Consider the following 144,179-nt stretch of genomic DNA (forward strand, 5'->3'; position numbering starts at 1 on the left):
TCTGATCTTTGCTTCTTAAAACTTTTCTTCAACATGGAGACTAATAAATTCCAATGTCGAAGGGTCAGCTTCTGCCTGGGCCAACTTCTCTCCGACCGCTTTTGGTAAAGTAAAGGTAATCGCTATTTATATATGCGGGACAAGCTCCCCACTTTGTTCAGTGCGTTTTTTTCGCCTATTTTGTGACGCTAAACACGAGGTGAAAAGAAAATTATATATGTGCCTGAATAACGCGTGCCAACACTGTGGTATCGTTGCAAGTCACAACGCATTGCTTCCATTATACGGACACTGGAATAATTCTAAGCGCTGATGATTTTTTTTACCCTACAGCACAATGTATGTACACGAGTCTTTTCCACCTTTGGCACCCATTCATTCACGGCCGCTGCGGCTCAGAGCTGCGCCTGCGATCACGTGCTGAGCGGCGCAACGCCATGGCTCCTAAAGTACCTCGCGGGTTTGAGAACAGATAATGTAATATTGGTGAAGAAACACTGAGTGATTTTATTTTTAAGTAATTTCCGGTAGTAGTTTTCCTATATGTGCTATACTTTAGAAAAAATCGAAATAATATTGGTTATTTATACACTTCATTAAACGCTTCTTCATCTAAATGCAACTATGTAGTTCCTACGTCACAGCATCCATTAGGTGTCACCGAATCACTTTGCACGGTATAGAAATGTATTGCTCTCCTAATGTTACTACATGAATGCATCCTGAAGAGCAAGAGAGCCAAACTTGTTAGAGTTCATCACAAACTGCAAGGTGTTGCTGCACATAACTTAGCTGCTAGAAAGAAATAACCCTTCCCGGAGATCGCTGTTTGAAGCTACTAACTTAGCATTATGTAACCAAGCTTGTTGATTTTGAGACGAACAAGTGCAGATCGCTAAGGTATATTTATGTGTGGCATGCATTGTCGACTTCAGTTAGCATCATATTGTACCGCTTTTGTTATGCCAAGTCATTTTCCTGAACAACAATTTTTTCGCTATTTTCGCACTGCGACTGTTTCAATTTCTCCCTTTGTGCAGAACTGTAGCTCAGCTCCGTGTTGGATAGCTGACAGCATTATTGTATTTTTTTCCTAGCGCAGTAAGTTTAGGGCGAACTCCACGGCTTTTCTGTCTTGCAAGCTTTGCTTCAAGCATAGAAGACATCGGTTCGAGAGAAAGTTTCTTTTTTTTTCGAAATGCGAGGAATATACTCTAATAGAATGCACCACATCATTTTTTTTCAAAAGAATTGAACAAAGGATACCTTTATTTTGTCATCTTATTTTTACCTGAGACAGATCATGTGAGCACTGCGCGAAGTTGCTTCTACAGAACAAAGCACAAGGTGGGGCAAGGAAAAAATGACCGCTGCAGATTATTGCATTGCGCATTGTCCCATATATATATATATATATATATATATATATATATATATATATATATATATATATATATATATATATATATATTGGACAGGGAAAGAGCGACAGAGAGGGAGATTCTTCATGTGGTTGCCGCTGTAGGCCTCATACTTCTTCACACGCTGCTTTTGGAGGCAAGCATGACAGACAAAAAGTTAATTTTTGCAGTTTTATTTTCTACCTATGTCATCACATTGGAATGTAAGTTACCCCTTGTCGGTTTTGGGAAAAAACATGACCTCCGCAAGGTAACGTAGTTCTTCTTTACATATATGTAGTTTGTCTTGATCAAGAGAGCTTCATGCTTTGTTTTGAGACGGGTTAATAATACTGTATGAGTTCTATGATACGGCTCCTGAAACTGGCTTACCGAAAGGTGACTACAAAAGTGTAGTTAGTGGTGTAGCTCATGAACGAATACATTCCCAAATAGATATTTAAGATGACTTATTGTCAATAGACTTATAAAATTAGTATGCACATTTTATCGCTGGCGTTACTACTTCCTCCTACCTGGGGTGGCGCTAATTGCAGCGAATTGCATATCGTCCTTTTCTTTCTTTTCCCTCCTTCCGCAGTGAGCCTAAGGTAAACATTTTAAGTTAACGTCTGGCACAGGTGCCATTCATCGACAAGAAGCAGTAGCAAGATAGTCGGGACACGTTAGCAATTCCCGCCTGTCAGTTTTCAGGAAGACGGGTGTGAATGCGTATGCAAGCTATCCTATGTGACTTATCCACGCTCATCAGCGATCGGCCGAGGATGGCACCTGTGCGCCCTCCTGTCTTCTGCGTTATAATATCCAACGCGGGCGCCTAGAAGAGCCAGGAGTTAGCGAGAAATTCATTTGTGAATTTGTAGAGTTAGCGATATATACTCAGGGAAATATAATTTGGTTCGCTGTTAGCTGGATGAACTCGCCTACGATGGTTCGTTTTTACCTCGAAATCATAGCTCAGGTAGCATTACTTAAGCATTAGATTTACAGTGGTATTACTGACGCGCACATATGTGCCCAAGAGCATCAATACCTAATACCGCGCTATCAGAAAGCTATCATTGGTGATTATCTCTCTGCAGTTTTGGGGATCAATTCCAAACAGCTTCCATAGTTGTCGATTGGTATCCCACGCCAATCATTGTCATATTGCACTTGCTTTATTTGTAAAACAAACGATAATAGCTAAGCGGCTCAAATTCTGCATTGTATTTCCGCAGGAAAATATTTGTTCGTCTTTAATATTTATGCCAAGCTGTTCCGAAAGAAAGCTTCGAAAAATTGCAACATGCATTTATCCGACCTAGATTTTTCCGTTACATGTCCTTTTATCCCAGTGGGATCATTCTGCTGTGCTAATCACCAAACTGAATATACAATAAACATTACTAAACTGCTAACTTATGTAATTAAGGCCTTAAGTTACGAAGAGAAAGTCGTTCATGAGTCCTAAAGCCTCAAATTTAGTCGTTTTCAGCGTGCTATGTCATGCGTTATAATTGTTTTTTTTTTGCTTTACTGACAGCACGCGAAATCAAAAAATAGAGCTGCAACACTAGTGGTTTGTTTCAAGAACCTAACTCTACTGATAGCCCGACAAGGCAACTAGCTGGAAGTGGCAAGTTGTCGGTGTTGGAGTTGCTTTCGTTGATAGTAAGCTACGTGTTCCACAGAATGATCGCAGATTGGGGTGATTATTGTGATCACATCGGCAGACAAATAAAAAAATTACTGGCACTCCCGTTTTTGAGAATAGTTGTAAGCATGAAATGACAACCGACAAAGCAGACTGGATGGCGTTGACACTACAGCACGCCCCACCACACTACAGCACTTGCCATAGTGTGCACTGGCACATATGGACGCTGCCGAGCTTGAAGAATTAAAATGTCTGAAGGAGGCGCTTTTATTTATTTTATTTTATGAAGATAAGAAGTAGCCAAAATTTGGTTACATTTGGGCTACTGAAAATCTGCGCCTTGGCTTTGCTTGGCTACATAATCCACACTGCAGAGGTGGCTCTCATCGAGTAGAAACAAAGCTCGAAGGCTTTGTTTTAGATATCTCAGCGGCAGCGCGGCTGTGCGTGTGTGAAATGCCCCCACTGCGCTCACTACACCGTTGTCTGAGCCGAGATCTGTGATCTTCGATGCGCTAAAATTACACCGCACTACGCCATGCTAACAACTCTGCCAGCAACATCGGTTCATCTTCGTTTTATAAGTTTCGCGTCATTACGATTTTGCACTCTTCGACGCTCGTCGTATTCACACTGCTCTACGGGAGCCTGCTCATGTTCTACCCATAGCAGTCTTGCAATGAACCGAATGAGTTACTAGGCAGGCCTCCCTTTTATATAAGAAGTTTGATGACATCGCTAATTGATTCGTATGCCGCTGTTGCTCCTTTTCAACCGGAACAGCTTATGCAACCGCAAGCTTTACCGGGAAACACACGCGGAAACACCCTGAACTTTTCGCCACGCCGGGCGGAGCCAGCACTAACGGGTAAACGCCGATGAGGAGTGCGGGCTTGGCCTTGTCCTAACGGCGGGTTGGTGGGGTATCATGCCCAAAATCTAGAAGGTGGAGACGGTAGACAGCACCCCCGAAGAAGCAAGGTTCCCCGGCTGGACCACGGCAACGGGCAAGAATAAGAAGGCCAGGCCAGAAACTTCCAAATTGATGCCGAGCCCGGTAAAGCAGGGAGGTGGCAGGGGCTGCCGCCGCACAGCAGCTCCGCAGAACGCGCTGAAGAAGCTGGCCGCAGTCTCAAGGCTCCCGAGACTGCCGAGGGATTATATTCGAGTCATTGTTAGGCCACAGGCTGGACTTACGTGAAAAAGATCAGCACTATTAGGGTGGTGCAAGCGCTGCCTATGGTGTTGGCGATTTCACACGACTAAATTGGCGAAGACATCGTCTGCCCTAATGACGTGCAATGCATCTACGTCGTCTAAACACCGGAAGAAAGAAACGCGCGTGCTTACACGATGGTTCAACAGATCGACTTGCGTGAAGGAGTCTTTTAAATGGCCGCGTACATGGGCGCCTCGGACAATGCATGCAAGGGTGTTGTGAGGGGAGTCGACATTTAGTTCAACGTCGCTCAGCTTCGCGCAATGATTGTACACCAACGGAACTCCACTGCGTTGGAGGTGAGTCGCAGCAAGACCAGCACCATGGTTATCGTCCTGTTCGACGGACTGAGAGTGCCGAACTTTGTCATGTTTTGAGTGGGCATGTTGCCCTGCTCCCTACGCAGAAGGCAAGCTGATGTGTGTTATGGCTGTGGAGAACGGGGCCACAGGGCCGATGTATGTCCGACCCCGAGTGTGAAAACGTGCAGGGGATGCGGAGCCGTGTCCCCCACTGAAGGCCACCAGTGTGAGGCGAAATGCGGGAAATGCGGGGGCCCTCACCTAACGGCTGATCGTAAGTGCGAGGGGGCGCTCCAGCTCGCACGGGCTTTCCCGCTCTAGAACGCGCTGCCGCTCACGCAGTCGCTCCGTGTCCAAGGTGTGCATCGCAGGAAGTCTCACCTGGGCCAATGAAGTGACACACATGATGCCAACGGGCAGGACGCAGCACGCCGCCGCACAGGACAGCGAGCGCGCACACGATCCCAGGATCGCGCAATTGATGAACGAAAACGCCAGTCTCAAGGAGAGAGAGAGAGACAGAGGAAAGGGGAAAGGCAGAAAGTTTAACAAGAGGGGAAGATCCGCTTTGCTATCCTACGCTGGGGAGAGAGGGGAGTGGGAGATAAAGTTAAAACAAAGTAGAGATAAAGAAAGAAGCGTAGACATACAATCGCAGTCGGTCACTGTTGCTGCCTACTGTCACCGCACACTACAGTAGGACTTGCAGCACTCTAAATACCTGTTCAGGCTACAGCCGCTTGTCCAATTCTGTTGCATTTAAAAGCTGCAACAGCGCCCTCATCGCCCTCTGCTGTGATGGCTTTTCATGGCGCCATTTTAGTATAAGTTCCTCTGTTAGAGGTTTTCGATCAAAGCGCGCTATCGCGATGTCAAGCGATCGTCTCTGTAAATTATAGCAAGGTCAGTCACAGAGGTGTTGAAAAGTCTCCTCGTTGCCACAGTCATCACACGAGGCGCCGTAAGCCCATCCAATTCGGAAAGCGAAAGATTTGCTGAAGGCCATCCCTAGCCACATACGACAAACCCGGGTAGCTTCGCGACGGCAGAGTCCAGCTAGAATGCAAAGGTGTAGAGAGGAGTCTAGGTAGTGCAGCCGGTTGTTTTGAAACTTTCCTGTGTTCCACAAGGAGAACGTGATATCACGGATCACAATTCGAAATTTCCTAGTGGCATCTGTCCTTGATAATGGTATCGGCTCCTCTTCGTCGCCTTGAAGAGCCGACCGAGCAGCGTTGTCGGTGTGTTCGTTCCCTATAACGCCGCAGTGACTTGGAAGCCATTGACATGTCATGTGATGCCCTTTCTCAGTAAAGGTATGGATTATTTCTCTAATACCCAATAGCACTTGTTCGTGTGGCCCACGCCGCAGGGCTGATAGCAAAGACTGCCGTGCTGCCTTCGAGTCACTGAATATTGATCATCTTCGAGGTTGTTCTTGGCTGACGAGACAAAGTGCAGCGCGAAGAGCTGCATGTTGCACAGCCATCGGTGTCGTTGGGTGACATGTCTTGAAACTGATGGGGGTGGCTTTCGCTAGGAAAACCACGGCTCCAGAGGAGCACTGGAGAGTTGCCGATCCATCAATATAAATATGTACGTGGTCGGCGTGCCCCTCGTGCAAAAGGACCACAGTTAGTTGTTTAGGATTAGGTGCTGACAGCTCAGATTTTTTCCTGATTCCTGGTACGAAGAGGCGGCCTGCAGGTCGAACCAAACACCATGGAAGAATCGATGGCTTAGTTGCGGGGCGGAAGCCTGATGTAAGGCAGGTGTGATAATCCGAAATCTCAGTACAAGATGATGCCTGCGGACTTTCTGACGGTAGTATTGTCAAATGGTGAGAACAGCCACGGGAAAAGTGCCGAATGTGCACTCTCAACACTTCCACCGCAATGTGGGTTTGTATGAGTTGGTCCCGGGTGAATGAAATAGTCGTTACTGTAAATGTGCATTTTGGCAAACTGTATCTCAAGAATCCCAGAAAAAGAGCCCTGTAGAATTCCAACATTGCATGCAGTGACATTTCCAATGTCTTTCCACCCAGAAACTTGAAAACCTGGGAGATCGCTGTCAGACGCTGTTTCGAGTAGGTCACGTGCGTGCTCCATGAGAGATCTCTATCAATGATTATGCGAAGGATTCTGTGAGTCTTCTCATCAGAAATTATCTGGCCATTTATTTATATTGCATCGGGTGCCATTGGTTGGCGTGTGGACGCCATCAGTGCACATTTGTCTGACGAGATTTCAAGACCTTGATTGCGGAGGTATGTAGCTGTCAGTGTTGCAGCTTTTTGCAGTCTTCAAGGTATCTGTGGGCGTGTCAAACCGGAAGTCCATAAATATATGTCATCTGTGTACACTGACACTTGATCGCTGCTGGCAGATGATCAACGAGGCCAATGAGTGCGAGGTTGAATAGGGCCGGGCTTAATACACCGCATTGAGGAACACCTCGATAGGTGTAGTATAGTTCAGTTTTACCATCGCCAGTACACGCAAAGAACAATCTCATAAAAAGGTAATGAGAAATCCATAGGAAAATTTGACCACCTCATTCTTATGCGCCCTTGACACCCAAGAACAAAGCTGCAGATAATCTTTTGCGTAACTTTTCATGCTGGACATACATAGCCAGATTAACAACACTGTCTACTGATGAGCGATCTCGACGAAAACCAGCCATGCGATTTGGTAACACGACGAAGCTTCTTCTTTGTAGAACGCTTCTATCTGTGTTTTCTGGTTTCTGGCGGAATCTTTGGAATTTCCTGGTGCCTCGGCTTCCGGTCTTGGGGGCCATGTAAGCGGAGCCTTCCAGAAGCCCTCCTGGCCAGAGGTTATCAAGGCCGTCCTTCACGAGGAAGAGAGGAAGTGTGATCAGTGACACCGACGACACTGAGGTGTATACCTTGTCGGATGAATGCTCATCGGATGATAGCTACATCTCCATCCGCAGAAATTGGGCCAGAAGGAGGACTGTCAACGCGAATACATCAACGCAAGCGAGCAAGAGGACTCTGAAGTCAAGGCCTGAACGCTGTCCTCACGCCATCGTGTTCGTACCTGAGGAACCCTCAAGCAACCTCCGATTGCTGAGTAGGCAAGAACTATCTGTTTTCTTGGAAGGAGTCGTGCCGAATAAAATTAAGGACATTCAGCTAAACCCATGCAAAAATGTTCTTGCAATTGATGTTTCCAACGGCAGTGCTCTCGCAAAACTGAAACGAATCTAGGAGTTAGCATGCATCAAAGTGCGTTGCTATATCCCGATGGACGATGCATCTATAGTAGGCATAAATTATGACATTGAGGTCGCCATTCCCAACGCAGACTTGCATATCCTCGTCAAAGCAGCAAGTGACGGTGTTGTCCTCACGCGTTTGAGCCGCCTTGGAACATCGCGCTGCGTCCAGATGATCTTCAAAGGATATCGCCTACCATCTCTCGTCAAAGTCGATCACTTCCGACACCACTTCGGCCCTTCATATAAAAGCCTCTTCAATGCTGTCAGTGCTTTAATCTTGGACATGTCAAAAGGGCATGTCCAAACTCGTTACTGGGTCCCCGGTGGGCTGGACCTCACGCGGAGGACACATGCCGGGCTACTGTGCTAAAGTGCGGCAACTGTAATGGTTGCCATGCTGCCTCATCTAGGGAATTCCCTCACATCAAGAAAGAGGTCGCTGTCTTCATCCAAATGGTTCGGGACAATTCGACACACAGGGAGGCTGCTGAAATGATCTGGGCCGCTATTTTGTAGCGATGCCTTATGCCTTATTCTATGCTATTCTTATCATCCACCACACAAAGCCGCCTGATCCCGTTGATAATGTGGGCAGACCGTCGCTCTGACCACTGGCCAAGCGCGAAAAGTCTGAAAAAGAATAGAATCGGAAAAGGCATCGCTACAAAATACCGGCCCTGGAGTCGATGCCACCGAACCTCCTCAAAAAAGGCAGAGAAACAAAAGGAGAGGGGCCCTTCCATGGCAGCACCCATTCTCCATTCAGGCCAAAAAGGTGCTGAACAGCACCAGAAAGTCAGCTGAAAGGAACCTTTCCCATGAAGAATGGCCTGCGCTTCCGAGTTCCCACAGAACCACAGATTCTCAAGACCACTTCGGGAGCCTACTCCTGCCGCTGATGACACGCCCAAAGCCGCTCCTCAAGTAATTTAAATGCTGCGTTCCCTCATAGATGTCATTCGAGTGGTTCTGTCGAACCTTGAAACCACGTCTTCTCAAAGTACACTGAAAGTACTGGGCGCCTTAAGCCCAGTAGTTAAGTACTGGGCGCCTTAAGCTAGAGTCTCTCGAATAGAGAGGTGGCCAACCATCGCCAATCCTTTCGAGAAAAAGTCAAAGCAGCGTCAGTCATCCAGTGGAACACAAGAGGACAAAAGTCACGCCTTCCAGACTTTCGTCAGTGTATATATGCTAATTTGTTCCTAATCATTGGGATATGTGAGTCTAACGGGGCAAAACCAGTCCGATTATTGGGATACGAAGCTGTGATATCCGCAACAACTGATGCATGCAGCAAAGTAATCGTTTTGATTCGTCAAGAACTGACCTATGTTTGCCAGCCGAACCCACCTCACGATCACAATAAATATGTTTGCCTAACAATTAGGAGGGGCAAACTCACGTTTCCACTTGTAGGCGTTCATATTGTTACGTAGGATGACGCAGACGAAAAGCTATGTACAAATATATTTACAAGGAAAATACGCTGCGCTAGGCCAAGAGGCAACAGCCCGCGCTAGCATCTAATCGTCGTCGTCGTCTTCACACTGCTGGCCTTTCGTGATCGCACATATTGTGCCGTAGCAATATATTGCCTTCAAGTAATATTGATCCCCCCAAAAAAAACAACGCACTGCTTGTCGGTGTGCCCTAGTCCACATGTCATCGGAGCACATGGACAAATGCAAGAGGGCAAAGGCTTGCAAACTTCGCCTGCAACCATGGCCTTTCGCTCCTGAATGACGGCAGCGCAACGTTTATACGAGGCGTGAAATATGGCAGCTGTCTTGACCTAGCTTTCGTCTCCAGCTCTTTCACAAGATGTGTTAAATGGTTTTTGGATATTGAGACACACGGAAGTGATCACATTCTCATGCACCTCGTCATAGAAGGGATGTCCATGTTCTTCCCACGGCACACCATTCGATTATTGATTGGACTAATTTTACTTCCATCATGGAAGATGCTTTTCGAGAGGGCTTGTCCTGTAGATTAGAGGAAACAATGAAGCCTGCAATGCGAGACGCCACGCGCACGGTAACCGCTTCGTCAAAGCACGGGCAATTGGATATAGAGTTGGAGCAACTTCGTACACTCCATCGTCTTGCGGAGCGGCGTTACCGGCGTACAAAATTATTCGAGGACATTAGGACAGTCAGACGACTACAAAAGAAAATTCAACCTTGCATCACTAGATTGGCATGTCCACGTTGGACAATGTTTTGCCAGTGACTCCTCACCCGAAAGCCACTTTTCCACATCTGGAGAACCATACGTGGTCTGCGTTCCCTTGCTGAACAACGCTTCCCATTCAAAGCTCTTGCGCTTATTCAGAGGCTACTGGATGTCGATGTTGCACAAGTCTTGTTTGCAACGATCACTGGCCAAGCAACCGGTCCAGGCTGTCGAGCCCCCAGTCACATCCCTGTTTCACGTGACTGCCGCAAGAATCTTCCTTTCACAATGGAAGAACTGGAAGCGGCTCTTGCTCTATTCAGGCGTTCTTCATCCCCGGGACCAGATGGAATATCGTAGCGTGCCTTGAACAACCTGAGTGATGGCGCGTGGTGAGAACTGTTACGTCTATACAACGTGTCTTGGCAAGACGGCATGGTTCCCGAAGAATTGAAGTCAAGCCGCTTGGTCCCTCTCCTCAAGCAAGGCAAGTCCCCACTTGAACTCACCTCATACCGCCCTATAGTGCTGGCCAGCTGTGTAGGAAAGATAATAGAAGAGATGATCCTTGTCCGCTTGGAGTGGTACCTGGAACACTACCAGTCTCAAGGAGGAAATCCAGAGAATGAAGGTCGACTTTGAGGCCTTCCGAAACACCAGCGCCGTCCAAGCGGCCACGGCAAGGGAAGCGTCCATGGAACAAGGGGCCACAGCAAGGACGGTCGAGCACCGAGCCACCTCCTCCCAGGGTACGGTTGAGGATGTGAGCGAGGCGGAGGCTGCCATGCAGACGTCCTTGGACCCCACGCGAAAATCCTTTGCCGAGCTGGTACAGAATAACCAGACCCTTTTCCTTAAAGTCCAACTGCTTAAAAGCAAGCTTGCCAAGCAATGTGACGTACACTACGGCGACGCCGCCAGGCCAGAGGTGGTGTCCAGTGAACAGCTACAAGACAACCAGCAGTCGAGGGCTGACGAGCAAGATGGTACCCAGCCCCCCTCCTATCGAACATGCCCAACCATGGCCAGACCGGATAGTAAGGTTAACGTGTGACACTGTAACTGCGCTAGCTTTAGGAAGCGCAGGCCTCAACTGATAGAGTACATCAAGGCCCGGGAGCCGCGAGAGAGGCCCCACTTCATTTTGTTACAAGAAATGGGAATGCAACGATTTCGCTCGAGGGGTACCGACTTGGGCAGAGTTCTGACTTGTGTGGTTTAAGTCTGTTGCCAGCTTTGCTAGTCAATGTTGCCAGACTGCCTGCCAAATTTGACGGGGAAAACACCGTCAAATGTAGCGAATGCAACGACGCCGTTTCCGAAGCGCACAGAGTTATCAGGTCACAAGCGCCCAGGCTCCCAGCTCCCGATCGTACCGGAAAGTTGCTGCATAACCCGCGTGCTTTCGAATCGCTTGCTTGTTGTGGGCCCTGTTCTCCGACGGTATGAAGCGCTTTCTTTCGCTGCACACGCAGTCGCTGGTCTGCGCGGGACGAGGCTTTCGCTGGATCTGAAACTCAGACGCGTCGCATAATACTCGGGGCGCTTTATATTGATGCGCGCTCTCGCTACAACGTTAAAAAAGTGCTGCATTGCCTTGCTTTGCACAGGCAGTCTCCTGGGTCTTACGCCGGTCGCAATAAAAACTTTTCTGAAATTGAGACGCGTCGCATAACAGTCGGGGCGCGATATATCTCTGCGCGCTCTCACTACAATGCTAGAAAAGGGTTGCATCGCCTTGCTTTGCAAAGGCACTCTCCTGGGCATTACGCTGCTCGGAATAGAGTATTTAATAACATTACGCAGATGTGATGACCTAAAGGTCTGAAAGCCCTTAAGCTGCAGCCATTGCGTGGTGACAGACAAGAAGCAGAAGCATGCACGTAAAAATAACTTGTAGGTACGTTGCGACAGACAACCGGCGCGCGACGCACTTGCGACGAAAACCGCGCGCGTAGCCAGAAGAAAGCCCCGGGGGTTTCGCATGGCGTTTCCGAAAAATTTTTTCCGCAGATAAAAACACAGCAAACACTTGGTCCCGTTGCAGCGATCGCGCGCAGCGAATTAAAGCGCCCCGAGTGTTATGCGACACGTCTCAGTTTCCGAAAATTCTTTATTGCGACAGGCGCAAGCTCCAGGAGACTGCCTGTGCAAAGCAAGACGATGCAACCCTTTTCTACCACTGCAGCGAGACCGCGCCGCGATATATCGTGCCCCAGGTGTTATGCGACGCACTTCAGTTTCAGAAAAGTCTTATCTTGCGACCGCTGTAAGCTACAGGAGACTGCCTGTGCAAAGCAAGGCGATGCAACCCTTTTCTACCGTTGTAGCGAGAGAGCGCCGCGATGTATCACGCCCCGGGTGCTATGCGACGCGTCTCAGTTTCAGATCCTGCGAAAACTTCGTCGAGCGCGGACCAGCGACAGCGTGCGCAGCGAAAGATAGCGCTTCGTACCGTCGGAGAACAGGGCCCACAACAAGCAAGCGATTCGAAAGCGTGTGGGTTATACAGCAACTTTCCGGTACTGTCGGGAACTGGGAGCCAGCGCGCGTGTGATCTGGTAACTCAGTGCGCTTCGGAAACGGAATCGTTGCATTAGCTATATTTGACGGTGTTTTTCCCCATCAAATTTGGCAGACAGTCTGGCAACATTGACCCGCAAAGCTGGCAACAGACTTAAACCACACCAGTCAGAACTCAGCCCCGAGCTGTCTCCTCGTTGGCGGAGAACGGGCTAGGCATCGCGATATTTATTGCAAGGAAGTGTAAATTCCAGGAGCCCAATGTCCATTTTGGCAACACCAAGCTGGAAGCGTTTCTCGTCGAGAACATAGCTAACACTTGACTCAGGAGCAGCGTCTGCATAATCAATGTGTACTGCTCTCCTAGGGACAACCGGCAGACTTTCCACAGCCTAACGACCAAGGCATCGTCGAAGGCGAGAGAGACGCCAATTGTTATGGCCGGAGATTTCAACGCGCCACACGAAGCCTGTGGCTACGTGAGAAGTATTCCCAAAGGCTGCAGACTCATGCAGGCGTCGACTACAATCTCCCTAGAACTAATCACCGACCCCCATTACCCCACGCGCATGGGAAACTCGGTCTCGAGAGACACCACCTGGCATTCGTCAAGAACGCATCGGGAGTGGAGTGGCACAGTTTACAGATGAAATTTTCTAGGCCTGTCAGCGCGTTCTGACAGAGGGCCTTCGAAATAGTCGACTGAGACGCCTTTTATAACAGAAGGAAGGACGATCACGAAGAACACCAGTCGTTTACGGGCCTCGTAGAGCAGCTTAAGAAGGGCGTAGCGGCGGTAACCAAGACAGTTGAAGTGGACCTGAAGCTCGACCGCATGGACCCTCAATTGGCACACCTGCTCGAAGCCAAGAATTCCCTCAGGGTCAGATGCAAGAGGTAGAATCTGAATCGCAACATCCGGAGGAGGATCGCGGCCGTCAACCGCAAGATCGAATCGCACTGCAAAGAGCTCGGCCAGCAGCAATGGAACGAAGTATGCCCGCTTGTCGACGGCCAGATATGGGCGGGATGCAAGTGAAACCTCCTCAAACAGTTATTGGATGACATGCAGTCCAAGAGGAACAACACTCTCGCCATCGATAGACTGGTCCACAAGGTCAGGAGCGAAGGCGCATCTACAAACGAAGTGCTGGACGAAGTAGCGAGTCGCTACCTCCCCATCGGGCAGTCCACGCCGGTATATTACCGGGCCTATGGCGGCAAGGCGGACCCGGAGTTTGACGCCCCTTTCTCCTGCTCGGAAGTCAGAGCGGCCCTTCCAGGTCTCCACGGAAGGGCGGCGCCTGGGCCGGATAGAATCTCCAACATACACGTTTGAAATTTTGACAACGGCTTCGTCGAACTGCTCACCAATGAAATCGAAGAGGTCTGCGAGGCCGGCATCGTACCGGATGCCCGGAAGGAAGCCACAGTCATCCTAATTTAGTAGCCGGGCAAGACACCAGCCATAGACAGTCAGCGACCCATTTTGCTCACGCCTTGCGTGGGTAAGGTGGCGGAGCGGGTCATCCACAGCAGAATATCGAGGCATGTCGAGGAACGACACCTCCTCTCTCCGAATACGGTCGGCTTCAGACCCTCGCTGTCCGCTCAATAAGTCATGCGAACGCTTTCACGCCTACGTGAGCTATTTCCTCAGGGACCGCAAGGCCACGATCAATTTGGCCCAGATCAATTCGGACGCATACGCGCTGGGAGCATGCCGCACGCGGCTGGGTGCGGTGTTATCCCCAGTGCTATAGACAAGAACGGCACCGAGAGCGGCGCTGCTGCGCCGGCGTTGAGAGCGCCGCATGCGGAGCAAAATTCTATTAGCGGTGGTATCCCTCTCCCATCTCTCGTTCGCGCCGCCTTGATTGCCTCCTGCACTGCGCGTGCTTGGGCACGTTTCGTGCCGCGCGCGGTGTGCGCCTACGTGTGTGCGCGTGGACATTTTCTTCGAAGGGCGGTGTACAGTCTGTTTCACATTTAGGGGAAAACTCGAAGCGCATTGCATCGCGATGCGGCGAGCGCTTTAGTCAGGCGGCGGCAGCAGCTCGCGCAGATGCTCGAGGGGCGGGATCTTGAACGGCGTCGTCTGCTACGGCGGCGCGCGCTGGCCGCATTGTCGGTAAACGTTCTACTGTCAGGTGCAGGGCGCCGATCACATCGTTACTGCGTGAAATGAGCCGGTATTATTTGCTAAGCGTTGCGCGACGCCAACTGATACGCCTCGAATGTAAGTTCATCGCTGCAGGGCAGTCATAGACGACGTACTGATTCCATGCATTCTTGACGGCCCGTTTCTGGAAGGCGACTATATATATATTCTAACGAGATAGGACGCCGATCCACACTGCTCGTGCTGTGCAAGAACTGCTAGAAGAGCGCGCAATCACTCTCTTGGAGCGGCCGCCTCAATCCCCGAGCGCCAACATCATTTAAAATGTCTGGGGCTCGTTGAAAGTATCGCTGGCGCAACATCCCCTCTATCAGTCGCCCGAGGATAGGCTTCGATCCACCATCGTCAGCGACTGAGACGTGCTGCGAATGAACACATCCCTGATCAAGTCATTCTACACTTCACTGCCTTCCAGGATGAGCACTGTCATCGCTGCCGCTGGGGACATGACGAGATACTAACTGAAGTTCGGAGCGTGACGTGTCCCATTCCCCACCGGCGGGCAGGGTCTGTCTGGTGTAGCGAATGATTGTCGAGAAAAATCACTTCCAGCTCATTGTCTGAACCTAAAACGTTCATTTAATCGTGTCCGTTTGTTTCACCGTGTTCGACACCCATTGTTGAGTGCTTTGTTTTCCTTTCGAGTCAAACAAAGAGTGAGCACGTTGCGCGCACATCTTGGTGTGTTTTGTCACTGCTCATTACGGTAGCACACGCAGTGAAGAAATATACGTGCACACGCTCAGTACTCCGGCCTTTCGAAAGAACAAATGAACAATGTTGTCAAAAGAAGTTCGTGGAACTCCATTATCGCCAATGAAGGATCAGAGTTTGGCGACGCACAACGTTTAGTAAAGAATATCAGCTCAGTTCCCGCAGTACCGATGAAATCGCTGCACTGCCCCTGACAGTACCACGCTTCCCGAAAATGCGGCCAGCGCGCGCCGCCGTAGCAGACGACGCAGATCACGACACCGCCCCTCAAGCGTGTGCGCCTGCTCGAGCTGCTGCCGCCGCACGACTCCATTGCTTGCCGCATCGCGATGCAATACGTTCCGAGTTTCCCCCTTAGTGTGAAACAAACTGCACACGCTATATTTGCCTTTAAGAAGATTGGTACGCTTGACGAATTTTTTATGGCTGCAATGCGGCGAAAGGGCAGCGTCTGCTTAACCATGTAAGGGACGCTGAGCAGGTAATTGGAAACGACATCGTATGTGCCGCCGGAAAAATCGTCAGCACATACGATGCGGCACATACATACGGCACCTACGAGCTAAAGTCATTTTTGCAGTTTCTCACATTATGTTTGCTACAAATCCGTGTTGTCTCTGATGGCGACAACGGACTTCTATCGACACTGTGCGGAAATAAACAAGATATATCGCTGCATAGCACAAGTACGACATGCGCACACAACTTTAACTAGTATGTACCCTACAATATGGAATAGAGGCAGCAATGTAGACAGCTTGGCCATTTTTTAACAGTACTCAAGAGACGGAAGTTGAAAGTATTATTAATCATTCCTGCTTCAGCAATGCCGGCGCGACCAAGACATGGGTGTGTATCGTCCAGTAACTCGATCGATCGGTGCAGTGGTGAAGCGGGAATGAACTCCGGTCATGTTCAATGCATCATGCACATATTCAATTTCTCGGCACGCGTGAACTTTGACGACTGCTAGCGCATACAACAGACGTGGTTTCCATTCTTGGGCAGCGCACACACAAACGAAACACGAGAAAGAAGACAGGACAAGCGCTCGTTGAACTTAAAGTTTTTTATGAATAAAAGGATTATGTACCGAGTAATTATTAATTTCACGTGGGTTACATATAGAAACCGTCATACACTCAGGAGTGATCAATGAACGAGCTCGCTTCGTTTGCCAATTGTTTACTTCGCTCGGCGCACCGCAGTAATCCATTTATAAAGCAATGAAGGGGGCTAGTTGGTGAACGTTCATGGTTATATTGCGCTCAGTTTTACAAAGACGAAATTAAGAAAGGACAGGACGTGGACGGACGTAGCGCAAGTCCGTCCACGTCCTGTCCTTTCTTAATTTCGTCTTTGTAAAACTGAGCGCAATATAACCATGAACAGTAATCCATGTCTGTCGTCTGCTTCTTTCGTACCATTTTCTTGTGAATCGGCAGAATTTCACCGGTGGCATCAACCTTTTCATGTTTACATTGCTGTCGTGACAGTTAACAACACAATAATAATTTCCGGTCATCCGAAGAGGCGCCGTCGCAAACATGAGACGTTTCGCGCGCAGCGCGAACGGAACGCGGGCGCGACCGCAAAGGGATGCGGCGATGGAAACCACCGTTGGAGATGAAATCGTGCCGCCAGGGGAGAAACGAGCGCTGGCGTCTAGGATGAAACTTGGCGTGCGGTCGTCTATTGAACATCGCCATGAGAGACCTATCAACCCGACTCGACCGAATCGGGGGCATCAGTCTCAATCACGATCTCTACGCGGACGACACCCACTTGAAAAACACAACAGGAAATTTCGGTCTGTCGTATTTCGGGACATTATTTCCGTCGATCTGTTGTCTGTCGTCCTGTTGTCTGACATTCTGTTGTCTGTAGTGTGAGGTCCTGTATTCGAAAGTTCTGTAATTCTTGATAAATATCTAATGGAAAATTGACAGAGACCTCTTTAAGGCTATGTAAATTTTTTGTACAAAAATATAAAAACATTCCACGCCGGGAATTCGAACCCGAGACGAGCATCTTACCACTGCACCACGCCGAACATATCTCCAATTGTACATATTGGCTATGTCAACAGTAAGAATCTCTGTCTGCGTTGTTTCCATTTGCCTTTTAAGAGCCAAGCTGCGCTTTCACTCCACCGCGTCAACTGTCGCATCTCTAGAAGAGAAAAAGTGTTGTTACCATCGATGGGTACATCGTAGAGGGCTAGAACAACGATTTTGCTGCACGATATCCATATTAAATTTCTGTAGTTGCGAGAGGAATTCCTGTTCTCTTATTCAACTGGGCATCACCGTCTGGTGCGGTGGTGGCTTGGACGCAGTGGTGGAGCGCGCCCTGCAAGATGCCTTGCACGTCATGGTAGAAATCTTCGAGGGCACGGGAATGGTCCTCTCGCCCATCAAGTCGGAACTCTTGTTGTATCGGCGCGACATAAAGGGCCACAAGTTCGACACGACAGTGGACCAAGTACCGATCGAACCCAGAACGAAGACGGGTCAGCGCATCCAGACGATGGATTCTCTCATGGTGCTCGGACTGGTCCGCAATGCAAAGGGCAGCAACGCGCAAACGATGGCGCGCCTGAGCGTGAATACGGAGAACATGCTCAAACTCGTTGCTCGAGTGACGCGCAAGAGGGTGGGCATCAGCGAAACCAACCTCTTAAGGATCTACCACACCTTGCTCATGAGCCTTATCAACTACGTGGCTTGTGCTCCAAACTGGTTGCTGTCGGAGGATAACAAGATCGACGCACTCATCAGGAAGAGCACTAAACAAGCACTCGGCATCCCCGTGATAATCAGCATGGAGAAGCTGACACAACTTGGAGTCCACAACATCCTGAGTGAAGTCGTAGAAGCACTAAAAATGGCACAGATCATTCGCCTGTCTACCACCTAGACCGGCCGCCTAACACTCGAGATGGCGGGTCTGGCAGCTATGGCTGAGGACTCGTGCGCCGTCCCGCTCTGTCAGTATGATAGGGACGCCTTTCATGTCTCCTCCTTCCCGAGGAACGTTCACCCACAACACAACGAGGCCCGGTGTGCAGCCAGAGCCAGAGAACTCAATACTGCCCTGCAGAGCCCAGAGCTCGCGTCCTTTTTCGACGCGGCGCAGTACCCCGGATCAAGATCGCACGCGGCCACGGTGGTTCACCACCAGGGCAAGGTCCTGAATGCAGCGTCTATCCAATACTCGATGGCGTCCGCCGCAAAGCTAGTCCCAGTGGCGCTGGCTCTGTGCGAACCCGGGCGCACGTAGATGTTCATGGACTCCATGTCGGCGGCGATGGCCTTTCTCGCCGGCTCGGTCTCGGCCGAGGATGAGGCGTTGCTGAAGAACCGCAAGCCAGGCACGGACCGTCAAGTAATCACTTGGTTCCCGGCTCACATGGTCCGCAACGTCTCCCCCGGCTCGATCAACGCCAATGAGCTGGCCCGCGACCAGGCGCGAGCTCTCGTCAACCGCACCGGTCCGATGGGCCCGGTTTAGCAAGTGTTCAACCGAACCACGGACCGACTGCCTACTTTCCACGAGATCACTGCTCACTACCAGGTGGGATGCAGGCAGTTTACGGCTCCTCATCTGAAGCTAGGCCCACCCCAGGCCTCGGTGCTGAGAATGCTGCAGACGGGCTCCTTGCCGTCTCGATCTAGGCTGATCCAATACACTCCGGGTGTGGATCCCCGCTGCCCCGACTGCGGCGAGGAACTGCCCACCTTGAACCACATGCTGTGGCAATGTTCTGCGTTGCACCACTCGCCTTTCAACAGGCAAAAAGACTGGGAAGAAGCCGTCAAGGGTGATGACCTTCAAGTCCAGCTTCGGGCTGCCCAAAGGGCCTGTGACAGGGCTGAAGGTCATGGTCTCCCGCCCCTGGCGCGGCTGAGGCCCGCGATTACGACAACATAGTTCCTTAGGACCCAATAAAGTTTCTTGTCTGTCTGTCTGTCTGTCTGTCTGTCTGTCTGTCTGTCTGTCTGTCTGTCTGACTGACCGACTGACCGACTGACCGACTGACCGACTGACCGACGGACCGACGGACCGACGGACCGACGGACCGACCGACCGACCGACCGACCGACCGACCGACCGACCGACCGACCGACCGACCGACCGACCGACCGACTGACTGACTGACTGACTGACTGACTGACGTATGCATGATTCTAAAGAATGTATGCACTGTTCGCTTCACTTCTATGAGTGCTTCTAGCCTCTGCCTTACGCGGTTGTGAGCAAGGGCTTTTTTCGCTTGCTTACGGAGGTATGAGCTATTGATGATAGTTTTCGACATGCTGTTCAGTATGTTGTATGCGTGATTGCAAAGATTATAAGCACTGTTCGCTACAGTGTGCTTGGCGCTTGTGGCCTCTGCCTTACGAGGTTGTGAGCCATTCCATTTTTGCTTGCTTGCGGGGATACGACTGCTTATGGGTGCATGAGCCATTGATGGTGATAGTTTTCTGTCGACGGACGCGAAAGATTCCCGACATCCTAGCCATATACAGCTTCGCTGTAAAATGCCCGCCAATGTACACGCTAATCCGAACGCCAGGCAATATACAGAATTAAACACTAAATAGAACGAACTCTTTAGAACACATGCCGTCACTATGAATATCGCTGCTGATTGCTACTGCGAGAATACACATTGTCCTTGTGGCAGGGCAATGTGTATTGGGTTACTTTTTCACTGCATGGCACCACATATAGGCGCATATAAATAAATGCCAACGATGTCGTACACCTTTCCTGCAAACAAGGTATGCAGGGCGTACCAGCTATGATGCACCAAGGTTTAAATATGTGCAAAAGCTTGGTAGCTGGGCAGAACCAAGTTAATGTTGTTTGCCATTGCTTGGGGATACTGAGATTAGGTTTCGCAATCCGCTAAATTACATTATTATTCTTCATTATTATTTAACTTCGTAATTATTACAGTTATATTAAACGTGACATAGAGAAAATTGTAGATCAACGCGAAAAACTGCTGAAAAAGGTTTCTGTTGCTCAATACGTGCTACATAAAAGTGGTTTACCGAGCTTGAAAGCAGCTCGCGTATACACGCAAAGTCCCTCGAGCGGCCCGTCGAGCGGTATTTTTGCATGTACCCGCGGGCTTCTTTCACACTCAAAAAACGCTTTTATGTAGCCCATATTCAGCACCATAAAGCTTTATGGGAACTTTTTCATGTTCCTCCGCAATTTTGCCATCGAGACTTTTCTGTATTTACAATATTTGAGGAGTTGAATAAATAAGTACCACTATTTGTAAAATTCGATGGAATGCAAAGATAATCTGACTATATCCAAGCGCCGGCAAACAACATTAATTTGGTTCCATCCAGCTACGTGTCTTTTGCATATCTCTAACCCTTAGTGCATAACATTTGGAACACCCAGAAAAATTTACCTAGGCAAACATTGTAAGCGTGCACTCCTCAAAAGAAAGAATAAAAACCTTCATCGCTGACAATTGGCCGATTATTTTTCTTTCAGTTTTTGAACACGCATCTACCCATATGGACTTACAGTACAACCATAGGGAACAACGAATATTGTGATGTGGACATAACGCAGCAGATGTCCAAAAAGGAAATATCCTTCAGTCATTCCAGCTACATCATGTTCCATGGAAAACAGAAAAAGTACTCCTAATTTGTATGAAAGCTTACAACGTGGAACTTACATTATCACTTTATTTACAGGTTCTATACGATAATGGAGGGAGATATTGCAAAAGCTGATACCATGTACATTCATGAAAAAGGTAACACAGACATTGAAAATATCTCCTTTCGATAGCCCGCACTACGTACAGATCTCATATTCACCTTGTACCTAACAATGATTGTGCTTTGAGTTAGCATTCCTTCTCCATAAAAAAAAAATAGCAACTATGGGGTGACTGTGTCGCTATCACAGAATCGGCCATTTTTCTTTCCTTGTGCTGCCCGCTGCCTGCGCGCCGCCGAAAACATTTCGAAAGGGTGCCGGTGCTTTCGCCGGTTGATTTGTGTACCTGAGCCCACGTCGAGCGCGCGTCCATTGTGCATTTTGTCGATCAGGAATCATTATTATTGGCTTTTTCGGGGCAGCATGTCGTTCCTGGAAGCCATTTAGCACTGCCCGACTACTGCGTGAGCAGGCCTGAGTGCGCTGTTGTGCATACAGTGCAGCCGATAAAGGTGCACTGACATCTTGCGAATACGGCTACCTTGGCATTTGTTGCCGCTGATTTGTGCATTTGGAGCTCGCTTTTAGTATTATTTTTACACATCATATACACATTTTCCATATTCAAGATGTCTTCGAGTGCAGTTTCCCGCGTCAGATTTATCAATGCGCCGCACTTTAGATCGACGTCTACAGCCGCATATCTTCCTTAGCGTCAAATATTGTGAAAAAGGTGGACCGCAAATATGAAATAATATCAAAGCGCAGCAAAATGGAGATATCTGGAAATATGTGTCGTGTTGGTCCACTCTTAGACTAGACAATATGCGCGGCCGAACCACTAACGGCAACTGTTATTGAGATACATACATTAAGGGCTGATTCTCACTTTTTTCTAACTCCATCATACTTGCAGTTTGCGCGTGCTATAAAGCATGATTAGAGAAATCGCGGAAGTGCGTATTGATACGCTGTGCTGTTCTCGCCAAAACGCGTGGATGTCATCGCTGACACTGAGTGACGCAGTTGTTTATGCTCTTGCATACCGAATACACCACCTCTTGTTTTCCGTTTGACGCAAAGGTAAACAGTGCAACCCTAGAACTAAGAAGTTTCGGCACAACAACATGTACAGACCCACTCATATACGCAACGAATGCTACCCGCAGCATTATACGGTGAATGTGAAGTAAATTCTAAAGAAAGTTCCGGGAACTCTCTTTGAGGGTGTATCTGTTCGTCCCATATTTTACTCTCTTTTCCAGAGTAGATTGACACCCTTTGAGTGAAGGCAGGATAACTCCCCCTGACAGAGTTTTATTATTCCAGTGCGAGGGAGTGCTCATACTCTTCCCACAAGGGTAATAGTACTCCCCCACACAGGGTTTCTACTCCTCCAAATCGAGTACTTCTACTCCAAACTGAGTGTTTTTACTGCCGCACACACTGTTTGTACAACAAACAGACAAATTGTACTCCAAAAGAACAGAGTGCTAGCACTCTTTCCAATATAGTCAAGTGTTCGAAGAAAACTCGTCTGGCGAGGAAACATAATGGTGCCAAAAAACGTGCACTCGCCAAGAATGAAATAAAAATAAAAATAATTATAATAGTGTGAAATAGTGTGAAAGCACTCACGATGTAGTGAGTGCTTTCAATAGTGTGAAATAGTGTAATGCGATGTAGTGAGTGCTTTCCAATAGTGTGAAAGCACTCACGATGTAGAATCATGGCCACGTTAGAAGGGATTCGCGATACTTACATCTGGGGAATATTTGATTCCTTCATAAGCAGCTCCTGGATTTATGTTTGATGAATTGGATGTAATCTGTAGTCTCCGAATTACACAACTGAAACATTTCTTTCTCTTAAGAGGTCAATATCTTTATTGATCAGCCACAAGACAAACTGAATAATAATTCTAGAAAGATACTGACACTCATAAAATCATGTTACGGTAATGCTCATGAAGTTTACACCACACCTTGTAATAAAACATAAGTATATTCTCTAAATTTTATCACATTGCACTGTAGAAGTATCCTTTACTACAATTGGCTCCTTCTTTTGAAAAATAAAGTGAACAATTGCAAGTTATACATAGAACAAACGTGCGCAAACTCACAAATTATTGAGCGTACCACTGAAGAGAGATATGCGCCATATCTCTGCCCAGAAAACGCATTTCTAGCACAAAGCGCTTACACTTATATGGAAGAGATTACCAGACGAGCTGTTAAGCATAGGGCTGGTAACGTACACAAATTCTGCAAGAAAATTTTCTTTGCCGTATTCTAACACAGCAGCTCATTTGATAGCGTCCTGTACGTCTTGTGGTTGTTCCTGACTGAGCGTACAGTGCAATTGGAACTGCGTGGTATATTTTTATGTGAGGCCGCAGGAGTAGCTTTGGTTATAAATATTTCACATGAAGCCATTCATGTAAGGGCGGAACCCCATTGTTTCTAAACATGTGTCTTGTTATGATTCTGCAGCAATATCCCGCCAGTCTCAAAGTGGTACGGAGGCATATCATATCTCCAATTCAGTTCGTGTCCTCACGAAAGTAGTTTCCTGGTGCTTTAGGGACTGATCAGTTGCACTTTCTTACAAGTAAATGAAATTAAATTTACAAAATTATCTAGTGTGTAGTAACGAGTTAAAACTTCAGGAACATTGCCATTAAAGTCTCGCGGCCATAAATTCATTGTCATATATTATAGCTTTTCATTCCGTATTACGGTATGAACACTATACTTGTGAAGAACAGCTTGCATATTTACACAAGCAATTATTGGGACTAGTTGAATAGGCAATCTAACTAAATTATAGCACGACTTCTGTTGCGAACCAAAAGTCAGATGTGATAAATATGTTGCATCAATGTCCATGTCAGCATAAGCACATGCAGGACAGTGCACGAAAAAGATAAGCGCCGATGCAAATCATAAAATGCGAAAAGCAACATGCTGTTATACATATCCCTTCCATGCCCGTGGGTTTCACATGCGGCTATGCATGTACTGACGCAATGAACCAACTACCTGAAACCAAGGCTTTTTTCCTACTGAAGTGGTTAAGGAACACTAAAGTAAGAAAAATTATCGTGCTTCACAATATATTGTATTCGCCTCAAAACAAGCATATATGTGCCTCGGAAGACTAACGCAGTGCCTCACTGTGCATTCTAACTCGAGTCCAGTAATTTACTATGTGCAAAAATGCTGTATTTTCCATTAAAATAATTATGCCTGCAGAAGCCATCAATCGAAGGGGTTTTTGCCTGATTAACAATATATGTTCGCATCCGTCATTTAATGAACATGTGTTCCACGCAGATGCTCTCAGTTTTTTGCATTGAACACATCCCTGCCTACACTAGCACGCTTGGCTGACAAGTAGATTCAGTCACCTTAATCGGAATCTGAAATACCTACCAGCAGAACAATATGGCGGTTTCACATAAGGAGAAACCACAATTTTACATGTGCTTAATTAATGTTTCGATTGCAAGTGACTCTGTGGATTCTAATTAGGACGTAAAGTGCGCACCATGCGGTATACAGTTAATTGCCTTGCTCCTTGCTCCCACTTCGGGAGACGCGAGCAGTTCTAATCAACTGGTTCTACGAGCATGTGCGTAAACAATAATGACTTCTTAACGCTGGATTACTCGGCCACCAGTGCTTCGCCTTTCTGCAACCTAGGAAGGAATAAGCGATACTTATAATATTAGGTGTAAAAAATAGATAAAAGGAAGGACATGAAAATCTGTCTGCTTTATGTCAGCGCTTGAAATACAGAATGACAGTGGTTTGCATTTGCATCGTGGCATTTATGTGCTGTTAAATTATGTCACCAGCTAACCAAGCATGAGCTGTTGGTTTTTATTGTCAACAGAGGCACCATGTTCATTGCAAGTATGTATTATGTCACTAAGCAAATCTACAATGTTGTAGCACTACTATTTTTTTCACATGGATATATCTGTTGAGATGCAAGACAAAAAGACGCCGATTCTCACAAAACTAATCAGCTTTTTTGTAAAACACATTTCCAACTTTTCAATGACACTTGCTCCCTTGTGTTTGTCTCCAGAAATCATACTTAATCTTGACAATCCAATCATAGTCATTACAAAAATAATATGTCAAGATGACCGCTTAGAGCAGCGCAGAATTTCCATCTTGGTGATACTTACTCTCTTTTGAAAGTTTTGGTGACAGTCAGTCAAATGGCAGACCCAATATACCCACATTCCAATTTTCTCGTCCAAATTGCATGGCAGTGTATATTGTTTGTTTGGAGTGTGCTCCTTTGAACCATGTGGAGTCGCGCTGCGCTGGATCCTTGACATCCTTGTGTCCTCGCAGCTGCCTTCTTGCGGTATATAAAACGGGTGCTTGAAAAAGTATCATGTGCAGAAGTCAACACGAGGACAGGGTGTAAAATGTCAAAACAGTCAAGAAATGAGGTCTCTGCACTAAAAGAAAGTCTTACCTCTTAGTCTTCCTACTGAAATGCATGCGAAACATCTAAATGACTGCAATAGTCAACTGCTAAACTAACTTCAATCTTGAATTTAAAGAAAGAGAAATAACCCACTTCATCCTCGTTCAGCACCAATGCTACACCACTCCTAATAAGAAACAGAATATTCGTGAATGCCAGATGTCATAAGTCTGTCATTATTCTGGTGAGTCAAAAGCCCCACTTGTGACCCAGCCTAAGCACGTGGCCAGTGTGTCTGCCACACCATCCTTGGTTGTGCCACTGCTCAAGCCATAGTTTGAGGATCATATTTGCAAACATAGTGCTCAGTAGGGATGTAAATACGGTCCTCCAGCTTAAATAATATTACTGGGTATGCGTATAAGAATGGGCAACAAGGATTGTTATGGCACGCTCACCCACATTTCAAGACTAACAAGAAACAGTTTACTGCAGCCTGCATCTGAGCAGACTTAGAGGCATGAACTTATTTTCATTTATAAGGCACGAAATTGGGTGGAGTTCATTTTTGACAGACTCGACTATTGCTGCAGTTTGAAATCTATCATTTCACAAGAATGAAGGCATGTAAAAGCTGTGGGTAAAACCTGAATTAGTATTTTGTTAGAAAAAAGCTTTGTTTTTTGTATACCAGACGCGTGGTAACACGGCTTTAGGGCAAAGTTTTATTTTGATCGTTTATGTCTCCACTGAAGATATGAAAGTGATAAAAACATTTTGATCTGTCATGCAATTGCGAAATGCACTGGTTACAACTGTAAACCCTAGAGGAAGGGTGATTTACCTGTTCATATGACATAACTCTGAAGCGCCAAGTCGTATTAGCAAATGCACAGAAATGTACAAAACAGTGAGCGTATGCAAATTGTCACTGCAAGTGTAACTCAACACAGTAGCCGGTATATTCGTTTCTGATGAATAACTCGCCTTCTTAACAATTCACCCAGTTCGTACACATAAGCATCTTTTCACATTCGCACCGTGCTCAAAAACTACAACTATAGACGTAAAACCACCCATATAAGTCACACCTTTCCAATACATGGGCAGAATCTACTCAGTTTTATTCAGCGTAAAATATAAATTTCTCAGGTGTGTTCTCACTAAGTTCAAGATAACGCGCCCAAATGACCTCTCGCAGCATGCAGCTGCATGCCTGCCGCAAAATTTATAACTAGCACTGGTGGTGCACGTAACGCCAGTGGTCTAAGACTACCGGTGGGCGAAAAACAACGTCGAGGGCGGGGCTTATTACAACTAATGCATACAGCCAGCAAAATGATGCCTTCTGTTGCGTGACTTTATTTCTACGGCGTTCCGTGCACAGTGGACTGCCAAACTGAATTAATTCAAACACGCCAAACAGAATAAATTCAAACACACAAAACGCACGCTAAGCACACGCCACATAGGCTCGGAATCATGTGCTGGTAAAACATTTTAGGCGTCCCATCTCCTTAGGTCTTATTCAACATACCATGGTTCTGGAAGCGTTTGCGATTTTGAAAGCTCTTACAGCTAGCAGCAAATGATGAAATCACACACAGTTATCGCGACGACTGGCTTTTTCGATTCACCTCGAGAGATGCAGCACGCTTGCCTAGTCCGTTGTCAATCGCGTCACGTAGCCTAGCGCGGCGACAATTTCCTGACGATAGCCTCTCATACACAGAGAATACACACATGAGTTAGAATTCACTTACCGTGGGCGATTTGTTGTTAATCCCACGAATGAAGAGCGACGGTCCTGTTTTCGCGGCTCCGCAAAATTGCTGACAGCCGATCTCCCTTGGATGACCTTCGTTCCTGTTCGCTGGACGGAATAGCTTTCTCTGGTGCTGAGCTGTTACGCGATGTTGTGCGAGCGCGCAGTGGGGCAGCTCCGAGTGAAAAAGTAGAGCACTGGCTTCGCTTCCCCTTGCACTGCGTCTGCCTGTTCTCTTACATTCTTACACAAATGTACAAGCTTTGGAATGTATATTTGCCACGCAACAATTATCGTGACGTGTCTTGCTTGCCATTTCTTTTTCTTGAAAACACTGCGCTCGCGACATTCCTCTCGAGAATGCCCGGCAATGGTGATAACGCGCTTACCATTCGTGACTTGGGAGTACCGGACTCGTAACGTAAAAGAAACGAATTTCGGACAAGGCAAATGACGATTATTGTTGTGTGGAAAGATACGACCCAATGGGCATAATTTTGCTTAGAAGTGTAGGATCAAAACTGTGTGACCTTTGCTCAGGGTGCGTCAGTGATACATTGTCATATTCCGGTCTAGGAAGAGCTTACGCTACGTTTTCTTTTCAATTCCTGCAAGAGTTGAAAGGGCATTCTACTTTCTCTCAAAATGGCAGAGTGAAAAGAACATTTCACTCCATTCGACATTTTGCCGAGTAAAACAATGCTTTTAAGAGTAAATCGGCTGCCTTAGTCCTGTTGAGCTCTCCATAGTTTTTGAGTAGCTGACTAGGCCGCACTAGGTCATTTTGACCTCTCTGTCTTTGCTGTCAATAGATTCTATCTATGTGTCTCCCTAGTTTTTAGAGTATGCAGATGTCGGCACAACGCTACGGCCGCCGCTTGCCCCTTATTGTGTAGGCACCATGCGAAGTGTAATTAATTTCAAATTGCTGACGCCAGAACTCAACTATAAAAGCAATTTCGTTCGTCTTAACTGCTTACATTTCAGTTCAGGTCCGCCGGTAGCGGGTGCACTAACACGGAGGCGCCAGGCTTAACCTTCGCTGAACAGGACCAACATTGGCTGAATCTTCATGGCATGGCTTGAGAAGGTTGAAGCTTGTGCAGTTCGACTTGCTAGGCATGTTTGACTCATATAGGCAAGCGAACACACTGTCGCTATCACGTTTCACTGGCCGATCGTGCAGCGTTTCGGTCGAACGATGGTCGTCACGCTTATTTTGTTGGTGCCGTCGACAAGCACGCCCGTCGCAGTAAAAACTTACGCTGGTCGGTTGTGTCGTTGTCGGCCTGGTATGGTTTCAGGTACGCACAATAGTCGGTCAACCGTTGGCGTGAGTGTATTGTCGGTCTCGCATCGAACTAGTGTTACCGCGCGCTAAACGAGTACGTAAAATCAGGCACGCACTGCCACCATCAGCAAGAAGAGGACCGACGCTGCAAGAAAACTTCGTCAGCGACGTGATGTTTTAGGTGTCGCCCAAGTGTAACCCACGGATTTTTCGGCAAAGTTGCTAGCCATCAGTTAAAGATTGCAACTACCCGGCTCACGGTGAAATCCGGACAACTCGGACAAAGCCCTGGCGTTTCATTATTGCTACACTTATTTGCTCTGTGCCCTCTTAGTCAAATACTGCATAACGTCCTCCGCATAAGCAGTATGTTCTCGTTTCAGCCTAGAACACCACATATAAGCGCAATTTCAAACGAGATCATACGCGATAAAACGCGACCAACCCGCTGTTAGGAATCTAGGAACCATCTAGGAATCCGAGTGGCCACTGGCGCTTTCAGAGCAAGTCCCATACAACGTTTATATGCAGAATCAAGTGAGTGCTCACTTCATCTGCTCATCAGCCAAACATATTTTCTGAAAGTCCACTCTAATGCTGAACATCCGTGTTTTAATACCGTTAACGATATGACATATGCTACACTCTTTCGTAATCGTCCCTCCGTAAGACAACCTTGCTCGCTTCGTGTGAGGGTGCTTAGTGATCAAATGCATGCCCCACTCCTCGAGCTTTACCTAATGCATCCAGCCAAGCTGCTACCTCCTTAGGAATGGCAGCTGATGCAATGCGATACATCTTTCACTCAAGTTACACAGCATGCTCCAGAGTTTGAAACCCAAATGCATTTCCGGAAACTCCAGTACAAACTCCTGTTGTGTTGCATGTTGTTAGCCCCACATGTTCGTAGCGTCTTCTCTCTTCAGAGAATGCCGCTGTGATAGCTCTTTCGTATAGCACATGCCTCTAGGCCCTTTCGTTTCAAGGGTTCTGGCGAGGCAGCAGTGCTCCAGGTAATTTTACCATCTCATATATTTTCTATTTTGCCTCATTCTTTTACGAAGGATTTTTAATGCTCATAGAACACGTCATTTGTCAACGACATAATCTTAATACAGATAGATTTCACGCACTCTAGAGCGACTATTTTAAAGCCCATTTACAGCCACGACACACCAACTTCATAGAACTCAAAGCTACATTGCAAACTCATCACCGTGGACCTGGCGCTCTTTGGCCATATCTGGCCCTTGCGCCACTACAAACCATACATTCATTCATTCATTCATTGGCGCGAAAAGCCGTGGAGGGATGAGATGGAGCGAGGGGGGTGGCTTAGTGCTCCGGCAGCAAGCTGCGCCTTTTGCGACCGGGCGCAAGAGGAACTGACAATCGCAACTCACTCTCGCGCGCCATGTTTAGAGGAACGTGAGGAGGCAGTGAAAAAGGGAGGGGGAAAACTTCTTCGACTCCACCACCAAGTGTGTTCTTTGCATGGCCGCGCGCAGTTGATCTGCAGACGGCTCATACCTTTGTAGGCGCTCATACCTTTGTTCGCCGCTCTTGCGTTGGAGAAATAGACCGCACGAAGGTCACTTCACTCGCTGGTGCTGGCACGCTTGCTCACACCGGCGTCGTACAGCTATTATAATGCAGAATAAAGTTATTATAATGCAGAATAAACAACTTACGCGTTATTCGTGGCATTGAAAGGTGTGGACAAAGAGTACACATTTAAGAGGCAGCTAGCACATCGAGTGTCAAATGAGCTTCTACGACATTGCTGGAAACACACTGAAAATTATTTTAGGGCTTTCTTAGAGCCGGCCACAAAATTTACCAGCACTGAAACTTGAAAGAGCCCCAGTGTATTGTGATGCGGGGCACATTGCAGGCACAGTGTATTGTGATGCGGGGCACGCTGCATCACAACGTATTGTGATGCAATGTGCCATGATTACAGTTTTGAAGATTATGGAATGCGTATTAGCAACATTACATTGTTTCTTGCACGTCGCGGCATTATGAATTGTCATTCATAAATCCGCCAGCAGAGACATTCTGTCTATGCTTGCAGATTCATAAATGACAAAAGAAGCAAAACACCAATTTTAATGTTTGTGTTTTCTGTCGATATGCCCGCATGCATGATCGAGTAGATAATTTTAGGCAGCTATGCAATGCATGCCATTTCCGCAAGGCTATGTCTTACTACTCCCAATAGAAAGGGCGAACGACATATCATATTACGATGCGTACTTGTGCTCCAGTAAAAGCACAAATGCATATTTGAGCTTTAATGAGAGCAACGTCATGAATATCCGCGCCGCAAAACCAGCTATCGAGACCGGATGGAGATGATGGTCACATGGGAGTACGCTACTCGCACCTATTTGCCTAACTTAAAACATTTCGAGAAATACTTATGGATTCTGCGAAGGTATACTGTAGCGTCATTCACAACTACAAACTCGAGCCCAGGTACTCTTGCAATGCTATGGTATTCTTCGTCTTTTGTGCCCTCTCTGACCGAAAGAAATGAAATGCTTTCCCTTAGTTTCTATATTTAAGGAAATGGTTGCTTAAGTATCCTAGTCAGTGCAACCTTCATGCATTTCCTTATAACTTTGTATTCTTTCATTGTGCTTACTAACGAGACGTCGACGTATAGCAGCAGTCCATTTTGGAAATAACGTTACGTGGACTCATTAATGCCACGTATTGTAATGTATTATAAGCATTGCACACACAGATTTGCAGAACAAGGCGAAAGTTTTGCTGTCGCAACCTACTCAATAGATAAAGCAAGTACCACACCACGAAGTATCTAATTTTTGTTTTGGTACGGAAATCAAGTGTCATTTTAAGTTTCTTAAGCAAAGTAAAATCCTCCTATCATTTTTTTTAATTTCTCTTGCAGGTCGACCAACGGTTGAATATGAGCACATAATGTATTTTTTCGATGAAAGCCACAAATGTGCCGTCATTCGAGTCTTGCCAACGTCCAGCTTTTCCGGTTAGTTTTCAGTGCTTCTTCTACTTTGCAATTACTGTTTGAATTCGTATGGAAATCCTCCATGTGGATTTCTTCAGACTTTATCCAGGCTACTGACGATTGTATGTATTGTGACATCGAATTAGGTAAAACAATTTCGAGTTTCCCATATAAAACCACAAAGCGATTATGAGACGTGCCGTGAGGGGTACACTGTATCAGATTGAACCACCCGGGTTCTTTAACGTACACCGAACGCAAAGTGCGTGGGCAGTAATGCATCCCCACAGAATGGAAATGCGTTCTCCATGGCCGCAATTTCATCCTGCGACCTCACTCGTCAACGCGCAATGCGAAAGCCACCAACCAACCACGGTGGATGCAGATGTCAAACAAGATAGGAACCCTAAATTCCGTTACTTCATTTCAGATTTAGGAACAGTTTCCGATGGCATACGCATACTTATTGGAGCATGACTTTTCTATGACGTGACATTCCGTCATTATTGTAATGTGCAATCATTGATTCACAAGCTAACTCTTGTACAATTACATGGGGCAATGCATAAGCTACTGCACTTTTTCCCCCCACAAGTTTCCCATAACAAATTCCAAAAAACACCAATTCCAAAAAAAATGCTATAAGCCCTTAAGACGTGCAACGTGCACCGTAGTAAAACATATTCTGCATATCTGTTTTTAGCATACCAACAATCGACTCCCCTTTCTTTCATTCGCTCTTCTTCCCTAGACAACATAAACAGCGCAAGATTTTCTCCTAGACAGAATCTGATCTTGCCCAAAGTTCAGAGTAACTGCCTCCACCAAACTAATTATTTCAGTCCCTTTTTATCATGGGACTCACTAACATTTCTTCTAAAGTTGTGACATCACAATTATTTATAACAAAATCTAAAAAAGTTCCTTTTGAATGAACCTAACCGACATAAACGTTTTGTGCGTACTCAATAATATGTGCATTTGCACTCTCATTAGTAACTGATTGAGCTTATACATTGCGTTTATAGTTGAAGAGAAATCGTTAAAAATGCGTTTTCCGAATCTTTTTTATTAGATTCTTTTCATGGTGATTTCTTGTTGCATAGTTTTTAAGCTGTGTTCTCATATATCTTTATATATATTGTCTTTCTAAATTGTTTTTGTAGTTAGTGTTTTTTCTATTCTCATTGCTATAACTAAGTTTAATTTTCTTCTATACCATGCATAGAACATTAAATTCTGCCTCTGGCTTCGGGAATTCCTCCACGTCATTGTATTTTGTATTAACCTTATACATCGTAATAAAATTTCATTCTGATTTATGAAAACAATAATTCGCGAGGCTAGCATATATGTGTCCAGAAGAAAGAAACAGCCTTGAAAAAGTTATAATGCGGCAATTATTAAAGAATATTGCTCAGTAAAATATTCAGTCAGATGTTTTCCAATTATCCTATTGCTTCTTTCGTGTGAGTTGCGGAATATTTACTTTGACCTGTAAGGTTCCTGTTTGGAGCGTATATATTCATCGAGTTGTGTTCGTGCCTCTCACGTGTCGAATCAATATCATTGGTGTGAGCCCTTGCAGATTCTTCATTCAACGTCCGTAACAGTTAGGCATCTAGACCAAAACATGCGTTTAAATTGTCAAAAACACAATTTTGTTGAACGTGAGGCAGGTGCCTTCCTCCGTTCTTGATGTTCCCGTCTGAGGGAAAGATATAGTATTTTATTCAACATATATATTTCAATGTCTACAACATATTTATTTGTTGTTATTTTGTTTGTTGTGGCACTGTTTTAATGTTGGCGACAAAGCGATTCATCTGCAGTTATATTCTGCAAAGTGTTTCTATTACTACTGCTACTACCACGTTTGCTACTTCTGACTACTACTGCTACTACTACTACTACTACTACTACTATTACGACTACTGCTACTACTACTACTACTAATAATACTACCACTAGTAGTACTACTACTACGGCTGCTGCTGCGGCTTCTACTTCTTCTTTATGGCTTTAAACCTAACCCTACTAATCGTACAAATGTGCCAGTCCCCGGCTCTGTTCGCTACGGTATTGGTACTCATAGCGCAGCTAAAAAGTAATTATGGAACATTTCATTTGGTTTTGAATGAATTAAATTCCCCATAAAGTGTAACATCCGCTGTCTGGATTAACATTCCATAGGATCAAAACGCACGTGCCCAAGTGATGACGTACTGTTACTGGCGCTAGACCTGCTGTGGCTCGCACGGGAAAATCCACCGATGAACAACCACGGCTTACGTCCAACACCACGACCAACACCCCAAAAAAATTGACGCTGCCCTAATCGAAAATTGAGCTCATCAAGTTCAACACCAACCTGGCCCACCTCCAAAATTGACTGGGCCCCCCCTCAAAATTTCATTGGCTCACACGCATAATGGACTTTGCACAATTCGAAAATTGAGTTGACCCACGTTCAAAACCCACCTGGCCCAATCCTAAAATTACTTGGCCCATCACCACAATTTGGTTGGCCTGTCGGCAAATTACCCTTGCGGGATTCGAGCACATGATAGAGTGAAACGTAGCGCGTGGAATAGTCATACCGCTTTTGCATTCAATGCACATAAGGAGACATTAGTACCTTTGCAGTTTTTTTCTTTAAATAAAGGTAATAGAGAAAGGCAGCTCTTGCGACATTTTACCGTGCGGGTTGTGGAAAGCATCCTGCTACATTGCGAACAGATGCAACCTGTAAGTAAAGTGACAACTCTCGCATCCCCAAATGGGATGGCGGCTCTCAGATCACCATCAAGGGCTATGAGAAACGATGCTGGAACCATTCATTCACCTAGAGCTGGAGACTGCGACCCCTACAACACGTCATTTGCTGAGGTATAAGAAACAGCACTCACATGTACAATTGGAATACACTTTTGAAAAATTATGGTAGCACTCATCTCACCATCAGTGTCAATGGTAATACCATTAGCATTTACGCGACGTAGCTGCACAGCGCAGTTTTCGCCATGTTGATTTACTACGGGTAATAGTAATTCTGATACTTTTGTTTCTTCGGTTATATGCGACTTCTGTGGTACTGCCCCCCCCCCCTTCACTAGGGCACCTGATTTCCAAAGTCGCCCATGAGCACGGTGGTAGGAAGAAGACTACAAGACGCCGACGCAGTAACTAGAATGCAACGATGACTGAAAACTGACGTTGATGGAAAGACAAAGGCACTCTATAATGGCGATGACTTGACGACATTCAGATGACGATTCTTAAACAATGACAAGGGTATGATGCTGTGTCGCGAAGACAATTACATGAAATCAACACGATGCTGGCAAATATATAAGGACAATGGCGTGAAGCCAGAATCGGGATGATGTTATCTTGAAAACCGGATTACTAATCTAGAATTACGAGCATATCACGATCACGATTGCACGACTACGACGCTATAAATAGGATGCTTATTATCAACTGTTTAGCGACCACACTGTGTAGACGATGGCATGACAGCGGAGGGATAACGTCGATTCAATGATTATTACTTGATTACGACAGTATGAGCAGAAAGAGTGACGTCGGTGGTTTAACTAAGATGCTGTGACGACGATGTCATGACGGCACTATTTTGGCGTTACTGAAATTATGACAAAACAACAGTGTCACGGGGACTGTATGGCGATAATGGTGTGGCGACTACGTCATGACGATAGCCGGATGTCGCAGCTCACGTGACGACTTTGGAACTATCGCAGCCTCATAACAACATCTGTATGGCAACGAATGCATGATGACGAGGCACCCATGACCGCAGTAAGACAATGGTATGAGAACAACGGTAGGACGAAGCGCGCGACAACCGAGGCGTGACGGCAACTACAAAACCTGCATGACGACGATAGCCTGTCGACGACGGCAGGATGGGGGCTGGATGATGAAGCGGGAGCCAGGACGATGACACGACCATGACAGCATAACAATGACGGTATGACAACGAATGTATGATAGCGATGACAATGCAATGAGAACGAAATATTGAGAACTGTAACATAATCACGACTGAATAATTACAGCCTAATTACCGTACCGTGACGAAGAAGGAATCAATTCGATGGAACGATGACTCTGGTATCAAGACGACGGAATGAAGGCGCTGGTATAACGTTAGTAAAGTGATAAAAATATCAAAATCACAGCATAGGGAGGACGGCATGGCATCAATCGTGTGGCGACGACTGTGCGAATAAAATGGTGCAATGACGACAGTGTCCCTGAAGTCTCATGGCGAAGTTACATTGACGACGATGATACGATGATCACGATGACGACATCACGAGAACGGTATCACAAGAATTCATGAAGAAAACTGTTTCACGATGACACAGTGACGTCAATGGCTCGACGATGCCCCAATTCCTCCGCAATAATGAGCCTATAGCTAGTGGTCCAAGCAAATGGACAATTTTCGTCAAGGCGTCGGCGTAGAAGGTATAGGGACGACGGCGGGACGAGAGTAAGAAAACGAGGCTGGAGTGACAGCGATCGAACGACCACAATGGTACTCCGACTACGCGTACCCACGTAATGCCGCCAGCTGGTAGGAAAGTTGGGTCACTCGGTCACCGTAAGGGGATAGATAGATAGATAGATAGATAGATAGATAGATAGATAGATAGATAGATAGATAGATAGATAGATAGATAGATAGATAGATAGATAGATAGATAGATAGATAGATAGATAGATAGATAGATAGATAGACAGACAGACAGACAGACAGACAGACAGACAGACAGACAGACAGACAGACAGACAGACAGACAGGACAGACAGACAGACAGACAGACAGACAGACAGACAGACAGACAGACAGGCAGGCAGGCAGGCAGGCAGACAGACAGACAGACAGACAGACAGACAGACAGACAGACAGACAGACAGACAGACAGACAGACAGACAGACGGACGGACGGACGGACGGACGGACGGACGGACGGACGGACGGACGGACGGACGGACGGACGGACAGACAGACAGACAGACAGACAGACAGACAGACAGACAGACAGATAGACAGACAGACACAGACAGACAGACAGACAGACACAGACAGACAGACAGACAGACAGCCAGACAGATAGATAGATAGATAGATAGATAGATAGATAGATAGATAGATAGATAGATAGATAGATAGATAGATAGATAGATAGATAGATAGATAGATAGATAGATAGATAGATAGATAGATAGATAGATAGATAGATAGATAGATAGATAGATTTTTTTAGTGGTGCGACTATTGCATCCACAGGCGGTGAAGAAGAAGAGGGTTCACGTGCATGTAGCGGGAGAAAAGAATATGCTGGCGCGATCGACCTGAGTGGCGACGGTATCGGCCGCTCCTTAGATCTCGCGGCACCATGGCTGGCCGGCTGAAATAAACAGTGGCTACAACGGGTACCTCTTCACACTGCCTACCACAAATTGGCGGCACCAGATGACCGAGGCCAGTTATGCAAACGCCAACGCACCGACTCTACCAAGGTGAGATTGACGTGGCCTCACAGGGTACGGCAAACGTACCGCGATTGTAGGGTGTCCGGGAATTCAACATCGACATGCCGGATGTATGGTTCATCGGCTTGACAATCATCTCTATAAACAAAGTTTCAGGCTCCGGCTACTGTCCAGGCCCCGACTACGTTCCAGACCACGGCTGCTGCCCCCCCCCCTCCCCAGTGCGGAATTCTACGACGACCTGAGGGCAGCTGTATTTGGTCACTAGGCAATCTCGAGATCTCAATCACATCTCCAGTCATGGAAGCGTTGCGTCATTCAGTGTCTCGTCGTCGCACATCGCCTGTGTCCACCGGTGCCGATCGTCAGCACGCGCCGACCTCATCATCAAACCACTACACATCACTACTCAGCGTCAAACCACTACTCGATCCCTAAGTCACCTCCCATCTGAATGGCAGCTGCGTAACCTCTCTTTCCAAGGAATTCACTAGGCGAAAGGCAAGCGCTTTCGGCTACTCTACGGCCCACCACTCTCCTTCCTCTGACGTTCCCGCAAAATATCGGATTTCCGTTCACGGTTAACTCATTCATTATCGATCCTTCAATTCATATCGATTCATTATTGATTAACAATCATTCATTTTCGGTTATCGATCGTTATCGATCAGCACAGGCTGTCCCTCCGCCTTCACTGTGAGCGCAAATTTAACTCCCGCAGGCACGACGATGATAAAAGCACAACCTTGGTTTGCTTCCAGCTACAACCGCAACCCTGATACTGTCTCCTTTCGAGATTTCCCGGCACCCAGCATAAGGCAAACGTTCCACGGTTTGCTGCTCGCATCTTCCGCGGATGCATCGCCTACCAAAATTTTGCAGGAGCAGCTCCGCCATCTCGTTTCTCCAGCTCTATATTCACTTGTACATTAGCAACGTGAGTGGCCAACACTTGGGCTATATTCACACAAGTAGCGTGCTGTCAGGCGTTCTTATTTTGTAGCTCCGACTTCTACCAGGCACGGCCATCTGCAGGAACCGGTGGTGGGTCATGCTTTTGCACTACGGCATCACTGTTGTTCTGCATAGCTCACAATAAACGCTGCTGGTGATGTCTCGTACATTGCTCACGGAATGCGCGAACCCAACATTACCAGCGACAGCATCTCATTCCCGTACCACTCTGAAGAAAGCCTTGGCGAATTGCGCACCGAATGAGTAGTAGTAGAGTGGCTTTGGGGTGGTGGCAGAGAGTACAGGAGCGGTCGGTGTGGACGTGGTGATAGCGCAAGCGTATATATGGGTAGGGTAAGGTGCGTGTTTGGAGCCACCTCCAAAGTGGCTGGTGATAATTGTCGAGGGAGGGATGGGGTCTGGGGTAGCGCCGACGCTCGGCTTTGCAGGCTTGCGCCAGTTCACTGAATGAATGCATGCGCTCCCGTGAGAACTCTGGATCGGAGGCCGCCGGTGCCCGGTTGAGAAGACCTCCGGCTAAAGCGTTGGCAGCCTCGTTTCCAGGATTCCCAGAGTTGGCAGGCACCCATATGAGCTCCATGTGGCGGGGTGGGTGTGCAATGGAAGCATACTCTTGTTTTGGCTGTATCAACGTGAGGTAACTCAGTACCGGAATATTCCAACGATATTTCTAAATTTCCGCAGCAGAATACCTAGTTTGCGGAAGGCAGACAACATACGTCGTCATTCTGCACGTTCTAAGGAAAGTTGAGAGTGACAGTTATGCGAAGGTACTTATAAATGTTAATTTAAGTAGTAATGACCTGTTATTGTACCCGTACTTCAGTGGATTTTGTTTGTGCCTTATGCGAAGGCAAACAACTTTATCTGTGCTGGCAGCTATATTTATTCTTCGCTACACTTAAATGCATCATTGCAGCTGAAATCAAGTTATTTTTGGTATTCAGAAAAGTGATTCCAATAAATACTATATATTCATCTCCGAAGAATCACAATCCTTTTCTGAGCAATACAACAGTAACAATATTGTTACGTAGGAAGACGCAGACGAAAAGCTATATACAAGTATATTTACAAGGAAATACGCAGAAATTGGCCAAGAGGCAACAGCCCGCGCTAGCCTCTAATCGTCGTCACCGTCTTCACACTGCTCGCCCCTTCGTGATCGCAAACCCTGTTCCGTAAAAATACCTCCGGCGGCAAAAGCGCCATCCCGGAGCGTCTAAAGGCCAGACTCGAAAGCACTCTAGTAGGCCTTGAGCTTACTGACGTGCATGGCATCACTAGATGCCAGAGTGGAGGACGAGGTATAAATCACAGGAGCAATTTCGTATGTCACAGGCGTCACCTGGGGCAGCACGTGGTAGGGCCCTCGGTATCGCGAAAGGAGTTTCTCTGAAAGTCCGACGTGACGAGAGGGCGACCACAGGAGCACGAGCGCACAAGGCAAAAACTGTACGTCACAATGGCGGGCGTTGTACTGACACTGCTGAGTTGTTTTCGAGGCCGTCACTCGAGTACGGGCAAGCTGGCGTGCATGGTCGGCGAGGACGATGGCGTCGCGCGCATGCTCGCTTGTTGAGATCGCAGCAAGAACTGCCGTGACTAGGGGCAAGGTCGGTTCGCTATCGTACAGTAGATAAAGTGGAGAAAATCCGGCGGTGTCGTCCCGGGAAGAATTATACGGAAATGTGACGTAAGGAAGAGCAATGTCCCAGTCGCGGTGGTCCTTGCTAACGTACTTGGACAGCACATCGGTAAGAGTAGGTTTAACCACTCTGTCAGGCCATTGGTTTTGAGGTGGTATGAGGTAGTGAGCTTGTGTTGAATGGAGCAGGAGCGCACAATGTCGGCGACAACTTTCGAGAGGAAGTTACGACCACGGTCAGTAAGCAGCTGTCGCGAGGCGCCATGAAGCAAGATATCACGCAAGAGAAAGTCCGCGACGTCAGTGGCGCCATTGGTAGGGAGAGCCTCCGTAATAGCGTATTTAGTGACGTAATCAGTTGCGACGGCTACCCATTTGTTCCCAGAAGATGACGTGGGAAAGAGGCCGAGGAAGTCTAATCCAACACAAAAGAACGGTTCCACAGGAACGGTGATCGGCTGGAGATGACCGGCAGGTAGCACCTGAGGTGTTTTCCGAATCTGACAGGGATCACAGGCAGCCACATAGCTTCGGACGGAGCGAGCGAGAACAGGCCAAAGAAGCGGCGGTGGACGCGGCCGTTAGTGCGGTTTACCCCAAAATGTCCTGCAGTGGGTGCATCATGCATCTCAAAGAGCACAGTCTGTCGTAGATGTTTTGACACGACAAGAAGATCAGTGACGTCAGGGAGGAAGTTCCTTCGGTATAGAATGCCGCGCTGGAGGACATATCGGCGAACGGATGCGTCGGTAGGTGTAGAGCGCAGACGCTCGATGAGTACTCGCAGCGATATTTCTCGGCACTTCTCATCGGCGATGTTAGCGAAGGCAGACACAGAGAAAATGCCGTTGGCGGTACTATTGTCGGCGTCGTCAGGCTGGTCGACCGGGTAGCGAGACAGGCAGTCAGACAGGCAATCACCAGATTTGTATATAGCAGAATAAGAATGTTGTTGGAGGCGTAAGGCCCAGCGACCAAGTCTTCCTGTAGGATCTTTCAGGGAGCATAACCAGCAAAGCGCGCGATGGTCTTTGAAAACGGAAAAGGGTCGGCGATATAAGTATGGGCGGAATTTCGCAACCGCCCAAACTACGGCTAGACACTCACACTCTATGATGGAATAGTTGCGCTCCACAGGTTAGAGGAGCCTGCTGGCGTAAGCGGTAACACGGTTGTGGCCGCGCTGGCGTTGTGCCAGTACTGCGCCAATTCCATGGCCACTGGCATGAGTACGGATTTCGGTAGGTGCAGAAGGATGAAAATGAGCCAGAACAGAAGGCTTTGTGAGACGATTTATTAGATGCGGGAATGCAAAGGCATCCTTTTACCCCTCTGGAAAGGGGCGTCTTTATTCAAAAACTCGGTTAGTGGTCGTGCTATGCGCGCATCCTTTGCACACTTCGGAACAGGGAAGTGGGTAACAGAATGGATCTTGCCTGTGTCCGGTTGCACTCCGTTCTTGTCAACGAGATGTCCAAGGACGGTAATCTGGTGACGGTCGAACTGGCACTTCGATGTGTTGAGTTACAGACCGGCTCGATGAAAAACGTCCAGGACTGCTCAGAGGCGGCGTAGCGAATGTTGGAGAGAATAACATAACGTCGTCCAAGTAGCACAGGCACTTGGACCATTTGAAACCATGAAGAAGGCACTGCATCATGCGTTCAAAAGTGGCAGGAGGGTTACATACACCAAACGGTATCACTTTGAATTGATAAAGACCGTCGGGTATTACGAAAGCAGTCTTCTAGCGGTCATCGTTTACGGCAATCTGCCAATAGCCGGAGCGAAGGTCAATAGAGGAGAAATACCGAGCACCGTGGATGCAGAAAAGGGCGTCATCAATACGAGGTAGGGGATACACATCCCTTTTGGTAACCCTGTTAAGGTGACCATAATCCACGCAAAAGCGCCATGAGCCATTCTTCTTTTTAACAGTACAACAGGTGATGCCCATTGACTACGTGATGGTTCAATGATGTTCTTGGCAGGCATTCTGCGAACTTCGGCATGAATAACTTGACGCTCAGCTGATGGCACTCAATATGGGCGGCGATGATTAGGAGGGGCATCACCGGTATGAATGCCATTGTTTAACAGGTGTAGTTTGGGCCAAAGGACGGCGTTAAAGTAAAAAAAAACATCGCAGTCGGAAAACAGAACGCGGTAGATCTCACGAGCGTGATCGCACGGCATTGCGGGCGCTATCATCTTCTGGACCGGCTGAATTGTCGTCTGCTGAAATAGATGCTACTGAGTTGTCCTCGAGTGAGCAAAGCTGGGCCAGGGACATCCCGCCTTGCAGCAGGCAGACGCAATTCACCGTAGCAGATAAAACTGTATGAGGCATTAAGATCCCTGTGTGTAAGGGGGACATCTTGCATAGGAGCCACGATGTAGTGACCGCGGAAAATGATGGGGATTACACTAAGTCACCGTAAGTCCATGCGGAAGGTGGCAAACGAGCAAAGTCTACGGAACTGAGGTGACTGGGGTGTGCTTCACGGGATCCAGAACAGGCAGGTCAAGGCGGTGTGTACTGGCGGAACAATCAGTGAGAGCAGAATCTCCGGAGAAGTCTAAGACGAGGATGATATCATGGGATAGTGGGCGATGACTGTTACCAGCACGATAGTGGATCAATCGGCGAAGGAGACGCGGGCGGCACACATACAAGTTACGGGGGCGGTTCCGCCATCGGCAAGACGGACAACAGGCGTCATGGCGGGCACGAATATTTTCCTCAGCTGGTTACGAATGTCACCGCTCATTATCGACAAATGCGTCCCAGTGTCTATAAGAGCAGACACAAAAACACCGTCGACTTGCACGTCAAGAAGGTTCGTATGAGTGGGTAACGTCAGTAGAGAATTTGGCGGCGTATGGAGCAATGCAGCGTCGCCTCGAGGTGCTGCATCGTCTAGTTTTCCAGCTGGGAACGGCGTCCGAAGGGAGTGGGCGAAGAAGAGCGACGGGCCTGGGCAGAGCGAGATTGTCATCGTTCGGGCGAAGGCGAACGAGATTAGGGGTGGTTCGGCGCAGGAGAATCAGTGCCGGCATTATTGGAGTGTGCGACATAGGGACGAGAAGTGCCACTTGGGGCGCGAGAGTAAGCAGTATAAGTAGACCGGGTCGGGGAACTCCAGCGACTGTGGCAGTGACGAGAAATGTGACCGATTCGGTGGCAGTATAGACAAATGGGCTTGTCATCCGCAGTGCGCCATTCAGATTGGTTGCGGAAACGTGGTGGGTAAGAAGATGCGGGAAGGGACGGAATCGAAGAAGCCGGGTGGATATCAGGGTGATGGGCCGAGAAGATGGTGTCCAGATCCATGTCTTTGAACTCCTGGCGGACAATTGCCGGTATCAGGCAAACCGTGACGTCAGGTGCGTTGGTGGGGCTGGAGACGAAGGCCGCCTTATAGGCGGCCTCGATCTCACGCTGGACGATCCTGGTAACATCGCCAGTGTTGTTGGGAGGAGGAGTGTCGGCACAGGAAGATGTCACTGGGGTGTTGGGCAGTCGGGCAAACTGCTGGTTGATACGTCGGCTTTTAGCGAGTTCCATGCGGCGGTACTCTTTTATAACTGCATTCACCGTTGTCACGTTGCTGAAAACGAGCAAGTTTAAGGCGTCATCGGCAATGCCATTGAGAATGTGGAAAACCTTGTCCGACTCAGTCATGTGTGCGTCAACTTTGCGGCACAGAGCCAAGACGTCCTGAATGTACGTGACATGGGGCTCTGTTGACGTCTGCACACGGCCGGAAAGCGCCTTCTGCGCGGCAGGTTGGTGACCGTAGGGGTTGCCGAACAACTCTCGGGGCTTTTGCTTAAGTGAATCCCGACTTGTGAGCTCATCTTCGTGCGTCCGAAACCAAACTCGAGGTGTGCCAACGAGGTAAACGACTACGTTGGCGAGTATGATAGTATGGTGCCACAGGTTATTGCGGCTGACGTGTTCGTACAGGCTGATCCGGTCCTCGACGTCTTCCCCGTCTTTGCCCGAGAATATGCCAGGATCACGGTGAGCGGGGAGAGTGATGCAGGTCGTCGAAGTGGCAGCAGCTGTCGGAGGCGGCAGAGTCGAGTTGTCGCCGGGAGCCATGAAGGAAAGCTCGACATACCCGGCACGGCGAAGCTCCGTGACGAAGTACAGGGAACGTCCACCCCCACCAGATATGTTACGTAGGAAGACGCAGCCGAAAAACTATATACAAGTATATTTACAAGGAAATAGGCCACGTTTGCTCAAGAGGCAACAGCCTGCTCTAGCCTCTAATCGTCGTTATCGTCTTCACACTGATCGCCTGTTCGTGGTGGCAAATACTGTTCCTTAGCAATATCATTGCTTTATTGAAGACAGGGCAATAGTTTCAGGACACTGGCCTGGGAAACACCTGATGCAACCCATAGATAGCCCGAGCTGTTCCCGTCGACTCAAACATACTGCAATGCGGTGAGGAAAGGAGGTTGAAGAAGAGGAGGCCAACGAGGGTCCCTGCGACGAGCAGCAGCACTTCAAGGCTGTCTTCCCGATCGATTATCTCTGAAAGCGTTCATCTTTAAATGAACACACAGTCATGCGTTACAGTTTTCGTGGAGGTTGCGGAGTACGAAGACCACCCCCCCCCCCCCTCCAACGCAGTTATCCAACTGCCGGGTCATTGCCAAAGCCATCGCCTTTCTAGACTGCCTACACTAAGGCTTTTGGTGGAAATGTCACGCGATGAAAAAGCAACCTAGACTGTACCAGCTAGAACAGTTTCTTCGGTGTCAATTTCTGCGGCGGCGGGTTCCTAGCAACGCTAGTACGTGATAGAGCATCCATTTTTTGCAGTCAAGTGCGGCGAGAAGGTGGACGACTGGCTCGCCCCCTGCAAACGGGTGAGAAACTACTGCTTACGTATATAGGAAACATACTGACGCTCCGCAGAATGGTCAAACCTGGCACGTTAGAGAAAGACAAAGTCGGCCATTTCTTTAGGTGAATCTCCGAGGTTGTTTATAACTTCCTCATCGGCAATGAGAGCCTCAGCTCAGTCACCCACGTAATACATCGTTCCCGCAGTTTTCAGACCCTAAAGACGCGGCGCATCATATCAAACTTTGGCCTGCTCACAAACGTTACGACTGCTGCCAGAATGGACGACAGCCAAGCACTGCATCTGGCATCGACTGTTAGTCAGATTGTGCGGGAGGAGCTGAGTAAACACGCAGAAATAAGAAACGGCATGTGCTTCTATGATGCCCAGCAGCTTTGCCTTCCCACACTGACTCATTTGTTCATTGCTGCAACAGGTGTGGAACAGTACCGGGCGAGGCTACGATGAAGTACGCAACCGAATATGCGACCGAACTACCACCACGTGTCTGGCTAACACCATGCTACCGGATATACTCCACCATTCTCCCGGAACCGAATGAGCGATCTTATCGTCCCGACCATACTAACATCTCCTTTCGAGGGTACGACGTTGTTCTGAAGCATCCTTCGTGTTACAGCTGTGGTGTCACTGGGTATATTTCTCGTCTGTGTCGTCTGAACCTCCAAACACCAATGTGGTACGAACCATCATCAATACCATCTTGGCCCGAGAGTCGAAACCGCGGCCTTCCATGGTCTCAAAGATCATTTGGGACAACCTTCCCGAGCACTGTTTCACGACGCAATCACAACAGTGATTCTCTTTTTTCTGACCGCAGCTAGCCTCCGCTAGCTTCACGCCAGCATCGCTCTAATTCATCGCGGCCACATCGCTCTCATCACCACCGGAAAACCAGCCAGCGTGACCAGTGGAATCTAGGTCGCCGAACACGATACCACACAGATGCGTCTGCGAGTTGCGATGCTTCGAAGCAAAGCTGCGCTGTTAATTGATGATGTATGTGCCATGGCTTTGGTGGGCGCTGGAGCTATGAAATCTGTTATGAGCCTTTCTTTCTACAACCGCCTTTTCGTAAAATGATGTTTTCTTTACATGGTCATAGAAGATTTCGGGGTGTAAGGGACGAGATGCTTCGTCCACTTGGTGCTTCTATTGCTAAATGGAAGCGAAAGCAAGAGCTTGCCTTTACTTTGAGTTGTTCATATGTTCGGCTACACTTTGCAATCTGCAAGCCGCCTGATTTGCTCAAATCGTAGAGTGGCAGTACGGTACCAGAACGAATGTTTCTTCAACTGCGAGGCTTTTCTTTCTGGGAACCCGCACGGCTTTCTGTTGTAGCACTTGTTACGATTGTGTGGTTGCCTCATTTTACGTTTAATCATGACACTCATGGTGATGCACTTAACAGATATTTGCTTTATACGACAGCTTAGTACTGCTACGTCATTATTTGTTGTTTCTTTTTTTCTAGGCCGTAGTAGCATCGACCTGCGAGTCTGGAACTCTTCCATTCACATCGGCCCATCCCAAAAATGTGTAAAGTACTACAAGAGTGTGGAAAGTCACGGGCATATCATTTACAAACACCATTGCCAGAAAATAATTGCGAACCTGAATCCAACTTCGCAGATGCAGCAGCAGCTGCACGGAAAGGTACCTGTGGTTCCTAAAGGAAAACAATCTTTGGGATAGCTTTCACTTTAAAATGAGTGATAATTTTGGTGCTCCAAAATGAAAAGCACATATTGGAATTCTTAAGAACGTAGAAAATTTGCGTGGAAATAAAATACACTTGAGGCATGGGTATCGTCGCTTCATGTGCACAGGATGGGATGAAGAGAAGGAGGACGAGTTGCTACTTCATTAGATTAAGAAAATAATCGCACGGGAATGGCCTTCCTCTTTGTGCTTTGGAGAAACGTTCAGTCAGTGGTCATATCAATAGCGGTGATAGCGTCAGTGGTTTAGACAGCAGTGATATCAGAAAATTATTTCTGCGTGAAGCTTTCAGTGAAGATAAACTTGTAAAGCAACAAATATTGCTCGCTTACTATACCCTAGTAAACTTACCTTACTATAGTAATGATTGCGTTATAGAAAAAAATGGCAGCTGGATGTCAGATAAACGGGGTGCGGCTTGTACGATTCGGCCCTGTGGGCAACTATCAATGACGCCATGGCCATAAACAATTTTATCGCAATGAAAATAACATGCGCTTGACTGTCTAAATTAGTACCCTCATGTATATGTGAGCCTCAAGAAGTATAGCCAAGTTTGCGAAAAAGCTTTTATATTATTGTTCGCAAAGCCAAAAGGAACCCCTGACTGCGTATACTCATAGCCAAAGCACGTGGCGAATTGTTAAGATTTCTTCTGAGAAAAAGTATTTGAGAATTCAACATCCATTTTAAGAAAAGGCACAAAGAAGGGAAATCACAGTAAAAAAGGGATTCAGCAGAAATATTATCATTCAGACAAATATTCATAAACGCAAACTCTTCGGCCAATTGATACATAATGAACATCAAGAAGGGGGGTACGAGCGAAACACAAAAGACGCGTACACAAAGAAAATGCGTTAGACACGGGCGGACGAATGTGGCTAACAAAAATATTACACCACCTTTACAAAAACGTGTTCGGATAGTTCAAAGAGTGTAGGATGTGTTGACATATTTTGCTCACTACTTCTTTCTTTCTACAGATTTCTTTATTTTTTGTCTCAACAGGGTTGTGTCGCACCAACAGGTCATACACATGAATAGGCGAAAACTTTCCAAGCAGTTTAAGCGCAACGCTAAACTCTGCTGTCATGGCGATGATTTCCTCATCGGCTGAAACAGCCAATATATTGTAGGCCATATCGTTTGCGAGTATGAACATAACTTTGTAACTTTTTATGTATTACGGCAGCAAGAAAACATACAGAATTTATTTTAAATACGCCAGTAGGAATATTGCAATGCGCCAAAAAAATGTCTCTCGCAGCAAACAGTGAACGAGGGACGCATGCCAAGAGGCTAGGATGCGGAACGCAGTGACGTCAAACTCAGCATCAAGCTACGCGTGTGTATTCATATATGTAATTGCGTCTGTACACCATACAGAAATGTCACAATTTCCTGTTGCAGTGAGCGTCACTGCAATCCTTGGACTGGATTACTGCGTGCATCAATTGCAGGAGAAGCGGAAATGGTAATTTCATTATTAAGAACAATCCACTGATACTTTTAAGGAAAAGCTTTACGGCACATATTGTCAATAATGAGTTGCAATAGGTGAGCTTTCAAGGTATCTCGAACTATGATTATTTCTAAGGTCCCCATGGGTTCTGGGTTTACTTCCGGTAAACATTCATTGTTTCTTTACCTATATTTTTAGAAGCCACCGCTTCGTGCTCTGAATCTCAAAAATAACTGGAAAGCCCATGTAATTCACCGCGCACTGTCGACATGAACTTCACAAAAATGACGTCATACTGAACATTACTTCGAAGTGAATGCTGCATGCAAAATTACCAACTTTAATTCATGGGAGTTACGTTGCAGGAACGACGTACAAATATCTGTATACAATACTTACGAGACAGACAACGATGCATAAACGATAGGGCTGTCGAGACCAATTTCCCCTTTACACGTCAAATCGTCTTCATCTTACTGGTGCCACTCCTTGTTGCGCCGTAACATAACCCCCGCCAGTAAAGGCGCCGTCTATGACTATAACTAACTTTGAGTGACGTGAACTTGCAGCAAAGTAGTGCTTCAGCTGGGACACATGCAGAAGATCCGTAGGGATACGCGAGTCAACGGAGCGATCTGCACCATATCCTACACCATATGCAATTACCATATCCATACCATACCATATGCTACACCATATGCTGACGCAATATGGTGTAGGACCTTGTGGAGCGCGGCAACAGCTTTTCAGACAAGCAGAAACGGTGACATGGAGTCCCTTGAAGGACAACTGATCCAGGAGGAAATAGGACGTCCCGATCTAGGCTGTCGTACCGGATCATCTGGGTGGCGTGAGACTACTGAGCCAGGAGCCGGCAATCTGCCGTGCCGTACAAGTGTGGGCGAAGACGTCTTCAGCGTATTCAGTGGAGTATTCGACGAGGAAGGAAGCAGAGGGTCAAATGACAAGCGAGGGTGGTGGCGGAACAGGAGGGAAAAGGGCGAAAAGGCAGCGGTATCATGGCGCGACGAATTATAGGCGAACGTCACAGGGAGTAACAATACGTGTAGAATGGTATTCAAATTAAAAGGTCCTTTCTCATTATTGTGAATTAGTCGATTATACGTTTTGATAATTCATGCGTTATGCCTAACCCTTTCAGTTATAAATCTCACATCCACAGATGATTGTGTTTTATTTCCGTACAGTGTTGAAAATAACACGCGGCTTAAAACACATTTCGGTTATAAAATAAGACCCGCATGGTGCGTTCGTTGTGGACATTAATTTTCTTCACGTGAAACTTTTTTTATAAACTTTTTTCCATGCCACAACTATATTTTCATTTTGCGAAATTCGCTTACACGAAAAGTAATTGGAACCCGTTAATTGCTTTCGTAGTGACGGGCAAAGGCCGTGAAGACATTGGCACAGTGCATAAAGCGTTGTATAAAGTGCTGCATCTGTAGCTAAATATATTGCGGATCTACAAAACCTCTGCGAGGCATTAATCCTTAAATAGAATTATCGGTACGCCTTATTCTCAGAAGTTGACTGCTCAAACACCAGTGACATAGAACTATAGCATGTTTTATTTATTCAAACCAACTTTTTTTTGGTACCATCCAATCGAACATGACCGAGAAAGAAAGGAGCAAACACTGCGCTGTTCCAGAAAACAACATTTTATATAGCAGCATTGTGAAGAATTTCTTTACGCGGCCCAACAAAATTTTTATCAAGCGAATTGACACGACAGCTTCAAACTTCCAATGACAATGCGTTTTGCCAAATTTCTAAATATGGGTGATGACGCAGAAGTAAGAATATCATTGCTCACATAATAAACACTCGTCTGTCCTAAAGAGATGTTGCACAACTGACCATTATTTGTTCATAGCTTGAAAAAATGTCCTCAAATGATCTGAAATAGGGTTACATGAGCTGCTTCCCTTCCACTCGTCCACACTGTTACATATGGGCGGTAGGATGTTATTAAGATTTACGATAAATACTAATAAAGCCAAGTGCACCAAATAATTCTCTAAACTGACACACTGCTGAGCGGTGCAGTTAGATTAGTCGCGCTTGAATATCAGACGATGCTATGGAATTCTAAATTCTGATAATTGTCTTCTAAGGCATCAGTATTCTCTGGCTGAGCTGTTTCTTCGCTTTTACTTACTTGCTTTTCCTAGCCTATGCATGTCAACTTGTCACATTTCCAGTGCCAAAGGAATGAAACGCTGTGTGGAGATGGGTTGCCAGGAAGCTGATGGCCCCTACAATGCGATTATATCAACTAAGCCAGAACGCTGTCACAAAGGTTTCAGCACAGCTGTTTCTTTTTACAGCGAAGCTGTGTATGGTTAGGGTAGCATAAAATTTTCGTGTTTGCGCACACGAACTGTCATCGCCAGTGGCTCATACATCCACAACAACTCACACCCCTTTAAGCAAGCAAAAAATGCAGTGGCTCATTGTCCCATAAGGCAGAGGCTATAACCACTCAGCAAAGTAAAGCGAAGACAGCATAACTTCTTTCTAATTATGCATACACTACACAAAACAGGTCGAAAACTCTTATCGTTAGTGGCTCATACTCTGGCAAGCACGTAAGTGATGGAACAGCTTACAGCCCTGTAAGGTTCATGGCTACTCACTTCGGTGGGTTAGTTGCGATGACACTAACACTATGATCGTTGTAGGTGACTTCAACCTGAATGTGTCGCTACTGGAAAGGGAGTAGGTAACGCGAATCATGTCGCAACCATATCACTTGCGATGCCAACCCGATCCGGCCCAACCGACCACCCAACGGTATACGTGCATCTATGTGACATTATCAAAGAATGTGTCTGCAGATGCGAGTATGTCGATCAGGCTATATGAGAGGGACTGTAAAACCATTGTGACCATCGTCACTAAATAAGAGTGAGTCATGTCTTTACTACACCTTTCCTTACCCCGATGTTTACAGCTCCGCTGGCCACTCAGCTTCGCAGAGCGGAATGACAGTGAATTTTTCTTTTGTCATTTATTCACTCCATTCCTTGTTTGTTACGGCCTTGACGCGATGCGGCGACGGTGATTTCATCGCGGTCTCTTTATTGCCAGCAATAACCTATTATTACTATGAAAGTATTGTGGCTTTGGGGAAGGCAATAAAGTTCATATTTTCCCGCGCGACCGCGCAGGCTACGGACGTAAGGAGAGCAAACGCTTTCTTCGCCTTCTCCCGTGCTATGAGCCAGACGACCTTTCTTACGGCAGCGCAACCTTCCTTGAAAGCTGTTGCAAACGTAGGTTGCAACCGACATCACATTCGCCATTGCCTACATATGCACGCCCTTTCAGAGAACTGTTGAACAAAGACATGGCTGGGAATGGGAATCAGGAGCAACGGAAAACCTTCCACTATCTAGCTAAGGCCGTCGCAGACACAGCCTAACTGAAATTTCAAACTTCACTTAGAGGGCGTACACAGACAAATAGACCGTAAACCAACGGGACCATCCGTTCTTCTATGTACGTATTGTAAGTGAAGTTTGCAATGGAATACCAACCAGCCCGTACCCAAACCAAACCTCACTGAATTTACCGGACCTGAACATACATTTCGTTGTCCAGACAAACGCCTGCGATTTCGAAATTGATTCAGTGCTTCTTCAGACGGAAGGGAAGGAGCTGCGTCCAGTGGCATTCGCGAAACGCGTGGTGACACTGGCAGAGCGCAACTATTCAGTGACGCAGAAGAAATATTTGGCAGTCATCTAGGTGCTCCGAAAATTCGACATGTATGTAAGGGGGAAAGGGTTCAAGCTTGAGACCGATTATAAAGCCTAGAAGTGGCTGACGCACCACCGCGAGCCTAGCGGGAGGCTGGCGGGTTGGGCCCTGACCTTACAACACTTCGTATTCGAGGTCCACTATCGAAAGGAACCACAAACGTTGCCACCTTAGCAAGATCACGGGCACCAGTAAATGGCTTCCACCAGCCGGTCATGAGGAAGAGGAGGGCCAGCCGATCCGCACTCATCTAGAGGAAACCAGGTATAAAGGAAAGGCTTACCGGTACTGCCCCAATAGCCCGTGCATCTCGCTGGGGTAAGCAAGCACCTCTAGATTGCGTTCAGCAGGGGTGAACTCATCAGGGCTCGAAATCATGACACCCTTGGCCAAAACCTGGTCGCCAGTGTTAGGCAAGAAATGGGCGCGGAGAGAGAAGTCGGATAGCGCTTGGAAACCATCGGTACGATGGTGGGCGCGGATTCTAGCACAGCCGGTATAGCTGCCGGTGAGCTGGAGAACTATTTGCTTTGTTCGGGTGCAGCTTTCCTGAAATACGTGCCAGGCAAAGACACAAACGAGAGATTCAAAGCCGTCATACCGCGCCAGCTTAGACAATTGGCGTTGCAGCATTGCAGCATGGCTAAGGGAGTGCACCAAAGTCAAGGTAAAAAGTGTGTCGGTTTGCTAGCAGGCCTGGCATGCAGCGTGATGTATGTAAATATGTAGAGACTTGCCGCGTCTGCCAAGCAAGAAAGCCGAGAGGCGGGAACCGCCCAGCTTGCTGCAACCAATTTTGAGCACAAATCCAAAGGAACTCATGGTGTGCTATTTCATAACGCACCACGAAAGGGCACAAATTTGGAGTACTGATCAATTGGCACTTTAGTGGAACCGTTGAATTCTACCCGCTACAAGCACTGGCAACGCAGGCGGCCCTGAGAAAACCATGAGATACTTTTTGCCGCTGTGGGTTCCCAGAGCAGCTGATCACCGAGAATGCTTCGTATTTCACGTCGTAAATCTTCAGCGACACCCGCGCAGCGATGAGTGTACCTTAAGTGAAGACAACGCGCTACCATTCTCAGTCGAACGTGACGGAGACCCAGAGGGTGCCTTCTGTAATCGTCACGGCTTGTCTGACCAACCCACTATTCCACCCTTTGCCCCAATTTCTGTTAGGGCCTTGCTTCTGTTCGCCTGTCTGCTTTCGCCTTTGTCTTCATGGTGGAACTATCTGGCATCTAGAAAAATAAATCTTCAGTTGTAAGTCCCAATCTATTTGCTGTTTTTTATTTTAGATTATGTACCAGCTAGCCCAACAACAAGCTCTTACTAAGCATGGTACTTCTTCTTTCTTTTGCGCTTCATTCTACAAGTGGGAATTTACACCTACCGTGACATTTCGTCACAATAAATTTAGCATAAAAAAAGTCCGCCGGAACTTACGGTAAAGGCACGTGATATTATACCAAACCGGGCAGCAGAGACGGTATTATGCTATGCGATAACCTACTTATGTAGAAAATTAATGAAGTGCTCAGTCATCCAGAGTTACTTGCATAGTGCGAACGTCAAATCATACAGCAGCTACAGAAGTTCAGGCAGTATCGACACTGTCGGTAAGTGGCAGAAATGATTGCGCCATAAAGTAGGAGGTATTTTTCTTACGACGTATCAGCTATATTCTTTTAAACGATGTACATGTAAGCAGAGATGTTTCCTAACTATATACCCGCATACATACATACATACATACATACATACATACATAGATACATACATACATACATACATACATACATACATACATACATACATACATACATACATACATACATACATACATACATACATACATACATACATACATACATACATACATACATACATACATACATACATACATACATACATACATACATACATCTATTTCAACAGCTCACAACTTATTACACATATTGTGCCCGCATAAGTGCAAGTCGCCTGTGGGCGGGTCATTGCAATAATGAGTTGCTAACTCGCTGCTAGCAACAGAAGTATGACGTATATACTTCATATCGCAACAGCTTGAAGACAACACTGAACATGAATATTTTACTGTGTTAGTAGCGTGAGGAAAAAACAGTTTGAAAAAATCAAATTTGCCGCTATTTACTTGGGAAAAGGTAGAGAAATACATATATAAAAAAGATCGCAATCTTTTTGTTTGCAAGACAATAGTGCAAATAATGATAGGAACTGTTTAAAAAACATACGTACACAATACCTGTCAAGTATTGTGAGGATCAAGTAACCATGCTTTAATTTGGTGTTTGGCTTCTTTTTGGGAAAGCTGTTGAATTATGAATGAATTTGTTAATGCGCCAATCGAGGATACAAGCGCGAGGCACGTACTGATGCGTTTATAATGCAGTGCACTTGAACCACTTGTCATCAGCCTCCCATAGAACGATGCATCACAAAATGAAGTGACGTCCGCTGGAACTGCGTCCGTAGTAAAACAAAAAAAATATACAGAACATACATAAGAAATTGTGAACTAAAGAATGGCGAGAGAGGTCTAGCTGTAGTAGCTTGATCGGTGAAAAGATATATCCTACGATTACGATAGTTCGTAATGCGAAAGTTGAGCGCTGCTGCGTACGTGTACTGAGGCAAAGAATTTGACACCGAAATGACCGCGACGACTGGGAGTGGCCGTCAGCGCCTTTACAAAGAGAGGGGCAGTATGGGAATACTGGCATGGTGAGCGGCATTGGACCCAGCTGAGGAAGAAGATGACAATGAGTGCAAAAGCAGTGGGAAGAGAATGCTCGCATGGTTGCTCCGAGGGACGCCTACGCTCAACGCAGGAAAGGATGCCTAACAGCTGCGTTCAAAAATTAAATAAGTGTAGCGTGGTGCATTACACAAATACTGAGGAATGACCAGCCTGCGCTACTAGAAAACTATATTGACGTGCCACTGTGCTTGAGAAGTTGGTATGGGCGGGTGAATTAGAACTGGGAGACAATGCGGTAACGCCAATGACACTTAACGGACATTGCTAACCACAGTTTAGACCCATACAGACAATAGCGGTACCATAATGGCAAAGCAGGCCCTGGGTAGCCGGTTGCTTCGCTTGGCTTAGCCATTAAAGAACATTAATCGGCATGGCAGCAACAGTGCTGGATGCAGGGCGAAGTGGCTTTGCCAGCAATGGCATTGAAGAGGGAACAGTGCCCTTCGGAGGCACAGCAATTACCAACTCAAAACCGATATTCACCACAGTCTATGCAATGTGCTGGCTTGGTATACAGGGTGTGCCCACCACCATGCACCAATATTTGAAATCAAGCAAATTTCAGGTAGCTGGACATAACCAATGTAATGTTGTTTGTCATCGCTTATCATACTCAGGCTCTTTTTTCATTCCGCATCATTACATAATTAGCATAAGCAATTATTAATTTTCTCAGACATTATAGTTAGATGAAAAATGTTAATGAAGAAATTAAAGAGCAACATGAAAAACTACCGATAACGCTTTCTGTTCCCCAATACATGCTACATAAACGTGCTTTTCGGAGTCTGAAGGAAGCCTTCGAAACAGGCAAGCGGCCAGTCACACGGCAATTTTGCGTGTATCCCGGGCTAGTTCGAGCTTGGAAAAACATTTTCTCCGCAGCATGCCACTTTTGCCAATGCTTCAGTCATGAGAGCTAGCGCTTTCTGATGACATTATACGGCAACGTGCTCGGCCCTGTCTCGCCTTTACCAGTCCTTTTTTACTTTGACGCACGGCGACATGTACCGATGTCGGGTGCTGTCCACGTTATAAAAGAACATTATAACAAAATACAAGACGTCCCACCATCGCCTGCATACTGTTTTCCTGGTCCTCACCTGGCTGCAGTCGTCCCGAACAAGCTCATATCGCAAATATACATTCCTGTGAACTACATTGCTCGGTATACCTAGCTGGTCACGTTTGCAGCACGAAAAAAAAAAAAGACAGAGAGGCTTTAGAACTCCACATCTGAGGGCTGCTGCAGGAGGCAGCTAACAATATGGGAACCGTGCACATGCAAACAGCTACTCAGCTAAATCTGCAACGTGCCCTCAAAAAAGAAACAAATCGAGTTCACGTGCCTTAGTATACCTACCTAAACTTGCAATTGCAGGATGAAAAAAAAAGAAGCTATCAAGCTTGATATCTAAGGGCTGCTACAGGAGCTAGCTCTCTTCCTGTGCAATATAAGAGTGAGTGGAGAAGAGAAATAGAGAAAAATAGAGAAATAGAGAAATAGAGAAAAAAAATAGCTTCTCTAGCTAGTTTTGCAACGTTCATAAGTGAACTACATTCCTCGGTATACCTAGCGGGTCAGGTTTGCAGCATGAAAAAATAAAAAAATAAAAGCTTTCGAACTCCACATCTGAGCGCTGCACCAGGCGGCACCTCGCTTTATGGGAACCGTGCACAAGAGAACAGCTCCTCAGGTAAATCTGCAACATGCCCTCAAAAAAAGAAAAAAATCGTGTCCACGTGCCTTAGTGAACGTACCTGGAGTCGCAATTGCAGCATGAAAAAAAAAACTATTGAGCTTGATATCAAAGGGCTGCTACAGGAGCTAGCTCTTCCTGTGCACCATGCACAATAGAGAAAAAAAGAGCTCCTCTAGCTAGTTTTGCAACGTCCATAAATGAACTACATTCCTCTGTATACCTAGGTGGCCACGTTTGCAGCACGAAAAAAAAAGAAAGATAGGCTGTCGAACTCCACATCTGAGGGTTTCTGCAGGAGGCAGCTCACTTTATGGGAACCATGCACAAGAAAACAGCTCCTCAGCTAAATGTGCAACATGCCCTCAAAAAAAAAAACGCACACACACAGTTCACATGCCTTAGTATACCTAGCTAGCCGCAGCATGAAAAAAAAGAAAAGCTGACAAACTTTAAATCTAAGGGCTGCTAGAGAAGCTAGCTCCCTTTCTGTGCACCATGTGCAATGGAGGAGAAAAAAAAAGCTCTTCCAGCTAGTTCCTCAATGTCCATAAATAAACTACATGCCTTGGTATACCTTACTAGTGCGAATGATCGCAGCTGGCGAGAAAGAAAAACTGCTGACGAGCTCAATATCCAAGGTCACTGCAAATGCCATGCATAATGAAAGAAAGTTATCGGCTAGCCCTAAAAAAAGGGTAATAAAAGAAAAGCTCTCGATGACGGTAGCCTTATGGGCTCGCTGGAAGGCAATACGAAATTTGTCGTAGTACAGGCACAATGACAGGGACAAGTAATAATAATAATGATAATAATAATAATAATACTCTTATTGCCAATAATCAAATCAGTACATTCATACAGGCCTGCCAAAGCCTTTGAAGGCTTGAGTGGCAGTGCCTGGCAGGCAGCAAAACCGTAAACGGTACATTGATATACCAGTTATAAGCAGCGAACTCAAGTATACAACACCAAAAAAGGTTATTAGAGTTTATACAGTGTCTATGAAAAGAAATTTCATTGAGCATAATGAAACACAGAAGTACAGCAATGTGTGTCAACAAAAATTACCGTGAGAGGATGCATAACCATATACCAGACTGACCGTCATGGTGCAAAGGAATGGCACAACCACATGCACAAAGCACACACAGTAAGGGTAAATAAATGGAACAAGTACGCCTTTACGAACAGACACGCCTTAGCAGTCTCTTTAACTTATATTTCGTTTTTGCACAAAATGTGCTGTGCTGTAATTTATTGAAGTAGGTGGGCACATAATGGGCCCGAGCTCTAGTACCGTACCTTGTGGAACAACGTGGCCTCCAAAAGGGGTCCCTGGGCCTTAAGCATCGGGAAGCTGTGTATGGAACTAGGAATTGACTGCACCAGAAGTCTTTCAAAACAGCCGTTTGCGTTAAAAGATCACTGAAATTCGGCATCGAAAGTACTTTGAAACGGTCTGTGTCAGCATTCAGGTTCAGATCATAAGATATGTTTTTTAAGAGGGAGTGCAGTATCGCATTTATTCTGTTGTGCCAGCGGACAGCACAGTGCCCGTAAATTGTTATTCCATACCGGAGTAGACTGTAGCCTAAAGCATGCGGTATAGTTTTCCTTACTGATAAGGGCATGTAGTATCTTACATTTTACAGTAGACAGGATACGGCGCGGAGCTTTTTACAAACGTAAGCAAGGTGACTGTTCCAAGAAAGGTCGCTATCAAGATATAAACCAAGATATTTTACAACAGGTGAGTACTTTAAAGGTCAACAAGAACAAGCTGAACAATCTGAAGAATGCCAAACAAGAGGATAACAAGACACCTGAACTGGCACACTGCAAGCAACTTCCAACATATTTTATTTTTATGCGAAGCATATTACTAGAGCTCAACCCAGCTCCTCAGGTGCGGCGGTGTCGCCTTCAATACCACGTGACACCGTGACGTCACGACAGAGGAGAACCGGGGCTCCAACTCGCGGCGTCGCTCGCGGCGTCGCGGCGGTGTATAAGCAGCTGCGCTTGCCTCTGCTAGACACTCACGAGGTGAGATGCCTCCTGGAGACAGAGCTGCTCGTTGGAATGCGAAGCGAAGGTTGCGGCGTGCTACAGAGACTGTTTCTAGGTGGCTTTGCTACGGCGCAGCGACTACGCGCACCGCATCTGATGCGGTGAGCGTCGAGCAACGCAGCGTTCGGCGCGACAACGAAATGTGCGCCTGAGCAATCGCCGCACGCCTCAGCCGAAGCCGACGACACCGGCTTTTCTGCGACACGAGCTCCTTAACGCTGTCGCGTTAAAATAAAGGCTAGTATGCTTCGCATCCTGGGCTTAACCTTAGCTAAGCCACAGCCATTTTTTTAGAGATCATGGACACCTGTATATTGCTAGTTATGCACAAAGAAAACAGGCGGCACAAGTGAACACTTCCGAGTCCAAATGAATTATTAGAAGGCGTGTTGTTTAATTCAAACAAAGGTATTCTAGTTCTTTTTTTCTTTTTGATAGCCATGCTGGGAGTTTCCTAATGATGCATGCATCACCGAAAGTTGACATGTTTCTAGCTTGTTCCTAATTTGTTTTTGTTTATTTCTTGCATGGCGAGAAAATGCTTCCTGCAGGCCTTTTCTACAAAATCGTGCCAACTTATCAGCCACTGAAATAAAAGGCTAATGGTATTCCTTCAAGCTCTCTCTTCTAATATATGGCAGAAATCTGCATTCTTGGTGATAACAGTTCTCTCGTCGATGGTGCTTGTATCATGCGGTTGCTGAGAACTTGTCTTGTGTTTTTTAATTCAGCCTCCTGGCGATTCACATCAGCATATCGTTATCTCTAAACATGGCCTAAACATGCACCTTGTCTGAAGCTATTGTGCACAAAGTTGGTGCACGAGTTTTTCAGTAGATTTTTGTCTATTCGCCTCTTTAAAAAGTTTGTTATGCATGTAATGAAATGGCAAGATTTGCTTTTTTGCTTTACGATTGTAGTAGCAGAATCAATTTGGTCCTAGGAACCTAGAGCAAGTAAGCCGCTTTTACCATTTCATTCCATTCATATAAATTGTGTTAAGCGGGAAATACTAATGAAATCATGCCAGCAATTCCCCCACAACTGCTTTCAACAACGCGCACATCTAGGATATGCTGGAGCTATGAACACCTATCAGTCATCAGAGGTCTGTTTAAAAAAAATCTGAAGAAATTCTCAACAATCGCATAATACAAGCAGCATTAACAAGCGGAATGCTGTTGTCATCCTCAATGGGACATGATTTCAACACATTAAATGATATAGCTGGAAGGAGTAATGTTAGCCCCACTCTTTCAGTGCTGTAAGTTAGTAAGCCTCTGTAGGAAGAGAAGGCCTGAAGGAAATGCTTGCTTCACACGCAAAAATAAAGCATACGTAAGCACAAATGCATAATATGCACCTGGTCTTTCAGAAATTACGTTCCTCTCACTTGTGGAAAGAACTATATCGCTCACATCTGTAGATGCATAAATAATTAGCTAGAGGAGCTCATAATCAAAGCTGTGAATGTGGAATCCGATGGTTTCGTTGACCTCCAATTCCAGAGATGCAACTGTAGACCCATGACAAAAGTGAATTAAGGGCAAAAGCAAATGCAAACGACGTGCTTGTTTACGGAAGCAAGAAACATTGCAACTTTTCATGATACATGCATCAGTATATCCCCAGTATCTTTGAAAAAAGAAGTAGAGCATCTCTGCTTGTGTTTAACAACACACCGAACAATCAGTTTGGCCTCAAAAGCTTTAGCTTGTGGTTTCTGTGGTTTTGCTGGCGATTACCTAGCAACGCACGTATGTCCCATAGTACCTTGAGTGGTACACGCTCAAATGTGAAAACTGGAAATAAATCTGTTTTTGATGTTGGCACTGTGTGTGGTCCTATATGCGTCTCCTTTGTCAGCCTTGCCAGCACAACTAAACAGAAAAGTTCACATGGCTTACACTGCGATTCTGGCAGGAAAAAAAAGGCTGACGAACCAGTTTTCTGACCACCACTTCAGTAGCTAACTTGTCTCTTGAGCCCTACGCACAATGGAGGAAAAGCTCCTTAGTTAGCCCTGTAAAGCACTATAAGAAATGATGTGCCTTGGTACACATTGCTCGTGCGACAATTTCAGCAGGGGAAAAAAAAGCTGATGAACTCAAGATCTGAGGGTTGCTACAGGAACCCTTTCATTTGCTCGCCCTCCTGGACAACCTTGTAGTGACTTGTAGCTGTATATCTCAAGATTCCTTAGAAATGACCATTCAGGAGAGTCAGCTTCTTCGCTTATATTAATGAACAACATAAACAAAAATAATAATCAAGCCAAAGTGAGAATGCAGAGCGAAGCTTGTTCTTAAGCTGATTCAGAAGCTTTGGGCTCAGAATTGTACAAATTGATGAACTCAAGAGCTTTGATGCGTGGCTTGGTTTGGGTCAAGCCCAAGAATGCATGTTCAATAAAAGTAAGCAGCCGGTGGGCCTTCTTTGGGTATTTAATATTGAAAACCCAAAATGCTGCGAACATGCAAGCAAACGCTCAAAGCAGGCAAGAAGCTTCAAACATCATGTGGCAGTGCACATATAGGAAGTATGCACTGTTGGCAACCATGACGCAAGGTTTCAGTGGCACATCATTTGTCTGCAGGACCAAACACACGAGTTACTTCGACAAAATGCATAGAATGAAAATTGATAGGGCATGTATAGCTACAACAGCACAACTGTATGCAATTATATATATTGCATAACTTGCTTACTACGGTAAAAAGTGTACTGAGGTTGTCTCCACAGCGAGAAGCTACTAGTTCCATGAGACATAGCACATAGTCTTCTGAAAAATAAAGAGTGGGGGAACGGGATAATGAAGAGATCATGTGAAGACTATTTTAAATCAAAGCACTGATTTTTAATTATTAGAACAAATTGTAGACCACATTTGTCAACTGCTAGTGTTGACATAGAAAGGAGAAGAGCAATGGTGGTGAAAAGCTGAATTATGCAAACAAAAAATATATTACATTCCCAATGAAACGAAGTTTTCTCCTGCCTTATTGTTCTTTCACCTAAGCTAGCATGCAACTTCCCTCAACCCTGCAAGCTAACTTCATAAAGAGAAAACAATAAGCAATTTAAACATTGTAGTATGAACTGGCTCTATCGAGATAATATGCTTAAATCAATGCTTATAAATCTTCAAAGTGCTGTGCCAAGGACAACTTGCAAATATGGAATATTGTAGACTGGCTGAGCCGCGCACTTCGAAACATAGTGCAACAGGCGAAATCTGGTGGCTAGCATGTCTCGTTTTCTGGCATGGCACACAAGCACAAAAAGCCGACACATATTTTTAATGATCCAGAAATTCAAGAACATTATATGAAGGCTTGTTCCAAGGACTTCAATGCCGCATCACGAGATCCCTTAAGAATAAAGACAGCAACAAAGAGGCCACGAGTCCTGAAGTTTCAAATGAAAACTTTCATTGAATTTTTAGTGGCATATCGCTAATATATAGCGAATTTAAAGCTTACTAATGTGTTACTTGGAAGCTAACTAGTTGCACTCCAGAAAAACAGCCCAGCAGCCAAAAGTGGCATGTGAAAGAATGTATTATGTTACAGAAGTGAAAATGAGGCTAACTGGAAAAAATTCGTTTTCGTGCTTTGGCACAAAGCAAGAACACAAAGTTATAGAAGTATGCAATGGCACAACATATTAGGTGTGGTTGTCTTTTGTGTAGGGGTGAGTGAATAGCAATTTTTGAGAACAAATCTAATACGAATCAAATGGTGCCATTAGCCAATCGAATTGGATATTGAATAGTTTTTGAATAATGAGCAGTCGTTATCAAACCAATATAAAATGATGTTCACGTGCTACTATCTGTCATTACAAAGTATGTTATGAACAGTTTATTGAAAGCACAAATGAAGCAGTAAGAACCAACAAGTAGTTTCTTAACATGCACAGGACCCTTCAGAGTATGAATTATTCGATAGGTTCTAGAAAAATATTCTAATTCACGAATAGCGACTATTTGATTCGAAAACAAAATCCCATAGGCCACCGTGTGATTGATTATTCGAAAGTTATAAATTTTTGCACGCCCCTTCTTTCGTGTCCGCTCTCTGCTAAGGCACCACTATGTTGCTAGGTTAAAGGTTACTCAGTACCACAGCAGCCGACTGCCACATACCAAAATTGCTGAAATAAAATTGAGAAAAAAAACAATGTGCCAATACAGTGTCATGCTGCTGATACACATTGCTGTTGTATTTTCCACGAATCTATTGGATATTGATTCGGACAATGAATCATGCACCACAATGAATCATGCATAACCAAGGGGCCTATATTGTAAATTTGTATCAGGTACCAATGGACACTGATGACAAGACCTTATGTGGTTGGGCAATCATTCATTAAAAGTAAGTGCAATTTTGCCAAGCCATTACCGGAAAATTTGAATAACTTCCGTAAAAAGCAAATTTCTAGATATTGCTTAAGAAGAAAAGCCACAGCTTATACTTAAGAAAATGCTACCTGCAGATCTGGATTTCAAAAATCGTGCTAGTAGGGTCTGTATAGACATTGTGTAAACCTAATATTTGCACTGGGTAAACATAATAGTATATGCAAAAGTAAATAAGTGCCCAGATTTTTACCAAAACCTGTTGATAAAGCCGCCATTTCCGCTTCGGTCCCATTCTTCAGAAAGACATTCAACAAGTGGGTTAGTCCTGCTTCCTAGCTATGGAGAATGTCACACTTAAAGAGTATATCGAACTCCATAATCAGCAGGAAGTAAAGAAAATATTAGTCGCTGTACATCTAATAGAACACATCTGAGCATACCGATGACTTAGTTGACAAAAAAGGAAAAAGCACTAATGCTTCTGCCACATCCAACAGTCTGCAGCTGTTCCTGACGTGCTTTGGCTCTTGCCAAAAGCCGCGGCCGGAGCTCTGCGTCATCAGATGATGATGCATTGACATTCAACCAGTCTCTGTGTCTCTCCACTGACTCTGCAGTCTCCCCGTGAACAAGGTGGCTGCAGTCCTGTAACATGCCAAACAATAGATCGATGCCTAAGCATGTGCCATCCTGAAGTTTTCAATTCAAGAAAATTCCACTACTGCAGACGTGGCAACTATGTCCTAGGCTTGATGTTTTTTTCTCTGTTAAATAAACCTTGCCAGCTTCATCTCTAACCTAGCTGTACCATCCTAGTAAGACAAAAACTTACAGTTATAATAAAGCTGCCATTTAAGATCTTGCACAAGATTGCAAGAGCCTACAAAATTGCAGATATGCAAGTATGCTCAATGAAGAAAAAAGGAACAAAACATTTGGTGCCAAGTTACAGCAGTAAGTTGATTTGAATAACACCCGCATCCTGTACTGCACATTATGCATGCTATAGAAAGTTGTTACTATAATTCAGATTGGTGCCTTTTATTATGGCATCTTAAAGTGCAGATTGGAACAGTAAACAAACTATTGTTTTTTTTTGTAAGTAAAATTATACTTCTTTGGATTTGTAATTGTGACAGTTCCAATTTGAACTCACAGACAAGCAAGAGATCCTGCCGCTTGTGCCTTCGTCGGAGACAGACGTCGTGGTCGCAGACTTGTGCAAGAACTTCCTTTTAATTTCCTCCATTCTCTCTGTACACCACTCTGTCTTTTTTCTCATGTTTTTGAACTTGTTTCGAATGCCCAATACCCAAGAACCTGTTAACAAAAAGACAAAAACAAAAACACAGTGGTCAGCAATAGATGAAGGACGAGGCACATCATTATTATTTTGATAGTCACTTAAGAAGTATGTGACGATCAATGTTGATGCAATTCTTCTAAAACCTAGCTAGACTCAGGAGAGTATGGAGCACTTCTCACCGGCGAAGATAGATTCAGAGTTTCTTAATTTTATGACCAATTACAACAAAAGAATACTAGCTCATTAAGCCAACTTGTGGTCTGCCTGCCTGCTTTGAAAATCTTACTTGCAAAGGCTTGGAAAGCAGTCGTTCTACAAAAACCATCCTGGGCCAAGGGGCCACAACCGCTCTTCAAATTATCAAAGCTCTTCATATAACTTTTTATTGGAAACCTAATTCTTCTGAGTGTAGAAAATCCCTGAACGCGTCACATGTCACTAATCATTATAAAAATCTTGCTCGCCACGCCACTGCTTCCACGTATTATGTCCATCAAGTGTGGGTACTTGCTCACAAACTGCTGCGCTGCGACTAGTTACAACTGCCTCGATGGGTACCTGTGGTAGAGAAGGAAAAGTTTGTATGGCCCTAGCAACTACAGCACACCAGTATATCTGGAAATGTTTCTTAGCAGTTTCGAAGATCAGAAATGTTTAGGCAGTGAATAACGGGAACTTCATGCTGGTTTTTCTGAAGTGTTCAAATTACCTTATACAGTAAGATACTAGCTTGCGTTACACATCGAAAAATACACTGCTTATTGAAAGTAAATGTCGTGCAAGCACTCTCATTCAAGAACTCTGCCTGGAAAAAAAGGATTGATGATTGGCGCATTTGCAAGTACATGTGCTTGGCATCAATTAGTAAAACTGATGGTCCCATGAAACATGTCGGCTGTATCCAGAGCCTTCCGCTAAACAAATTACAAGTGTATATAATGCATTACTTAAATGTAGTAAGCACCTGTTGTTTGTTTACCCATATTTAATTTTACGCTAAAGGTGGATGTAAGTGGGAGTGGGCATGGAAGCACAATGAAGATGCGGGACTCACGTTTCTTCTTGTTCCTTGTGCAGTATATCGGCGTGTTCTTGGACTGCGGTGGGATGCACAATACGCCCTTCTTCAGCGCCAGCATCACATCTGCGCATGCGGGCACAAGACTGCAGCGGTGGAGCGCAGCTGACACCCACGGCTATCAACGGATCCACTATTGCCGGCAGTGGCGCTTCGTACTGCTTCCTTGGGCTTCACAGGGCAGCTGCAGTGACATCGTCAGCGGAGCACTTAAAAGGCAGCTTAGTGGCCTTCCCCTTCAGTGGGCATGGAAGCACAATGAAGATGCGGGACTCACGCTTCTTCTTGTTCCTTGTGCAGGTTGGTCATATTTCCCTACTGCCCAGAAAATGTTACAAATCAGATGACCCTTTTGTAATTGTGCTTCCATGCCCAGAAGCCTTGCTTGAACCTTTTTGTGCATTGTTCTTAGCTATGCGTGGTGACGTTGAAGAAAATCCAGGCCCGCCTACGGATGAGATGCTTCGTATGGTGAAAGAAACTAATGAACGATGTATACGCATAGAAGCCAATCAAACTAGCATGGCGCAGGCAATTGCTGAGCTTAAGACAGCGCAGGAGTCGTTTTCTGGTGCAATTGTGGAAATAAAGGAGCGCCTAGATGCAGTCGAAGAGCAAACTGCTGTGTTTGAAAACTGGGAGCAAGAAATGACAGCCATGCGCCGGGAACTTCGGCGTGTGCAAGATGACTACTTCGCGGCCCATTCGCGATTAGACGACGCAGAAGATCGGTCGCGACGTGATAATTTATTATTTTTTTTGGAATAGCCGATGACGCGTCAGAGACATGGAGTCAGTCCGAAGAAAAAATTGTTGGGTTTGCTTCTGACAAACTGGAGATGTGCTTATCAGCAGACCAAATAGCGCGTGTCCACCGAATCGGTCGTTTTACACGGGAAAAAAAATAGACCAATAATTGTCAAGTTCTGTGCCTCCAAAACCAAGGAGGCTGTTCTTTCTAAACGAACCTTGCTCAAAGATGACGAGGTTAGCATAAGTGAAGACTTTTCACCTGCGACGCGACTGGCTCGTAAAAAACTACTGGAATTCGGCAAGGCACTTAACACGAAGTTCAAACTGCGCCATAACAAACTTCTCATTGATAATAAATGTTACATCTATAACTCTGTCGAAGACAAGGTGCATGAACAGAGTTCTATTCCTAATGCACCCAGGGCTGAAAAGCCGTCCTTAAAATCAACTCGGTCGGGTAAGGTGTACTCTGGCACTGGCTAGGACAGGATGAGGGGAGGTGACCCGACAGTTGGTGCGTCTGTGCTATTTACTAATATACGCAGTTTCTACCCCAAAAAAGATAACTTAAATGCGTTAATTAATGACTATAATGCTGATCTTGTCGTACTAACGGAAACCTGGCTTTCTAGCCGCATATCTGATTCGGAGTTATTTCAGTGTAACAAAAAATTTAATGTTTATCGTCGTGATCGCACTGATAGAATGGGTGGAGGCGTTCTCATTGCCATTAATAAAAACATTGAATCTTATCCTATCCATATTAGTAGCAATCTAGAAATAGTGTGGTGTTGCATTACTCTTAATTTTAAAAAACTGATCTTCGGCGCTTGCTACCGTCCCCCTACCTCGGGTGACACTTTTTGTGCAGATTTTCATGATTGTTTAAACCAGATTGTTGTGCGTTTCCCTGGTGTACCACTTTTTATTCTGGCGACTTTAACTTTCCCACGATCAGATGGTCCCAGTTGTGTGCCTTTTCAGAACCAGCATGCGTGGACGCGGTCGCATTTCTTAACACGTACTGACTTTCACCTATCACAGATTGTTCACCTACCGACGCGTGTAACACCCACTACTTCGTCCTTACTCGATCTCGTCCTTACATCTGCTCCTGATATGACGTCACTCGTTACTCATGTGCCTGGATTAAGTGACCATGATGTTCTTCATTTTACATTGTCTATTCCATCTACACGTGCACAAAAACGGCTCAAACAAATACGGGACTACAACTGTGGCAATTACGATGCTATTAACATTGAACTTTCCTCCTTCCTTGACAACTTAATTTCAACCCATAATGAGCAGTCCTTCGAAGAACTTTGGAATTCTTTTAGAACAAAAGTAGTTGATCTAACTAACAAATTTATTCCTTTACGAGCTGTTTACGACAACACTAACGCTCCCTGGTATAACAGATATCTCAAGCGGTTATCGAACAAAAAAAGCAGGCTGTTTCACAGTGCGAAAAAAGCGCCTAACCCAGAGAGATGGGCTGTATACAAAGCCGCTTCTACGGCATATTCAGAGGCACTGAAAACGGCGAAATTTACCTTTTTTCACTCAACGCTTCCGTCCTTACTCAAAACTAACCCTAAACGCTTTTGGAACACAATGAAAAGCAGCAATAACAATGACGTATCTCTCAATAACAATGGTGAACCAGTTCCGAAGCATCTTTGCGCCTCAATCTTTAATGACACCTTCACAAACTTGTGCTGGGACCCAATATTCACTCTTCCTTCTTATCCGAGAGCACATCTTACAGCTATGGATCCCATCATGCTTGACCCAGCCAGCATTCGTGCTATTATTAACAGACTAAAACGATCATCTTCATGTGGTCGGGATGGCATCAACGCTAAATTCTTGCAAAACACTAATGAGTACAGCTCTATCATTTTGAATTACATTTTCACCAAATCGCTTAACGATGGATGCTTGCCCAAGGATTGGAAAATAGCCAAGGTCGTGCCTTTTTACAAGTCTGGTGACGCACACAACCCAAGCAATTATCGTGCGATATCACTAACATCTGTTCCCTGCAAAATATTAGAACATGTCATATTTGCACACTTAGTTAACTTCTTGGAGTCGAATAACTTTTTTCATCCATCCCAGCATGGTTTTCGTAAACATTTTTCTTGTGAAACACAGCTACTAACATTTACTAATGACCTTCACGCGTTCCTTGGTGCCGGCCTCATCACTGATTGCATATACTTGGATTTTGCGAAAGCCTTTGATAGTGTAAACCATGAGCTCCTTATACTAAAACTAACCAGCCTAAACATTGACCCTTTAGTACTGCACTGGATACGCGACTTTCTTTCTAACCGGACTCAATTCGTCACGGTGAATGGAACCGATTCCCTGGAGGCACCTGTTTCCGCCGGAGTGCCACAGGGTTCAGTCTTAGGCCCATTACTATTTTTGATTTATATTAATCATTTACCTACTAGCATAGCTTCTTCTGTCTGTCTTTTTGCTGATGATTGTGTTATCTACCGCAACATTTCTAATTACACTGATACAATAATCCTTCAAAGTGACCTAAATAATATTTCTGCTTGGTGTCAAACGTGGAAAATGAAGCTTAACATTCGTAAATGTAAATCAATGAGAGTAGCGCGTAATAACATGCCTTGCCCAAACTACCGTCTTCACAGCACGGCGTTAGAATCTGTAACTACCTATAAATACCTCGGTGTACATATTACTAATGACCTTTCATGGAAGTACCACATCGAGCACGTACCTTCAAAGGCCAATTGCATGCTTGGGTACCTGAAAAGAAACTTCTCTCTCGCACCTTCATCACTCAAGCGACAATTGTACATCACTTATGTCCGATCTAATCTCGAATATGCATCGTCAATATGGGACCCTGGCTTTGCAACTCTTACCAATAACTTGGAGGCAATGCAGAATCGCTCAGCACGTTTTATCCTAAGTGACTATCATCGAACTTCCAGCGTAACTAACATGAAATCGATACTTAATCTGCCCCCGCTTGCAAATAGACGGAAACTATCTCGACTTGCATTGTTTCATAAGATCTATCATCATAATCATGTTCTTAGGACGCGTCTGATTAAACCGCCTAATTTTGTTTCATCTCGACTTGATCACAGCCATAAAGTCCATGTCCCTCACCAAAACACTGCAACATACTCGCACTCTTTCCTGCCCAAAACCAGCCTCGACTGGAACAATCTTCACGCCTCATTAGTTAACATTACCAACTGTGACCATTTTCGTGAAGCTCTTTCCAGCGAAATTTAACGCATTCCAACTTTTTTTTCTCTATGTTGGTTGGAAACTTCATCTTTTAGTGTCTCAATCGGTTGCAATGGTATGTTCTTGCCGTAATCATTGTATCAATCCAATTGTATCAGCCCAATCATTGTATAAGCCGTGCATGACAGTGTGAATTTTTGTTATTAGAAATTACATTCATTCCCATTTTTTGAAATTTTTGATTGTGTATGTGCAAATAACTGAACTTATGTTGAATGATTGACCCCCTCCCCTCTATAATGCTTGTATGCCTTGAGGGTACAATAAATAAATAAATAAATAAATAAAGGAAAGCAAATATTGCAACTTGGATTATGGTTCCTAGGCAAAGTTTTTATTATACATCAAACAATGTCTATCTCATTCAAGACAACGGTAACAAGGTCATTAAAAATGACTTGTAACATGAAACCCAATGCATAAAATGCAGTCGTGTAGCATTCTTGAAAGAGTCGGTCGACAATAAACCGCCGAGGCGAACTACTGATGGGGGTTCCACTTTCGAGCACCCTTTCATAGGCATCAAAATTTGGGAGTTTAAATTCCAGATAGTCCTGCTTGTTCTGCAAAGGTACGGTAACCACCTCATGCTCGCCAGGAGAGCTGAAAGAAAGTGACCGTTTAATATTTTTTTTCGTCACATATTCAGAGGTTAACAAGGGAACAACAAAACGTCCGACATTGATCGAGGTCTTCATTATTTAGCCACCACCGGTAGGGAAAGCTCCACACATCCTAATACAACAGAAATGTAGAATAGTAAAATGAACGTTCCTACGAATGAAAGCGTCTTCTTTTTTTCTCGTGCTATTAACGATGACGACATTTACAGGTTATTTTGATAATATCCAATTGCTCCTGTCCTGCGACTACCCATTCCAGCTAGCACCTGCGAATTTCTCAATTTATTCACCCCCCTAGTATTTTGCCGTCCTCGACTGCAATTCCCCTGTCTTGACCCCCATTCTGGAACCATAACGGTCCACCGGTTATCTAACCTACACATTACATAACCTGCCCAGCTCCATTTCTTGCTCTTTATGTCGATTAGAATGTCGGCAATGCCGGTTTGCTCTCTGATCCACACCGCTCTTTTATTGTCGCTTAACGTAACGCCAATCATTCTTCCTTACATCGCTCCTTGGGCAGTCTTTAACTTGTTTTCGAGCTTCTGTGTCAGTCTCCAAGTTTCTGCCCCATATGTTCACACAGGTAGAATGCATTGATGGTAAACCTTTCTTTTTTAGTGAAGATGGTAAGCTTCCAGTAGGTATCTGTGTATGTCCGCGGTATGCGCTCCAACCACTTTTTATTTTTCTGTAAATTTCTTTCTCACGATCAGGATCCCCTGTGAGTATTTGTATTAGGTAAACGTATTCCTTCGCAAACTCTAGAGGCTGGCTGGTGATCGCGAACTATTGTTCCCTTACCAGGCTAATGATCATTATCTTTGTTTTCAGTATATTAATCTTCAACCCTACTCTTAGACTCTCTCTGTTAAGGACCTGAGTCATTTGTTGTAACTCGTCCCCAGTGTTGCTGAATAGGACACTGCCATCTGCAAACCGATGGTTGCTAAGATATTCGCCATAGATCCTTACTCCTAAGCTGTCCCAATTTATTAGCTTGAATACTGATTCCAACTGCGCAGTGAATAACAATGGAGAGATTGTGTCGCCTTGTCTGACCCATTTCCTTATAGGTATCTTCCTGCTTCTCATGTGTAGAATTAGCATAACTGTATAATTTTGTAGATATTTTCCAAAATATTCACGTAAGCCTCCTCTACTCCTTCATTATGCAGTGTCCGTATGACTGCTGGTATCTCTACTGAATCAAATGCTTTTTCGTAATCTCTGATAGCCATGTAGAGAGGTTGACTGTACTCTGCAGATTTCTTGATTACCTGGTTGATTACATGGATGTGATCCATTGTACAGCATCCCTTTCTTAATCCAAGCTTTTCCACTGGTTGACTGAACTCAAGCGTTGCCCTTATTCTATAGGAAATTATCTTCGTGAATATTTCATGCAATGCTGGAAATAACCTAATGGGCCTATTATTTTTCGATTTTTTAACGTCTCCTTTTTGTGGATTAGTTTTATGATGGCATTCTTCAAGTTCATTATGACCCTTGAAGTCGCAAAACATTTCGTATAAAGGACCGCAAGCTTTTCAAGCATGATGTCTCCTCCACGTTTGAATAAATAGACCATTATTCTATCTTCACCTGCCAGCTTTCCTCATTTCATGTCTTCCATGGCCCTTCTAGCTTTATCGCAAGTTACAGAAGGAGCCTCTATAACGTGCTCATAGCTACTTTTAAAGGAGATGTCCTAGCTCGCGTGCGTGTTGTTGCTGATGATATTGCCCTGCTTACCTTTTAGTGCATACATATCGGATTGTCCTATGCCAAGTTTTCTTCTCAGTGATTTCATCCTGCGACCATTTATTACTGCTTCCTCAGCCCTTCTTGAGTTATAATTTCAAATATACTTTATTTTCTCCTTGAGAAGTTTTGACGATTCCCCGAATTCTATCTGATCTCTCGAGTGGGACTGTTCCATTCTCTGTCGGTTCTTTATTAGGTCCTTCATGGCTTGCGAGAGCTTACCTACTTGTAGCCTTGGTGCATTGCCTCCCACTTCAAGTGCTGCTTCGGAACGCAGTTAGGGTTTGATTCATTACCTATATGTCATCTGCATCTCGCTGTTCTAAGGCTGCACATTGGTTTGCAAGTACCAGCCAGAACAGGTCCGCTTTTATCCTTAATGCGCCTAGGTTGGCCTGTCTCCTCTTGATCAATTTTACTCTTTGTCACGATAAATTCAGGTGAATCCTAGACCCCACTAACCTATGAAAATTGCACTTTACCCTACCTAACACTTCTACATCCTGCACTATGCTGGGAATTACAAAGTATGAAATCAATTTCATTCCTTGTGTGACCATTAGAGCATTTCCAGGTCCACTTTTTTTGCTAGCTAGTTGCTACGCTAATGGTAATTGCATTATCAGCAACATTAATCGGGAGATTGGTACTACCGTAATGTCTATGTTTCTAGTAAATCTTGCTCTAAATATGAGGGGCTGTTGTCCGAAAGTTAATAAAATGTAACAGACATAACTTCGAATAATGATTACAAAGTCATGGCGACGTCAGGATTGCGTTCGCAAAATGTTGCTGAACTTAGTAACGACTACATATGATTCTATAGGTGGTCATAGTTTTGTCGCCAAATGTTTTCTGGTTATCAAAAAGAAAGACATTGACATAATGAAGCTAAAATTGTTTGAGAGAATTTGGCAACATGCATCGAAAGATCAAGTAGCATATCGTATTTGTGGGCGACTGAGTTAGGGCTGTGCTGCGGCACCTTTGCATATTCACAAGTGTCATTGTACAGCTTAGTGTAGCATTCTGTAAAGGGCGCTCCAATAGAGGTATCATTACTATTTTTAGATCCAATTGCTCGAGTAATTTTTTAGGTCAGCCCTTATGCGTTTCACATAATTTAGACAACACTATTGTCTCTTTTATCAGTTATGTGGTATCAGCCTTTTACATACATATTCTCAAAAAAAAAGTCAGCCTTCATTAATACATTTTTCTCTTCGTTGCGCAATATGAGGCACTAAATGCACCATGAAAAATAACAGTTCACTCAATGGCAGTAACTCTACTACAGTAGATTCGCTGATCGGTGAATTTCTCATTGAAAAAATATTTTCTCATTAGCAGTTGCTTTTTTGGAGAGCATATGACAAACGATTAAAAAGTTAGTCTTCCCAATTTATTGCGTAAATAATAAAAATACATCGTTTTCCCACCAGGGCAATGCGAATCAAGTTGATGAACGTATTGAATGAGTACCATTCAGGTACTCGTCACCACAATGAGTTCTTTTAATGTGATTAGCACCATTACGCTACGGCACTGAAGTCGTATCTATCTGTCCATTTATCTACCTAGCCTCACACCCCGACTCAGTAATCCAAGTTGTCTACTAGTTTGGAACACTAGGTATGTGCTAGTAGTTATGCATTCGTGCTAGTTTAATCGTCTTCATTTTAGCTTAGTTTAGCTTTTAGCTTGGCGCCATAATTCTGGCCTGCTGTGAACGCACATGCATGCCTATCGGTGAACAAAAGTCAATGCGGGCAGATGGTGTGTAAATCCTGCCGTGAGAACCGTCCTGAAAAAATTCAAAATGACAGGGACAATACATCGGACCATAGGCACCGACTACCGGGTGGCTCCGGTGCACCAGGCTCCTCCGGAGTTCTCCGGGGGGGGGGGGGGGGGGGAGGCTGAGCTTCTCGCCCCTGGCGATGCACGAACCCTTACTTACCCTTCCCCCCCACACACACACTCATGTAACGTGTCATTGTCAGTTTCGTCGCCCACATCGTTTCAGGTTCAATTGTTTTTACTTACTTCAACCTTTTTCTTTAAATTTATTGTGGCTAATAGCTTACTGCATCATCGTTGGCTCAGAGGTGCACGGATCCCAATTCACATTTTGCTTTTTTTCTGCAAATCCTAAGAATAAGAGTACAAGCCATTAGAAGTACCAGTGGCAGCTTCGTCATCCAAACTTTAACATTGATTAATATTTCCACGGTAAACATCATGTACATACGCAATATATTTACCTATATCTTCAGGACAAAGTTTAATACACTTTTAAACAGAACCAGGTACTCAATTAAGAATTATTTCTTAAGGTATGGATAGCTTATGTCCAGAGAATGAATATGTTGCTGTTTGTTCACTTCGCCTGAAAATGCCTTGCGTGTTTTCATGACCCTGAAAAGGAGCCGTAGACTTTAGTTACTCCTTTGCTAGAGTGTTTTATCAACGGCGTGTGAAATACACGTGAATGTTATGTGTCTCAGTATCGCTTCTCTTTCCCTCGTCAAACACACTCGTCAAAAACACTCCTAATAATTTACAACATTTACTAAGAATGGAAACATAGTCACGCATGCAGAGGTCATATATATGTGCAGGGTGTCCCAATTACCTAACATGCACCAAGATAAAAACAAGAAACGATGCGTTACTCAAAGAAAACTTAGTCTATATTGGATCCAGTACAGTCGATTATTTTCCAGTAATTTTTTGGTTACGGAGATTTAATTAGGTAATTGTAATTATTTATGTAACTTGAGACGTAGTATCATAATTATGCAAGTGTCAATGAGGCATTTGTAGGAGCAGCCAAGGGATATCTAACTATGGTATTTTCGGCGACGTACTAATTGCGTACTATTTTTTTCCGACTGATAAATGAAGAAGGGTTGAAATCTGGGCCAGTTGGTACATACTTGAACGAAAACCAGTCGTTGTGGTGTGAACCTCTCCTCTTGTCCTTTGTGTTTTTGACTGTTCTTGTTTCGTTGATGAATGAACCCAGCGATATATCGTGACTACTAGGTAACTGCGCTCCCACCCACATCCTAAAGCAGCGCCCTCGAACAGGCTCCTTCCGAATCAGACAGAACGAAGGGAAGGAAATAAATAAAAAAATCGCCGCCGAAGGTGGTTAACCAGCGAAGCTGAAACGTGCGGCCCCGTGTTTATTACTGGGTTAGTGCCTATGGTTCATTAAACGATGGCTTAGTAGGCTGCCGTATCATGGCTACGCAGTTGCTGCTTGCGCTCGGCTGCACGAGCTTTTTTTGTGCCCGGGCTGCGGCATCAGGACGGCGTAGTCGAGCTCGTTCCCGGTTCTGCTCACCGCGTTATTGATGAAAAGCTGCCTGCTCCTCAGGAGTACGTATGACACATGGCCTACCAATTTCGGAGCCGGAGAGAAACTGCTGCTCACCTGCTCGGCTGCGACGGAGAGCAACGACTTCAGTACTGGAGCAGCCAATCGCGTCCCCCTCTTTCGCTTTTTTTTTGTGCATTAACATGGGGTTGCGCTTCAGGAGTTTTCGGCGTACAGACGACAGACAGATGGATGAACGAATCAGGTAGTCATGTACAGTCGCGGACAGAATAATATGGACCAAGGGATCTCTGAAAACGTTCAATTCCCGAGCAGCCTGTAGCAGTAACCAGTAAAACTGTCCTCGACAACGTTGTTAGCATATTCAAGTCGAGGTCGAAAATGCAAATACCAGATTGCGTTGTGAGGTTGCGGAGATATTCAGCTTTTTCTTAGATGTCATGGTCCATAATATTCTGTCCGCGACTGTACATCTTCGCTGTAAAACATCGTGATCGAACTGGTGCCTTATGTGTCGCGCCTCGGTTGCAGAAACACGTTGCATGTGGTGTTAGTTGGAATTACATTCCAAAATTTTCTTTTTTGAGGGAAATTTGCGATATTTCCAACGGCGAAACGAAATGCTTCCGGGCGACATGAGAAATGTTTGATACATTCACGTTTGGCGAGTTATCAGACAATTGCACCGTGAGCAGGTTTCAGTCTAGGACGAGGGAGCTAGTTTAAGAGAGGCTAGCGCTGCTTGTTCTCTCTGTTGAGACACCGCTATTCCACTGCTCGGCCATACTCAACATACATATTTTACAGCGCCATCCTGTGGAGAGAAAAGAATGGACCTATTTCTTTCTCATGAAACTAGACACTGAAAGCAACAAGGAGACATTGTCATAAAGAATAGCATTTTAACCCTAAACTTATGCAAAACTTAAGAAATTTTCCCATTGCCTACCGGCACAGTTTTCCACACAATAGTGAGTGTATGCCGACGCTGATCAGCAATACATCAAGGCTGTAGGCAAGAACAGGTGGCCTCTGTAGCTTTAGAAGCTGTGTACGTGACTTAGAAATGCTTTCAGCAATATCATGGGCGAAAAGCAGATGATTGCATGTTTTGTGTTTTTCACATCAGTAACAACGCTAGATGGTTTATTTAGATGTGGACCTGCCTGTTCAAAAAAACTAGACATCAGAAAGGTAAATGTGTTACGTCAATATTCATAACCTTTGTCATGCATGTTTTGTGATTGTACAGGTGCACAACTGCGCTCATAGCTATGTGGCGAATTTTAAACACATAAGTTAGTAATGTTTGTTTTTCATTAGAGCAGGCCTTAACTATGCCTATGCTTTTAATGCACCTAAATTGTGCTCCATTTTTTAATTGTTGTCCGTGTTTATAGGAAATGTCGTGATATAAAACATTTCACGGCATAATAACATTGAGGGCCCACGTGCCATAACTTTAATTGTAACAAATACCCCTTGCCTCGCAATTATTTTCTAAGATATGGGTGGGATGCTATAGGGAGTGCTCTTAGAGACATGTGTTTGGCCCAGGCGGCACGTTTTAGAGATTTCTTGTGTGCTAGTTGTGGCATACAATGGCAGGCGACTACAGCGCGGAATCGCCGCATTGCGTCCTAATGAGCACAACACCTTAAATACTCTTGCTGCAGTGACACAATTAGGACAGAACGTGAGGGTTGGCGCCGGGTTTCATTTTCAGTGAGTGCCTGCTCTTCAATACCCAGTTCGTTCCCTGCAACTCAAGCTTTCGTGCTAAATCAAAGACTTCAAGGATACCAGAAATTGCCATACACCGCGGCAACACCGGAAACTTACGGATCGTGCGATGAAAAAGTAGTCCAATCTACTGCACTGCATGCATCGAACTCATGTCATGCAAGTTTGATGGTGGTGCGCAGATTGCCTGCATCGCATCAAATAAAATATCCCAATACAAAACTCGCCTTAAGAGGAACACTCATAACACTGCCGAAAGCGGAAGAAAAGGCAATGCTGAAAATGCATACGACACGTACTGAGGGTGATTACGTGCTCAAAATTAATTAACAACAGAAAACATGAGCAACTCGCATTCATGCCACTAATAGCAACTGTCTGAAGATGAAGCTGGGTGAGTTGGTGATTATTAATGGTAAAACACTTGCCTAAAAAAACAAAAGAATGAGGTAGTTTACAAACGAGAAGGAACTTAGCACTACGTGGCAACGACACTTTGCTCTCTGACAAAAGGAAGCTATGGAAGTGCCTAATAATCCAATTACCAACGGGTAGCCAGTTTCCTTCTATTCTCCCATAGCAAGAGAGCAAATCATGCGTAGAAGCAAGTAAGCTACGGAGAATCTCGTACACAGGCACGAGGGCAGCCCAAATGCGATCTTCATTGACGCTGCACTCGAAGATCAATGACTGCCACTCGGTTCAAACTTGCCAACCTCAAGAGAGGCCAGAAGATATTAAAGTACTATGCAGATTGTCACAATTGAGTAAAAAGAATTTTCCGCAGACACATCCATATCAGGGAAAATTGGAGATCAGGGCCCACCCTAACCGACTCTTTGAAGACTTAGAAATCATGGATAACCGAGGCGAGAGCATGCTACCGCGACACGCATCTGGTTAATCCGCACGAACATAAACATGAACATTCATGTCACGGTGGCCTGAACACCCGGATATGTAAAGGCCGAGAACGGCGAAGCAAACGAGGATGCAGACAACGTAGCCACCTTTATCGGCCGTGAGATGGAGCGGTTGGTGGCAGCACCGTCGAGACGTTAGTGTGGATAGGCGGTCAGCGGCACGCATTGAAATGTGCGCAGCGATGCTTCGCTGCTGGCGACTTGGGCCGATTGTATGCTAAGAACATGCGCTAACTGGGGTTAACTGAGCATATATCACCCTCCCATGCCTCTGTTTCGCCCGAAAAGCACAGAATGTTCCTATTTTACGTGAAAGTCAAGCAAACCATCGTTCAATGGGCCCTGAAATTCAGAGACAGTCTGTGTTATGGCATGTTCTTTATGCTTTCTTGAGTGTTCTGCTGATTTCTACATATACTCTTTTGGCACTGCTCTTACGCAGCTCAATTAATGCACCATTACATACTAACCATGCACTGGTTTAAAAAAGAGTGTTATGTTGCACTCTGCATCATCTCGCGTCGTGTTTTTTTTTCTTCGTTTAAATGTGAATCGGGTATTAAATTTATTTAAAAAATGGCACCACCAACAGACGGTGGTGGTGCCAACAGAATCTATTATGTGGCTATAAAGACAGCGTTCACATGTAATAAAATATGCACAGAGTGATTACTGAGCGGTATATAAATCAAATGATAAAGGCTCGAGTTAGTAAGCTTTAAGGGATGCTGCCCACCCCACTTGATACTGACAAAAACAAAGACACACAGACAGTAACAGCTATATTGAAGGGACGCTAGCGCTTCTGTGTCTGACACCAGCTAATACATGTGCTGTTGGCAATGTCCAGTTGCAAAAATAAAAAGCAGAACCACAATACCAGTTTCATTTATTGGCGAATTGGTAGCAAAAACGGCGGCAAAGAGTGATGAAACTTCCTCATCCGTAAAAATTATTATCAATATACTAACGATACTATAAATATTCATCTGCATTGTGTCAAACAGAACATGTGCATGGGATGCCGACAGAGCTTGAAAAAATCAGTGAGCATCGAGTGCCAAAATGTCACAAAAGCATATTGCAAGGACTGAAGATATGCACACTTGTCAAATGCTTTTTGGGGTGCACATTATGCACAATTCAACTCAATATAGGCGACAAAAATCAAATACGTCATGTTCAAAGAGGGAAAAAAAGGAAAGGATTCCAATACAAAACGACCAAAGCCTCACACAATAACTTGGATTAAACATTAATCAACAAAGCTCCTCTTACATTTCATTGGAGTTTCATATACTTATCGTGCAGCATATTCTTGTATTTGTGCATGCCCTGTACAAGACAAATACAGAAACAGTTTCGCAAAGCGTTGACACACCAAGGAACATATCACTTGTAGGAAATAATTCGCAAGCATTATCAGGACTTCCCCTCGATAGTACGACCTTTCTTACAATAAGTGTCGATGGGGTAAAAGCAACAAGTTCATCAAGGAGCACGAGCGCTCTATAGAAACGTTTACCTCCCGCTTTTTCCATCTACCACCGTGGAACCACAGTCTGATGGAGGTACGGCACTACCACACTACCGAACAATACAGACGTGCGCCCATGGCCTACATGAAATAGTCTGAGCCAAAGGTGGATAGATGATACTCAATGCCAAATGCGTTGTGGATAACGCGCATACAGAATACTAATTGCAGTGCACGCTCTAAAAAATAACACTTTGCTAAACTCACAAGTGAAACATGATAGGTTGCAAAGTTGTAAAAATTCCTGCATAATTATCCTAAATCATACACATAAACAGCCCACAATGATGTAGTAGATATGTTTAGGTAGCTGTGCTCTCGGAATAATCTATAAAGAAAGTGTTGAGAAATATAATGAAAAAAGCTCGGTTTTCCGACCCGTCAGCTGAGGTAGTGTGGCAGTGCCATAAATACATACGCGCAAAAAAATATCTGAGAAAGTGAACCCGTTTGACGTGACAACAAATTGTTCACATGATGAAGGTGGAGAACCTAAACTAGACCATTCGAGAAGCATATGCGCTCGTGCGAGACTTTTGTGACGTAGAGCCATGCTCCCTAATGGCCGGTAGAAAATAATATCTTTCTCTTCGCTAGCCTTGTCTCTACAGTAGGTGGATCGTGTTGGTTCTAGGCTGAATTTCTGCCCTAGTTGAACTGGCGGCGCAGAAATTCATAGCTGAAGTTCATTAAGCGGGTCTTGTTAAGGTAGCTGTTTTGCTCGCGGCTTTAACTTCACATCTCCACCTTCAGACTTCCCCAGTGAGTGGGATCTACGTCATCTGAAGGCGAATGATCAGAAGGCTATCTATGCTGAGTGGAGTAAATGCATGTGTGCAAAATGCGCTGCTGTGCACCCTTATGTGACTGTCCTCACGCTGTCGTCATTCTAGTGACATCATGCGTTTGTAATTGCGGCTGCAGCTCATGCGCTATTATCGCGCCATCGCCGACACGCTGCCATTGCCGCTGTTTCTAGCATCTGAGGTGGTCCATTAGAACATGTCAAAGTTTTTTTTTGTCATTTTAAGGTGGTGTTTTCGTTACCCGGCCATTACACATCCTGTTTTCAATCTGTATACTATGTAGAATGCGTTCTGTACCAACTGTTTCAGTTTAATTTTTTTCCTTGTGGATGTTTTCCTTGTTGTGCCGTTCTTGAATATTTCGAGGTTACACATCATCGTCATGCTAATGTGTGCTTTGTCGTACTAATGTGTGCGCTCTGTAAATTATTTTTTTGCGTAGTATTGCTGCACCTAATTAATTACGTTGTGTGAATGTACTTGTTATTTTATCTACGCTATTCTCTGTGCTGGACTGTAAGTGTGTTTTCTCTTTGAGATAATCTCGCATGAAAATGGCACCCTTTCTAAATTATGAAGAAAGTACAGTTGGAGGTAGATCTTAAATTATTGCATGTCTGAAACCCTATTTAATCAGTGACGCGTACTTGAGTGTTAGTCAATTCTCTTTTTTTACCTCGTCTTCAACATGGTACCTCATGACACGAGGTGGCATTACTGTCTTTTAGAAATTACCTATGAAGAAGGCATTCTGTGTCTGGAAATGTATCCTCAATGCACTAGTAATATTTGTTTTTTTGACGAAATTCTTAAGTAGCTCGTTGCAATAGCTCATACCCAAGAAATTTCGCGTCTAGTCCAGTAGGACAATAACTATCATGATCAGGAATGGCTCATACCACATAAACAAACACATATACAAAGTCGGAATATGAATGAAGAAACGAAGGAAAGAATGAACAAAAAATACATGAACAAAAGAAAAAAAGAAATTGGAAACATAGAAAGAATGAACTAAATTATGAAATACGGAAGTAAAGACGAAAAGAAAGAGACGTAGAAAGGACGAAATAACCTTTTGGCACTGGATAGGTTCTCGCATGTATAATTGGGGAGGTCGATGTACAGCGCCACAGATTTACTTCAAAGTGCGGCTCCTTATGCCTTGCAAGAAGTCTTACCCCTCCTATCATGTCACTTAATCCACTATCACATATGCAGTAGGCTTTCGCCTTCACGTTTTCACTAGCATAGCATGCTGCAAATTGCCTTCTTGCTCCTAACTAGTTTACGCGTTTATTGTCTTCTCATTTCGCTGTAGCTTCTTTAATCTCCCTCATGCTCTCTTGGTGAACCAGAAACATTGTTAATGACACTCTCCACTCTGCATTGTACAGCAGTTTTTAGCTTGTCTCATAATCTCAACCATAGAAAGGTACACCTAGGGTGACGAATATGTGGCGTCCCTGAAGCTACAAATTTCGTCACTGTAGAAGTAGGCGCTATCAACACATACACAACTTTATGTAGCCTCACATTTGATGCAAAATTATCAAACGGCTCATTGAGCGAAAAAGCCGGCGTCTGTCGTCTGTAGCAGCGAAACGGCGCCTAAATTACTACTGGCTGGGATGCCATGGCTCAAGCACGCCTTGACAGAGATGAGTGGCCGAAGGGAACACCTGCTGCTTTAGTGGCACGCCAGGTGTTCCGTGAGAAGAGAGATCGTAGCGGTGATGCCATATCGCCCACGCACTTAGAAGCCTATGCTATCCGCGTGTTCCTTGTCCTCGCAAGTTTTCGTCTGCGCTCTAACTGCACCTCGTTAAGGTCAAATCAAAACTAGCCAAGCATCACAACACAGCCGCTTGCCCGCGGGGGGTTGATAACTCGAAGCAGCACTCAGCGGTGTTCAAATGCATATTATTGCTTTTGCATTCGCAAATCAAAAGAAGTGCTTAGGTGTTTTCCAACTTTCCCCTCGTCTACCTGTCAGCTTTGCTGCCTTAAGTACTGCGTTAGCTCAGAGGCTATGCCCTCGTAGTGGTAAGCATGCGATGGTCGGTTAGAATCGGCTGCACCGGCTTCATTCCGATAAGCGGAGCATTGCAAACACGCACGCGTGTCATGAGTTGGGTGCATTTAAGGAACCCCACGTTATTATGCGGGCTGCCTCATCATATTTTCATATCAAAATTTCGAATCTCATATTTAATAATTCTGTTAGCAGATATAAATGGAAAGATACAGGGATGATAAATGTATACAACAGAGCAAGTGATCTCATTGGCCAATTTTAACAATTGGATCTTCGATTCAGCTGAACACGGGTTGAGTAATAAATGTACTTCCATTCTTGCAGTTTCTAAGCACTAAGGATAATATATGGACATACAGTACGTCGGCAATGGAACATGCAAGGTGTAAAGTCGACCATATGAAGAGTATCTCAAACAAAAGCATTTTCTTCACACGATCATCTTATGATGACAAAAAAAGGTAAGGCCTTCATATTTCTTACAAAAATGTTGCACTGCATCTTCTCCTTCTTTATTAGGCATTGGACTGTTATCAAGCTGGAGGGACTGTTTAGAAAACAAGAAAAACAGGTGATGCAGATCTTCAGCCGAGGTACGCAGAAAAGCTAACATATTTTTGTTTATTTTGAATATGGCATGATTAGGAAAGTTAGAGGTTAAATGTTGTCGAGATGTGCCAAATTAATTTTTTTAATGTCGGCAATTCCATGCGAAGCTTGCAGACTATCCATTCAATATACAGAGGTCAGACCTATTGAACGTCTGTCTGTGCGTCTGTCTGTCTGTCTGTCTGTCTGTCTGTCTGTCTGTCTGTCTGTCTGTCTGTCTGTCTGTCTGTCTGTCTGTCTGTCTGTCTGTCTGTCTGTCTGTCTGTCTGTCTGTGTCTGTCCGTCCGTCCGTCCGTCCGTCGGTCCGTCCGTCTGTCTGTCTGTCTGTCTGTCTGTCTGTCTGTCTGTCTGTCTGTCTGTCTGTCTGTCTGTCTGTCTGTCTGTCTGTCTGTCTGTCTGTCTGTCTGTCTGTCTGTCTGTTTGTCTGTCTGTCTGTCTGTCTGTCTGTCTGTCTGTCTGTCTGTCTGTCTGTCTGTCTGTCTGTCTGTCTGTCTGTCTGTCTGTCTGTCTGTCTGTCTGTCTGTCTGTCTGTCTGTCTGTCTGTCTGTCTGTCTGTCTGTCTGTGCAGCCTCCTAAACCCCCCTCCCCATGTAACCCATGTTGTCAGCCAGCTTCAGCAGGTACGTACCCAGGATTCTTTTCGGGGGGGCGGGGGGGGTAGGGGCACCCAACCAAACATAACCTTATTATGTACATATGGGGGTGTACCGTTACTAGTACAAATGTGAATCATTCGTTCATTCGACATACAGACGCATAAACTCGCAAACGACAATTTAAATAAGGTGTATCTTACAGGCACGCCTGCGAGATAGACCACTCATTTACTTTGCAAACAAGGAACCACATCAAATAGACTCGCGCTTCAAAGAAGCGCAGAAAAAACACTGCCAAGGACAAATAAACAAGGGAAAGTGTAAAATGAGAATTTCTAGTAGCGCTCTTTCTTTAATTAGCTCAGGAAGAATTATAGGAACATATATATTTCCGGAACACTCAGTACATTCGGATCCCTCGTTTACTGTTCTTCGAAGTGCCAAAATCAGCTCGTGTTGTTATTTGGGAGGTTGGGTAGCGATGCGGGGTCACCACTCCTGCATAACAGCGTAGAGCGCCGGATGCTGCTGTTCTAGACGTACTGCGCCCACCACGGAAGGTTAGAAAAACACGAGAAGTGACCATCATTCAGAACACACGAAATTGTTCCCCACTTCCGGCGGCGTCCCTACCTCCTTTTTAAATAAAGAGATATTGGTCTATAAGTATTTTCACATTAAGGGGAAAATTTGTTAATTTTCGCTTTTCCATCTTCTTTTGTTGTTGCCTTGGCCCACGCAGTTGTCGCGTGTCATCTTTCTTCGTCCGTTGTTTTATTTGGAGCCTTTGTTGTAATCTCTCCCTTAGAAGATCGCCTAATTTCTCAACTTGTTTCGAGTTCTTGTTTGTTCTTGTTCGAATCTTGTTTCGAGTTGTCAATATTGCAGGACAAATGTTGTACGCTTAAGGAAAAGCCAGAAGAGGCAACGGATCACATTCATATTGCTTATGGGCTTAACGGTGATTGCCGGGTCTGATAATAGACGCTGTTTCGCATTATTCAATTTTCCACCTTATCTAACCCATATCCCGGGTATACGGTTCCGAGAATCTGCAAGCGTCGCCGCGAGCCGTCACTCGACGATGTAATAAAGCAAAACGAAAAGTTAAACGCAACTGGAGTTTTCTCCGGCCGCAACTCCTTCCAAGAGCATACAGACCAGCTGACTACGAACTGAATTCCTTTCTTGGTCCCTGGACCTGTAAACACAAAGAGGGTTGAATTAACGAAGCAACAGCGATGCTCATGAACGTTGAATCGATGGTGAAAACTCATCTCGAGTAAGTCGCGAGAGTACCGAATCTATGCCAAAACTGGCCCTCACAGCCCACGAGATCCCGATAACTACCGCCACCCTAAAGGAGTGAAAAAAATTGACGATTTAGCTCTGTGTAGACGGAATGTGGATGGAACAGTCAAAGTTCTCAAGCAAAAATCACAGTGCATCGCGTCCACCGCGGGTCGTCCCGAAGATAGGACAATATCGGGTGGACCCGCGGTAAGGTGAAGCAGGCGCTGTCAGAAGCTTCTCTCTCGCTACGCAGAGCCTTATGGAGTCCTACGCCAAGCTAACGACGTAAATTACGACATTTTGCCGCTGCACTTTAATGCGTCCTCGAATTAGATGCCTGTCGACGTCGTACACATTTCGCGGCGAAAGCCATACTTCGCTCGAAATCCTTCGCCTGCCACGCGCCGAGATAGTGCTTTGCCACCCGGGGGTCCTGTTAGGGATGGAGGAAAGAAGAGAAAGAAAGAAGAAGATCGGAGACGCTGGCTGCTGCGCGTTGTTAGGGGTCAGCCATATAAACTATTCTGACTCATCCTGTATATATATCGTAGACATAGTTTTTCTAGATTTGCAACATCCCCGTAACAATATATATATACCGGGTGATACTGCTTGGCTTGGCAGCAGTTTATAGAATTCATCCTAATAAAGCATAAAATAATTGCTAATCCAGCTCACGGCGTTTGTATTGCGTAAAACTTTATTACACCAGAAATTTACCAGCCCCCAAATTCATGCGGGCAAAAATAAATAAAATAAGAGAGGAGATTTAAGTCCTGTTTTCGGGTCTCTGCTCATATATTATGATAGAAACATTTTCCTCTAGTTAAGACCACTATTTTATTTTCGATTGCCTTTTTCCTGAAACGATTGCGTTGCGCCACTACGGGGAACTTGACAACGGTCATGTGGTTTGAAGAAAATGTATTGATTTAAATAAGGGCTATTAATATATATATATATATATATATATATATATATATATATATATAGCTATTCTGGTGGTTAGCTTCCCACGCTATGCGTGCCGCCCTCGCACCTGTTTAAGCTTTTCCTAGACGCTGGAGCTATACTACTATGTCCGCGCAACCTTGAGCGATCGGAAAGCGCGTTTTCCCCTCTTGGCCGGGAGAGAAGGGAGGCTTCGTTCCGGCCGCGAAGCTCCCCACATCTCAGTAAGGTGCCTGGTGGTGGTCTCGTGCTGACAATGCCCTCTCAGTTAGGGCATATTTCCCCCCTCATCTTTCCACCCCCTTTTTCCCAAGTAATTGGGAAAAACCAATTCGACTGTCGCAGACAACATGAGTTCCTTCCCACGTAAGTATGAGGCTCAGAGCAGGAGCTATGGCGCTTGAAAGAAACCTGGGGCCTGACGAACCAACCGACTGAGCTATCTTTCCGGGCAACATCCAAGGGTCATGAGTTCAAATCACCTGTCATGTTCCTTTTCTTCCTTTTTTTTCTTTTTAATGTCTTTTCCTTTATTTTATGACTGTACACGAACCCTCCTAAAAAAATTATATACATCCTCAATTAGGTAGGACGACACATGTGCAAGTCATAAATACCAGGTTCTCTAGTCGAGTGTCATCCGTGCGGTATAACCGAGCTCAGATTGATCAACCATGACTGATCAAATAGGGCACCACTGTAGGTTAAATGAGGCGTACAACTCCTGCAGGACCCGCCGTGGTTGCTCAGTGGCTGTGGTGTTAGACTGCTGAGCACGAGGGCGCGGGATCGGATCCCGGCCACGGCGGCCGCACTTCGATGGGGGCGAAATGCGAAAACACCCGTGTACTTAGAATTAGGTGCATGTTAAAGAACCCCAGGTGGTCGAAATTTCCGGAGTCCCCCACTACGGCGTCCCTCATAATCAGAAAGAGGTTTTGTCACGTAAAACCCCATTATTTAATTTTTTAATTTACCTACTGCGGGGACGGTAGAGTATTTGTCTCCCGTGCAAGAGGACCGTGGTTCAATTCCCGGTGCCGCGCAATTCTCCAACGGAAAATACAAAAAAAACCGTTTGTTGAGAAAATTGCACAAACAGGCTTGGAGTGCGGCCTGAACCCGGCGACCAGAACCGGTAACGCACTCCCTCACCAGAGCAGGGTTGGCCACCCTGGTGCAATACTTGGCCACAACCTCCCATATGAATAAAACAATCAAACCCCGGCCCTCAGTCCCCAGCAGCCGCGAAGCAACTGACCACGGCGGCGGTCAGATCTGTGACGCTGCAGAGGGTGCTAAGAATACCTGGCTCCGGACAGGCCGCCATTGGAATCTGAACCTGACAACGTTTAACGTTAGAACGTTATCTAGTGAAGCGAGTCTAGCAGTGTTATTGGAGGAATTAGAGGGTAGTAAATGGGATATAATAGGGCTCAGTGAGGTTAGGAGGACAAAAGAAGCATATACAGTGCTAAAAAGCGGGCACGTACTGTGCTACCGGGGCTTAGCGGAGAGACGAGAACTAGGAGTCGGATCCCTGATTAATAAGGAAATAGCCGGTAACATACAGGAATTCTATAGCATTAACGAGAGGGTGGCAGGTCTTGTTGTGAACCTAATAAGAGGTACAAATTGAAGGTGGTACAAGTCTATGACCCTACATGCAGTCGTGATGACCAGGAAGTCGAAAGCTTTTATGAAGACGTGGAATCGGCGATGGGTAAAGTCAAAACAAAATACACTATACTGATGGGCGACTTCACTGCCAGGGTACGCAAGAAGAAGGCTGGAGACAAGTCAGTGGGGGAATATGGCATAGGCTCTAGGAATAGCAGAGGAGAGTTATTAGTAGAGTTTGCAGAACAGAATAATATGCGTATAATGAATACCTTTTTCCGCAAGCGGGTTAGTCAAAAGTGGACGTGGAGGAGCCCGAATGGTGAGACTAGAAATGAAATCGACTTCATACTCTGCGCGAACCCTGGCATCATACAAGATGTAGACGTGCTCGGCAAGGTACGCTGCAGTGACCATAGGATGGTAAGAACTCGAATTAGCCTAGACTTGAGGAGGGAACGGAAGAAACTGGTATACAAGAAGCCAATCAATCAGTTAGCGGTAAGAGGGAAACTAGAGGAATTCCGGATCAAGCTACAGAACAGGTATTCGGCTTTAACTCAGGAACAGGAACTTAGTGTTGAAGCAATGAACGACAATCTCATGGGCATCATTAAGGAGTGCGCAATAGAAGTCCGTGGTAACGCCGTTAGACAGGAAACCAGTAAGCTATCGCAGGAGACAAAAGATATGATCAAGAAACGCCAATGTATGTAAGCCTCTAACCCTACAGCTAGAATAGAACTGGCAGAAATTTCTAAGTTAATCAACAAGCGTAAGACAGCGGGCATCAGGAACTATAATATGGATAGAATCGAACAGGCTCTCAGGAACGGAGGAAGCCTAAAAACAGTGAAGAAGAAACTAGGAATAGGCAAGAATCAGATGTGTGCGTTGAGAGACAAAGCCGGCAATATCGCTACTAATATGGATGAGATAGTTCAAGTGGCTGAGGAGTTCTACAGATATTTATATAGTACCAGTGGCACCCACCACGATCATGGAAGAGAGAATAGCCTAGAGGAATTCGAAATCCCGCAGGTAACGCCAGAAGAAGTAAAGAAAGCCTTAGGAGCTATGCAAAGGGGGAAGGCAGCTGGGTAGGATCAGGTAACAGCACATTTATTGAAGGATGGTGGTCATGTTGGTCTAGAGAAACTGGCCACCCTGTATACGCAATGCCTCATAACCTCGAGCGTACCGAAATCTTGGAAGAACGCTAACATAATCCTAATCCATAAGAAAAGGGACGCCAAAGACTTGAAAAATTATAGACCGATCAGCTTGCTGTCCGTTGCCTACAAAGTATTTACTAAGGTAATCGCAAATAGAATCAGGAAAACCTTAGACTTCTGTCAACCAAAGGACCAGGCAGGATTCCGTGAAGGCTACTCAATAATAGACCATATTCCCACTATCAATCAGGTGATAGAAAAATGTGCAGAATATAACCAACCCTTATATATAGCTTTCATTGATTACGAGAAAGCGTTTGATTCAGTCGAAACCTCAGCAGTCATGGAGGCATTACGGAATCAGGGTGTAGATGAGCCATATGTAAAAATACTGGAAGATATCTATAGCGGCTCGACAGCCACCGTAGTCCTCCAAAAAGAAAGCAACAAAATACCAATGAAGAAAGGCGTCAGACAGGGAGATACGATCTCTCCAATGCTATTCACCGCGTGTTTACAGGAGGTATTCAGAGACCTGGATTGGGAAGAATTGGGGATAAAAGTTGATGGAGAATACCTTAGCAACTTGCGATTCGCTGATGATATTGCCTTGCTTAGTAACTCAGGAGACCAATTTCAATGCATGCTCACTGACCTGGAGAGGCAAAGCAGAAGGGTGGGTCTGAAAATTAATCTGCAGAAAACTAAAGTAATGTTTAACAGTCTCGAAAGAGAACAGCAGTTTACGATAGGTAGCGAGGCACTGGAAGTGGTAAGGGAATACATCTACTTAGGGCAGGTAGTAACCACGGATCCGGATCATGAGTCTGAAATAACCAGAAGAATGAGAATGGGCTGGGGTGCGTTTGGCAGGCATTCTCAAATCATGAACAGCGGGTTGCCATTATCCCTCAAGAGGAAAGTGTATAATAGCTGCGTCTTACCAGTACTCACCTACGGGGCAGAAACCTGGAGGCTTACGAAAAGGGTTCTACTCAAATTGAGGACGACGCAACGAGCTATGGAAAGAAGAATGATAGGTGTAACGTTAAGGGATAAGAAAACAGCAGATTGGGTGAGGGAACAAACGCGAGTTCATGACATCTTAGTTGAAATCAAGAAAAAGAAATGGGCATGGGCGGGACACGTAATGAGGAGGGAAGAGAACCGATGGTCATTAAGGGTTACGGACTGGATTCCAAGGGAAGCGAAGCGTAGCAGGGGGCGGCAGAAAGTTAGGTGGGCGGATGAGATTAAGAAGTTTGCAGGGACGACATGGCCACAATTAGTACATGACCGGGATTGTTGTAGAAGTATGGGAGAGGCCTTTGCCCTGCAGTGGGCGTAACCAGGCTGATGATGACGATGATGATGATGATGATTTCTGTCAAAGGCGTCCATGGACAACAACGGCACCGCCCAGTGGCGCTGATGCGCTGACGTGAGAGCGTCGCATGCTGGATAAAATTTGATCATGCGGATGTATATCTCTCCAATCTCTCCACCACACGGCCTCGGTTGCCTGGTGCACTGCACAAGTCCTCGCAGGTTTCGCACCGCGCGCACGTGCGTGTGGACGTTTTATACGAAGGACATCTGCACGATGTACACGCTTCGATCTGCCTTGATGAAGATCTGTGTGGTTGACGACTATTTGCGTGGCTGCGACGGGTCGAAAGGGAAGTGTCTGCTTAGCCATGTACGTGACGCAGAGCAGCTAATCGGAGACGACATCGTATATGCTGCCGGAAAAAATTGTCGGCACATACGACGCTTGTTGGCTAAAGTCATTTTTTGCAGTTTTCCACGAAATGGCTGCTTTATATCCGCATTCTTTGCTGGCCACCACGGACTTTCATCGGCACTGTGCGGAGATATACAAAATATATCACTGCATAGCACAAATAGGACATATCTGCACAGCTTTGGCTAGTACGTCCCCTGCAATATTGAATAGCAGCGGCAGCGTAAATAGCTTGGTGATTTTTCAACAGCGATCAAGAGACGGAAGCAGATAGCATGAGCAATCATTTTTGCTTCACCAATGCTGGCGCGGCCGTTGCTTAGTGGTTATCGTGCAAGGATGCTATGCACGAGGTCGCAGGATCGAATCGCAGCCACGGCGGCATCCATTCGATGGGGGCGAATAGGGGGAACACTCGGGTACTTTTATTTAGGTGGGTGTTAAAGAACCTCAGGTGTTCCAAATTATGCAGGAATCCTCCACTACGAGGTGACTTATAATCAGATAGTGGTGTTGGCACGTAAACCCCCATTATTTACGTATTTCTAGCACCATGAAGACATGGGCATGTATCTCCCAGTAACTCGATCGATTGGTGCAGTGGTGATGCAGGAATGAACTCCGGTCACGCCCAGTGCTTCGTGCATATATTCAATTTCTCGACGCACACCTACTCCGACCATTGCTAGCCCATCCAACAAAAAAAAAATTTCAGTTCTTGGGCAGCGCACATACAAACGAAACACAAGGAAAAAGACAGGATTCAAGCCGTGGTGTAACAATCGAAATAATTTATTTAAAGGAAAAATAATATATACCCACTAATCGTGAAACTCATGTTGTGTATTCCATGTAAAATCTCCTCATACACTCACGAGCCATCAATGAACGACATCTCTGTGTTTGCCTCTTGTTTACTTACCCTCTTCGGCCCCCTGTGGTAATCCCTGTCTCTCGTCCGCCTTTTTCGTACCATTTTGTTGCATTTTGTTGGGAAGTGGTAGAATTTTGCTGGTGGCATCAACCCTCTCGTGCTTACATTGCAATTGTGGCAGTTAACAACACAACAGTACATACCATTCTTCCGAAAAGGCGCCATCGCAAACAAGAGACGTTGCACGCGTAGCAGGAGCATTGCGCCAGCACGACCTTGAAGAGGTGTGGCGGAAACGTACACCCGTCGGAGGTGAAATCCTTTCGCCGGGGGAGGAATGAGCGCTGGCACCTAGGGCACGGAGTAAGGCATTCAGGAGGTGAAACTCCCGTCAGCGCGAGCGAGCGCGGGCGACCTGATAAGGTCACAATTGTATGCGCCGACGGGGCCGTATACAGTGACGGCGCCATGCGACGCGTCGTAGAAGCCGCAGCGAAAAAGAAAAAATCAGCGCCCGCGCAGGCGACTCCGGCGCGCTCCCAACGGTGGTATATTCTTTCCAGGCCTCCAGGCGCCGCCAGCATGATAACGGCTCCGCGAGCTTGTGACCTTTTCTGGTCGCCGCAAGCAGTGGAGTTTCCACTCCTAAATGTTTCTTTCTCCGTGACCTAGGGTGAAACCTGACGTGCGGACGTGAATACAAGGCGTTTACTACACATGCTCAATGAAGTAACAAACAAGCAAATCTCTTGTAATAGAAGCACGATAATTACTTCGCTGTAATGTGACATGCGTGGACCTTTCTTTGCTGCTAAACAAAGAACTACAAGTTTATCTAATACATGCGCTCCATCTGCAGGCAATATCAGTTGGTTCCATCAGGTCTGTGGTAGCGCAGTCTTTCTTTATTCTGCCCGAAATCATGATTCTCCAAAGCCTCGGAGCGCGCGTGCAAGATTTACAATGCGCAGGAAAGTGCGTAATACGGTTGTTCCTTATTGAAAGCTCTTGTTCCCTTGCACGATCAAAAAAGTAGCGGCTAGTTTGCTGGATATAAGACTTACCATGAGTGATACATTGTGCGTTGTCTTTTCTTTTCAGGGGAGCGAATTTGTGTGTGCGCGAAGTGCAAAAACGCCTATGTACCATGCATGGTATGCACGTGAAAAAAAAACCACAGGTGGTTAGGATAAATGCTAAGCTCCCCACTACGACGTGTCTAATATTCACATTGTAGTTTGGTCTCGTAATTGTCCTGACTTTAACTTGTTATTGAGTTTTTATAAACATCGAATATTTAAGCTTAGCAAGTTGTACAAAAATGCGTTAAAATCTCATGAACGAAAGAATGGTCTATACAATCCCTGCGTTGTTCCAAGTAAGCCAACTTAGTAACCCATGTTGCAAAATCAACATGAATGTCATGTACCGCCTTGTTGAATGGAAGTGCTAATACTGTTTGCTGCATGTGCAAACAGGGGCAGCGTTGGATCTCTATAAGAATGGCCTAGCCGATATTCGACCCACGTGATTTATCTTAGGCCATCATTGAGCCAGGAATGAGAATGGCACAGCCCATATCAGAACCAGGCTGTCAACTTTACGCCCTGACTTGGCCGGGAACTGCCAATACGTATCGAACGTTGGCCTGAGCTTACGTGTCACCTCTGTACGACCTGTGTACCTGTGCATATTGAAGTCTTCCTTATGACGTGGCCTAGAAACCGAAGTTCTTTTTAAGCAAAGTGACGTTGTTCTGCTTCAGGCTCAGCCCACATGTCATGAGGGCATTTAGTCCTCTCTGAAACTGCTTAAGCTGGCCGTCATAGTTTGAGGCAAAGACGACGATGTCATTAAGATAGTATAAACAGGTCTGTCATTTCAAGCCAGGGAATACATTCTCCATTACGCGTCGGAAAGTGGCGGGTGCGATCAACGACCAAATGACATGACCTTGAACCTATAGACGCCGTCTGGCGCGGTACAGCCGGTCTGCTATAAATCCCACCTGTCTACTTCGATTTTCAAAAAGCCTGCCTGGACTTACACGGACGAAATCTTGTAAAATAGCGTTCTTCCAGCGCGTCCCCTATATGTGGCACGTGATACAAGCCCTTCTTCGCGACCTAAGGTAGTGATGGTATACGTCTTTATGAATAGTTCCCTTCCGGTGGCGATAGTCTATGCAAAAACGCAAATTTGCATCCTTCTCCTTCCCTTATAATACAGGAGATGCCCGTGGACTATTGTATGCCTGGATGATTTCGTAGCGCATTATTTTGTAAACTTTCTTGCTTTATACCTTCTCCTTCTTTTATCAAGACTGAGCACACGCTTTGACAAAGTCGTCGAGTGTATTGTTCAATTATTACGTTATGCTTACCTACTGCCGTTTACTGAATTTTTTTGATGACGAAAACAGTGTTTGTATTGTTTGAGGAAACGTTTGAGTTGCTCGTAATGTTTTTTTGGGAAACTCCTCTTCTTACTGATCGCTGGTTCGGCAACTCAGGCTCTCGTGGAAGGTTAACTAGAATGCGACAGGACAGAGGCATTGCTTAATGCCATACGGCAGAACTCATACTTATCGAGCAATGCAGCGACAGACAATGTTCTTGAAGGCAGGGTTATTTGACAGGGGTAGTGCTATTGCTGAGAGTTTCGCTGCTTCGGCAAAATACCACAGACCTACATATTGTCCTACGTTGCTACGGCACTTGCTTTCGAAGGTCACTTATAGGCCTGGAGACAAGACGATGACTGTATGACACCGATGCAATGACCATAGAATGACCAAGAAGAAATGATAGCCAAGGGACGATGTGGGTGTATATTACCATGGCATGACAATAATGAGATATGTATCCTGACAATATAGATGACGGTATAACGACAGCAACGTGACGATAGAGTACTATAAGATGACGATGATGATGTGATGACGATGTCGTGACGATGATAGTGTGACGTCAACCAGATGAAGAAGTGGCAATAACGACAACAGCATGATGAGTACGGTGTGACAATGGTTTACATTAGATGCATATTAGTGTCTGTGTGGCGATGATGCAATTACCACAGCAGCAATCTTTACTGTTCAATGACGGCGCCATGGTAACGATACAATTACGAACGAGCAATGGCACCGACAGATAGAAGAGATGGTGTGGCACGACGACAACGCTACGATGACGACAGCGTGATACAGTCGGATGTGGAAGTTAAACACCACAACGGCAGTTAATTTACGGTACGACAACGAATATATGAATAAGATGCAGTGACAACGATGACATGGTATTGGCACAAGGTTACTTGGGTCACGACGAGATTAAAGGAAAGACAGGGAGGTTAACCATAGATTATCTCCGGTTGATTGCCCTGTACCGGGGAGGGGCAAAGGTATGCGATAAGTGAGAGAGAAGAAAAGGATTCAAGAAAGGCATAAAAACAACACACGATAGAAAACTGTTTCTGCCAGACCCGTCACGGAGTCTGCGAAGGCGTTCCTAGTGTTACTCAGTGCCACCGTCCAATCCTACGCCACACAGTGTGCAGCCACAACTTGTCAAAAAGTCCTGTGTCTTTTATGTAGCGCAGCACCACTTTTTAGCGGATCCCGCTGATGTTCGCGCTGGCCAATTTCCAAGGATGTTGTTTTCCGTTCGTGGGCGCTTGTTCAATTGGTCTAGACTGGGTAAGAGGACTGCTCTGTGTGGGCTGCAACGAGGCCACTCACAAATACGTTGTGCGATTGGTTTATTGCACCTGCAGAAGTAACATCACAAAACTGTGATGACCACGAACTCAAGGTACGTTATCTCATTGCCGTTGTGCCGTCGTCGTTATACTGCCTTCGTCGCTCCGCAGAAGTATTGTTTTTCGGTCATACTATAGCATTATCAAGCAGTTGGCATTATATTGTGACGTGGTAGTGATGTATAAAGAACATAGTAGCAATACTGTGATAGACTTTTATAGGGCGAACCGGTATCCACAAAAAACAATCAACACTTAAAGAACGGCGACAGCGGCGAATACAGTCGACGATCGTCGAAATCTGATCAGCGGGTCAAGCGCGTCAGCTTTTATACATCAGTCATCGAACGTTCCAGAGAAATCACTGGGACCCACATTCCCCAACGTTGTACACTATTCGCACCGCGTATACATGCAATCAGATTAGACAAGCTTCGATGGCAAACATCGGATGGAACCATCGATACATTCCAGAAATTTCCGATACATGCAGGCGCGTCCTGGGCTATGCGATAAAATTTGTTATACGGTGAAACGTGGTCCCCCGATAAAGATAAACAATTGCACGTGTGAATATATCGAATACGCCTTCGTTGCCATAACGTGGCTGTTATTGAGCCATCGTCATAAATTTACTCACATGCATTCGTTTTCAACCACGGTCATCATCCATCTTCACTGCCATGTCTTCCTACTGTCCTCATAAAGCAGTGGTGGTGGTTCTATCGGTGTCATTACGCCAGTCAACGTTCGTCATGGTCGTGGTCACGCCATTTTCATCCTCACGCTTTCGTTACAGCGTTATCATCTTGTCATCATCGTCATACACTTGACGTCATCCAATTGCGATCGAATTTTGTCACGTCCTCGCCATTATTGCGTGCTCATACCGTCGTCCACACGCATCTCTATTCATATAGTTGTCATGGCGCCGCTGTGATTGTTCCATCATCGTTATCGCACGTTCATCATGCTGTCGTCATACACTAATCGTCATCTGATGCCCTCATGCATTTTTTGCCACGCCATTGTCGTTATATTATCGTAGTTATTACAGAATGATAATCGCATTACTGTCATGCCACTGTTATCATACCGCTTGTATGGTTCTATGGACGTGACTTCTTCTTCGCCATTCCACCGTTGCCAATGCGTCGTGATCATGCAGTTTTTGTTTTGCAGTCATTGTCCTGCCATCATGTTCACCGACTACCTAAGAAAGCGAGAGCTATATTAGAGTGACCCCATACCGTGGGCTGTGTACGTCGCATACAGTCGATGCAAAGGAAATCTCGCAATGGCATTTTTAAGTGCCCACCTAGCAGACATGTCCATTTCTTCTGCTGTCAAAGTGCTCGTTGGCTGGGCTGAGGAACACCGCAGAAGGGGACAAGCACTCCTAGTCAGTCTACACTTCAGCAGCATACTGAATGAGGATGTCCACAAGGTGAACGCTTAGAAAGTGCCCATCTTGTTATTTCCCGAAATTTTGCTTCCAATCAAACTATACTTTTGAGCGCAAGCCGGCGTTGAACCGCCACCTTTTCCATCTGGTCAATGAAGCCCAGGGATAACATTTCGTGAGCACTTGCTACATATATAAATCCACAGCCTGGCTTTCTTTTGCATTGTGGCTGCTTTGAATTTGGTAACTGCTTCGTGAATATAAGGAACTCCAACAGAACTCTGTTGATGGCGCAATTTTCTGTACATATCTTATCGCTACAGGCAACAATTTCGTCGCTGCATCCCACACAGGAAATTAATTATAGAGAAGAGCAGGCGTCCGCACTATTGCTGGAATATGGTCTTATATATGCTCGACTTCAGGCATTCAAAAGAGAATTGATATTTTTTTGTAGCAAACACTTCTTATCTTGTTTTGTTCAGGTTTATGTTTTGCAGAATGTTTCTGGCCTAATATGGCTTTAGGTTATCTGATATTATCATTTCACTCAAGAAATATTGATTCACTTTCTTTTTGCGTGCCTAACGTGAGACTCGAAAGGGATAAAATTCATTTTAGGCTTTGGGACTCTTGTTACCATTAAAATCTTTACCTCTAGCTCACCGTTACAAATGAAAATTATAACTGCGTTTCAATACCTGAATAAATAAGCATAGCGCCGAATTTGTGCTTTTCTGTACCTTCATTAATATTATGCTGCTTGAGACGGTGAAAAGCTGATAACTGGGCGACATCGCTAGCTTTACAATGGGCAAATTAAACGGTGCAATAGTTAGAATTCAGATGGATATACAATATTGCCTTTAACAGGAATCCACATTATGTCGACGCAAATTGAAGTTTTATATCAGCATGTCTTTGTGGTAACTGATGCATGCCTGACATAGAAAACAGCTTTTTGACCATTATTTCAGAAAAAGAACGCTGAAACTTTCCAGCTGCTCAAAGTCTGACTATGACCTTCACATCTTTTTCAGATTTGTTCATTGCCAAGGAGACAATGCTTTATATGAGTGAAACGTATCGGTGCGCAGTGATTTTGGTTGCGCCATCACTACACGGTGCTTAATAGTTATGCATTGATTCTTTCCGAATTCCTATTTCACTTGCAAATGCTTTCAGAGAGACTTTTCTCACTAAAAGTCTTATGTGTCAGGAGCATCTATTTGCTGAAAGTTTACTTCCTTTCTATTTAGCGATGTATGTAGGAATTTATGGCACATAATTATATTATAATTATAATTATGGCGCATAATTATAGCCAACAAACACTGACGCCAAGGACAACACAGGGGAAATTACTTGTGCCTAATAAATGAAATAAGGGAACGATAAATTAATGGAAATTAAAGTGGATGAAAAAACGTGACGCAGGTGCGAACCGAACCCACAACCTGCGTATTTCGCGAAGGTCGCGGGTTCCGCAGGTTCCCACCGGCGGCACGTTGTTTCTTCATCCTTTTTATTTTCCATTACCTTTTCGTTCCCTTATTTCATGTATTAAGCACAAGTAATTCCCTATGTTGTCCTTGGTGTCAGTGTTTGTTGGATTCTTATTGTATGAATAATAAAAATCGGGCCCCTCGTTTATGCCCCTTTCTTAATAATATTTGGGGTTTCACGTGCCAAAACCACTTTCTGATTATGAGGCACGCCGTAGTGGAGGACTCCGGAAATTTTGACCACCTGGGGTTCTTTAACGTGCACCTAAATCTAAGCACACGGGTGTTTTCGCATTTCGCCCCCATCGAAACGCGGCCGCCGTGGCCGGGATTCGATCGCGCGACCTCGTGCTCAGCAGCCCAAAACCATAGCCACTGAGCAACCATGGCGGGTAAGCCCCTTTCTTCTCGTTCATAACTGATAAGGCTTTTAAACCATGGGGAGTGAATCTGGCAAGGGGAAAAGTGCAAATGGGAAATGCAATTTGTAAATACAGTACTACCATTGCTATATGAGATTTAGGACAAAACAAATTCACAAATTTTACCTAAATGCAGCTGCATACTGACAAAGCCCCACACTTCACATCATATGCTGGCAAAATTGAAATTTGTGTATTTTCATCGAAAACTAGAATGAGGCATCGACTAAAACTTCGAATGCTTATGCCCAGATTCTGCTAAATTTTTGACTACCTCCTTGTTAAGCCTTGTTTCCATGACGTACAATTTGTGATTCCGTATATCCGTAACTTTTGTCCGTGTATACATTTTTACTGGGAAAGAAACGTTTCCCTCTTTATGATCATTTTTTGAAATGTTGGATTGTGGCAAACTAGCACTCGCAAGTTCGTTCCTTCCAGTAAACACACGGGCACTAGTTTCTGTCAGTATTCAGCTTCATTGAAACATTCGAGCCTGTAGAGCCGTTTCACGGCAATCTCCTCAGCAACACTATGTTTTATCGCGTGGTTACACGTCCACTGGTTGTATCAGCTACCTCTGTTGTCTCCGCGCTTCCACTGGATGCTTATGATGCCTGTACGTCTCCGCAAATTTTTCTTTCAATGGATATCATTGACGGTGACCAGGTGGATGGCACGAAACTTTTGCCACAACTTCAGAGGACATGTAAGCACTTTTTAACATCATTATTCCTTGTGCGTAAGGTTCAAGCCGCGTATGCAGTGCTTTTACTTGAACCAGAGTTAAAATCTATTCAAATTTCTCGAAATGTTCAGCTCCTGAATTAAATTAGAAGCAGTGTCTTTTGCTATTCGTTTCTATATTTGCCACTCACTTTTAAAGAGCAATTTGTCACATTTTGTATTTGTCCCACTATATTGCCACCTGGTGTTTTGAGCCAGCGAACATTCAGCGTTGCGTGCCCAGCAAAATGGCGAAGAAGACGACAAAGTCGAAGATCCCGCGCCAGCTGGAGAACCATCGCTCAGTGCTTGGCATTTTTCATCTCTGGCTGATACTACTGTCACTTATTCTTGTGTTAGAGCGTGACAAACTGGTGGAGGTGCGGGGTAATTTAATCTATGCACCACACCCCTCCGAGCAGTAGGAGCTCTAGCCCCGTACCGGTAGTTACGCCTGTACACCGCGCCAGCAGAAGGATCCGTGGACAAGCCCCTGAGTTTGGACTCCTCCCAGAGAAAATGGCAGCTCCGACCACGCCAACAGGTATGGAAGGCCCAACGCCGATTCATTGTACGTTGCTGAACCCGCGAACGCCAAATCCCTTCCACGGCGCCATACATGAGGATGTTGAAGACTGGCTGGTCCACTATGAACGTGTTGCCGCGTTCAACAAGTGGGATGACGCAGAGAAACTGAAAAACGTATATTTCAGCCTTAACGATGGTGCACGTGTTTGGTACGAGAACCGTGCAGATGCCCTAAATTCATGGGCAGAATTCAAACGCCAGATTCTTGAGACGTATGCGAGCCCTGATCGCCGGGAGCGAGCTGAGCGTGATATTCAGTCCTGTATACAAATGCCGAACGAAGGTGTCGCAATGTATGTCGAGGACATGACGCGCCTCTTTCGACGAGCCGACCCCAGCATGTCGGAAGAAAAGAAGGTGCGGTACCTGATGCGCGGAGTGAAAGAGCAGCTGTTCGGCGGTCTCGTGCGCAGTCCTCCTAAAACTGTGTCAGAATTCCTTTCCGAGGCCGTCACCATTGAACAGACGCTTCGGCAGCGGGCACCATCATACGAACGCCAAGTGAACGCTGCCTCACCTACGGACTTCTTCGGAGCTCTCGGGGCCCACGTCGATTTCTTTCGAGAGCTCATTCGTTCCGTCATCCGCGAAGAACTCCAGAAGCTGTCGGTACCCTCACAGCCGACGCTCAACTCCTTGTCCAGCGTTCTCCGTGACGAAGTCCAGCAAGCGCTAAGAGAACCACCCTTCAACACCGAAGCTCGACCACTAAGCACTGACAGCTCCCGCATGCCGTATGCGCAAGCTTTGAGGCAACCTGCCCCACCTCCCTCCCCGCTTCGCACCGCGTGCCCGGCCATGCTACAGCCCGTCCAAGCGGCCTCGTATTACCAGGACCACCGACAGGCCCCAAGGAAATCAGACGTGTGGCATGCACCTGATCGCCGTCCCCTTTGCTTTCACTGTGGCGAAGCTGGGCACGTCTACCGACAGTGTTCCTATCGAGAGCTCGGACTACGCGGATTTTCAGCAAACTCGCCGCGACCTAGGTTCGGCCAGCGTCCTCCTGAAATTGAACAATACGTTGCCCAACAGTGCGGATCCCCATCAACTCGACACCAGTCACGCTCCCCTTCGCCGCGGCGGTTTTCTCCGACTCGTCGTACGTATTCGAGTGTGGTGCGGGGTCGGTCGCCCAGCCCGCGCCGGGAAAACTAACCACAGCGACCTTCGGGGGCGAGGCCGCTCAGTCTGGACGTGCTCAAGGACCCCTACTGACGCGTACGCGGACCGACGATACATCGACGACGACGGTACCTGCTGATTACAGAAAAAGAATTTCCTTGGACATTCCTGTACTCCTCGACGGTCGCGAATTGACTGCTTTAGTGGACACTGGAGCGGATTATTCTATAATCAGCGAAAAACTGGCCACCCTTCTGAAGAAAGTGACAACGCTTTGGAATCAAGCGCCAGTTCGTACAGCTGGCGGGCACATCGTCACCCCACTCGGCATGTGCACGGCAAGAATACAGATTCGCGGCTCTACGTTTGTTGCCAGCTTAAGCATTCTCCCTCAGTGTTCTCGAGACCTAATCATCGGCATGGACTTTCTCCGGGAGCACGGAGCTATCATCGACATTCGCCAACGCCTCGTCACTTTCTCGACAAAGAGCGCGGCAGCGACGACCAACACCATCCACCCTCGAGCACCTCTTCGTGTCGTCGACGACGCTGTCCTGTTACCACCACGTGCAAGTGTCGTGGTTCAGGTGGCATGTGACAGACTCTTACATGGTGAAGCGGTCGCAGAAAGCAATCGCTCTCTGCTGCTTTCTCAAGGTGTTTGCGTAGCAAGAAGCCTTATTGATCTACATGATGGCCACTGTGAGGTTCTTGTCACGCACTTCAGCTACGAACACCGGCACCTTTTCCCCGGTACTGTCATCGCCTACGCCGACCCGATCGCTGACGTCACGGAGTGTTTTGTTTCCGAGGCAATCGACAATGCTGAACCATCTATACGCAACGTCGACATTAGTCCTACGCTTCCTGAAGAGAACAAACAACACCTCCGTGAGCTGTTGCTCCAGTTCCACTCTTGCTTTGCACGGTCGTCGAAGATACGTCAAACGTCGATTAAGAAACACCGTATCATCACCTATGACGACGTCTCCCCCATACGGCAACAGCCTTATCGTGTTTCCCCGACCGAACGAAATGCCATTCAAACGCAGGTGAAGGAAATGCTTCAAGACGGCATAATACAGCCTTCATGCAGTCCCTGGTCATCGCCAGTCGTTCTCGTTAAAAAGAAAGATGGCACGCTTCGGTTTTGTGTTGACTACCGGAAGCTAAACAACGTCACAAAGAAAGACGTGTACCCGTTGCCTCGTGTCGACGATTCTCTGGATAGACTGAGGCGCGCGAAGTATTTCTCCTCTATCGATCTGAAAAGTGGCTACTGGCAAATTGAAGTAGATGAGCGGGACCGTGAGAAAACTGCGTTTGTGACTCCGGACGGCCTTTACGAATTTAGAGTACTCCCTTTCGGCCTCTGTTCCGCGCCAGCCACATTCCAGCGAATGATGGATACAGTTCTCGCTGACCTCAAATGGAAAAGCTGCCTCGTCTATCTGGATGATGTCGTTATCTTTTCGGAGACTTTTGACGAGCACCTTCGACGCCTTCGGAATGTACTCGAAGCCATTCGATCGGCTGACCTTACACTCAAGCCAGAGAAATGCCATTTCGGTTACGAGGAACTGAAGTTCCTTGGTCACGTCGTGAGCGCGGCAGGCGCGGCCGTAGCTGCTTTTCCCACTCCAACCGACAAGAAAAGTGTCCGACGGTTTTTGGGCTTGTGTGCCTACTATCGGCGCTTCATTGAAAATTTTTCGAAGATTGCCGAGCCGCTATTTCGCCTTACACGTGACGACGTACCATTCCTCTGGACTGATGAACAACAGACTGCCTTTGCGGAGCTACAACGTCGATTGTCTTCTCCTCCCGTGCTCGGTCATTTTGATGAGGATGCTGACACAGAAGTACGCACTGACGCCAGCAATATCGGTCTCGGAGCTATCCTGGTGCAACGGCAAGACGGAACTGAACGAGCTATCGCCTACGCGAGCCGCACTCTGTCACGGGCAGAGTCAAATTATTCTACCACAGAGAAGGAGTGCCTTGCGGTTATTTGGGCTACTACAAAGTTTAGGCCGTATCTCTACGGGCGGCCATTTAAAGTGGTGACCGATCATCACGCTTTGTGCTGGTTGACCAACCTCCGAGACCCTTCTGGACGATTGGCACGTTGGAGTCTGCGACTCCAGGAGTTTGACATCACCATCGTATACAAGTCTGGTAGGAAACATGAAGATGCTGACACGCTATCACGAGCACCTGTTGCATCTCAGAATCCTGACGAGGAAGACGACAGCGCCTTCCTGGGAGCCCTCAGCAGACTGGACCTACTCGCTAAACAACGATCGGACGCTGAGTTAAGGCCCATCATTGATCACTTCGAAGGCGGCATCGCGCCCATTCCTCGCCCACTTTCGTGACGGTTGTCCTCATTTTGCCTTCGAGAGGGCATCCTATACAAAAGAAACACAGGTGCCGGCGACAAGCCACATCTTCTAGTAGTGCCTCAAGCCCTTCGCGACGGCATCCTATTAGCCTGCCACGACGAGCCGACATCTGGTTACTTGGGTTACTCAAGGACTCTGGACAGGGTACGGCAAATGTACTACTGGCCTGGCCTGACTGCTTGCGTCAAACGCTACGTGAAAGGATGCCGTGAATGCCAGCGCCGAAAGTCACCACCCTTCAAGCCTGCAGGCCTTCTACGACCCATCGACCCTCCGCGTACGCCGTTTGATCAAGTTGGAATGGACCTTCTTGGACCATTTCCCTTGTCTTCATCCGGCAATAAGTGGATCATTGTCGCAACTGATTGCTTGACGCGTTACGCTGAGACGAAGGCACTACCACGCGGGACAGCATCGGAAGTTGCCCAGTTCTTTATGCACCACATTGTGCTTCGGCATGGCGCACCATCATTCATCATCACTGACCGAGGGACGGCATTTACGGCGAAGCTTCTGGACGACATCTTGAAGTTGAGTTATACGACTCATCCAAAGACCACGGCATACCACCCTCAGACTAACGGCTTGACAGAAAGACTAAACAAAACACTGGCAGACATGCTCTCTATGTACGTCGATGTGCAGCGCAAAACGTGGGACGAAATCCTGCCGTACGTAACGTTTGCGTACAACACTGCCACACAGGAAACTACACGATTTACGCCGTTTCACCTCGTTTATGGTCGAGATGTTCAAACTATGCTAGACGCCATGATTCCGTATGAAGACATTGATCAGCTCGACCAGTTAGGTCCTGGCGTCGAGGAGTACGTTCAGCGTGCCGAGGAAGCACGTCAACTGGCCCCTGTCCACATAAGACAGCAGCAGTGTACAAATGCCATAAGATACAATCTTCACCATCGACAAGTTACGTATGAGCCTGGTGACCAAGTTTGGGTTTGGACCCCTATTAGACGGCGAGGCCTCAGCGAGAAACTCCTGAGCAAGTACTTCGGACCATACACAGTACTAAGGCGTGTAAGCGACGTGAACTATGAAGTGATTCCAGACGGAGACCTACCATCGCCCAAGCGCCGTTTACCACGCGCAGAGACTGTACATGTCGTCCGCCTCAAGCCGTATTTTGCACGGTGATGTTAAGTCTACTGGTGAAACAAACTCTTGTTTTTTGCTGTCGTTGCGTCGTCCTCCAAAGAACTGCGAAGTGATTTTTCTTTTCTTTTTTTGCTCCCGCCGACAGAACCCATTTTTTTTCCCTCGTGTGCATGCCCGTATGTGTGCTAGCGCGTTTCCCCCCCCCCCTTTTTTTTTATGTCCTACCTAATGCGCGTACTTTTCGTGTACGTCTTGTGTTTGAGCATCGAGTCGATGCTTCATAGGGAGGGGGAATAATGCCACCTGGTGTTTTGAGCCAGCGAACATTCAGCGTTGCGTGCCCAGCAAAACGGCGAAGAAGACGACAAAGTCGAAGATCCCGCGCCAGCTGGAGAACCATCGCTCAGTGCTTGGCATTTTTCATCTCTGGCTGATACTACTGTCACTTATTCTTGTGTTAGAGCGTGACAATATCGTAACGGTGTAGGAGATCTGCACCGGTGTTTAATTAACCGCAATGGCGAGGGCTCTGAGCCGTAGTATCGGGAAACAGTCGACCTCCTTTTATTCCGTTCTCTCGCTGCCGGCACATGCCATACTGTAACATAAATCACCGGGAACAATAGCGCCGTCCCGGTGCTGGTTAAGGTATATGGTGCGAGTCCAAGTGGTAGATCTTCAGCCTCGATATGTGCGCCTCGATATGGTAGGTCTTGAGTCTCGATATGGGACCACAGACACAGTAGAGGCAACTACGGGGATGGCCTCGCATGTCAAATCAGTCCCTTAGCGCACCATGTGATAGGGCCCAACGTAACGGAGCAGTAGCTTTTCGTAGAGGCCCACACGACGTGAAGACCTCCAGAGGCGGACCAGTGAGCCAGGATCAAAAATTGACATATCGGTGGCGGTCACCGTAAAGCGTTTTATGAGCAGTCTTAGCATTCACAAGGCGATCACGAGCAATGCGGCAGAAAGTTTCATCACGGGTAACGGCATCCAGGGCGTAGAAGCTAGTGGCAGATGAATCTGTGCGAAGCGAGGAATCAAATGGCATGGCTGCGCTGCGGCCGAACAAATTTAGAAAGGTGAATAACCCACAGTGTCTTTGCGCAAAGGGTTATAAGCGAAGCTGACAGAGGGACAAAGCACTGTCGCAATCCCCATGATCTTCCGACACATAAATAGCGAGCACGTCGGTAAGCGTGCCGTTGAGGCACTCAGCAAGTACATTTGTTTGCGGAGAGTAAGCTGTCGTGAACTGATGACGGGTGTAGCAGGATTGTAGAAGATCGCCAACGAATTTCGCGAGGAAGCAATGGCGGCGATCGGTTCGGAGCTGGCAAGGAACACCGTGTTGTAGAATCGATGGCGCAGCTCATGGGGAGAGATCTCGTGGTAGCGAAGCGATTCGCGTAACGCGTCGTCACCCCAACCCCATGGATCCCAAGTGTTGGCACAGGGAACGGTCCAAGTACGCTCAAGCCAACGTGGAAAAATGGCTCGCCGGGAATGTCGGACAGCTGGAGTAGGCTAGCCGGACGCGGGGAGGGTGTCTTGTGGCATTTACCGCTCTCGTAGGTCGCAACGTATCGTCGAAGGGAACGGTGAAAGGCAAACCAGAAGAAGCACCGAAAGACAAGGTCATAAGTGTGAGCGACGCCTGAGTGGCCAGCCGTGGTGGCGTCGTGAATCTGCAGAGAACATCCGAGTGCAGGTGTTCCTGAACGACAAGAAGCTCGGCGCCGTGGAATAAAGGTGCGCCTGTACGACAGACTGCCCTTTGAAATGAAGCGCTGGAGTGGGGGATCCTGGGGTCCTGGGGCTGGAGTAGGGGTTCTTGCGGTCGATCGATGATCGACCGTAAGAAGAGGCCACGACGCTGCTCGATGGCGATGTTGAGAAAGTCCGTAATGCTTAGAAGACAGGCATTATTGTCGTCGTCGGCGAGATCAGGTAAGAAGGCGGGATCTTGAAACAGGCAGTTGGCGGTCTGGTGCAGTCGCCCTGATTCACCCCTCAGAGAAAAGGAATATTCCTCTAACCATAATGTCCAACGGCCGATGCGTACCTCAAGCTTTTTCAGCAAAGAAAGCCAACGGAGGGCATGGTGATTTGTAACAACAGAGCAGTGTCCACCTTAAGGGTACGGGCTAAGCTTCGCGATAGCCCACTCGAGAGCATGACATGCCTGTTCTGTTATGACGTAATCCTGCCCAGAACGAGAAAGGACTCGGCTAACGTCGGCAATCACGCGGAACAAGCAATTCTGTCTTTGATGTAACCTTTGTAACCTTTGATGTAACCTGTCTTTGTAACCTCAGCTGGTGCAAAGCTGAAAAGACTAAACTGGAAATCATCATTAGAGGAGCCTATAAGCAGGCCTTAGGACTACCCAACCACACCAGCACGGAACTTCTACTACAATTAGGTATCCACAACACGCTAGACGAGTTAATCGAGGCACAACGTCGATCTCAACTAGAGCGGCTTACTCTCAGAGAAACGGGCCGCAGCATTCTAAACAAGCTTAATATCACCTACCACCATCAACATGGAGACAAACACCCAATACCACGCGACATTTAGCAATGCATACACGCCGACCCTATTCCGAAAAACATGCACCCAGACCACAACAAAGAGCGCAGGAAGGCATGAGCTACTTCCCTCATCAAAGCTTACGCTAACACCGCGGGCGTCACCTTCGTCGACGCAGCTGAGTACCAAGATGGACGACGCTTTGCGGCGGTTACCGCAGCAGGCGGCTTGCCCCGAAATGCTGCCAGCATCATTACCAAAAAGGCCGAGACGGCCGAGGAAGTGGCCATCGCCCTGGCAACTCTTGACCCAGCCTGTCACACCATACTGAGTGATTCTCGCGCAGAAGTCAACAACTACATCAAAGGTCGTATTTCTCATCAATCACTCCATATCTTACAAGTTCCCCATTAGTCTGAAAATCAAATCACCCTCGTCTGGATCCCAGCACACGCCGGTGTTGTCCACCCGCACCTCACCAACCTCAACGAGGTTACACACTCCGTAGCACGAGGACTAGTCAACCGTGCCGGAGACGGTGCAGGTGCACCCGCAGGACGCGACCGCCTTACAAGATACAACGACCTTGTAAAGTCATTTTACCTCGCAAGAAGAACCTTCCCCACCCCTCACCGCAAGTTAAACAGGGCACAGGCAACCAGTCTTCGCCTGTTACAGACGAATACATACCCCTCCCTCACACGCTATCACACTATATACCCCGACATCTACCCGAGCCAGACGTGCAAGTTCTGTAAAACTGAATCGGCAACACTCCCCCACATGCTATGGGAGTGAAAACATCAATACCAAGACCTTCATCCCGTGACCCTGGCATGCCGCCTGCCATGGCATGCCGCCCTGCGCAGCTCCCATCTCGACGACCAACTCTGGGCGACCCAGCAGGCCTACGAAGCGGCGAAGAGGCAAGACCTCGACGTCCCAGCGTGAGAGGCCTAGGCCCAGCCGACTGAACTGCTGGTGCTCATTAAAGTTCACTCTCTCTGTCTCTCAAACGCAGAATGTTGCAATTGTTAGCGCGGGAAACGCTGATAATTTCGGGTAGTTTTAATAAAGAAAGAAATTTCTTTCTTTAATAAAGAAAGAAAGAATAAAGAATAAGAAAATAATAGGAAAGAAAGAAAGAAGAAATTTTAAAGAAATAAATTTCAGGGTGCCAGTCACATTTAAATTAAACTGTTGCCTAACTGACCTGGGCGTATTGTTCAAAGTAGGCTCCCAGGGAACAAGTCCAGTGGGCATGCAGCACATACGTCACTTCGACACTCTCGATGAAGGCCGAGGTTTATTTGGCCATTGTAACTTGGGCCGGCGATCCGGGGTGCTGTCCGAGCCAGAGGCTGACGCGTGGCCATGCTTTTCGTCTCGTGGGACCACCATTTCTACGTCCAGTCCATCCAGGCTTAGTGAGAATCCAACGCTACTATCAACTCCGACGCTGAAGCTGTTTTCAGATGAAGATGACGCTGGTAGCGGTTGGGGTGCGAGATCAATGTCATCGCCGCCGACAACTTGGGTAGCCGGGAGCTCATTCATATGCAACGGGGCAGTGGCTTTTGTACAAGAGCCACAAGTCGGATGTGGCGTTGTAAGCGACGCAACTGAGGCGCATCAAGCCACCACAGACTTCGTTGGAGTAGCGAGCGCAGAATTTGCAGGGCCAGGTGTTTTAGCCATGTCCAAAACTTCCGTGCGATCAGGACTGACGGTAGTAGCCGAAGCGGAGGCGTGATCGGCCACAGTGCGCGTGTCCCTCGCTGTCTTTGAGACCAGCGAACATGGCGTGCTGCGATGGGCCAGGTCATCATTAGCACGGACCTCCCTTTCGGCCGACGAGGCTGGTGAACATGACGTGTTGTGATTGCGGGAGCTGCATATTTCTTCTTTGTCATCTGCCGACGCTGGTTGATGCGGTGCTAAAGCAATCTCTTTGGTGGCGTCGTCAGGCACAGTCGCTACCTCAGCACACGCCGCGGTAAGGGGGGGGGAGGCACTTGCAGTAGCGTCTCAGCAGGTACGCCGCACAGGGCACGCGCCTGTAGCGTGACCATCCCAACAACTGTGACTAGGACGGTCACATCCGTCGCTTTCATGACCATGGATACCACAACGGCTACAGATTGCTTCGGTGCGCTGTGCGCGGTAGTGGTCGCTGGAGCCACAGCGAGGACACACGGGTTGCAAGCCACTGTAGTCAAACGTCACACGATGGCCAGATACTCGCAGATAATTGGGGACAGGGGTTGTGGTGCTCATTTTCATTCGAACGAAGCGGGTGACTGTGAGCACACGACGTCGTCCGCTCATAACACTAGCGTTGACAGAGAGAACCTTGCCGTATGGTGATAGTGCCCGGACGAGGACTTCATTCAGAACAATGGACAGCAAGAAGTGGCAGGTTACGTGGTGACCTGTGGGCCAACGGGAACGACAGGACAACGCTCGCGACCGATGACAAGGCAGCCAGCATCAATGATTAGAGCCGTGAAAACCATGCTCTTGACAGTGACTTGGAACTTGAAGCCTCCCATATGCTGACTGCAATAGACCTCAGAGAGGCCAACTATTGAGGCCATTACATCGACGACAGTATCAGGACCATTCCCCGTAGGGACAGCAATATCGAAGGCCGGGACCATCGAAGGAACTCGCGGCACCGTAGGTGTCAATGCGTTGGAGGCGGACGCCCCTGTCGTGAAACACGCAGCGACGTCAGCAGAAACACTCCGTCTTGTGCACGACTACACTTGATCTTAGCTACAAGGCCGAGAAGCATCAAATCTGCTTTCGCGGTCTTGTACTGGATGTTTAAGGAAACAATCATTCCGAACTACAACCACGCAGGGCATCCGCGTGGCGCAGATGCGTTACTGAAGAAATTGAATTCTTCAAATTATGATGCGTCAGAAAAATCCTAAAGTACAGCCTAAACACAGCCAACAGCATTGACAGCGTAGGATGGTAATTCGAATATGCCCCAAAATGTAATTCTCTTACGCGCGAAACTCAAACATAAACCTCTATTCCAGCGTTTCTACCATTCATAGAGGGGCACGCTGCCCTCGGCTCCTTGCAACAACACCTTCCAGAAGGTGCTTGACTCCGCGCGTCCGCACCCCACCCATGAGCTCGCGATTTTACCAGTAAGCTCGCCTTCGTGAATAGCATTGGCTGCCGGCGTTTCCCGGTAAACATTACGGTTACATCAGCTCATCAAAGACATCATCAAAGACAGAATTATATATATATATATATATATATATATATATATATATATATATATATATATATATATATATATTTGACCGAGAGAAGAAGAACTTTATTTTTACCACATAAGTACACTGATATATACAAAGTGGTAGGGATGGCAGGATAAAAGCTGCATAACGGCAGCTTGATTAGTAGCACCTCCCCATGAACAACAGGCAGCAACATGGCAAGATATTCGTAGTACATTCTTGTGGCAAGGTCAATATATACATATTCACAGATGCATATATATACACACATTTATACATATATATATACATACACACATGCATATACGCATACATGTGTGTACGAAAACCAGAAATGACAACTTAGAAATAGCAAAGAAATGCTTTTCAGCCGACAAACCAAAAAGTTAATTATTTACAGAAATTTTTGCAGTAACGTGGTCTTGGATATATGGCGTAGGTTTACATCATTTAGACTGTGTAGAGAGAAGTGTAGAGAGAAGACAGTAGGAGAGTGCTTGAAGGCCATAGTTAGTCCGAGGGCGCGGGACTTCCCAGCGTTCCGTATATCGATTTAGGCGAAAAGAAGGATTCTGCTGCAAGTTCGCGATGCTTATGATATGATTAGTACCTTTAATCATGTCACGTTTAAAAGAACACATACGTTGATACTCATAAAGGTGGCCTACACGTAAAATCTTGAGCTTCCGGAATATGTCACGCGTATGTCCATTGTAAGGTAAGTCTGAAATAGCACGTAAGGCATTCTTTTGAACTGAAACTAAATTACCTAATGATTTCTTAGTACTATTTGACCAGACCAGGTTACAATGGCGCAGGTGAGAAGCAAATAGTGCGTTATAAACCATAAGTTTCTGTGGTATTGGTAGTAGCCTCTGGCATCTGCGCAACATACCTAACGCTTTACTAAGTTTACTTCGTATGTAATCGGTGTGGTGGTCCCATAGCATCAATTCATGCAAGATAACACCCAATGTTTTTGCTGTAGGGGAAAGTTCTATTTTTGTGTCATTGAGTGTGAGGCATTGGATGAGATTACAAGGCGTCGACTTCGCTCTAAAGAGGACCGTTTTTGTCTTGAAGCAGTTAACTGGAGATAATTTTTTACAGACCAGTTATATATCTTGTGAAGTATTTCATTTGCAATATTGATGAGCTGATCCTCCTTAGTTCCTGAGAAGAATAAGCTAGTATCATCTGCGTAAATAATATAGGTAATAGAAGCATCAATATTAAAAATGTCATTTATGTAAATGATAAATAGAAGTGGTCCCAATATGCTACCTCGAGGCACGCCTTGCTTAATAAGTTTAAACGAAGATAATTTTCTATTTATTGATGCGCATTGCTTTCTATTGGTTATGTATCTTCTAATTAAATCTAAAACTATTCCGCGTGTACCATAGCAATTCAATTCTTCTAATAGTGTTCCATGGTTAATTCTGTCAAAAGCTTTTGAGAAATCTAGGAATACTCCCAATGTTAGTTTCCTCGCCTCTATATTTTTCAAACTTAGTTCCTTTTGTTTAAGAAGAGCAGTTTCAGTTGAGCAGCCTGACCTGAAGCCATATTGACATGGTGTTAAAACAGAATACTTGTTAAAAAAGGCAGTCATCCTAAGAAGAATAATTTTTCTAAACCTTTTGAAAACAGTGGAAGAATTGAGATTGGTCTATAGTTACTCAAGTTTTCCCTTTCTCCACCTTTGTAAACCACAGCTACCCTTGCGATTTTCATCTGTTGAGGAAAAATGTCAGAGGTTAGGGAGATCTTGTAAATGCGAGTGAGGCAAGGGGTGAGCAGATCAAGAACAAAAGGAATTGGTTGTATTTTTAATCGTGCACATCCTGACTTTTAGATCGCCTAAAATTTTTGAACACATTTAAAACCTCAGTGTCATCAGTCTCATCAATATACAAAGAATTTGTAAGGGGACTGGGCAAATACATCAAGGCATCTTGATCATAAGTGCTTTCAACTAGAGAAGCAAAGTAATCATTAAATTTATTGGCGAGTGCTTCATCTTTAAAAACCTCATTACCAACCTTGAGCTCTTTAATAGTACTGGTGGGTCGCCTTGATGATATGACAGAATTCAGCTTATTCCAAGTCTGTTTTGCATCAACGATACCATCGAATATGGAGTAGTAATAGTCGCATTTAGCTTGTTTTTGCAGCTTAGTCAGGTTATTTCGATATTTCTTAAACCGCTTCAAATCATCTGGGTCACGGCTATTCAAAAACGCATGGTACAGCCTATTCTTTTCATTTATCATTTTGATTAGCTTAGAGGAGATCCATGGCTTGCGAGCGCATTTAGGTTTTTTTACGTGCCTGTAAGGAAAGTGTTTTTGGTATACTGTGCACACGATCTTAATGAAGCGGTCATAGGCGCTATCAGGTGATGAAGAGAAGAGTATGTCATCCCAGCTCAACGAGCCTATTTCGTCATGAAAGCAAGAAAGAGATTGTGAATTGATGTCTTGGAAATAAATGTCTGATTTCACCGGGTGCCTCTGTTTAATTTCAACCGTAGTAATTAGGCAAATTGGCAAATGATCACTGATAGCGATACTTATCGGACCATGGTGTAGTAGGTTAGCAGAATTTGTTATAAATAGATCTATCAAGGCGGCTGTAGCAGCTGTAATGCGAGTTCGGGTAGTTATAACATTTGAAAGGCCATGCCAAAGAAGTAGATTTGACAGGTCAGTTTGTTTGCTAGTCTTTGTGAGCATGTCAATGTTGAGGTCACCTCCGAGTACTAATGTATAATTATATGCATGAACAAACCAAAAGAATTCATCTAAATATTGAAGAAACTTGTTGATGTTGACGTGAGGAGGTCTATACACAACAGTAAATACAGAGTTTTTGAATTTTAAACACAGAATTTCAATGTCTTCACAGCATAGAGACCATTCATCAATATACTGATAGTCAATACTTGTTTCCACATGAATATATATATATATATATATATATATATATATATATATATATATATATATATATATATATATATATATATATATATATATATATATATATATATATATATATACCGTCATCAGCCTGGTTACGACCACTGCAGGGTAAAGGCTTCTCCCATACTTCTCCAACAACCCCGGTCATGTACTAATTGTGGCCATGCCGTGCCTGCAAACTTCTTAATCTCATCCGCCCACCTAACTTTCGGCCGCCCTCTGCTACGCTTCCCTTCCCTTGGAATCCATTCCGTAACCCTTAATGACAATCGGTTATCTTCCCTCCTCAGTACATGTCCTGCCCATGCCCATTGCTTTTTCTTGATTTCAACTAAGATGTCATTAACTCGCGTTTGTTCCCTCACCCAATCTGTTCTTTTCTTATCCCTTAACGTTACACCTATCATTCTTCTTTCCATAGCTCGTTGCGTCGTCCTCAATTTGAGTAGAACCCGTTTCGTAAGCCTGCAGGTTAGGGATATATATATATATATATATATATATATATATATATATATATATATATATATATATATATATATATATATATATATATATATATTGACAGAGGGAGAGAGAGAGACAGAGCGACATTTGAAGACGAAAACTGAAACGCTGCGAAGTAAATCATAAGTTAACCTGGTTAGCTAACCTGCACTGACGAATTGGAAAAGAAGCTGGAAAGAATAAGAAAGTACGAAAATGTCCGTTTTCGACATCACCGGCGTAGTAATAGTTCTGTGCACGGTCGCTCAGTGACGTAGCCTTCAAAAATCGAAGCAGCGCTTCTGTTGTCTTCTGTAGCTGCGATATGCGAGGCCGTAAACCCACGATCTGGAATGGTTTTCTGACCAGCTAATTTAGAGCTGGGCAGAGGTCATGTCTACTATCTTCAAAGAATTAACAGCAGCACCCTGCGGTACTCGGTGGCAGTCTGTGGTATCGGCAACACCTATCAAACATGCATCCACATTTGTGAGTGGAATGCCCAGCGCCTCACTGTTTCCTCATTTCGTGGAAGCCCGGGTGACAGCCACAGTTGCATAGATGGGCACATTGCTGCACGCTTAGAGGCCCAAATTGCGCGGACGGTTTCTGAGCGGACGCCTTCTGGGCTGCATCAGCCCAGAAGCCGGATGCGCTACCCATTCGACCACGGCCTAGCCAGTATACTCAGCTAGGCGGAAATATTGTTAAAGACCAACATACACAGCCAGAAACAAACATGGGTAGATACTTGGCCCCAGGTACGTGTGTGAAAAATTCTGAGAATGCTGACGCTATAAGCAATTGTAGGCTTGTCGAAACTACTACATAACTTATTTAGGATTCCTATAAACGTATGGGCATAGCCACAACACGTCACGGTGGAGTGTCTAGTGCAGATGTGCTCTTCGGTCGCACTTCCTCCTCGACAAGTTGTGTCATCAGGTGGCACTGTAGTGACCGCCGCGCATACCCAGAGGGACCCACATATTCCCTCAAGTACGCGTCAAAGAGATTCATTGACGAGCTGCTCATACGCAGAGTAGCATACGCTTTGTCCCAGCGGTATATGTTAAGTGGCACAGATGCAGGCGGGTGCGAAAGAGGTTAAAATGAACCCAAACCTAAACAGTGGGGCATATCCCGTGCCACATACTCTTGTAAACAACACACATTTTCTGCTGCACAATCTTCTGGATCCACCCGCATTTATCGAATGCCCTGTATTAGAGATTCGCTCATGTTTAACGTGAAATAGTTTGTCGGCTAACTAACCGGAACGACAAAGATGATAATCCCAATAAAATGCATACGGGATATATCATAAATGGCAGTATTTGTTTGCTCGGCTGCCTGAAGCAAAGGTTAAGCAGCTATAGGATAAGAAACAACCACGCTTGGCTTACAAAGTGCCTAGCTGAGTGCCGAGAAAACATGAAGTTAAGCCTCCGGCGTTTCCAACGGCCGAGACACACTATTTTTGAGACATCTGCAATACTTCTCCATAAGAAGATCACAACCGATCGTGCTTTTCTCTGAAAAGAGAAAATTATGTAATTAAACGCGGTGACAATTGAATTTGTTGCTGTCACTCTTACATCACCCCTTAGTAATCTATTTTGGGTGTAATTTGCAGCTTTTTTACAACAAATATTATTCAGATCGGTACTTATGTTCCACAACTTCGCTATCTATATTCCAGGACACAAAAAACGTTCAACATAACAACTGTCGACCAATCCATTTGTGAGGAACTTAAATAACGTTTGTGTAAATTTGCAAACACCAAGTGAAAGAATTGTAGTGTTCTTGGTATTAATTGTTAAATTCCTGAAATTATTTAAATGAAAGCTCCAAAAAGCAGGCCTTTGCTTGCAAGCTACTGCCAATAAAAATTTTGTCATGAATTTCCAATGACTGCCAAACAACATGAAGTACTACCACTAGGAATTAGTGGCTCACAACAGCTGCTGTCATAATATTCGACTTAACAGCTTGCCCTGTTTTTTCTGTAGACATATATCCACTAGTGCTGAATAGGTGCTCCAAAGACGTGTGTGCATTACGGTGGTGGTTAGGAAGAACTATTGAAGCATAGAATAATCACATTCAACGCGCACATGCTTCACAGCACTTTTGCAATGAAAATATGAAAACATTGAGTAAGAAGCTGGGTATACATTTTCTCACGCATGCGCTGCATCTCAGACAAAATTAATAAGCGCTGTCGCTCAGTATATACTTAGTACATGCCATGTAGCAAATAATTTGGCTGGAATGAACATCGCAAGGGACAAAATTCACACTGCGAAATGGCAAGTTCTAACATGCGAGTGATTTCGCCGCTCATGGGGTCTGGTTGCTTGTTGGCATTCACTCTCCTTAATTCGTTCAAGCATGGCCAATAATTAGTGGTACATAAAGGTCATGACGGCGGAAAAATACCATTTTATATACGTGCTAGTTACGTCCAATTATGACACATGGAATAACATTGCAGTAAAAGCACGGGGAAGGCGGGGGAGGCAAATTCATGACGATGAGCAAAACTAGAAAAAAGTAAAAGCGAGAGCCAACGTTTCGACAAGTCTACTTCCCTTTTCAAGGTGAGTTTACTTGTCGAAACGTTGGCTCCCGCCTTAAGTTGCTCTCGTTTTTCTCATGCAATAGCTATGTAATTAAACAAAAATTAAATTATGGAGTTTTACGTGCCGAAACCACTTTCTGATTATGAGGCACGCCGTAGTGGAGGACTCCGGAAATTTTGACCACCTGGGGCTCTTTAACGTGCACCTAAATCTAAGTGCACGGGCGTTTTCGCATTTCGCCCCCATCGAAATGCGGCCTCCGTGGCCGGGATTCGATCTCGCGACCTCATGCTCAGCAGCCTAACACCATAGCCACTGAGCAACCACGGTGAGTTAGCTATGTAATTTGCGCGTTACTGGTTATTTATTCGTTAGTTATATTAAGTTTGTATGTACTTGCTACCCTGTTATGAAAGCAATTTTTGTTGAAAATGACAGAGGTACACGTGAAGAGTGGTGATTGAAGTGATCAAGAGGTGGTAGAGTAAAGATTGCCTTTGGAGACAACGTTTCGACATGAGGAGATATCATCTTGAGGGCATCTTCTTTCCTTTACAGGTATAAACGCGGTCACGAAATGTGGGTGTTGGTCGTCGCAGTTAGAAAGAGAAGTTCCCGTGTAAAATATGTGTCCATAGATGTTCTTGGTTAGGCCAATTTAATTTAACCTCCAAGCTCAACAAGTAGTACTAAAGAATAAAGCAGCAGAGTTTATGTGGGTTATCTTAAATGACGCGTTTATTTGTAAATGACATCAGTTGTGCTCCGAACAAACGATCAACCCATTCTAGACTGTTTAACACTATAGTACCAGTATTACAGCAGTAAAGCTTCATTTATTGGCCTTAAATAATGAAACCTTGCTCTCCGCCGAACCACAGGCCTGGAAACATGATTAGGATGTGCCATAGACAGGGATACAATTTCGTTCCGATACCACTACTTTCAGAACAGTTGGACTTTATACATAAGCTGTACGGATATTTCTATTTTCAGTTGATTTGTAGATGTGCTGTGAGCCTACTCGAAAAATATTGCAATTTGATGTTTATGTATTTTGCCTGATGTGATGCTTCCTAATATTTATTTTCTTTCTTCATAGGTCATCTACCCTTTTATGATCTCCGTGTTTGGGACGCATTCGTTCGAACCAGCCCTCATGAAAAATGCATTACGCGTTTCAGAAAGCTAACGGACAGAGGGCACGTTATTTATGTACCGAAGTGCCAGCACATTCGCAAGAATAAATAAAATGTTAGAAATTAAGGAAGTTTTATGTATTACACAAGAGCCCGAACGCGTGTCTGAATATGGTCATCATGCGAACGGTGCTGATGTAGCTTCGTGAAGTCTTTCAAAGAAATAGAGCAAATCCATGGTGGAATTGTATCAAGTGACGCAAATGGCATTCCACCTTATGAATGCAAATTACCTCGGCAAGACTTTGCCATTATGCACATTATCATTAAACAGTTATACATTAGCTCTAAAGAAGCCAACGCGGCTGTGTAGGCGACACTGTGCAATTGAAAACACTTGTCTGACTTCTTCACTCTCTATGAGAACATCCCCAATGCATTCTAAGAAGTTGTACTCAAATATTTTTTTTTCTCTATCTCAAATGTTGCAATCACATTCAGCTCTAATATACCAAAATATTTGGCAACAAATTCTCTTGACGTGGTCTATTTCCGCTTTGGTGCTTATTTACTCCAAAACACTAAAATCTCCTGCGGCGCTTTCCACATTGGCTTTTTGTCCCACTCATTTCCACAGTAAGATCGGCTATTCGTGACAAACATTTCCACAGAAGAAGCACACTATGTCACATTCTGCTTGCTAGTTGCGATCTAGGCATCATGTAATCATAAACTAAGTGAAATACCATGAGGCAGTACGGGGCAAAACAGAAACGTGCTCGTGGACTTAGGCTTAGGTGATGTTTTACACCTTAGTTTAACCAAATTAGCCATGAATCACCATCAGATTGTGGTTTTGATGCATATATTCGACAATTTCAGTTTAATTTAAAATCTATGAGGCACCTATGCGGTCTTGGTCAAGTGTCGACATTGAATATTGTCTTTGTGAAGTAAAGACTGCTTTCAATTCAACAATTTTGCGAAAAAATAATTGTATCGCGTCTATCCGGTGACACTGGTAGCGTTTTATGTAAGGCAGCAATGGGAGGTGTGCGAAAAGAGCCGATACATAGGCGCGCAGGCTCTTTCCTATTGTGTTATTGGTCTAATATTGTTTCCAACAGGGGAGCAGCTTGAGAATATTCGCCTTATAGCAAACGCATCTGCAACTTGGTGACCTCTGTAACGACAATATTTGATCGATCGTGGAAGCGTCAAGCGTTGACAAAAAGAAAAGCAACAAAAACAAAGGCAATGAGGCACAGAAACATATTCCAAGCACCGACTTTCCACTGCTTTCCTGGCATATGAACGCGCGTTTTTATAAGGAGCATGTGTCATGACACAAACAGATCCCACTCAGAACATTGTGACCGGCGATACAGGTGTATGCAGATGCCAGTTTTTGCGTGTATATATGAAGAGAGAAGAAACGTGTTCGCCAGAATTATTATTGCGAAGCACGATGTTCTAGCGTACGAAACAACAAATAAACTGCGCTTTCTCCCTTTCCTTTTTCTGCAGAAGAATTTTTGCTTCTTAAACCAGCAGATTGATGTGGTGAGGAGGGTTTCATGTTGTTAACCTAAGAAGGCGAGCGCATGTTCTTGAACGTTGTGTATTTTGCGCCATGCCACCCAGGAAATCTCTGTAGGTGTCGTTACGCACAGCCGTATTCTAGACTTGACTGATTTTCCTTGGTTCGAAGTTGTCTGATGAGCCAAGGCGGTTTGTTGGCGTCAGAAGTATTCGTAGCACCATACGATGACAGCCTTTCGTACTGGACGGGTATTCTGCTTGCGGAGGCCAATTCGGTGTTTCGGTAGCAGGGAAAGGAGGCACTCGCGAGCAGGAAGATGCATGGGCTGGGCAGCTGAAGGAGCAGTCGAGTCTTAGAGTTTAGGCCGCAAGGAAGGCACGTGCCTTGGGGCTACTCCAGCCCTGTTTCCACCTGCCTCTGATTCGCGCGTTCTGGAGAAGAGACAGAAGCAAGCAGCACTAAAACACTGTTAGCCATGTGAGACGCGACTTGCCTTCTGATTCTTGGCATATCCCTCTTAGTGGATACGAGCTATAAGAGAGGATCATACCCATCGTTCATCACCCTCCTTCTTATCATCATTAGGAGGCGTGAGCGCAGATCGGGGACCACCGAGACTCTTGTTCTCTGGATGCGGTGGTTGCTTTTTGCCTGCCGCTTCTCTTGAATAAATGCATTAATCAAAGTGGCGATAGTGTTGGATCACCTTCAAACGTGGAATTCCGAAATTGGATGTTGCCCAGTGCCCGGACAATGCCTGACGAAGCCGTTTAGCGAGGTACGGCCCCATCTCCATCGGTCGTCGCGTCCACAGTACAGAGACACTGTAATATCCCTTTCCAGTGTGAAAAAGAGGACCAGGGCGAAGAAGATTGGCCGTTCTCATTGAAAAAAATGGAGCGTGCACAAGTGGTACGACACCACAAGACTGCACAATGTCCTGGTTTACATTACAGAGGTCGCGAACATGCGCTTTGTAACCACGACTTTTACTTCGACACTTCAACAGGTTTCAATACGATCTTCGCAGAAGTGCTCGGCCAGTCCCACGGTGCGCAAGCTTAGGCCAGAACAGCACCTATGTGGAGATGTGTAGCAGCAGCATCCGTATTTTACTACTATATACAAGGCGTCGTTGAGTTGCGCAAGTGCATTCATTCTTCAATGAGCAAATAATACAAGATCAAGCACGTCACTATAGGCATAGACGACGATGACTTTCATATTTTGCTCGCTGTGGGCCGACTCATCTTGTCTGAGCTCGTGAACTTGTGTCAGAGCATCGACGAGATATGCAAGTAACGAATATATACTCTCGTTGGCGAAACGACAACGGGCAATTCACTGGTAACTTTTGCTATCAGCGGTGACCGCAGTGCATTGGTGCTGCAGGTAAAGTAACTTGTACTCTGTTCGTATTACTAACAATCCAGTTTCGTAAGACAGGAATAAAAAACTGTCTCCGCAGCAACCGTACTACTAATACCCAGTTAATCCCTAAAAATTATTTTTCTCCGTTATTTTCACTAACATAGACAGTTTTATTCCAAAGCACTAAGAAGTGTCGAACCTGGCTTTCTCATCCGGCAGCAATTTACTGGCTGAAAAGTAACATGTTTTACGCCTAACATTACCTATGAGGTTTTAGCAGAATTGCCATACTCTCAATATTTCGAAATGATACCGGTATTGATGGAGCAGTAGGTGTTCTAATCTGGGCAGATCTGCTATTATTACTTCCCGCAGTAGACATCAGATTCAAGCTTCAAATTTTTGACTTGCTCAAAGTACTGCTATTTATATCTTACACGCCTTTTCACAGTAACCGCGACTTTTCTTTTAGGCATAATCACATCTCAAGAAAAATATGCACCACACTCGCTTATGCTCGCCCTCCTTGTCGGAAAAAACGTCAATGCGAGTAGCACTTTTTTTATTGTTTTAGCAGTTTTGAGCCTACCTATCTATTCGTCCTTCTATCTATCTGTCTAACTATCTAGCCTCTAACGTCGACCCACTGGCCCAAGTTCTCTACCTGCTTAGGCAAGTAGGCATGTTCATCTGGCCGATGCCGTCGGGGTGCTTGAAATGCCATCGTGTTCATACTCTCCTCATACCGCCGTCGTCGTGCTATCATCGTCATACGGCAGTCATCCAGTTGTTGTCATACCATCATCGTGATGTCGATGTGGTCGTTGAATCGTCGTCATGAACCTTGCTCTGAGTAGAAGGTCACGCCTTCTACTCAGACCGAGTGGTCCAAGCCTGAGCCACTAAGTACGTGTTTGGGATCGTGATACCGTCGTGGTCGTTGCAGCTTTGCCATTCCAGCTTTGTCGTGCGACTCTTTTGACGCCGTCTTCATGACGGAATCCTCGCCACACAGTCGTCGTCATGCCGTCATCGTCACGCTCTCGTTTTATTATTGTCGTCACTTCAGGAACAGCCTTGTTTTTGTCATGTCATTGTCGTCATACTTACGTCGTCATTTCATCGACATCAGTCTTTCTTTGTCATTCTATTGTACTCGTGGTATCGTCATTCAGTTCTGATTCTGCCGCTCTTGTCAGGGCAAGTCATTGTCGTCACTCCAACTTCGTCATACATGCCATCGTAGTCACGTCATCACATCATAAAATCTTCTTCATACAGTCATCGTCACTCCGTTTACACGTGCTTGTCGTCAACGGTCGTGCACTCGTCATCATCCCGTTGTGTCGATGCCGTTGTAATGCCATCGTCGTCACTGCGTCATCGTTTTACAATCGTCGTCATGCATTTGTTGTTACAGCGTCGTCGTGATGCCAACACGGTCGCTCTATTGCAGTCAGTCGATGTCATTACATTTTTGCCATTCTATCATAATCGCACTCTCCATTCAGTCACTAATATGCCGCCATTGTCTAGCCGTTCTCGTCATTGAGTCGCCGTCTCACTGTGAAGCTATCTGCACCCATTGAAATACCGTCGGCTTCATGACGTCTTTGTTGTGCCATTGTATTCATTCCAGCTTCTTTATCCGGTTTTGCCATACCATCGTCTGACCGCCATCATCCTGATCCAGTCATCATCTGATAGCCCTCGTGTTGTAGTCGGCACGTTGTCGTCGTTAGACCACGCTCATAATTTAAATACCGGTATCTCTATGCAGTCATGTCATCATAGTTATAAGCCTTTGTCGCTCCATTAATAATTCCGTCTTCGCCACTCCATCGTCTCCGCGTCGGCGTTAGACAGTCATTGTCATGCCTACATACTCATGGGTGACTTTGACAAGTGAGTGCCATAGCAAGGTGGCACGATATTGCAGTATGTGGCTGAAGCCCAAGAAATACAAATATTAAACTTACCAATGCACGTGCTGAACAACCGTGAGTTTTGGAATACAGTATGCTGCTACCTTGCTCGTTTGCTGTTCGGTGACCATCGGCAATCATCGTGAGACGAGTTCTGCAGTAATTTTATGGCGGAAGCTGTATATGACTAACCTCCCGTAGTTTTTTTTGGCGTCCGGAAACAGAAACTGACTGAGCGATTCCTAACAAACTCATAGAAAATGGGTTTAATTGTTTGCTTTATGTGTGATCACATATGGGTGCAGTGCGGCAGTGCAGATGTAAAAAATAGCAGAACAGATTAGAATGGTCGCCATGAAAAATAGCGTGACCTCAAGGTTATCGCAGTATATAAGAAGGAGAAGTATGGGTGCTAAATACAGCTGCATTCTAAATGGCGCAGGACGTATAATTCGTTTACCCGAAGAACAATACACGTACTAGAAGCGCCGGAGGGAACAGCAATGAGAATGTAAACTGCGCCGGCGCAAAACGACCCCAGACGAAGAACGTTCCCACGATGCTGAGCAAAAACCATGCTCGCAAGCCCGGGCAGCCATTGAACTTTGTGAAGACGGAATGGCAGCGAAAACACTTTGCTTTTCATTTAAGAACTTTAAGCGTCATCAGCTTTCGTTGCCGTTCCATTTACACAGAGTGGAATGGTTGTCATTTTCTAAACATTACCCCAGTAATACGTTACACACCAAAAAGACCATCTACTTTTATGACACCATGGCCTACTACAGGATTATTTACACAATTCACGAAAACTGGTACCTCTTTAGGCACAAACTTAATATCACATGAGAACCATTCCTACCAATGACTACATTCCGCAATATTGCGGAATGTAGTCATTGTAGGCATTGCACAGTAGGCATTCCGCAGTAGGGCGCTACACTCTCCGACCTCACCTGGGAGCTCCACACCTGTAGAATGCGAGCTGCTGCAGCAGCTACCATGAACGGGGCTCGCAACAAACCAACTGGAGCATCCGCCACTCCTATCATTTGCGGCGCAGTTTAGCTGCAGTGGGACACTCCTGTTCTTAGCGGATCATATGAAAGTGACGTGGAAGATTGGCTCTCTAGCCAAGAGCGCGTCAGTAATCACAAGTGGAGTGGCCGGACGACACTACGTACCCGTCATCTTCTACCTTGCAGACGTCGCGAACGTCTGGTTCCACAACAATGAGCGGCAGCTAGACACCTGGCCCATATTTAAGACCGCATTCACAAAATCATTTGATCACATGGCCCTGCGAAATATCCATGCTGAACAGCATCTAGGCCAGTGCGCTCAACAGCCCGATGAGACTAACGCAAGTTACAGAGAAAATCTCATGGATATTTGCGGCAGCTTCGATTCCACCCTGAGTGAAGAGAACAAGATGAAGCATATCCTCAAGGGCATCGAGAACTACGCATTTCAAATGCTTTCAGCAGAAAACCCTACTTCTGTCGCGGCTGTCGTCACTCTTTGTCGAGCGTCAATGAGATGCGTCGCCAAAGGGTGCTTGTACCTAAATCCGTTACACCTGGCGACTCTTGCTCGGGCATCACGCTTCCCTCCAACTCCACGCCAGCATCATCGCTCTCCGTGGAAAATAAGGGATTTGATTCATGAGAAGGTGGCACGCGAATTGTATTACCTGCCTCTCCACGATCGACCTCTCCAGCTAGACACATCTCTGGCTTCTCCTATTAGACGGGCTATTCCCCAGTAAGTTGCTGAGGCACTCTTTGGCTCAACCCTGTCCTCCCGTGCTTGCACCTCTGACCTATGCCGCAGTCCTAGCGTGATCTGGGTCACTGCCATACGCGTTTTCTGCATGTGGTTTCGCCGTCCATGTCATGCACTTTTGCAGTCGTAGCATGCCACCTGCTAACTCTGTTGTCTCTACGCCTGGATATGGCTATTCGTACGATGCTACTGGGCATACCAAGCTTCCCAACCCAGAGTTTTCGCCGTCTCCTCGATGCCCTGTCGGCACCCATCGTTCTTCGTCTCCGCGTAGTCATTTGCTTTTCCGTTTACGCGTTGCCGCCAGTCACCTTCGAGGAAAACTAGTTGCTGCAGTTCCGCAGGCACGAACTGCAAGCTTTGCGACTTCGACAAGGCCTGCATAGTCGCCTCGCCATTTATTGGATGCTTTGGTCGAAGGAACCTCCGGAGTTCCACTTATTGATGCTGGGACAGCAATTTCTGTCACGGACGAAAATATTTTTCGCAGTCCACAAGGTCACAACGCCGCTCTGTGGTGCGCACCGTGGCAGCGCAGCGTAAATTATCGCTAGCTCAATGCATCGCAATGGTGGTCACCGACGACATTGTTTATCTTAAATTTTGGTGCTTATCTTGATGTTCTCATCACATCGTTCTCAACTGGGACTTGTCACGCCATCATGCCATCATCGACTGTGACTCTGATTCCTGACCCTTCTGCAAACAAAGGCGCCGAGCTCACCGCTGTATCCGATACGGACATCCCACCCGAAAAGTCGGTTCTTGTGCCCGCATCTTGCGCCAGACTCTACCGTACTTATTATAGCGCCCCTATTGTTTTGCGTCGCAAGGCTCCACCTTTCGCGTTTTCTGTCCTCAACATTCTGTCTGGAATATACTCTATGCTTATTGGGAAACCGTCTCAATACCCTGTCACTTTACTGTGCGTAGAATCCCTACGTTGTGTTCAGCCGCTTCACCCGCTGGACATACTGGATACTTCCGACGACATGGTGTGTTATCAGATCTACGCCCTCACTTTTTCCGTGTTGTGCACATCATCGTCATGATCATCGTCATCATCGTTGTCCTCGTAGTGCTCAGGTGTTCTTGAATCTGTCATAGACGCCAATTTGCTACCCCCTTAACGCCAGCAAGTTCTCGCGCTTCTTCAGAATTTTCATTCGTAGTTTGATTGCGACCAGCCATCGCTGGGGCATGCGGTGACCGTGATTCATACTGCCAACACTGGTTTCTATCCCCCTTTACGCCAGCGACTACACCGCTTGTCGGCAGCCGAGCGACAGATAATTAACAAGAAACTCGATGATATGTTACCCGTGGCATCATTCTCCCTTCCTACAAATCCTTGATCGCGTGCTGTAGTATTGCAATGGTGGAAGGACCGGCCAATACGCTCCTGGGTGGTTTACCGTCGAAGCACTAACGTTACTCGTAAAGATGTCTGTTCGTTGCCTCGGAAAGGTGACGCCCTTGACTCCTTACAAGGTACGGAGTAATTCTCAGCTTTGAATTTTTCTTTTGGCGATTGGCAATGCGAAGACAGCTTTCGTCACGCCCAACGGCTTGTGCGAACTTACCGTATTTTCACTGTGGCTCCGCAACGCGGCCGGTAGTTTCGAGCGCATGATGGACACCATTCCTCGTAACTACAAATGGAAAACATGTCTATGCCACCTTGATGACATTTTCGTGTTTTCAGCAGATTTCCCGTCGCACCTCGTTCGCTTGCGAGAGGTACGCACCTGCCACACCTCTAACGGCCTCCAACTCCACAAGGAAAAGTGCCGTTTAGCTGCCCGCAAGTTTACAATATTAGGACACGTTATATCGAAGGGTGGTGCACTTCCTGACCCAGCCAAGCTTCACGCGGTCGTAGAGTTTCCGGTACCCGCTGCTATTATTGGGCAGATTTGTTGGGCGAAGGCTTTGCTCTTACTTTTGGTGCTTTGTGCGCAATTTGGAACTCTCCTCGCACCACCGACTGATTTACTTACCACTACCAACGGCATCACCGCATGGTCCCCTTCGTGTGACGAAGCCTTGAAGAAATACGCCGCTTACTTACTTCCCCACTGATTCTTCGATACGGCGATCCCACAGCATCTACAGAGGTACACTAGGACGGCAGCGGCATCGGACTTGGTGAAGTCCTTGTGCAACGGAAATACGTCAAGAACAAGTACGTCATCGTGTATGTGAGCCGCACATTGAAGAAGGCAGAAGCGAACTAATCTGTAACAGAAATGGCCTGCTTGGAGACTATTTAGGCTCTCCCCAAATATCGTCCATACCTATATTATCGCCATTTTGACATTGTCACCGACCAAGATGCCCTTTGCTGACTGTCCTCGTTGAAAGATCCGTCAGGTCCCCTAGGCTGATGAGCCCTCCACCGACAAGAATATGACATCCGCATTGTCTACGATACGGGCAGGAAGCCGTTTGATGCCGATGCGCTTTCTCGATCACATAACCTTCCGATGTGGCTCCTATGTCTCCACCCTTGACATCCATGTCACCCATCAACGTCGTTGATATGGCGGACGAGCAGCGTAAGGATCGCCTGCTTTCAACTATGCTGAATGTCCTCCACGATCAATCTGACACAGCCTCTTCTCGATCACTTCATCGCCAAGCTGTTCACTTTGATATAATCGAAAACGTCCTCTACTGTAGAAATTATGTGCCGGAAGGTCGCAAATGGCAGCTGTGATACCACGACCCATGCGTCCTGACATATACGTTTATTTTCATGCTGTTCCTTTGAATGCTCGCGACGGCGTTCTGAAAACATATGCTCGGCTGAGGCAGCATTTCGACTGGCACGGCAGGTATCACTTAGTGCGCCAGTACGTACGCGCTTGCATGGCATGCCAATGCCGTAAAATTCAGCAACACCCTCCTGGTGAGGTTCAGCCCCTGCCCTATCCGGCTCGGTCTTTCCACCGCGTCGTTATAGACCTATATGGACTACTTCCCTGAAGCTCCGCAGGTAAACGATGGATAATTGTAGGTGTCGACCACTTCACGCGCTCCACTCAGATTGCTGTACTCCCTGTGGCCTATGCGTGCGAAGTTGCGTTTTTTATCTCTTAGAACTTCGCTCTTCGACATGGCGGGCAACACGAACTGATCATCGACAGGAGTCGGGTCTTCTTTCCAAAGTAATATAAGCCTTTCTTGCTGCATACAACATCGTTCATCGCAAGTCTACAGTCTGTCACCCACAATCGAATGGCTTGACAGAGAGATTCAACCCCACCACTCGGTGAAATATCTGCTGCGTACGTCGCCTCAGACCACAGTAAATGGGACACTGCTGTGCCATTGGTAACGTATGCCTATACAACCACCACACAAGCTACCACTGGTTTTCGCCTTTTTTTCTGTTATATACCGACAAATAGGTCGACAATGCAGTATGTAGCAGCAAGACGACGACGTTGTCCACATACTGACCCGACGCTTCTGAATGCGCGTCTGCGTCTAAAGCTGCCAAATACCCTTACGACCGCCGCTCAACATCGCCATAAGCTGCGGCATGAAAGTGGCGCACCTACACCAGGTTTTTTTTTACTAGTTCCCTTGTTTAGTTGTGGGTCCCACCTCACAGCCCTCGCCTTTCAATCAAACTTCTTGCATGCAGTGATGGCCCGTACCACGGCATAGACCACATCTGGGTTTTCACATGCGTTATCAAACCTGTCGCCATCACCCAACGTTAGACATCACGGGCGTGACGTGGTTCTTGTCAGCCGACTTAAGCAATGCTTTGACCATCTGATCCTACCTACACCGTAAGTCGCCAAGATGCCACATCGGTTCTCCTGGGACCCATTGTAGTGAATAAAAGGACAAAGAAAATGCTCTAGCGTCTGCTGTGCCCACGATCAGCGTTCATGTTCTTCCGCTGCGACCTCAATGTCTGATGTCTTAAAATGAATCGTCATACTACACAATGAGGACAACTGAACGACCAGGACGTAATCCAAAGAACAGTATGGCAACGAATTCAGGAGGTTGATGCAGTGATAACGATGACATTACAAGAGCATGGCAAAGGGATGGTCAGTGTTTAGAGACCCTATCAATGCAATGAATGTGTCATTAAACCAATATAGCAATAGTGGGATGATGACGCATGACGGTGGTCTGGTGACATAGGTGCAGTGACGATAATCGCACGACAACGACTGTCTGATAATGGAGGCAAGATAGCGACTGTCTGATAACGGTGGTATAATCACCATAGAATCGCCGTTCTATGATTACAGTGCAATGATAAGGAAAGGTTAAAGTTAATGAAGGCACGAAGGTGATATGATGACAGTGCAACTAGATTACGTTACTGACCTGAGGACAATAATAAAACCACAGCGTGATAACTACGGCATGATGACAACTGTGTCACGGCCGTGAAGTGATGACGACAGCATGATGACAGTCTCGTAACAACTATTAAGATATTAGGCTAATTTAACCTATGCCGGAGTAAAACGAGTGACAACGACAGCATAACGTCGGGATCGTCGTAAAACTGGAATAAAGACCATTGAATGGCGACTAGGGCGAGGGTATGACTTTCAGACTACGAATGGATGACGACTAAACGAGGCCGATGGCGTGACGACGACGGAATGTCGAGTAATGGATCATAAAGCTGTAGTGCCGGCGATTTAACGAACATGGCACCATCACGACCACGAGCTCATACGTTGTGGCAATAGCTATTTAACAACTTGGGTTTCTGGGTCGGCAGAGAAGGCGCGACTGCGATGGCATGACGGGAGTAAGATATGACAAAATTGCAGTGCATCACATTTAGAAGCGCATACCTAGTGGCTCAATCACATAGCTTCAGGCACTGGGTCGGCGTAAGAGGATGGGTGGATGAATGGATGGATGGATGGATGGATGGATGGATGGATGGATGGATGGATGGATGGATGGATGGATGGATGGATGGATGGATGGATGGATGGATGGATGGATGGATGGATGGATGGATGGATGGATGGATGGATGGATGAATGGATGGATGGATGGACGGACGGACGGACGGACGGACGGACGGACGGACGGACGGACGGACGGACGGACGGTTCCTAATTCCTATGGAAGAATATGTGGGAATTGCTTATCCTGTATTCTAAGCAGTTTGTTTCCTGAAAGATATAAATAATCTTGTCTAAAGCAAGAAATAATAATCACCCGCCGTGGTTGCTCAGCGGCTATGGTGTTTGGCTGCTGAGCACGAGGTCGCGGGATTGAATCCTGGCCACGGCGGCCGCATTTCGATGGGGGCGAAATGCGAAAACACCCGTGTGCTTAGATTTAGGTGCACGTTAAAGAACCCCAGGTGGTCAAAATTTCCGGAGTCGTCCACTACGGCGTGCCTCATAATCAGAAAGTGGTTTTGGCACGTAAAACCCCAAATATTATATTATAAGAAATAATATTCGTACCATGTTCTTCTGTGATCAGTACATTTCGTTGTAATGAAGCTGATGAATCATGTTAACCCACGTAAAACACCTAGGTTAGCGTATTTATTAGCATGCGGCTAGGCCAAGAGAGAAAGCATGACTACAATGTGATTCAGTGACCGCATTGTGTATTGTCATATGGTTTTGAGTAGCCCTGCACATCTGTGACATTAAAGGTCACAGAGGTGCAACGACACAAGTGATAAAAAAACTCTTGTGAAACAATAGGAAACATTCAAGCCCGCTTTTTATAAAACTAGAATTCTGAGTAAAACCGTGCACCTGTTTTCTCAAGAAAGTTCTTGTAGCTCTACATGAGAAAACAGTGCAAGCATCAGAAACTGTCTTCGGAATATTTTTATCAAGCTTCTTCAGATGCAAACATATGTGACAGGCGGTAGCAAAAAAATGACTTCTCTGAGGACAGGCTTAGGTGATGGGCGATGACTACAAGAATTTATGTCCTCCTTTCTTCAACTCTGTTACTGAGTAAGCAACAGAATAAAGCGGCCAACATTTTATTCTGAATATACATTGAATCAACTCTCCACAGTCTTGCTCGCATCGCATTGCATAACATTTGAACTGAAAGTTGAGGTACATGCTGGCCATCAATGCTACTGAAAGGCAGGAGTCCGAACTGGAAAACATGAAGGAACAAATATTGAATACAGCGCAACCACCAATATTAACAACTGAAAGGCCTAATTGGTTCAAAAAGAAGACACACAAACAATTCGCATGCTCATGGAAGCGTTGCGCCTACCCGTTATTCAAGGAGAAATGTGGGCTCTCGCTGAAGATAAGTGTCAAAGCATGAACATTCTTCTTCGCTTAAGACAATTGCTGAAGGAATTATTCACCTCGTACAGCTTCTTATTATCTGCAATGTGGCAACCATCCGGAAATATATTTGCTATTTGTCTCAACCAGAAAATGTTACGTGCAAATTTGAGCACCCACGCAATCACGCAAGTAAAGATTATACGGTGTTCCATCGGTCAACAAATGCTTATTTTCAATTAATCTGTGGTGGATGTATCGACCTGTCTGCTCTACATAAAACTGACTACCAGTTAAAAGCGACTGTGTAAATTGCTGCCAATACGCACTTGTAATATCGTTCGCATCCGTTGCCTAAAACCTATCAGTACTTTTCTTGCAGTTCAACTGATATTGCTTTTGTTTTTCATGGCGACACATTATATTAGAACGGAAACTTAATAAAAGCTGTGAATACCAAGTTGACCTCATATCGTGAGCGTAAGAACAAAGCTCATGTGAGCGTAAGAACAACAAAGATTCTTTTTTTAATCCTTGTGATTTCTGCAACCATGTGCGAACTTGAAGTGAAGATGTTTCTTTTCAAACCTGGCGAAACTGCAGCTATGTCAATTTGACGAAGTTGAGAGTATGACGGATGCCCTTCTGGCCGGGATGATGCATACTTAAAAGGAAGACGTCTGAACACCGACCACAAGGGCTTAAAGTAGTTATTTGCGTTTCGGCTCCCCCACGGGAGCCTTGTTCACAAATGTTTGTGAACAAGGCTACCGTGGGGGAGCCGAAGCGTAAATAACTATTTTAAACCATTTTGGTCGGTGTTCAGACCTCTTCCTTTCAAATCGACGAGCACCTTCGTCTACGAAACGAGCAGCCTGCATGCGAAATCGCATGCCCAAACATTGTCCACGCACGACTAGGCATCGGTGGGCTTAAGCAAAGCTGAATATCTTTTCGAATTGTTAGATTGACGCTGGTTTGGAAACCTCCCAGAATTTTATTCTGATTTTGACGGTACGTCATCGATTGTGCGTGAACCAGAAGAGGGCGGGTGCAATCGCCATTTAAATTTTCAGCGACGCTACACCGCCCCCCCCCCTCCTATGCTAACCGTACGGGATTGCTTCACTTGAACCACGTGTCTCACCGATACCAAGGATGATGCCACGATAGTATTTACCATCAGAGCCGCTTGCCAGACCAGCGACGCTTCACACAGCTACTGTTTGTTTTTGATAAATGAACGGCACTTGCGGTGACTTCTGCCCGAATAAACTGTGATGTTTGTATTCAGTGGGTGGGTGGGGGGAGGTTGATATTATATCCGAACCGAACCCACAACCTTAATTATATTAACCGAACCCACAACTTTCGCATTTCGCGAAAGTTGTGGGTTCGGTTCCTACCTGCGGCAAGTTGTTGTTTCATCAACTTTAATTTCCGGTAATTTATCGGTACTTTATTTCATTTATTCAGCACAAGTAATTTTCCCTATGTTTTCCTTGTTGTCAATGTTTGTTGGCTTCTTATGATATGACTAATAAAAAAATCGGGCCCCTCGGTTAACCCCATTCCTTCTCGTTTATTACATAACGAGGGTCTCGAATCCGGCAACATTGATGCCTTCAGGTAGCATGGGTGGGTTTATTGACCAGTTGCCTTCACCCAAAAAGATCACGTTCTCGTGACGCCTGCGGCAAAAACGACGTTCCACGTCCCCTGCCAAGGTCTGTGAGTGGTGGCGCTGGCTAGCACTCCCAAGGTTCTACTAGGGCACACAAATACTCAAGTAAGTGGATGGGAAAACGGCACCGCTGTAGCTCAAATGGTAGAGCATCGCACGCGAAATGCGAAAGTTGTGAGTGCGGTTCCCACCTGCGGCAAGTTGTTTTTTTCATCTACTTTAATTTCCGTTAATTTATCGTTCCTTTATTTCATTTACTAAGCACACGTAACTTCCCTTATGTTGTCCTTGGTGTCGATGTTTGTTGGCTTCTTATGATATGACTAATAAAAATCGGGCGGCTCGGTAAACCCCATTCCTTCCCGTTTACTCAATAAAGTCTGTAGTTTATGGCCAGCATAAAGTGCAGTACGCATTCGCTTACTAATTAAATGCAGAATGGAAGTATCACGTGCGCCAAAGCTAGCCTCAGCAAATATCACTCAGTGTGGTAAACACACGATGTCGAAGGCCAGGAGTTTTAAAGAGCACAGGCAGAATTGAGCAAACGCTTCGTTCCCGCCCCTAGCTCAACGCGTGCTCATCTCTCTCCTCCCCTTGCTCGCACTCGATCACCATCATCGAATCTAAGGTGATGGCAAGATGGCGTGCATCCAAGCATGGTTCTTCTGGGCTTTGGCTTGCACGCGTTGCACGTGCCTCCCGTGCACGGCGTACGGCGTCTGAGGTGCGCAGAGGTGCTATCAGATTGGGACTTTACACAAAACATCACGTTGACCGTGAGGATGACGGCGAGCATTTGACTAGAGTGTTTCGGCAATGCCATTGAAGTAAAACTTATCATAAGCATTTAGTCATACAGCTCCGTAGATTGGCATTCATATATGTATACACCTTGAATACAATATCTTGCCTGTTTTCATATGCGGAGTATCAGAGTACTAAAGCTCGCATGTGAGTTTCGGCTAGGACGACATCCACGAAAGGAAGTTTCATGCATCGAAAATAGATAAATTTACAGATAATTTATTGAAAAAACAGTAAACGTACTCTAAAACTAGACAATTTATATATATGAGGTAAATAATGCTTCGAAAATAAAACTTTTTCAAAATGTAATAGTGGAGAGTTATGAGTACTTTGACAGTTTCTATGTTTAAACTTTTTCTATAGTTGTCACATTGCAGCAGTTCAAGGGCTGTAAGGTTTCAGCGCAGATTCTACTCTAATAGCAATGAAACTTTTCCAGAGCACTGAGCAAGATTTAGGTAAAAGCAACGAAATGTGCTTCACTTCACTCTACACAATGAGACAGTGGCGACACTGCATGGGAGGAATGGGCCACATCTTATAAAGCCACGGTATTTTACTCTTCAAACTTAAATCGCGCAAATCAACATATTGAACCCAAACATGCACTGATAATCATTCCAGCCACTAGTTGTTCAGAGAGCTTTGATAGGAGAGATTGCAAATACAACTACACGAACAGAACTGCAGATTGTCCGCGTCTCATGCTCTTGCTTTGAAAGCTTTGACAGTTATATCCTACAATCAGTGCTTCTGACCTTGCCTTTAAAAACATTACGTCAATCACACACCACTTTCATTCCCCTTCACTTTCCCGCAGTACAAAGTAGCAGACTAGAGCGCACTAGACCATGTCGACCTCTCTGTCTTTCCAATCCAGCTCTCCAGCTCCAGCTCCTCTCCAGCTGGGCTTGTGCAGACGGTAATGAAATTAACTTATCACTTAGTAGCCTAGGCCTCTTCTGGACATTTATGTATGTTTGACTACCCTACCTTTCCCACGAATATCGTGCAAAATGGGCTGAGAAGCCGCACTGGGTTAAAGATAGCTTAGTGGAACGTTTTGTCTATGCAATAAAGTAGTGACAATATGCACAGAAAAGTTAGGGCGTCTTTCCATCCTGTCGCACTCGATTCAGGGGCACGCGGTCAATAAGATACAGTTTTCACGTGGAACAGTCATTCATTATCCTTAAAAACGCAGATGCAGTATATTTTCTAGAAATTTGTCTTATCACGTTTTTTATCATCGACGGCGACATTATATTCTGAAGAGCTGTGGTTTGGCAACCTACTTGTAGTCTTACTAGGAATATTCCCGTGAAACCAAGCTACAGCTAGTATTAGGACTCCTACTACGGCTATTCCCCTTGTTCAATACCCCCTTCCACATTATTTGTAAAAACCACGCCTCCTGCATGAAAATTTTCTCTCCCTAACATTAGTAAAATACATACAAAAATGCTGAAACACATCAAAGTGGTTTTATGTACATTTACAGAAACTGGTAACTGCAATGTTACCAGTTTCTCACAGAAACTGGTAATTATGTTACCAGACTCACAGGGTACACGTCGTTGTACATGTAAGAAAATTGAATGCATAGATGGTGCGAAAATGGCGTAAACAAGCCGGTACTGATGCTAAAATTGGCGTTTCTTTGTAAAATGGCATTCATTTTAGACGGTTGGTGAAGTAACAGCGTGGAACCGTGCGTCATGATTCTGACAATACATTGCTACACAATCTCACCCATTGTTACTTCAACGACGGGCCTGAAATTTTCACAAAAATATTATTCCAACAGTTGTGATTCAGATACATAGCTTTGCATTAATATATTGCAGTATATGCTGTTCTCAGCAAAGGTTCTTGCAAGTAAAAGTGCAGCTATGGCCGAAAATCAGTTTGTCTAGCTGTTTTATTCGCAGCAATAACCACAACATTTCACTACTCTCAAGGAGCATGTGTAGGAGTAGGACCACTACTTATGTACATTGCAGAGGTAAGCTTTTCTTTTTGCGGTATATATCGAGAGAATATTTGCCGAAATAATGTGAGTCACGTACGTGCTTAAACGAAAAGATATACTATCAAGCTGTCTCACAGATAACGTGTTTCGGCAATAGCAATAGGTTGTGTCGCTTATATTGTTTCACAGACAGTAGAAATAACATCCACAGCCATCTTGAGATTGCTGCTACAGGACATTGTTATTTCTTATTTTGCTCATATTTACACGCCTGCCCTTCTGTAACATGAAACTGAGTGCATTTATCCGCCCCTGGCAATTTCTAATAGGCGGAACTTACTAAGGCACATTGAAGCGGCAAATTTACATTTTCGCCTCGCATTTTTTTATTAGATAAATTTTCGCTTAGCATTATTAATTAGGACTTAAGCAAGGTAGAAAACTATAAACCAAAGTGCGCAGCTATAACATGAATCTGTAGCGAGACATTACTGCATATTATGGCATGCCAGAAGCTATATAACGGTCTTTGAGGATAAAACTGGGCAGAATCTCTGTACTACTCTTCGCATTCTTACAGTTTCTGAATACAAGTGAACCTATATGGACGTATAATTCAACAGCAACTACGTCTCCTGTCTGCAAAGTTGACGTGATTCAGGAGTGTACCTGGGCCAACGTCCGTTTGAGACGGCTTTATATACAAAACCGAATAACGTAAGTTCCACCTCCTTGTCACTAATGTACAAAAAAACTTAGCTTCAAAGCATATAGGATCGAGCGAAATTTTTACCAGAGATAACGCTGATATTTGAGTTTAAGTCTGGCCAGTACGGACGGTTTCGCTAGTAGGACAATTACGTCAATGAAATACAGCAACCCTGGATCTTGATAGGCATGTACGCAACGCACTCTTTCAAGAGATCAAGGAATACAAGGTACGACACTTCCATTCAAACATATCTGACCGTAGTTTTGTTCTATGTTTAAGAAGGACGGCGGTATGGTCAACAAATTGCTATCTGGCTTGCAATGATGTGCGTTAAGAGGGTCTCGCGGCCAGGCATACTTGAGGATATGGTAAAAATAATAATGATTACACATTCGCGCTATCCTAATTTAACGGGAACACACAGATGTATTTTCAGGCGACATACAGGGTTTTTCACGTAACTTGAGAACAAAATTTAAAATGTGCATATGACAGGCAGCCGGATGGAACTAAGGTAATGTTGCTTGGCGTCGCTTGGAGATACGCAGAATATCTTTTGCATTCCGGCTCATTATTCATTAGTCTTAATTTAATGAGCTCAAACCTTATAATGAGATAAGAAAGTGTATATGAGAAAATTGTTGAGCAACATGAAAAGCTCCCAATACAGCTTTCTGCCACTCAGTACGTGCTACATAAAGGTGTTCTTGCGTTTGACATAGAAGTCCATGAATACATGCAAAGTGCCTCGAGCGGCAGTCGCGCGGCAATTACTTGTGCATTCACGGGTTTCAATCAAGGCATCTGTGTAGCCACACATCTCCGTCAAAAAAGTGTTTTTTCCTCAGACCATTTTGTCTATTATTTTTAGTATACTAAGGATAGTGGAAGTGCATGAATTGCCTCAGCTTTGTTATTGGTGTGATCCCAGGGAACACAAAAAACAAGATAACAAGAGAAAATAAAAACGGCTTAAATAAAACAAAAGTAAGACAACTTCGTTGTTGAAACGTCGTATATGTCTGCTAATGTCCGGATTAACTATTTTTTCCGACGATCTTCAATAGCTCTTTAAAACGTATGCGAAAAGCTGGTCTTGAAATTGGATAGGGAAGACACAAATAGCCTCTTTGCCCGGGACCTTCACATACGATTTCTAAACACTTTGAAGACGTTATCAAAAAGCTCATCTAGAGGTAGTCTAGAAAGGTTTATGATAATCTGAAGCTCGGGTTCGCTTGTTTCGCGAATCGTTGGTTTCAAATGCTACTGAGCTCCTGTCCCAGTGCCAAACATTGGTGCGTATTGAGGTCAATGCATTCTTGACCAAGTCACAAGAAAAGGAACGTGCCATGCATCAACGATGTTGACAAAAAAATTGGAATGAAATCCCGCTAAAAAATGGGCCCCTCATTACAATCCGCCAGGCCAGAGCTCTTGTGCCATGAGCGCATAAAATTAGAATAACACAAAGCAACACTTTAATGAAAAAAGATGCTTATGAAAGCTTGAGCAAAATATTTGAGAATTGCAAAGAAAATCGAATTAGAAGCGCATCAAGAATGACTAAAACTACCGTAAGCGTTTCTTGAATGAATGTTTGATGTTTAATGGCGGAAGGGCCAGGTATGGCCAAAGATCGCCAAACATTCCTTAAAGAACCAGAATTTGATCAGCAACGACTAAAAGATACATAAACGAAATTCGTAAATACACATACAATGCCGAACAGCAAGAACACGGAGTGTGCTAACTTTTTTTATTTTGCATGGTAAAGACCACATGCTGTCACTCGAACAGACTACAGTTATGTATAGATTGATGTCACAGCAACTGCAAGCAGCATTGAAAATTCGAGATTAAATCGCATGGTTGCTGCCTCCAACCAATGTTACTAAGAATCGAGAAGATTGAAAAACACAAAAAAAGGAATAACGACACACGCCATGGAAAATCAATCCTGTGAGAAAAACTGAAGAACGGGAACGTGTCAAATTAGAAAATATTGCCTGTCGGTACGTCAAATATAGTATGGTGAGAGAATTAAGTGAACCACAAGACTGAAAAAACAATAATCAAGTGAAAGATAATAATGAATACTCAAACACGAAAACCTGAGTAACAAGTGAGCACCACTGCAATGTAGAGTATGATGAGACTGAGTAATATTACATAACTATACGTAAGAAATGAATCTACAAGGCTCATAATTATCACTTGCAGAAACGTGCAAATGAGCTGGAATGCTCAGGAAGCTGCGTTTGAGTAACCATAGAAGCAGTCGTCATAATATATATGAACGGTTTGTATAAAAAGAATTTCACAAGAGATACATATTTACGACTCTCGCAAAAGCAAGCACAAGATGGCAATGAATAATTTGCAGAACCATGAATACATTAGTACACTTCGCACACACCTTCATTCTCCTCAAGAAAAAGAAAAAGAAATGGCTCGCCATCCCGGCCTTGCGAAAATAGATGTCCTGCGAAGCTGCTTAATACCACCACTACAACTGCTGAGAGGTGCATTTAATGCTTTGTTGCTTTATAGTATTGGTAGTAATGGAAACTTTGACAGCACGCCGCCACCAATGCCGTGCTGCAGAAATGTTGAAATCAGGGGCCCTATAACGTAAAACTATTCCAATATGTTTCTATTCCAATTTCCTGACGTCAAATTTGCGTAACCACCGACGCAAGCACCGGGCGGTCACCCATAGGGTTGTCTGAACAGACCAATCAAACGCTCTCCTCGTTCATAGGAGGTCCCTTTTGTTTGCTTCAAAAACGAATAACATTGCCTACACTGAGCCGCTTGTTTTATCTAATTGGCCGACAAGAGGCGAGGAGAACGCTCAAGTGGAGAGGGATTCACTAGGGCAGAGCCAGTGCACTGAAAACCGATAACCGGATGAAGAGGGTGGTGCCGGCGTCTGCGATTGGTCGCCTTTCCCTTACTTAGCTTGTGGTGGCTGGTCGAAAATCGCGGCGGCATGCAACGGAAGCTTAAGAATGAGGCTAAAATTGACCCTCAGCAAAGAAGAGTTGGCAGAATGAGGTAGTAAACGTGTTGAAAGTGCTTAAAGACGTTACACGGTCACGCAAGAAGTTTTATTATACGCAAATACACCCATGCTCTCCGGCAGGTGCGAGTAGCCAGCGTCTCAGCGATCGGCGGCAGCTATCTTTTATTCCTTTCGGAACGGGGCAGCCTGCGGCTATTCCGAAAAAAATTCAGTTTTGTTCGGCATATTAATGCATCTTTATCGCGTACACGTCACTTTGACGCGGTGAGTTCATGCGGTTTTGTGACGTCGCGTGACAGGCAGGTGAAGTGGGTGCAGCCCGAAAACTTTTTACCAATAGCCGAGGGCTAATGGCGAAAAGGGGTCGAATCAGAAATAACTGTTGTTCTTTTTTCTGTCAAATCATGCATAATCAGTGTGCACACATCATATCAGATTGGGAGGTATTGCGGTTTTTGTAACGTCGCGTGACAGACAGGTGAAATGGGGGGTGGTCGAAAAAAGTTTTTGGCCAATCGCGAAGGGCTGATAGCAGAATTGGAATAGAAAAGTTTGGAATAGTTTTACGTTATAGCGCCCCAGTTGCCAGGCTGGTTCTTCCATATACGAACGGCTAGGCGTGTCACTTCCCACGTAGCAAGCTGCCATCACCGTGGGAGCTTGCGCAAGAGTAATCGCTACCAGGAAAGGCATCTGGGGAGCTCTACGTGCTTCGCATGCTACCAGGCGCACCTTATCATGGGCTGCCCACGCTTCGCCGCATAGCTCGGTGCGCTCGCGCCTGCTGAGACGCTCCAGCAACGTTCGGGGATCTGCACTCTGAAGGGGGTTACCTTTAGTGTGCCGTCCTCGTTAGTCCCACGTGGATTAGCAAAGGCGTCGTATACTTTCAGCCTCTCATCGAATCAACTATATACAAGGCATGGCAAAACGACCATGTTTAATTCTGATGCGATGTGCGAGGTATAATGCTTCACCTTCTACCAAGCAGACCTTGAGGTTTTGCACCCAAAAAAAGGGGAACGTGAACAAATGCACAGTCGTACTGTCGCTGGAGATGATGCGACGGACACGACCATTATGTTCAGTCATTCCAGGACTTCACTGTCCATAGGAGACTGAAGGAACACAAACTGCTACCAACGATGAATTCAGGTGGTTTTATTACAGCTCCAACTTTAAAGAGTTTGTTTTTCCTTGCCAATACACACTACATACGTCACAATATAATACACAGAAATGTTAATGGTTGTTTAGATCACCAAAGACGTGCCTGTCGCAGAAAGCAAAGTTAGAAATCACAAAAAATCTAGGCGTCACTCACTCCCCTATATTCATTTCAATTTTATGGAAAACATTTGCAGGTGGACTACAAATCAGTGCAAGAAACGTCAAAAAGTTAGAAGACATACAAACTTCTCTGTATATATAGTGGCATGTATTTAACAACCAAGCGCACCATTGGAGTTACGGCAATTTTAATCGCTCTGCGCTAGTGCTTCAATTGGTTTGGGAGATTTCACCACATTCTAAAACAAGCACTAAATACCTCTTTGGATGACCGTTTCCAGAGTTCGCCTACTCTGTTCGCAAGCATCGTTATTATCGTTCAACGTTCAAATACTTAAATTTGGTACTGCTAAATGCAATGAGTACACATTTTGTTCAATTTTATTGGTACGCTACTGGTAATCACAGGAGACAACCCCCCGTGCACCCACCAAAATAAAATATGTACCGCGGTACCCGCCTAATCGTCCTTACTAGGGGAAGCCGTGAAATGAATGGAGAATTTAAGCAAAGGTAGCTCGCATACATAGCGCAGTATGGCTAGCCCATTGTTGTGCTCATAAAGATAATTTCTTCTATCAAATCGCGACGCCACTCTGTGGGGACCCTTGCTGGCTCTATATCGATACCATTACTTTTCTGTCTTTCGGTAATCAGTCAGGTAATTTGATCTTTCTTAGAAAGAGAAAATAATAAATTATGGCACAGGTCTCTAAACGCATCTTTAGTTCTTACGTATTTCATTGTTTTTATAGCTGTGTTTCTCAGAATTTCGCAAACATCTACTATCTCTATATATTCCTCAGTCTGCATTTCTGATTGAAGGACTTGCCTTGAGCTGATATACTATTATGCCACAGCCTTCCCTTTGCCTAGTTTGGCGCTCGTCTTTATTTCGATATATACTAACTTGCCGAACAATGATTGCTGGTAAATTTATCTTTATTACTCCTAAAAGGCATCGGGACAATCTTTCTGGAATTATTCCTACGGGTCAACCGGACACAATGTACATCAGCCCACAAGGTATGTAGATAATTTAGTTTTGCTGTTGTCCCACAAAGTCAAATTTTGAACTTTTTTGACATGTGCCTCGCTAAAGGCGTTGCCTTCTGGTTCGAAAGGAATTTGACGAGTGTTGTGAGGTATCTACACAAAAAAAAATTCCCTTTAGTAAATACGAACACACTATCTTCTGAGAATGCCAGATTTTTGTTGTGCCGTTGTGCCTTCCACCTCGACTTCATATTTCCTATGTAAAGTAACATAGTGCCAAAGGAAAACTACATAGGCGTTTTTTGATGTGGTTGCTCAAACGAAGAAATCACTTTAGGGGGCTGAAACAAATCGTGCAAATATTTAGTTTTGTTCCCTTTATTAAATTTTGGTTTTGTTCCCTTTATTAAACACATATCTCTTACAGAATGGGTGCAATAACGATCAGAAAATTGAGTGATTAGAAAAGTATGTGTTGAAGTCTTTTACGGGACATATTTCGAAGACTATACAGATCCCCGCACCTGTTATTTCTACTCCCGCTATGCGCGATAAGCTGTTGTCTAAGTTTCTGCATGTCGTGCCTTCTACCTGAATGTAGTTGTTTTCACTTTTCCCACAAGTTGCAAGTGCAAATTACTTCACAACGGCCCCAATTATTTGAGGCTGTCCACGGCACACAATTTATGTTATGCGTGTGGTTGAGATGTTCTGTCTTTAAAATAGTTTATGTATATTTACAATGTAAAACATCGTCATTCACGAACAGTCGGGCTTGGAAGGTATGCTAAATAAGTACCATGTGTGGGTAAACGCGTTTCAATGCCGCAGATAGCTTAGCCCAAGAGCTGCTATGTTGGCGTCAGTGGTGAACACACGGGATAATTCATTGGGATAATTCACTCAAACATGTAGGTGTTCTTGTATAACTCATGGAAAAGGTCTAATTAAAATCGGGCAAGAGTAGATAGGAATTTTGTGATTGCCGATCAGTTACCGCGACGCCTGCAACCGTCATTTACGTGTTGCAACTTGTTTTGATGGTCTCCTCAATTGCAATGACAAGAGGCAAAGTAAGCACAACACAATAAGATCCAATCATGTTTTGTTTTAATGGCTTCATTAAGTAAAATGGTCATGTTCTTAAAAACATTATGGGTCCATTGCTATTAACCTAAGCACCATTATCAGAGAAACCAAGCGTCACGCACTGCTTTCGCATTGATTCACTAAAGGCGGCACACTCTAGACTTTTTAAATGCCAGCCATGCAGTCGGTAGCAAGAGTCAAACGAAAGTATGAGCTCTGTGTCAGGTATCAAGAACAGAAATAATCTGTTAGAGGAAAGGTAAAGACGTTGGGGCTGAGTTAGCCTGCTCTACTTTGCTAGTCTGCACACTCAAAGAAGGGAATGGCGCAAAAAAAGAACTCATGAAATACGAAGAGGAGGATAGAAAGAATGAACATGTATATGCAACAACTCCGTAAACAGCGACTTCCTTAAACTCACGATTCTGCTGAGGTGCTCTTCGAAGTCTATAGAAGACGTTTTAGCTGTTTTTCCTACTGTGCGTTCACAGAGGGCCGACAAAATAATAATTTCCAAGAATCTTTGCCCTACATCGCCTGCCAGCGTAGAAAGCAGTGTCTTCCGCTGTGACATGTACAGACGTCCCTCGCAAAACAGATGTTGTAGAGTCTGAGAACCTTGGAAGCCTTCCCTATTCTGGCAGTTCACACAGCCGATAAGGGTGTAGCAGTGAGTGATGTCTACGTCTAGGAGAATCTGGTGAATCATGCTTGCTTCGCTTCGCCGGTAGCTAAATTGGAAGTTCAAAGGCCAAGCCAAACTCTTATCCCTACAAGGGCTTGTGCCGACGGTTTCATTATGAAGCGATTCTGCTGCACGTTTAGGGCGTCGAGCGTGGCGGAAATCCTTCTGTCCTGTGAGTGTATATCGATGCGTCCCTCAAAATTGAACTAGCACAGTTTGCAGCCCAGCTATCCCTGGATTTCCCGCACTCACAGCAGCCACTGGCTAATACACCATAAAGTGAGGTGACGGATACAATTACGATGACCTTATTATTCAAGAGGATTAAATTGATGAACCCCACTGAAAGAGCGATTGTTTATTTCAATAGCAACCCATAGAAGCATTTTGAACAACATTCTGTGCGATGCATTTGTTCTTTTACAATGCACCGCTAATTCACTCTCATTCGTGGGAGCTATTTCACAAAACTTCAAGCGTTGCATAGCATCATTCTTTTTTTGAAATCGTGATAAGGATTATTCGCCCAACGTTGATGTTTGAGCGCTGCAACGTGTATCATTTCGTGAAGGCCTAAAAAAATTGTACGACAAGCCCAATAATGAAAAGAACCATGGTAACAACCGCGATAATAGTGACTGCAGGTGCCCACGTGCGCCCACCACCACACGCACCACCACGACCACCACCACTACAACCATCATCACCATCATCATCATCATCATCATTCACTATTTACGCCTACTGCAGCACAAAGACATGCCGATATCTTGCGCATGCACATTCGAAGTTACGCCTCCAAATTTATAATTGGATCACCTGACCTGATTCTCTGGCCGTGTCCATGTGCGCGTCCTATATATTTTGCTAATTCACAACCAGAAATACAGACCAACTTGTGCAGCTTTCAGATTTGCTGCCAATGTCTGTGTTTACTATGTTTATACACGCGTAAGGAGGATGGGTCTCTATATGTTGGCAGGTAAACGACTCAGAGTGTTATGTGTACGTGGTAGTTTCGACCGTCATAATGTTCATGATAGTACAGAACGCGCGAAAATACCTTAAATCATATATAAAATCGCTCTGCAGGTGCACCTACTTTAGAGTCGGAGATACCTTACCTGGGCATAGATTTGCCTAATAGATGGGTATAAGAGTTTAGTCACATGGTACCGGGGTACAATCACACTGCTGAACAGTGGCCTACCACATTCCAAAGGAAATATTGCGAGCTGAGCGATTCCGGAAGAAAGTTTGCCGCTGAAATCTATACCTTCCCCTATTACAAATAATCAGAACTAAATTTTGCGAATCCTCCTCAAACACAGTGTATTATTCAGATAAGCTACTGAATGGTTTTCAGAGCACAAAAACATTGATGAAAGCTCATACTCAGTGCACAGAAGCGTCACAGTGGTATGGTTTCCCAAAAGGTGCGTTACGTCCTTCAACGACACATTATCTATTATCAGCAGTTATACACGTGAACGGAAGTAGTGCACACGCCTACCAGTTGTAAGCATTAATTGCATAAACGAGATGACAGTGTTCAATTACTGTCAAAGTCACACATTGCAGTGGCACTCATACTTTATAACAGCACCATGCTTCGGCATTGGCAAAATAATGCTTTCCGTTCTTCAGGTACTGTCCCTTTTCCTAACACGAATGGATCAACGCCAACTATGGTGGAACTTTTCACTCGCCACTAATAAAAAAAAACATTACACCAAAAACAACATCAAACTCATGGCTACCACAGTCGATTGCTACGTTATAACGCATATAAATAACAAACAGAGCTACCCAATCACGTGGAGGCTGAGGCGGAATTGTACGTTTTACTATTATAAAGGGCAAGATACTTTCAACCATTTGTTGTAAATTGGAGACTTCTTGCTGTTCGAGATGTGGGGCGCGCATGACGCAGTTAATACAGCCGGAATCCTCACCCAAATTTACTGCTATACATTTATGGGTATATCGAATCCCACAGCAGAAAATAGTAAATCAAGTGTTTCAAAAAATAACACGAACCTTAGCAATCGTGCGCGATTTCACAGTCCTCCACCCCATTCATAATGAATGTATAATGTATGAGGGACATGTTCACAATTAGTAAAATAAGCAATTGTACAGAAATGATGTGTGAATGGACGCGTTCTGAAAATTATTTGGTATCGACCAACATAATGGCGCGCCATAACGTATAGTACATTTCAGGTTATAGTTACAGACTCCGACGCTCTAAAAGCGTGTTCCATTTTGCATTCCGTTTATATATCACGCTGCGAATTTTT

The 144,179-nt window shown here is 45.4% G+C and overlaps 2 protein-coding genes across 6 annotated transcripts in view; both read left to right on the forward strand.

The window, feature by feature from the left end:
• The first annotated feature begins 1,495 nt into the window (after window positions 1-1,495).
• On the forward strand, window positions 1,496-116,802 carry LOC135898983 (uncharacterized). 5 transcript variants are annotated; one of them, XM_065428239.2, is made up of 8 exons: window positions 1,496-1,671; window positions 20,948-21,096; window positions 21,157-21,218; window positions 31,553-31,648; window positions 46,140-46,321; window positions 82,119-82,255; window positions 96,861-96,944; window positions 116,675-116,802. In XM_065428239.2, the coding sequence occupies exons 1-7, from the start codon at window positions 1,564-1,566 to the stop codon at window positions 96,898-96,900; spliced, it is 774 nt and encodes a 257-aa protein (XP_065284311.2). In that variant the 5' UTR covers window positions 1,496-1,563; the 3' UTR covers window positions 96,901-96,944; window positions 116,675-116,802. The 5 variants fall into 5 exon arrangements, with proteins under 5 accessions (XP_065284311.2, XP_065284309.2, XP_065284312.2 ...); XM_065428237.2 differs by lacking the exon at window positions 116,675-116,802 and adding an exon at window positions 82,314-82,387 and having other exon boundaries at window positions 96,861-97,207; XM_065428240.2 differs by lacking the exon at window positions 96,861-96,944 and having other exon boundaries at window positions 116,675-116,791.
• Window positions 116,803-133,997: 17,195 nt separating this feature from the next.
• LOC135898981 (uncharacterized) overlaps window positions 133,998-144,179 on the forward strand; it is a 13,130-nt gene continuing 2,948 nt past the window's right edge. Inside the window, exons 1-3 of the mRNA XM_070522399.1 lie at window positions 133,998-134,109; window positions 134,657-134,793; window positions 140,065-140,132. Of these exons, the coding sequence (XP_070378500.1) occupies window positions 134,095-134,109; window positions 134,657-134,793; window positions 140,065-140,132 (220 nt within the window). The 5' untranslated portion in view covers window positions 133,998-134,094. The remainder of the gene's footprint in view (window positions 134,110-134,656; window positions 134,794-140,064; window positions 140,133-144,179) is intronic.

The sequence above is a fragment of the Dermacentor albipictus genome, chromosome 7 (genome assembly GCF_038994185.2).
Source record: "Dermacentor albipictus isolate Rhodes 1998 colony chromosome 7, USDA_Dalb.pri_finalv2, whole genome shotgun sequence".
Lineage (NCBI taxonomy): Eukaryota > Metazoa > Arthropoda > Arachnida > Ixodida > Ixodidae > Dermacentor > Dermacentor albipictus.

Excerpts from the sequence above, each read along its gene's own strand:
- LOC135898983 (XM_065428237.2), top strand. The coding sequence starts at position 1,564 with ATGACAGACAAAAAGTTAATTTTTGCAGTTTTATTTTCTACCTATGTC. Across the intron at positions 31,649-46,139 it reads GCCAACGTCCAGCTTTTCCG|GCCGTAGTAGCATCGACCTG; the intron begins GTTAGTTTTCAG and ends CTTTTTTTCTAG. Across the intron at positions 46,322-82,118 it reads AGCAGCAGCTGCACGGAAAG|TTTCTAAGCACTAAGGATAA; the intron begins GTACCTGTGGTT and ends CCATTCTTGCAG.